Below are 103307 nucleotides of genomic sequence, written 5' to 3'. Positions count from 1 at the left end.
AGAAACTGCCTACACATCCTTATCAGGCCTTGGTTAGAGACTGCTGCAGACTTTTCTCTCTTTGCCAGTGTCACTTGCTCGTGTCGCCCCCTCCTTACTCACTCTGTGTCCAGTTTTGGTATTTAAAAAAAGTGTCATGTGATGTACTCGATCTGAACAGTTTGAAGTTTAAAAAATGTAGATAAATAAACATTTTGAAATGCTTTGTCGGTGTGAAATCGTGAACTGTAACGCTTTGAAATACAATCCACAACGTGCAGCAGAAGCAATCTGACCTTTGTGGGATTCTTGTTTATTTTAGCTTCTTCAACTGTGTCAAACACTGAAATGTTTACTTGGGAGTGGATGTATTGTGAAGCGTTGCGGTTGATGAATAAAAGCACAATGTACAGTTCACATCTGTCCCCCCAAAAAATGGAACCGACTCGCTTCAGGGGCTTCCATCACCAATCCTGTTCAGCTCTAACAATCACCCCTCTTTTGTTCACACATTCTTAAGTGCTTTTTTTCCTCTAGAGTGTGGTAGCTTTGCATCCTTAGCAACTGTCTTCAACTGAGGGCGAAAAAGAAGGCAAAAAAATGTTATCCTGTTTTTTTTTTTCTTGTCTGATAATCGGTAGAACTTTGTTCACATTTCACCAATTTATTGGATGTTTTTCTTGTCTTGATGAAAGCCAAAGTGAGTGCATCTTGATGTGATCTGTACACACACACACACACACACACACCAGTTTATCTTCTGTTGAGTCTTTATTTTGTTAATGGGTGGGATTTGAAAAAGAAGCTTAAAAAATGACATGCACAGGCTTTTCAATTTCTACAGCTGGTTGTTCATATGTATTTTGTACCAGTGAAGCTTTTATATTGGAAATTAAAGAAAAATCATCTATATTGGAAAGAAAAATTGTCTGGCCTCTCAATGTGGCCTCGCCTCGACCAGGTTTGGCCTCTTGGTGGTGTCAAGCAATTTTCTTGTTTTATTTCTGTTTCAAAAAAGATGCCTTTTTTTTTTTTTTTTTTTTTTTTTTTTTTAACATGGATCCCTGCGTCAGTTTCAGTTTTTAGGGGATTCACTAACATTGTGGTAAGTTCCATGTTAGTATTTGTGCTGTCCACATAGTTTAAGTGTCATCTGAAGTTTTGGTGTGGATAATTGTCTTAGTTGAGGAGTTAACTCTTTGTTTAGTTTGAGCCTTGCGTTTTACCTGTGTAGACGTTTCTCTTATTCCCACTAGAGGAGTGTGTAGCTGGAAAAACTCTGTTCTTTATTTTTGGTCAATGTTTGTTCATGTGTGGTGTGTTTCTTTGCCTCCGTCTCCAAATTAAATCATTACCCCTTAATATTTGACGGCGTCTTGTGTGTTGTGCTTGTCCCGTGTTGTAAAAACATTTATCTAAAAAAAAAAAAAAAAAAAAAACCCTCCAGACCCTCCCCAGTGTGTCCTGTCCTGCTGATGTTTTCTCTTTTTTTGTGCTTCTCTTTGCTCAGTGTCAAGTCTGAGTGAGTGTGAGTTGGAATGACTCAATCATCGAGCGCTCTGGTCACGTTTCACATGTATTTCAATTGGAACACATGTAAATACTAAGGAAATGGGTCTAATCGATGGGAAATTGATAACCTGCATTATTTTAAGCCTTAAATGATCATGCTTTTTAATTCACAGTTAAACCTCCATTAAAGTAAGTTTGAGGAAAACAATTGTTTTTATTCATTGGATTGATTAATTCTTAGAGTTCAAATAAAAAAAGAAAATTAGTGTGGTGAATTTGTTAAGTAGTCAAACTTAAAATGAAGACTTTCCAGAGTAGAAAAAAAATGAATTTCTGGTGCCAGAGTGAACACAGTCTCGACCCTGTTGGTGTTGTGATAGACCTGAACTTCCTCTGAACTGTCCACGGAGGACAACAGAGCTGCACCTGCATCCTACATCATGGCCGTTTCCTGCTGAGAAGTGCACGGTCCTGGACGGTCACCAAGCGTAAGTGGACCTGCAGAGCCAGTGCTGGGGACCAGAGCAATGGCTGCTGGAAGATGCAAATTCAAAGAGTGGAATCCTTTGCATACAACATGCCTAAACTCTGTAAAAGAATCATTCTAGAATTGCAGATTTAGAGTTAAACCAAATTCACTAAACTCATAAGTAACCTATTTTACAAACCAGCATCCAAGAAACGCCACTCTTTAACGTCATCATCAAAAACATTAGCTTCGGAGAATTGGAGAAAAACCCTGCATTTTTGTGGTTCAACGGGTTTGAATTGGGAAATGAGGACGGGAATCTGGAATAGATGAGGTCACCAGTGGGTCACATGTTCAATATTAAAATGACATCGATACCTGAGTCATGAATCTTCAAGAAATTATTAGATGTTTTTATTTTCTTTCTATTAGTGTTTCATTTACAAAACAAGGGATTGAACATGATACAAACATAAGGTTGTCATGATCATCAAACCTTAAGAATATTCTTAAAAACATATAGATGATAGAGAATACACAGTAGGTCGGTACAAATATGAAGTTAACTTCAGACAATATTGAAGAGAAAGGAAACAGAAAATAAATAGAAGAAGATGGGCATGACATATCACATTTCTTTGAATAATTCTTGAATTATATTCACAGTATGCACACATTTCTTGTTATCGATAACTTTTATACACGCAAGGTAATTCACAAATTCAGTTTCAACCACAGGAAAGCTGGGACGAGTTTTGGAAAATTATAACTCTATTGATATGGAATTTCCCTATTAAAATAATCAGACTAAGTGTTGTTTTTTTTCTCCTTATGATCATAATATTGTAATATATCTTTGGGTCCCAAATTAATTAGAAGATTGGATTGCAGGGTGATATAATTTTCCATTTTTTTATTTTTTTAATTGTTTCATCTTCAGCATGACAAAATACACATTTGACATCTGTGTTACTGAATCTTGATGAATATATGTTGGTGGGGCAAATGTGTAGAATTTTCTATTGAACTTTGATTTTATTCGAGATGGCAAATTTATGTGGGAGGATTAGATGTGAAAAGGCTGTGGGTTGTGTGTACACGTGATCTACAGTGTATTAAATCAGAGGTGACATATACATTTATGCAAGCACGTATCACAAATATTAACTTGCAAAAACTCGAACGAAAGCATGACGTGAACTTATCATTCTCACTATGGGTGAATATTGTCCCCTAGTGGACGCTGTAATAGTCACTTCCGAGTAGCTTCAAATTCCGTCGGTTTATTAAACGCGCTCAAAACTACATAGTACTGCCAGCAAAATGAAAGCAAAATCTGATGGTTTTAAAATGCTCCACAGTAGTACAACGCGCCAGTTCACCATTTATTTTACGTTTCTTGGGAAACACATTTGCTTTTTTAAGAATTAAAACAAGTGCAACTTCACCGTATGTCTTTTTTCCATGATGCCATGAACGCAGCGCATTCTCACCGCCTGACACTTGTTGCTCGACGTCACTGCAACTCCTTTATTGGAGTTACACTTTTAAAGTTCAATTGAGTTTCTATAATATTTAATTTACCTTTCCCTTGTTTTCATAAAAGTACACTTGATAGTTGTTATTACGCGAGATGTAGTGCTTAACCTGGCGTCGGCCAATGAGGCGCGTGTGCAGCGTCTCCTCCCACGCCGGTGTCGTCCGTCGCCAGTATGGCCGCCGTCCTGTAGCAGCTTTCACGACTTGAAGTGCAAGTTAACAATTAGAAACAATGTCGGCTCTTCTCAGTCTGCGGAGCCCGCTGAGCAGACTCCCGCTCGGGGTGACTCGGCAGGTGGTGGGCTGTTGTTATCACACAGAGAAGGGGGTTTACGGCTACCAACCCAAGCGGAGCCGCAGGCTGCTCACGTCTGAGGGCGACCGCATCTCTGCTCTCAACCAAGGTCAGTTAACTTTTGGGAATATCTCACTTCTCTGATGAAGTACAACGAAACGAGACATATAAACACCTTATACTGACGAGTGACAAGAAAAAAACATTCGCTCTGTCCGTTTCGATCGAGGCGTGTGCTTCTATTAATCTGCAGTTTTGACATCAAAACTACTCCTTCTGGTCCAGAGGATTGTTGTTCAAGTCCACCTGGCGATTTGGCCAATCGTTCTGTTCTTTTTGTGCACAGATCACACTCTTGCTCGGCTGGTGGAGGCATACAGAGCACATGGACACAAGGCTGCTAAAATTAACCCCCTACTGCCAGACAAGCCTGTTGTTGACAGCGTCCCTGAGATAAACATGCTAACAGAAACAGTAACTGGACAACTCAACACCTCAGGTGGGTGACAGACTCTGATATCCAGAAGCACCTGGAGCATGTGTTAGAATTAAATTAGAATTAAAAGACTTATTAGAATACTCTTTATGGATCATCAGAGTGTTTTGTTTGATGCTTATGTTGGTCGTAGATTATTATCCGTGTTTTGCACACAGTGCATTGAAAACCCTGTCTTCTTTACAATGGGAATCTATTAGTAATCTGACTGAAACACATTCATTCGGATGGAACTTGAGCCAAAGATTAAAAATGTGAATAAGCATGAAGTTGCTTTTGAGGTTTTCAGTTTTATTAAAAGTCAGAGTTGTCCATGACTATCGGGTTATGGCAATGAGGATTCACTTGACTAAGCCAAGGTCACAACCTTATTGTGGTTATTACCAGAAAGGCCATTGTTGTTTTTGGATAAAAAAAAAAGTGCCATGGCAGTGATGCCATGCTTTTACTCACTTTGCTGTTGCAGGATTACGACACTTTGGCAAGGCAGTGGCCTCTGTGGAGGAGGTGCAGACGTACCTGGAGCAGGCTTACTGTGGCCACCTCTCAGTGGAGATCAGCCAGCTCACGAGCCTTGAGGAGAGAGAATGGTTTGCTGACCGTTTTGAGGAGTTAAAGAAGACCAGCTTCTCTCCTGAGGAGAAGAAGAAGTTGGCGGAAATCATGTTGCAGTCTCAGGTCTGCGAGTGTTGAAATGTCGAAAAAAAATTCTCCTAGCTGGAAATGTCGCTTTACTTTTTTCTTCTTCTGCCTGAAAGGAGTTTGACCACTTCCTAGCCACCAAATTTGCCACAGTGAAGCGTTACGGCGGGGAAGGAGCTGAGAGTATGATGGGATTTTTTTTGGAACTCTTCCACCAAGCCGCCCACACTGGGGTCACTGATGTGGTCATTGGGATGCCACACAGAGGGCGCCTGAACCTCCTTACCGGCTTACTCAAGTTCCCACCTGAGGTTTGACCGCCCGTAAACACACTTTTTTTCATGCGTTATTAAGAATATAACAATGCTCTTCTGGTTTTCTAGCTCATGTTTCGGAAGATGCGTGGCCTCAGTGAGTTCCCCGAAACAACCACCTCTATAGGCGACGTTCTCTCCCACCTCACATCGTCGGTGGAGTTGGACTTTGGAGCGCAACAACCTCTTCATGTGACCCTGCTTCCTAACCCGTCTCATCTGGAGGCCATCAACCCTGTGGCTATGGGTAAAGCTCGGGCAAGGCAGCAGCTCCGAAAAGAGGGAGATTATTCATCGCAAGACACTGCTCAGCCTGGAGACCAAGTCATCTGCCTGCAGGTTTGATCTTCATCTATGTTGAGATTTAAATTTAAATTGTTTTTAAGAGTGTTTTCACACGAGAACATTCCACTTCACTCCTTGATGTGACGGACAGCTGCAATTAGTGCTTTTCTAGAATTGATATACATGGTATATCATGAATCAACCTTCACTGTTGTCTTTAATGACAATTTGTGATTTAAGTTTATGCAGCATTAAGAGCGTTGTACTTTTTAACCAAGTCTGTATGTATGCATCCATCTTTGTATTTTTTTATGAACTTATTCATGTACATGTACTTGTTCGTCTGAGTAGTTCAGATAAAACATTATATCATCTGTTGACAGAAATATTACTGCAAACATGTAGACTGATCGCGAATCTCACAGCTGCTGGAGTATAAGGTTGTTGTTTTGTCGTACATACGAGCGGTATGAAGGCTGATGTTGGTGACGCCATGATGGCTCTGTTGTATTTCTATTAAAAAGACAGTACTTAATTATAAGGAAATCCTCTGCCAAAACGGTGTGAAACTAAATCACTATTATGGTTCCACAAACATTAAAACAAATGACAGTGAGCGGCTCTTTCCACAGGTCCATGGTGATGGCTCTTTTCCGGGTCAAGGCATCGTTCCCGAAACGTTGACCCTCTCAAACCTTCCGCACTACAGAGTTGGTGGCAGCATTCACTTGATTGTCAACAACCAAGTGGGCTACACAACTCCATCAGAGAGAGGGAGATCCTCCATGTACTGCAGTGATGTCGGTCAGTGACCATCCCCGGTCTTATGGGGTATGCGTCAGATTGCATGCAGTCTAATGACAGTTCTTTGGTCGACAGGCAAGATGGTGAACTGTGCTGTTATCCATGTCAACGGGGACGATGCCGAGGATGTGATGAGAGCCACTCGTCTGGCAGTGGAGTACCAGAGACACTTCAGGAAGGACGTGATTTTGGACCTGATCTGCTACCGACAGTGGGGCCACAATGAACTGGACGAGCCTTTTTTTACTAACCCGGCCATGTACAGGATCATTCGGTCAGTTAAATATGAATCATGAGAATAATAGTGATGAATGAAGTGGTTTGACTGTAAGACAGTCTTCCTTGTGGTTAGAGTCAGAAGTGGTCAGAAGATATATGGTGTCATGTTACTTTTAATAGTAAAGACTCTCTCATCTCACAGCTCGAGAAAGAGTGTCCCTGATTCCTACTCGGACCAGCTCATCTCTGAGGGTCTGATGACAGAAGACGAGTGCCAGCAGATCAAGTCCCAACACTACACCATGCTGAATGATAAGCTTGCCAACATGACCTTGTACAGCCCACCACCCACCAACCTTCAGGGTCGTTGGGGGGACCTGGTGGAACCGCAGCCCAAAGTCACCACCTGGGACACTGGCGTTCCCATTCCACTCCTGCAGTTTGTGGGTGCCAAGTCAGTGGAAATCCCGGAGCATATCCAGGTTCACGGCCACCTCGGGAAGACTCACGTTCAGGTCTGGCTGATGTGAACTTAGTTTCTCTGTGCTTTTGGAGTCAAGTGATGCAATCTTGTCTGTTATTCATTGTGTGTGTCGCCAGGCTCGGCTGCAGAAGTTGGAAGAGGGGACCAAACTGGACTGGTCCACAGCAGAAGCGTTAGCCTTTGGCTCCCTTCTCAGCCAAGGTCAGTGTGACTGGCGGCGTGAGCGCATCAAGCATGAAGTCGCCTCTTACTCGACTGGTGTCAACAATGTTCCTCTCTTAGTTTAGTCTAATTGAACTTCATTTGATTTGTTTGGAATAGTTCTAACTTTTGGAGTGGAACTCAGGAACCCCAAGCAAAACAAGTAAAGAAATACTGCTTTTGTGTTGGTTACGTCTGTGCTCCCAAAAAATGTTTGTTTTGGGCTGTTAGCAGAAGAGCTAGTGAGGCGGTTCTGCTCACAAAGGGTTGCAAGATCTCTGTTAATGCCAGGTCCTAGTAGGACATTGACAAAAACCAAATGGAGGAAGCAATGATGGAGAGACTCATCCTCCTCACTCCTTGTTTGCAGTTAATAGAACAGCAAATAGTCCTCAATAACAGCAGCAGATTACTACCTCAGTCAGTTAGCATGTTAAACATAGCTACCTGACCTGACCACACCAACAGGTCTGACTCTTCTGCTAGTGTAATCTCTCACTCATCTTCAATAAGTCAAAGGTCATCACATAGCCCCGGACCCCCAAAAATAAAGACCTTGATATTGACTGAATTGGCGATAATAAATATGCTTCTTTTAAATCATGAGAAGTCGGTCCGTCTCTTCAAATGTCTGTCCGGAATACGCGACTTCAGTTTGAGCAACTGACTTCACTTATTTTAATATTTCCTTTGGGATTTATCCATGAAAAAAAAAGAATACCGTCACGTTTGCGTTCGCCTCCCCATGAAAAGAGATCATTTTTCTTCAGGCTCTCATTTGAGCTGTGGTGGTGTGCCACGCTAGTTTACATGTGTTGGAAACCCCGTTGCATGTGTAAAGTACCGGTAAGTGATCAAGGTCTGAACTTCATCAAGCCCTTAGATTCTCTGTTCCCATCTCATTTTTCTTCTCATCATTTTTCTGTTTCACAAATTTTGAATGTCACATGCAAGTGGCATTGCCACAGAAGAGGAACAAAGCTGCTGTTTCACTTTGAATCCGCCAATGACTATCAAAAACAAATAAATTAGACCAGACCTGGGCGAAGTGTGGCCCGGGGGCCGAATGCGGCCCTCTGACTGTATTTATGTGGCCCTCATGGAGTCAGAGTATAAAACTGACATTGTTGTTTTTTTGTTCATTATGATGCAACTGGAACATAACTTTCTCCTTTGATTATTTTTTTTGTTCTTCTTTCTGTTAGTTATTTTAGGAGTATTTGTTGTCGCTTAGAATACATTAGAATTTAAAGTAGATTTTGAAATCTATGAGACACATTGAGAATGTACACACAGAACATGATGCCATCACATGATGTTTATTTTCAGTTTTCTCTTCCCCTCCTTTCTTTGGGTTTGACGGCCCCTCTCAACCGTCTCAATGTATAACCTGGCCCCATAGGAAACTGAATTGCCCACCTCTGAATTAGACTATATATTGCTGTGATGTGTCATCCTCAACCTTATTTGTTATTGCTATATTGAAAGCAAACTTTTCTCTGTTAGGCTTCAATATTCGGATTAGCGGACAGGACGTGGGGAGAGGCACGTTCAGTCAGCGTCACGCCATGGTGGTTTGCCAAGAAACCAATGACATGTACATTCCTCTGAACCACATCAGCTCGGAACAGACAGGTCAGCTGGAGGTAAGGACCTCTCTGGCTATGAAGTCACTCTTTCCAGGTTGGCTGACTCGTTGCTTTTCATGTTTAAGGTGTGTAACAGCCCTCTGTCTGAGGAGGCAGTGCTCGGATTCGAGTACGGAATGAGCATCGCTCAGCCCAAGCTCTTGCCCATCTGGGAGGCTCAGTTTGGCGACTTCTTCAATGGTGCTCAGATTATCTTTGACACCTTCATTTCCGGAGGTAAACGCTCACGTGCATATCCTTCAGAGATTCATCAACATTTTTGAAGTAGATTAAACATATGCGTGTGTCCAGGTGAGGCCAAGTGGCTTCTGCAGTGTGGAATGGTGATCCTGCTGCCTCATGGCTACGACGGAGCCGGACCTGAACACTCGTCCTGCCGCATGGAGCGTTTCCTCCAGGTTTGTCCAACACAAAGTTGGAGTTATTGTTTAATGAGAATTGTTGTTTGTTTAATCACTGACTGCACTCTCAACATGATTGTAGTTGTGTGACAGATTTTAGAAACACAAGAGATCCGAGATTTAATCGGCTCAGTTTCTCATTTTACAACCACTCAGAAGATAACTGGTGGAGAGAGTGGGAAGACAGCACTATTTACATAGCAGTGCACTGCAAATTGTTGCCAGCTGCAAGAAAAAAGCTTCATTTGCAAAGTAACACTTAAACTGAAGAGAGGAAGAAGCAGGTTGTGCACAGTAATGAGATGGAAAACGTGGAATAACTCGGCGTGCAGCATTGAGTGGGTCAAAGACTGCTGATGAACACTTTTCTCAGACCAAGAAATTGAATGGGTTGAAAGGTTTGCTGGCATTTACTTGAATAACAGAGTGAGTCAGCAGGAAGAGTTCGGTCTGTGATTTCAGGAGAGAATAACTTTGTTTCTGCATGTGATATTTGGTCTACTCAAGAGTAGACATTTGCATAACAAATCTCTTCTTTCATATACATGTAACATCCAACTTGCAACCGGGATCGGTTCCAACCAACCGGCCAGTCAGATTGGACGCAAGTTGAATGGCATTCAAAATAGCCGACGCAAGGGTTCTAAGTACTACTGTAGTGGTAGATCGCTGTGTGAGAGTGAGATGCTGGGATACTGTGCTGCCGTAACTGTGGTATGCATTGCCAGACATTGAACAAAATTTTTTTTAAAAAGCATCTGCTCGCCGTGGTCACAAGTACGGGTGGACGTAAGTCGGATGTTACGTGTATCAGTTTTGTCAGTTTATTGAGGCTACTTTAGCTCTGCTAATGTTCTTCAATGACTGCACTCCATAACAGTAGAGAACTACTTGAAGCAGAAGTATGTATCTGCTGTCACATCTTTCATCAACTTCTCTGCCATCTGCACCAGTGTTTTTACTTTGGGAAGTGTATATAGTATTAAACAAAAATTCTGAGACTAATATTCATTAAAAGCTCCTCTGGTCCATTTAAAATCATTTATCGGGCAGGATTTGCGTTTGAGTTTGACTTTTCTGTTGTAATATGAGACATTGGACTTCATCGGTTCAGAATGTGGTAGCTGCTTAGGAGTGAACAAAACCAGATATTATCCCTCTAACAGATAACTGAACCTTCCATGTTTGCTTTGAACACCTTTCGACCTGGAGACCTCGACATCATAAGTCTTCATAACATTTTTTGTGATGGTGATCCTACGTCAATTCACTGGCATTCAAGTACACAAACAACAAGCATAGCCACAAGTGAACATCTTTAACATTTGTTCCTCAAAATAGCATCAACATGGAGGTCTTCCATGTCTGGTGTGAGTACCTTCTGCCTGTGTACTGAGTCAGTAGCAGAGCAAATACTAGTTGTAATAGGATGATCAGAGCTGAAGTGAACTGTCGTCCTGACGGTCGTGAGACAGTCGAGCCGCTCATCAGTGAACAGTCATTCACTCTGTGTCATTAAGAGTCAGGAGAGGAGGCCATGCTTCTGTGCAGGAGAGGTCATGACCTCATTAGAATCCGATCTGAACGTGCTCACTCAACATGCATGTGACAGCAGGTGCAACTCCATGTGGCTGTGTGTGGGGACTGTGCTCTTTGTCGTGGAGTGTTATAATACACTACCACTCAGAAGCGTGTCGTTGATATCCATCCAGCCACGGCTGAGTGATTTGCTTTGCCAGCCCTCTTTGGTTAATTCTCTGCAGCTGATGTCAATGATGAGACAGTAATTCACTTGTTGCTCATGTATAATCATATTAAAGGATTAAAATACAGTTGGTCCTGTTGGTGCTCTTGTGTTTACGTGTAAATAAATCCCCCAAACATGTTCACTAATCCCTGGGCTCATGCCTTTTGATAACTAGCTGCAACATGGAACCTCCTTGAACAATTTCCTGCCTACTTCATTTGGGTTTTACCTTACCGACAAGTAAAGTGTCGATAAACTGATACCTTTTAGACGTGGATTGCAACTGAAATGTGTTTTTGTACTGTTGACGTCGTCAAAGTATTACAACACACCAATCTCCAGCTTCAGGTGCAACATCCCAGTTTATGGTTGAACTAGAGGCCCAGGATTCATATTCGTGTGAGGAAAATAATAAAACTATCTGGCCTGTGTGTTGAGACACATGGCGTGCACCTGATCAGTGTTTTCACATTCAGATTCAAGGAAACGTCTTTGCTTTTTTACTGGGATATGAAAGGTCACTTGAGGTTTCCTGTATTTCAGATGTGTGACAGTAAAGAGGAGGGAGTGGACAGTGACCAGGTGAACATGGCGGTTGTCAATCCCACCACCTCGGCCCAGTACTTCCACCTGCTGAGGCGACAGATGATCCGCAACTTCCGCAAACCTCTCATCGTCGTTGGACCCAAAACTCTCCTGAGATTTTCCGTAGGCATCTTGATCATTTCTGTTCGTGATTTGTAGGCTCCTAAAATTTCCTAGAAAAAAAGAACAATCATTTTTTGCCTTGCAGGGGGCAGCGTCCAGTCTTAGCGATATGGCTCCAGGAACGTCCTTCAGACCAGTGCTGGGAGATAATTCAGTCCCTGCAGAAAGGTATGAGAGGCTCCAAACATCCGTCTGCTATAAAGCAAATCCTGTGGTCCTAAATTGTTTTAAAAGAAGGTGGTCTGGCTAGACTGTCTGGTTCTCACCATTTTCTGATTTTGCACTAAGATGAGACAATGCTGTGTTGCCTCGCAGTGTCCAGAAGGTGGTGCTGTGCTCTGGCAAACACTACTACGCCTTGCTGAAGCAGAGGGAGTCGACCCCATCAGCCCAGCAGAACGCGGCCATCATCAGGGTGGAGGAGCTGTGCCCGTTCCCACTGGAGGCTCTTCAGCAGGAGCTCAACAAGTACACAAATGCCAAAGGTCAACTGGCTTGCCTGCTCTTTCTTCTGCCCCCACACTCTTTCTACCGTGACACTGTGCAACAGAGACAGCCATTAGGTTACTCACATTACTCAAATATAAATGATCACATGATCAGCCAGATGAAGTGTGTGTTACGGAAACGGGAAAAATAATTCCTGCTTTACATTGCCGCAGCTGGTGTTTTACAGACAACCGCATAAATACAAATAAGTGAGTGGGCGTCCCTCCCACACACTTATTTGTACAGCAAGGCACTTTGCAATGCTTTACAGTCATGTCAGAGGACAATATCACCAAAATAAAGCACAATATCACCAAGTTAAACAGCACTATTGAGGTACAATTCATGTTTAAATGAGCAGCTCTCTGGAGGAAGTACAAGAGAATATACTGGACCCTTTGCTTACTACCGACAACATGTATCTGACTAGATCCAACTTTTCTTGCAGAGTTTGTGTGGAGCCAGGAGGAGCCTCAGAACATGGGCGCCTGGTCTTTCGTAGCTCCCAGGTTTGAGAAGCAGCTGGCCTGCAAGGTGAGCTCTGTTTTTAGTTGTGCGTGTCGTCAAAAGTATCATGACTCGAGTTTTAAATTTTGTGTTCCAGCTGCGGTTAGTGAGCCGACCCGCTCTGCCCGCTCCAGCAGTCGGCATCGGGACTCTTCATCAGCAGCAGCAGGAGGCCATCCTCTCTGCCACCTTCTCCTAGGAGTGACTCGAGTCACGCTACATTTTAGTGTGTGCTGACCTGCAGCTGACTCTCACAGCAGGGCCACCGAGTGGACCTTTAGACCACATTAAAATGTATCTGTCAAGGATTGATCCTTTTTATTAGATTTTAAACTCATGTTTTAGTTGTTGTGCGAAGGGAATAAGTTCAATTTAGAAGACTGCTGTCGCAGTGAAGGCACAATGGTTTCTGTTGAAAGGCACCAGCAACGTTGTAGACTGTTCTATCAGTCAACAGAAGCACTTACTGGATATGACCTTTGTAATCATTTCAGGATCATGTTCACATTTCTGACTTGACGGATGAGAAACTTGTTGCTGAAGTTGTGATGTTACCACTGAGAAATATCCATCTGTTCATAGGTGTATGTCTAGGCATTAATGTCGCAAATCTGGGAATAGTGATCGTGGGGTTAAGATTTCAACTGATGTAAATAAGTAGAACATTTAAATATTTTCAAATAAATCTATTTTCACTTTGCATTGCATCTTTGTCTCTTGCTTTTTCATTTTTCAATCTGCAACCAACACATTTCATCCCATTTGTTTTGCATTATCGTATATCCCGTAACTAACAAAAGCCTACCAGCCTTCAATCCATTGAGGTATTTGGTGTAGTTTCAAGTTTTATATCAAATAAATTGGTTGTCAATGATCCAGGAGACTATAATGGTTTACAGAGAATGTAAAAAGTGGATTCAACTATAGGCATTCTTATTATAACATGGCAGTTTTGCGAGGAGTTTAAATATCCCTCCACAACGCACAGTAACCGACTGTGTACCCTGAATTAACCAACGTGGCGGAGTGGTTTTTAAGAAAATAGATCCGGATCGGACCCTCGCTCAGGTCGGGAGACTCCACCGGGCCGGTGATTTGGTGCAATGCGAACACTTGAATGGCTGAGTCGGAGACGGGAGCGGCTTCTCCCGCTCCGCCTCCCGTCTCTATAACAACCACCACCAAGCGGAGCCCGACTTCACCTAACCGCATCACCGCCTGAAGCCGCCCGGGGAGGAGGAGGTGTTTCCCGGTCACTGAGAGCTGGACGGAGGCGAGGCTCGCGCTCCCGAGCCGCTACGTCAAACAGATTAGTGCAGGACTTGCCTCCTCCTCCTGCTGCTGCTCCTCTGGTGCCAGCATACATGGGCTGAAGACCTCCGGGTCTCCGCTGGCAGGAAGACACCAAGTGCTCGACTTTGCCTCCAAATCATCTATTTGTCGGAGACGGCGGCGGCGAGCTCGGCGAGCAGAGAAATGGCGAAAGAAAACGGCGAGTCCACGCACGGCTCTTGGAAGAAGCACGTCGATGATATCAAGACTATCTTTGACTTCAAGGAAGTCCTCGGGACGTGAGTAGAACCTCGGCAGTCTTGTTCCGACGCTCAACTTCGCGTCCACCTGTGTGAATCGGAGGCTCGTGCTCCACTGTGGGAAGACGGACAGACAGCTGTTGCATGTCCGCGCGGTGACAGACCGGCCTCGCAACTTCTGCTTCTGCTCAAATCCAACCGCCCTCAGCGTGAAAACCGCGTCATGTGACACAGTCTTGGGTTCAAACTGCTAAATCTCACCGTGTTTGCTTTGCGCAGCTTTATACCCGCGCGCGCACGTGTGTTGATTTCAAACGAGCCCGTATGATCAGACAACTCAACAGGTCTTTGCTGAATGGGAACTAATCTGCTTACATGCAGTGGCTAATGCCGGGTAATATTTCTAATAACGCACATGCCTGGCCACCTGTTTTGCTGCCTTCTAGTCGTCTCATTACACTGTAGTTAAGACAGATTTGCCTTCCAATCTCGCAAGAGCAAATATTTTGGGTTTACATCGAATAACAGCACCTTTTAGTTGATTAGGTTTTGAACTGTTACAGCACTTGTGGGTTTAGGAGCTGTGAGTCAGTTCACAGTTGGTGTGATGTGAACTCTGTTATTTTTATGTCAACCGAGATCCTCAGCCATTTTGGCTGGCTTGTCCAGTTCCCCGACCCAGTCAGCTGAGTGGTATGTATTTTTTTTTTCTCATGGTAGGCCACAATATCTTTTTAAGTACTGTGATGAATTAGTATGGGTGACCTGTTCTTTAGAGACTCCAGCTGAGTGGATACAGTGGATAAAAAATGGAAAAACAAATATGTTATGCTGCAGCTGGCAGTAGTCTGGAGAGGATTTTTTTAATGCTCAAAACCTGACCTTTGCTTCATGAGAGCCAGTGTCCCGTCAAATTTGTCAAAGGTTTTACTGCCGTTCAACTTTATTGTTGCCAGTTCTGCCTCCCATCGCTTCACTAAGGGGTCTGTTGTTGTGTCACTGTTTTGTCGACAATGATGTTCAATTGAAAACGCATATAAAAATCTGATTATTCTTCCACAATGGGGACAATGTGGTCGTTACGGCAGCATACAAAAACATTACTGGCATTAAAGGCAAACATTAGACATGTGATTGCGAACACAAAGCTGCAACGTCTCGTCGCATTCATGTCTTCTTACTCTCACAGCCACAATTCGACCCTGAAATAGAAGTGACAGAACACAGTCTGTAAGATTATGAACCCAACAAGGTTCACCCCAGTCACCATATTTTTCAGCAGTATATATATATATATATATATATATATATATATATATATATATACACACACCATTGTTCAGCCATTTTTCTTTTCATTTGCTTTATGGATCATGGGGTGAGTCAGTCCCAGCTAAATGGGATGTAAGAATGTCCCAATACCATGTCAGTACAAGCACTGACATTTGTGTAGGAGTAATAAATATATATATATATTTTTTCCAGCATTTCTTCCCTGAACAGACGTGACACCATTGCCACAGATTTTACTTTTAACATTTCAAGGGTAAACCTCCAATCCATGCACATGCTGATGTATAATATACAAGATCCTGCCATACTGGTTTACATGTACTGTGTTCCCTCATTTAACCACGGTTATGTTCCGAAACCACGCGCAATAGTTTAAAATCAGGATTACCTAGAAGGAGTAATCACTGAACTGCGTCTTGGAAGGAACGTTGTTTTTGCAATGTCCTTGTCTGTGGGCAATTGTTATGGACAATGCTGTTAGCAATAATAATTCTACTTTTACTGAACTCGTATGAAGCTGGAGACTTTATTGAATGGATTGTATGAAGCACCTTGGGTGTCGTCAACTGCTTGCCCTGGTTGTCCCCGGCCTCTCATCCCATGTAGTTGGGGTAAGACATTACAGCATGACGTGTTTCATCCCTGTGCTTGACACTTATTCTGAAGTGGCAGAAGAAAAAGACCTGCAGTTCCAATGTTCTGCCACATCTGGAGTTTTTCTGAGGAACGTGGTGTTTTCCCTTCTTTCCATTTGACCTCTTATTAGCATTAGCATGTGGTTAGCATTACTCTGTCACATCAAATATATTAATGGAAAAAAATGTCATCTTGTTTGATGATATAAAGTGAAATATGTGGGACTTCAATAATAAAACTGGTGTCTGTTGGCAGCATCAGAATCCAAGATCATTTTTAGCCTGAAATAATTTTTGTATGCCTCAAGTGGCCCTATACAAGGCAGAGATGGGGCCTCACGTTTCTGCTGCCTGAAGATTTATCCTCTGCTCGCTGAAACTTGTTTTGTTTTGTCAATGAAGGACCACTAAGTTTTCGGGAAATTCCACTGTTTATTCTGGGCCACTGGTGGTGTTGTCTTTACTGAAAGAGTAAGAAGGCTTGCTGGGCAATTGCTTCGAGAATCATAGTCAAGTCATGTTTGTTTTGGGTTTCTCAGCCGCTGTCATGTCTGGAGCTCATGATCCACAGTAGGTTAGAACCTGCAATATAACATTAATGGTTCAAAAGACCTGTGGTACTGTGTTAAAGCTGGGTATATCATGCTCTCGCTTGGTTTCTTATATGAACACCTCAACAGTAGTACGCTTAGCTTTTTGTTGTTGTTTTCACACCTCTTCAAGCTCCTGGTTTAAATGTTTTACATTAATTTGAAAGCACACTGACGACTGGTGCTGCAGTCGTCTATATATTTGTGAATTAAATTAAAACCTCAGCATCTGTATGAATATTCAATATCTTGAATTATTTTTGTTTTTGTTTTGTCTTTAGGTATTTAATGACACAAATATGTGGATAATTTAAAAAAACTGTGAATTGTAACCAGATTTGATTGCAGTATGATTCTTCAATAGGTTTTGCCCATATTGATTTCTCTGTATTGACGGAGTGGTATAATTGGTTATGTAATAACAAAGGGGTGTTGCTATGGCATCGATGGGCTGCTCTCTTGTTGTTACAGCGAACAGGCCTTTGTGCATTAGGCTTAATAAGGCCCGCCTCTTTCATGACTTTGTCCTCACTGAGGGGGATTTGACGTGTTGAGAATTGGAGGCAGACCTGCGGAGGAAGGAGGAAGGATGCTCCCCGGGGACGTAGACTTTGTTTATTTAAAAAGACTCCCTCATGTCGGCTTGACTGAATGAACCAGATACCAGTCATTCATGCACGATGACACAAGCTGCTGTAGCTTTGTTGTTGAAGAAAACACTACAGTCTTGTGTAATCTTTTCACCATTGCATTTTGTTAGACACCCGATTCGACTGCAGACTTCAGCATCAGAAAAATTCTCTCCCACATATTGATGATTCATGAAGTGTTCTCATCACGTCGTGTCGTATCGACATTCTTACTTGAAGGCACTTCTGATTTCCCCAAGGCTTTCCTTTTATTTGTGAGCAACACCAGTGAATCACCGGCGCTCACAGTCGTGTTCGGAGAAGCGCGCACATCCCTCGCCCACCACGCCGGGCGCGCACCTCAGGACAGCCACATGTTGCATATTGGACAGCGTGTCCTGACCCTGATCGACAGGAAGTCAGGTCTCCCTCCTCCTTAATCAGCACAGTAGGGTTCACAAATGGCTTTTGCAACCCTGCAGCTTTTCCTGAGGATTAATAGCTCGCGGGGAAGAGGTGTAGATTATCTCCTGCAGGTCTCTGGTTAGCTTTGCAATCCCCCTGCAACCTCCTATCACCAGCAACGTTAGTCACTACATAAGCACCGGCGGTGCACTGTGCACTGAAGACCTGCTCATTGTTCCTATAGTGTTGATGTTGTGGAGGAGGGTGCAGGAATCATTTTGGGCTGGGCGGCATGGCCTCAGAAGAAAAGCTTGGATTTTTTTCACAAAAAAAGTTTTCAAATGTTTTTCTTTCTTTTTCGTGTGATTTAAGAAAACAATGCACATGTCTGCTCCAGCACTGAGCTGATTTCCTGACTGATACTGTTGTGGGGCAAGCGATATACTCACGGAGTGCATATAACTATTATTTTCCATTGTGTATATGGGTGTGGAACCCCTCTTCCAAATTGTATTCTGTTTTCTTTTTTTTATCTTTGGGAATTCAGTTTTTTCCGTTTTGATTCCTGTTTTTAGTTCCAAGTGCCAAACACTAGGGGTGTAAGAAAATTTCAATACACACATATATCCCAATATTGTTGCGCAATATTGTATCAATATTTTTGCTGAAATGTGGCAATACTCGATTGTGTGATCTTCGCTTGATCGTCAATATTTCATACATAGATACTTGGAAATGAAATGCCAACATTTTTGTACACTGAAGTTTTTTTGTTGATCAAAGGAGTGATTCATTCCTTTGTCGGAGTGTGAAATTTCACGGAAAGTCTCACTGGACTGACATAACAATAAAACAGTTTTCATGCACATAATATTGTACTGTATTATCGGGATACATATCATATTGCACGATACCTGTCAATATGCAGCCATAGCAAATGCAGTGTTTCCCCCCCAAATGCACGTCCCTCTTCCACACAAAAGTAGTTTATCGGGTGCATACATACATATATAATAAAAACAATAACGATAATAATTATTTCATTTTCTTATGAACAAACTTGTCACGCTTGTTCGTGCGAGCCATCAACTTCGAATTAATCGATTAACTCAAAATATCACCTTGGACTACTGCAGTACAACCTGAAATTGATGAGACATTTATTAGTCTTAAAAAGTAAAAATGTCGCCTGGAGTTTTTCCTTCTTGCTTGGATAAAAAAGCTTACGGAGTGATGCCTCATATATTTAGAAGGTTCCCTGAATATGGAGCCATTTTTATGCTTAAATATTTTCAGTTTTAGAAAATGGTAGATGCGTCGAAGAGAAGCATATAAAAATATAGCTTGAAAAATGTACACATAATTGGCATGACTTGTCGACAGGCGGTTCAGAAACATGACTGATGCTAATCCTGTTTTGTTTACGAATGTATTTGTTTGTTTTATCAAAATAATTCCTATTGTGCTCCAATGTTTATAGTGGTTTGACTCAGCATTCTGTATTTTAATTTTAAATTAACAGTTATTTTAAGTTATTTATTTTCATAAATGAAATGTGTAGTTGCTAGCTTGTATGTGTTTATTGTAATGAAAAAAATGGAAGTCAAAAGATCGAAGGCATTCAAAAGTGTGCAACCATCTTCAACATCAACACTAAAACTATATTTTTCTTATTTCTAACTTTTCAACTGAAGTAGTTAATGCCCCTCAGTACTCGACATTATGGTCTTCCTTTGTGGTCTCTGTTGTGGGAAAGCACTTCCCACTTGGTCGTGTACGGGAGTGGCACCGTGGATCCCAGTTCCTGCTGTAATCTGCAACATCGAAACATCCTGACTGAGTGATGAAATTGCTCGTCTTGTCGTTTCTTATCTTAGCAGCCTTTGATTGAAACCTGTGGGCTCGCTGCGTCTCTGGCTCTCTCTCCCTTTTAAAGACGGTGCCCGTCTGGAACATTTTGCACAAACAGTTCGTTCAAACAGCTAAGACAGAAACAGCAACATCCAACAGGGTAGTTTGATGCTCATCAGTTGAACTGGCAACGCTACAAGCTTGTCAAATAAAATATTGTGGATAGAGAAGTTCAAGTCTTCAACCATAGTATATTGGATGGTTAAGAATTGTGCTATCAAGGTAATGATTTCAGATAATTCATACTTGTTTTTTGTTCATGTCCTTTTGTTCAACAGGCAGGATGTGACCTGCTCTTCAGAAGACATGCTTTGTTCCCTCTCCATGTGGTGCTACTTACTTTGTGATATATGCAAGATAACTCCTCAGCCAGACTTCTGTATTTTGTGTTGTGCTGCTTTCACTCTCATACATGCTTGGTGTTACGGGATAGAAGAGGAAGAATTCCTATTTAGGCTGCTTACATCCTTTCTATTTCTGTCCGGTCAACTGTCGTCAAGATGACTAAGTGTTCTTCTAAATAACATTTATGGATCCGAAGGCAAGTCTGGTACAAATGTGCCAAATCTGCCAAAAATGTCTCCTAATGTTAAAGGATCCTTTAAAAACGCCTGGATCCAGATGGTGATTTGGTGAATCATTTATTTATTTTAAATTATTTTGAACACAAACAAACGAAAGGCGTTCCTTGGTAAAAGTAATAAGACACACACCTCCCGATGGATTTAGTTTGATCTCCATTTGTGTTTGTTGATGAGTCACTGAAGAAACCTCAGACCATGCACCACACACTGACATGTTTATTACTTGGTGCTACATGAATATATCACCGGGAAAGGTTCTGGAACTATACCTGAAAACTTGATTTCGAATGACAGAAGAATTGGCTGTACATGCTACATTTTGTTTACTGTTTCCTAGAATGTCCAACAACGCAAAACTCCAGAGTGATGCGGTTAAGACAATAGTTCCATTGTCTTGAGAAGATAACACAAAGGGAGGTGATGGCTTGCTGGTGTGAGTTTAGGCCGCATTGAACCCGCTGACTTGTCAGACAAAGCTGTGTCAGTGATACCAAAGCAGCCCTTGCCTCCAGTGTCTTCCTGAGCTAGCTGTTGTAGGCTAATGAGATCTGTGCCACTGAAGTCCATCCTTGAGTGTGACCACTGGCCTGCAGCTAATTTCAGAGCCTTAAGCTGCTGATAGCTGTGCAAGTAAGTTAAGTAACCTGAGCAGGTGAACCTTTGCCGATCTAAGTGGGCCTGGGCTCCTGTTTGTAGATAACAGCGGGATGTCCGCTGGCCCTATTTATGTCTGTTTTAATCTCTGCGACATAGTTTATTTTTATCTGCTCCGTCCACACCTGGTTTGACATCCTAATGAGACGCGGCCATCTTACTGTTATGTATATCATGCAGATCTTTGCTTTATATTACACAGCCACTGAAACCTTTAAACATAGACTATAGTCCGTAGCTTGTGGTTTGCTAACCACACTGCAGTTGTTTTTAGTAGCACAAAAAGCACAGAGAGAGATTCTTGTCGCAGGGTGAGCACTCTTATCCGATGCTTTTTTTTCTCATTACAGCTCATCATTGTAGCATGCTTTATTTTTTTGTTCTAATCAGACAGGCTTTTTGCGTCCTGTCTGGTTGAAAAGCTGTAAATAAAGAATTGTATTTGGGATTCTGTATTTTAAGATATTTGAAAGGAACGTGGTCCAGTTTCCATAGCTCACTTACAGTGCATTGTCCTTGATAAAGAAAAAACTGATCTCTTTCAATGGTGTAGCTCAGCATTTGCAACCTTGAGATGAGGAGCTGCTTTCAGCGTTTGTCTTGAATCCTGTTCAAACAACTTCCTTCTTGTGGACGTCCTGGGATTTGAGGCCTTTTAAGCTCTGCGGGGGTGATGTCTGAACTCTTAAGGTCTTTTTTTGAAAGCTGCTGTGAATGCGTGTCAAATCATCTGGATTGAGATGCAATGTTGACAGTTTTTGAGTTTTAATATTGTTGTAAAATATTAACCTTGTGCACGAGCCCCTCAGATGTTAACATGCATTTTAATGGTCGTGTCTGAGCCAGTCCAAGGCAATGATTCTTTGGTCATTGTCTATTTCACTCTTCAAAAGGTTGGTTTTGCCTGCGGTTAGCTCCGGTTATCGTTTGTTTGTTAGCCTCTTGGTAGTGCTCGTGATTCTTGGCCATGTGTCTTGTTTTAATGCTGCGTTTGAGTCCGTGAGTGCACACGTTTTTTTGTTTGTTTTTTTTTGCTGCAGTGTCATGACAAGTAGTGTTTTTCCGGCGAAATGCCTGCTTTTGTTTCGTGATGTGACAATAAATAAATAGATAAATATAAATGATGATCGATCGGCCAGCCGATATGATCGGCTGGCCGATCGATCACCCTACACAAAAGCAAACTTCTGTGTGATAGACTGAAACAAGGGGTGTTAATTATGTTGAGTGGATTAAAGGATTGTGCTCTGAAATAAAATGTAAAATAAAAACAACTGATAAAGAATTTGGGGATCTACTGACCAACACTGCAAATACTTACAGAGATTCCAAGCATTAAATAAACTTCAAAATGTTGAATCATGTTGAGATTATTTACTGATACAAACTTTGGATCTGAAATGCCACATTGTTCAAAGAGCGGGAAACGTATAGACAAACCTTTATCAGGTTGATATCAGTGACTAGTCTGATGACGAAGTGACCATCAGAGATCATGTTGCGGATCCCTTTTTGTTTTTGTGTGTGTGGTCAGGGAACCCACATGTGCGTAATCATCCTTCATAAATGAGGCCCCAGAACTCTGTCAAGTCTTTGGAGACATCCTGAAACGTGACTCATGTACGAGTGTTGGATCCTTGAAAGCACCGCTGAATGCAGTAAAAATGGCAGCTAGGCAACTGGGCTGATAGAAGTCCTTGGTTTCTACTTCCCTTTCCCACCAACACTGTCCTCCAGTTCCATTCACAGAGGAAGGACGTGTTTTATAATGGCAACTGATGGTTGAGAATCAGATGATCTGCTGGAATGACTTTTTATCCACCTCCGTCGAGATCAGCTCATTATCCTGCGTCAACTAATAGTGGTCAGTCATAGTCAGTAGTCAGACATGCGTGTAGCGTTCCTTATTTTTATGCTTTCACACTCGTGATCATAGTCTTTGATCAACACTATTTTGAACTTGACGTAGTTCTCAAGATCGCTCTCAAGACCACATTTTCAAGGTCTTGTCACAGAATTGATTGGTCTTGTCTCAGTCTTGGCCCTGCTGGACTCTCAAATGTGCTAAATTCATGACGCTTTGTTTTGAAATACACCACCTGAATGCTACCCTCGTGCCCATGTACGGCCCTTATTTATGAGGGGGGGATGAGGGGAGGGAAAGAGAGTTCTGTCCGGATTCTCTATTGACTATTTTGTGAACAGAATAATTCTAAATTGAAAATATTTCTATAACACTTCCAGGCCCAGTTGGAAATAAACTTAGAAGGGATTTGATGTCAGTAGTCTTCTGAAGGTCACTGTCTGTGTTTGCGTCACCCTCAAGAGGGAAACTGCAACAATGTTTCTGACAATGTTTCTGATTCAAGTTCAAGTTTACCTTTTGTTTATATTTTGTTGTTAATTTATTATTATTATTATTATTATGCCACTTTAGTGTTCAGTTAAAGTATATTGTTTGGACAATTCTTGCCTTTCTCCAACAATTTTTGAGTCCCCTAATGAATTAAATAAAAATATAAAAAATTATTTTGTTTTGCTTGATTTTTTTATGGAGCTTCTTTTCTAGAATTTCAATAAAAAAATAACATTCTTCCTTTTGTTGTTTTTGTGCCTGTTACTACATTTTTGCTCCTCACGTGAAGTAGAAATACTTACCAAATTGCAAAAGGTGTGGCCAAGTGACGTTTTGTGTACGTGACTCTATGTGAAAGGTTTCTGTATTTCAAATGCCAGTCAGTTGATGTGACCAAAGGTGTCATAATAGTGAAATTATCTGATTCTCCCTCCGAAACATGGCTTCAGTTTGTGCTGGTGTAACTCAGCTCCATGTGGCGTCCAGGAAAGAAAGTGTGTTTTAATGCCACAATCCTGCAACAGTAGGTTGCACCAAGCTTGTTTTTTTTGTTTGACGCTTTGTTTCACTTCTACTTTGGCTTTAAGTTGTGCAGTGCAACAGTGAGTAGAGACAAACGTACAGTTACAACCCAGCTCACTGGCTCCTCGATAAACTGAAGACTGTTCATGCAGAAAGAAAAATGATTACATGAATGGCAAGTTAGCTAGGCACAGGTGGTGATGGTTGGACTTCAACATTAGACATTGTACAGTCGTATTTCTTTATTTACAACTACCTCCATACGAAGACTGTTGGAGCATTTTTCGGTTTTGGCTTAAAAGAGCAGAAAGGAAAAACACCACTCATTGAATATTTGTAATAATAGTGTAACTCTGTATTAACCCAGATCCACAAATGATTATCCCATGGTGTTTGTGGATTTTATAAAAGCCAATTGTACTTGACGGACTGAAAGCCTGCCGTTTACTCCAGACCCTTAATGGGCTAATTGGCACAACATGGTAAAACTGAAAAAAAAAAACATTCTGAGAAGCTCATTAAAGCCACTATAATATCAAATCATTGTTGAGATCAAACAAGCGAAAAACATTGTCATTTTTCAGATCCAATTTTGTAAAACATATTACCCTTTGGCCCTGTGGTGACCTTTCATGGTTTGTAAGTGAGACAGCTGTGGCCCTTGCGGAACGTTCATGAGGTGGTTTTGTTCACAGCTAGGGATGTAACGGTATGGAAATTTCATGTCACGGCTATTATTGTTATGTGGCGGTGTTGTTACTAAATAGATCATTTAGTATCCTGAAATAAATGTACAGCATTTACTTCAGGAAAAAACACAGTAACATGCAGGAGTATGACGTGGGTTGTGTCACTGTTGAGTGACACCGTGCTTGACAATCTCACTTAGTCATTAGTTGGTTTTAGTTGGCGTCACAAATTTTGCCGGTTACCATTGCATTACTATTCATGGGTGAAGCAAGGATGGCTCATTTGATTCACGCACACATCATGAATAATCGCCATGGTGACTGTGGTCCAGTCAAACATAAGCTGTGCTGAATGCAAAAGTCCAATTTTGTGAGCGAATTTTTGAAGACCACTTCACCTGCGATCACACACTATAGGAGGGACGCTAAAGGATTAATGCGGCGTCTGGTCAAGCCTTCTCTTCCTGTTTCAACTGTGAATATTAGACCAAAGCTGATATGAGTGTGTAATCACAAGAGTGCGTGGTTTGGGAACAGATGAGATGGTGAGTCCAGGCCACGTTGTTCATATTTATGAAGTGAATTCCACATGTACAGCTTGAGCAACGCGCCTGCTTTTTCTCCACTCTTACCTCTATGTTGGGAAAAGGGAGGGAACTATTTACTAGCCGCACCAAACAACGCCGTTGTGCGGTGTGGATACCGTCGATCAACACGGCTGATAATAATCAGGCAGCAATTTTCCTTCCTACGTTTCCTAACCGCTGCCTCTCCGCCATGAATCAGAGCTATTACTCAGCAGCAGCACCAACCAAGCATGCCTGCGAATGTCGATAAGCCTTCCTGAGTCGTGGAGACCCCCACTCTCTCGGCATCATCAGTGTCCCACTTTCTCATAAATGGCCAGCTGAGGTCACAGCCGGGGAGAATCTTGTGGGTGAATATTTCGATCATTCGAACATTTGCCTTGCATCTGCAGAAAACACACCAACTGGTTTGGCAACCTTCCCTACACACACATGCACACGCACACACTCGCACAAAGCTCTTACACACATTTCGAAGTGCTCACTAAAAGCCAACTAGTATTATTCATCCGGCTGAGTCACGGTGCAGAATAATTATTCAGAAACTGTGTCACAGACATTTGGTTCATGGATTCAGCCCTTCCCTCTGCTCATTCATTCATTTTGCTAATTAATGCCTGGACTCCAGAACTGGATTAATGTCGTCACCTGAAAACACTATTGTATAATAGCTTTGAATTGGTAATTCATTTATCAGAAGTGATGATTTGGACTGACCTTCTAAAGTGGAACGTGCACAGCTGTGGTATCAGGAATCCCTATGAAACGTTTGTCTTCTAGTCATATAAAGCTGTGAAGGGCAGAATGCAGACTGGATGGAGAAAGAGAGTCATCATTTAGGAAGGTCACCAGATTTGTGTGCACAGAGCTGAAGCTTGCATGTTGTCTATGCTTGACTTCAAATGAAATTGGCTCCTACTGGAATGTGGTGTAAAATGATCTTTGTTAGATTCATGCTTTGATAGCATTCTGTGTGACAATATTCATAAAGGTGCCTGAAGCAAGTCATGGATGTGCAGATGAGGAATGAGACTCGGTCGTGACTGGTGGCAGCGTGCACAGATCCTCATGAATAAATGGCAGCAGAAGCTGTAGCTCTGTTCTTTTTGTAAGAGTTTTCGGGGAAGTCGCAGGTTTAGACTCTGTCATGCAGTCATTCACAGGATGTGAGGCTGCAGCTGTTCCTGTGGTGAGGGGGTGGGTGGGTGGGTAATTTCAGCTGCTTTTGGTTTTGATCATTTCTCCTGCTGCAGAAACATTTTCACACTTCAGTGTTCTGATGATGAATTCTATTTCTGTTTAACTTCCTCTGATGTCCAGCTGTGGAAGCGTGTTTCCAGTGGGGATGGGTGACATGGACAAAAAAAGAAAATCCAGATAAATGTTGGAATTTCGGATAATTATCACGATAAATACATTCTATTTATAAAAACATCATTCTATTCCCACACTACACACTACAGTCTCTCTTGAAACTGTTGAAACTGATGAAACTTATGAGTGGAGTTTGTCTCCAACATCATCATTTGTTTATGTTAAAATATAATAGTTAATAACTAAGTGTAGAGATGAGGTGTCCAATGTTTCACATCCCTGGTAGAACCGGGTCATGTCTGATAGACTGCTCTGCCAGTTTTATTTAGGGGTTAAATTCAGCTGTCTGTCTGCTGGATCTCATGTCTCTTAACAGTTGCCTTTAACTATGGACCAGTCTGGACACATTTCCTAGATGTTATTGAAGAAATATTAGAAATAATGTGAATAAATTATCATTTAGTCATATTCTATTCTCGGAATCATTATACAAACTGTCAGTCCTTTATCCAGCGTGATGAAAACAATTCTCTCTCCTAAAATGGTTGTTTTTCATTGATTTCACTGATACTTTGACAGAATCCGAATTTGTTGATGGTCCCTAACTGATGGCGGGTTGTAGCATTAGCGCTGCCTATCAGAGTGTGTCTGCGATCAGTGAACCCTAATGGGGACGCAGAAGAGGACGCCGCCGCCAATACCGCAGCAGAGGTCCATCCAAAATCCAACTATTTTCACGAGGCGAGACTCCCCATGTGTTGATGTGAACCAAGGCAGAGACACGCATCAGAAAACCTACGAGGACCACTCCATCTCATAAAATAAACACAGATCCGTCGACCAACGTGACTACCAAAGGTTCCCTGTATTAAAAATACGACCCAAGTCCACCACACTCCAACACACGCCGGTGTTGGTTGTCAAACGCTGCTGAGCTGGAGAGTGCGGGGCGCCTTCACACTCTCATCATGTTCATGCATGCAGCGAGTGAGCCGCCTGAATGAATCGTGAGATGCAGAATTGTCGTGGAGATTGTTTTTGGCAGTATATTGTGTACGATAAGTTATCACCCATCCATAGTTGCCGGTGCTGAATTAAGATGATGGTCATTGTCCTCACAGTAGGGGCACGATGGGCATGTTGGGACAGTTACACCTTTCAAGGTGGTCAAGGTCCAACATCACTCAGCTGTCCAGTATTATCCTTGTCACACCTGTGGCTTTGCCAGCAGGTATTTGGCTTGCCTGCCCATGTGTACTCTTGGCAGTGATTCTTCCCTTCCCCCTCCTGCCCCAAGGCTGATGGAGTGAGGGATTACCGTGGATTTGATGGCCACTGAGGGACTTAGTGCAGGCAGCGGCAGTGAATCTGATGCCCGTTGGGAGGAACTGATTACACTTTGAGGATGTAATCGACCCTTTTCTGTTGCTATTGAGCACCGGTCAATCAGTTAAGGCGGGTTTCTCCCAGCTCCATGCGGCTTATGTCAAACTTTCACTTACTTATTTAGAGAAATGTCTCTCCTCTTCTCCAAATACAAGCTTAAGGAACGGCGCAGTCCTGATTACTTTCTGCGTATTGGCAGGAGATTAGAGAGATAATGAGAATATGTGCAACACAACTTGATTGCTCTTTTGTTCCATCAAAAAATAATCTTATGAAGTTTGAGCTCTAACAAATTGTTCTTTGGGTCAACAGAAGTGCATTATTTATTTATTTATTTTAGAGCTCATGGACTACACCTACAGTACGCCAACAATATCTGTGAATACAGCAGTATATTTCTTTTTGTCTGCTTTAAAAAAAGGACTTGTTTTAGCTTTAAAATCCGGTTCCTGCATCGCTACGATGCTGGAGTGTGCTGTGAAGAGCTGTAGCAAATGGGCTTGGTTTCCAAAAAAAGGAGTCGGCCAATTGCAGAAGTGAGAGATGGCAGAGTTGAAGATGCTGAGGTTTTCATTGCGAGTGACTAGGAAAGACAAGATTAGAAACTAGCATTTCGTAGACAATGTCTGGGTTGTCGGAAGACCGAGGAGACAAGGAGAATGTTGGATGTAGAATGTTAGAAATGGAGGTACAAGGAAAAATAAAGAGTAAAGACAAACATTCATGGATGTGAAGAGGTTTGGCGTGACTCAGGGGGATGATCAAGATGTTGATGTGGGGGAGCTGTGGTAACCCCTGATGAGAAATGGCAAAATAAGAACCGTAATGATAAAAAGGGGCTGAAATGTCTGATGGTTAGAGACAAAAAATAGTTGTCCTGGTGATATTGACCTTTATTAACATGTTGAAAATACCAACACGATAGTGATATTTTTTTAAAAACCTGCTTACAATATTTAGTGTCCTATTTTATCTCCTGACTAATAACTGGATCTGAATTGCAGCCCATCAAGAAGCTCTGTCTCAGTTGAGGTGTAAGAATAGAAAAGGTGATGTGTAAAGGAAACAACAAGTCGGGGGAAAGCCAATCCTGCTTCCTGCTCTGCAGGCTTCATTAAGGTGGACTCACTGTGGCGCCATGGCAACGGATGCAGATTACTTGAGCAAATATCCCCTTAATTCTTTATTTGTCAGTGAAGGTGCTCATGTATGGAGACAGATGGCTACACAAGACGTGTGTTTGTCTGATAGTCTTTTTTTTTTCTACTTCAGGTTTGCAAGTTGTTTGCTGTGCTTTTGGCCGCATGTGAGCTATAAGCCAACACAGACGGCTGTCAGCTTTAGTCCAAGTCCTCAGCACTTCCCCGTAAATGTTCCCAATATGTTGTTTGTGTACTCAGGCCAGTCTGTCTGTGTCCCACGTCCACTCTGCCCGGCTCTCCTGTGTCAATATTGCCTATCAAAGCATGCTGACTCGTCTCTCCACTTTTGTCTTGCAGCGGGGCATTTTCCGAGGTGGTGATGGCTCGAGAGAAGGCCTCCGGGAAGATGGTTGCTATCAAGTGCATCCCCAAAAAAGCTCTCAAGGGAAAGGAGACCAGCATTGAAAATGAAATCGCTGTGCTCAGGAAGTAGGTGCTGCATGTTTGAGGCACGTGGGATTTGGCAGAAGGAGACTTTAAATAGGGTCGCAACCTTGCATCATCCCCGTGTGTGTGTGCGCGCGCGTGTGTGTGTGCGCGCGTGTGTGTGTGTGTGTATCCTCGTTCTGTCTGCTTTCGCTTCAGTTACCTCACAGTTTTACCGTCTCTTGCGCTGCTAATTTCACTATTGGGGGGCTTCACTGTGTACATCCTCCTTGAGAATGACGGGTCTGACACCAGGTGACACTTCTGCCTCCTGTGCTGCATGATGGGTAATTCCCCTGAGAAGCTCAGTTATCAGACAGTGCTGAAGGGACTGTCGTGGGCGTAGTTGCCTGGTTACAGTCGCCGTCCTTTGACTTCTGCTTTTCTTCTTTTTGTCGCGATCCCTCCTGCTCCCAGCAACTCTCTCTGACTTTGTCAGCACGACAACTTCACTGATGTGCTAAGTACTGCAAGAAAGTTGTGAAGGTTGATTAGTCCTCAGTTGACCTTTTCTTTTTATCACACTCCCCTCCCTCTTTTTTTCCCCTTTCAACCACATGCATCCGCCAACCTTATCTGTTTGGTCTTTATTGAAACGCTGTTGGCTGGTTGCTTGGACACAAGACTCCCAGCATCTCTTTCCATCCTGTGATATTCTCTCCAGGTACCCCTGCTGATGGGGGTTGCCACTGCGTGACTCATAGCCAAACATCCTCTCATATCTAACATCGACTCCTGCACAAACACACACGCAACCACACACGCAACCACACGCTGGTAACATTCACAAGCCATTAACTGTCAAGTGTTAACACACATGTAGACGCACACATGACCAATAGACATAGCTTGTTGTCAGGGGGCTATTTCAAAAGAAAAGGAGGCTAATAGCGACTCATTAGTTGGCTGTGTTGTCATGAAAAGGCGCTGACAATGGAGCTTTGTGTTTCCTCCCCAGGATAAAGCATGAGAACATTGTGGCTCTGGAGGACATCTATGAGAGCTCCAACCACCTGTACCTCATCATGCAACTGTAAGTAGCAACCCCACCGCCTTGATGTTGTCTTCCTTCATCCACCTGCTTGATGTGACGTCCTGGAAATACCCATTAAAACGTTCCCAAGTTGGAGACGGCATGGACAGCTACAGTGATCTTTCAACATGTTAAAACAAAAGTGATCCCATTCTTTACACATCTTTTATGACCAATTTGTTGTCCTGAGAAGCTTATGTTAGTTGATTTGTGCTGTGTGTTTTATTTGTGATGATTTGTTTGTATACCTTCTTGTTTTTGCAAGTGATTTTGTTCCCACATTTGTGTGTTTTTGTTTGATTGATAATGTCATATTTGTTGATGATGTCATATTTTAATGTCTGGGTGCATGCTCTTTCTTTTTTTTAATTCACTGTCTGGCACCGCAGCACGTAGCAGCCCAGCAACGCGTACGACAGTTAGGGCAGCACGGTATCCCAGCATCTCACTCTCACACGGTGATCTACCACTACAGTACCACGCGTCTGCTATTTTGAATGGCATTTGACTTGCATCCAGTCTGACTTAGGACCGGTTGGTTGGAACCGATCCCGGTCGTAAGTCGGATGTTACTTGTATATTGGTTCTGTGATTGAACCAAAACCCTTGCAGAATACTACTTTAGATTTGACCTTCTAGAGGAGCAGTTAAAGGACGGTCCATTCTGTAGTCAAATCTCACATACTAACTAACTTGCTGTTGTACCGTCACAACACACTCCCGACTGAGAAGGTGATTTGAGGAGCCTTGTCACTGTTCATGTGTCAGTTGATCTCTTCCTACTGTCATGATTGATGATGTCATATTTGTTGATGATGTCATATTTTAATGTCTGGGTGCATGCTCTTTCACTTTCTGAAGGGTGATTGTTTGGATCACTATCAAAAATACAGATCATGTCCTAAGTTGTGCAGCTCCTAATGGATGCACACCAGAGATAATGGAGACTGTTGATAATAAACCAAGAATATAATAAAAGAATTTACAAGAAAAGTGCTACTATATGTAGCTACACAAAAAAAGGAATTCTATTTTGGTTGAAACATTTCTGGAAAAAAAACTATAAAAACACTGCAAAATCCAACAAATATTAAAAACACTGCAGCGATGAAGCTTTACATTTAAAAATATCTACTACTGTAGGCCTCAGGTACTCTGTTGGTTCCACAGAAATGGGCCGTATTCACTAGACTAAGCTTCTCCAAATGTTTTGTTCTTTGGAACAATTACGAGATGGCCCCTTGATTTCACTTGTATTTGTTGTTGTTGCTGCAACCCCTAACTGGAAATGCTGTGACAGAAGTGGTTGTATGTGTGTGGTCTTCTTTGACATACTATAATGCTCTATCCTCGACATGCTGCAGGGTCTCAGGAGGAGAACTGTTCGACCGGATTGTAGAAAAAGGTTTCTACACCGAGATGGATGCCAGTCGCCTCATTCGACAGGTGTTGGATGCAGTCAACTACCTCCACTCCATGGGCATCGTGCACAGAGACCTGAAGGTACCACAGGGAGGCTCATAGTTCTGGCCTGTAATTCTGAGTTCATTCTGCTTCTCCAAGGAGTCCAGGGGGATGTCAAGTGGAGATTTGTGCTCTGTGTTGGACAGGCAACATGAATGTTGTGTCATAATCAATAGACTGAAAATGGCTGTGAAAAGAAAAACATTAATATGAGGAAAGATGTGTAGGCTATCGATATAATATTCGTAATTCACGGACAAGACTATATTTAAGGAAAACAATAAAATCTAAACATCAGAACATTTTTCCTCTGTTTAACTGGGCAGTTATTGACTCATTTTTGCCTCTGACGTGATGTGGTTGCCTTCATCTTCATCGAGTCAGTTGGTCAGTAACATGCTGATCTGTTCCCTGCAGCCGGAGAACCTTCTCTACTTCAGTCCCCATGATGACTCCAAGATCATGATCAGTGACTTTGGGCTCTCCAAGATGGAGGGCACTGGTGACGTCATGGCGACAGCTTGCGGGACTCCAGGATACGTGGGTGAGCTCAGGGTTTAATGTGAGATCTACTGCATTAATCTGATGTGTTACTTGGCCTGGGGGACTGTCACGAAATGTAAGACAATCTCTGAAAACCAACATGAATGCAACTTTTGTGACTCTTGCAGCCCCAGAGGTGTTGGCTCAGAAACCCTACAGTAAAGCTGTGGACTGCTGGTCGATTGGGGTCATCGCTTATATTCTGTGAGTCTATATATCCATTTAAGTTTATGTTACTTGCTGTGAGTGTTGGAGGCTGGAGGCGTGTGGTTTGCTGAGGTGTTCCAAGTGCATCCCTGAGTCAAGAATAATGATCAATCCTATTACACAAGTTCACTCAAACAAGCATCACGTCAGTTTGCTAGGAAGTGATCATAATGGGAAATTGCAACGTACAAAACAAACTGATGTTTCAAGGTTTCTTTTCTGAGTTTAGTACGACTTCAGATGTCTGGTTTGATGGGCTTGGATGTGATGCTTGATACTGAGCAGTGTTGCCTGAATCAGAAACCTCAAAGGCCTGCTGAAATGATCTCTTATGAATGGCAACCTAATTCATTACAAGGACTCTTAACTGAAACTGTGATTTAAAGAAATAGTTTGAAATGTTTGCTTCATGTTCGACTCATCTGTTTGATCACCACGAGTGTGAAGACTTTATAAGATGGCAGTAGATGACTGAAGTTTAAGACGTAAACGTCAAATGTTCATTCTTGGTGTTTGTTGTCTGGGATGTTATAACACAGTGTGAGGCGCGACCAGGCCGTCACTTTTCTGTAAAGTAAAGAGATTTGCTGTGACATGTGTGAAATAGATTATGGTGCGTTCAAGTCACATTCTGGACTGTTCTTCACTTTAAGTAGTTTTCCCCTCCTATAATCCATCTTCAGGGTCTCCCGACTCCCTGCTGTATGAAAAATCCAAGTGCCAGTGAATAAGATTACGCCACGGCAAATCCTTTTATATCTGGGTTGAAGTTTGTAACATCAGCTGGTCGGTGGCATTGACACGGACTGTTGTGTAATCTGTCCTCAGGCTCTGTGGTTACCCCCCTTTCTACGACGAGAACGACTCCAAGCTGTTTGAGCAGATCCTCAAGGCCGACTACGAGTTCGACGCGCCCTATTGGGATGACATATCTGACTCTGGTGAGCCTGCGGATCAACGCAGTCAGTTATCTCTTTAGCCTGGTTACGTTTTGGACTCCAGGGAGGAGCTTGATCTATGTTCACACACCTGTAATAGGAGGAGAAATACAGTCAAACCATCCACCTGCTTTCCACTGGTGTTGGTCTGAGAAGGGTGGCCTCACATCCTGAATCCTCCAACATCTAATAAAGTTCCTTTTAAAACACTTCAGATCAATTTTGACTAGAATGTCTCCATCAAGTTAGGTGAACTTACAGTACAAGTAACATCCGACTTGCGACCTGCTCAACTTACGTCCACCCGTACTTACGACCACGGCCAGCAGATGCTGATTTTTTTTAATTCACTGTCTGGCACCGCAGCATGTAGCAGCCCAGCAACGCGTACGACAGTTAGGGCAGCACAGTATCCCAGCATCTCACTCTCACACAGTGATCTACCACTACAGTACCTATAACCCTCGCGTCTGCTATTTTGAATGGCATTTGACTTGCGTTCGGTCTGACTTAGGACCGGTTGGTCAGAACTGATCCCGGTCCTAAGTCGGATGTTACTTGTATATTGGTTCTGTGATTGAACCAAAACCCTTGCAGAATACTTCTTTAAATTTGACCTTATAGAGGAGTCGGTTCTGTAGTCAAATCTCACATACTAACTAACTTGCTGTTGTACCCTCACAACACACTCCCGACTGAGAAGGTGATTTGAGGAGCCTTGTCACTGTTCATGTGTCAGTTGTTCTCTTCCTACTGTCATTTATCAGTGAGGTTTTCTTGACTCACGTCAAAGAAGAGCGGTGGCCTGTATCTATTGTGACTGAAGAAAAAAAAATCTCTGATCATGCTCTCCCTCTGTCAACAGCCAAAGACTTCATCAGCAACCTCATGGAGAAAGACCCTGAGAAGCGCTTCACCTGTGACCAGGCTCTGGAGCACCCCTGGTAAGCAGTCAGTGCCACTCTCTGACCAGACTATCAGGGGAACCGTACATTTCCCTGGGATTAAACAGCAGTGTGAAGCAGACAGCCGTTTGTCACGAAGAGCATGTCCTCCCACTGTCATCCGTCGCCATGGCTCCCAGCTGGAGCCCCTCCACCCCCCATCCCAAAACATCAGCGTCTTTCTCAATGAGAAATCTGCTGAATAAATGGCTGCCAATTAGTGACCGGCATACTGATCCTTGAAGGACGTGGGCGCATTAATGAACAATTAGGTCGTCCGCCCATGTCTGAGCCAGAGCGGGTGACAGAGCGCCGGCCCGGCCTGACGTCTCCGGACAGCATGAATGCATCCGATGGCTGATAATGGGCCGTCTTTCTGAGCTGGGAGATACAAATCTGGGATTCTTGACACCAGCAGCAGGTGTCATAACACTGAGAAATGACTCTCGCCGGCCAGGTCCGGGAGACAGTCATGATGATAAATGTGAACGAGGGCGGAATCTGTTGCTGAGATTTCAACTCATCAATCTGAGTTTTGCAGATATGAAAATAGATGTTTGAAGTAAAGAGTGGAAACGGCTTTATTACTGCAGTGGGAGACACAAATGACGTGCAATATTGTTATTTAGTAAATCAGATTTGGCGAGTTTCACTCTGCAAAAGCTGGACTGCTAAAAGGATGTACTCATTTAAATGTATTTCAAAAGGTGCTTATTTCAGACACAGTAAGAATTTCTTATGATAATATCATGATTTGTAACACCATTAACAGGAACTGTATTGATGAAAAATGATGGAAAATATTTTTTTACTGCGGATAATCTCTCAGGAAGTAGGAACTGAAGCAGGTTTTGATTTCTGCATGGCAGAAGAAGGTGAGGTTGGAATTTTGTCTGATGGCAGTGTAGAGCTGGGTGTCGTCTGCATAGGAAGTGATGTTATGAGATGGAGCGAACGGTCGCTACCTGTAGAGGGAAGGGATTGTAATGGATTTGATTAAACCCCTCATTTCCCCTCAGTATTTATGACACTGTTGTTCTTGTGTCAATTTTGTTCCATGTTTTTTAACTGTTATTTTGAATATTATGTAAATATCCATATGACTGTAGGAAGAGTTTATTTTAGTTGAAATTAAACCTGTCAAATAAGTGTTTTGATACATTTCAACAGATTCAATGTTAATCTGATATTTCTGGTGTCAAATAAAAACATGATCAATTTTGATGATTTTTTTAAATCAGGAAGTCACATCAGGGAAATCCAACTCCAGTTTATAAATGGACTTCATTTCAGAATGTTTTCTGCCAAGTTAGAAAGTTGTACAGCAACACATCCTTAGTTTATTTCGAAACCAGCTCACCTCAGACTTCTATCACTGCGGCTGCTATGACAGTGAAATGTGTTCTTGTGTGTGACTGTTGATCACATGACATAACAGACTTAAATGTTTCAGGATTGCTGGCGACACTGCTCTCTGCAAGAACATCCACGAGTCAGTCAGCCGACAGATGCGGAAGAACTTTGCTAAAAGCAAATGGAGGGTGAGAACACACGAAACATAAAGAATAATCTATGGTGAAATAGGAATAATCTGTTTCCGCCGACAGTAGTGTGTGTGTGTGTGTGTGTGTGTGTGTGTGTGTGTGTGTGTGTGTGTGTGTGTGTGTGTGTGTGTGTGTGTGTGTGTGTGTGTGTGTGTGTGTGTGTGTGTGTGTGTGTGTGTGTGTGTGTGTGTGTGTGTGTGTGTGTGTGTGTGTGTGTGTGTGTGTGTGTGTGTGTGCGGTATTACATTTCTGCTCTCTTGCTGCAGCAAGCCTTTAATGCCACAGCTGTGATCCGTCACATGAGGCGCCTGCAGCTGGGAACCAGCTTTAACAGCAGCATCCACAGTGCCAGCGCCGACACCAACCCCGGGAGTCGAGGCCCGTCCAAGAGCCAGTCGGTGGACTGCGCCCCGCTTTCCCTGAAGGACTGTGAGTGGCACGGGAGCTGTTTCCATAACAAACATAGCATTTGTGCTCCTCTCTCAGGATCGCCGTCACTGACTCTGTGTGCTGGTCATGAAAGAGCGTTTAAGTTGGAGGACAATTGTGACTCCGCAGCTTTATCTGGAGTGTAATCCAGTGGAGTTTTTCATGCTATCGTCAATATCTAGTGATTTCTATTTCTCAGCTCTGACTTCACCCTCCCCGGCCTTTTCATAAATGCCAATAGGTTGACTGGAATCATCATCTTCCAGAGTCGGTCCTAAATCATTCTTGGAATTCCCAGCTGATTGTTGTGCAAGGTGAAAGTCAAGTAACTGCTTGCCAAGTCATCAGTAATTCTAAGCAAGGATGATGTGTAGACGTCACACAGGACCTTCGCTCACACAGAGTTAATGATGGATGTGGGCAGCATCCATTTGTTTGGACGTATAAACACTACAGATGTATAAGAGTAACCTTTCCAACCCGAAACAGTGAGGAGTTTAAATGGCCTGTGAAGTTTCGTCTCCAGTCCAATAGTGATTTTCCACCATTGCTCTGGCAATGGTTCACAGATACTGCTGTTGCGTATTGCTGTCAACTGCACACCACCTATTCTCATTAGAATTGTTGTTGTTATTCGATTGGTTCATTGGGATTTGCATTCCCCTTTCATTTCTCATTCTTATGGTGATGTGACTGGTGAGCAGATGTTAATAACCGTGGACCAACTCCTCACAACCTCACACATTACACCTAGGCAATCTGGTGCAGCTGGTCAGAGGATCAGTTTTTGGCGTGTCAGCACTGCATGAGGAGAGGGGATAAGGGCGTGGCGGGGGCTTGTGAGTGCCATGGTTCGGTGGCATTCTCTCCAGAATAAAAGCAACTTCACACTTGGGCAGAATTGAAGAGGCAAAGAGAGTAACTGTAAACAAATGTAGAAGGATGAAAAAAGGGCTCTTTCAGAAAAGGCAGCTTTTTTGTGCCTGATGATGGACTGCCGCACTGTCTGAATTGTTCCGTGCTAAAGAAACAAGGACCTTTCATTCTTGGATTCTCTTCCCTCCAGGTCCTACAATCACCCCGCTGCCGTCTGTGGTTAAACCCTACAATCAGGATGCTAAGGGCGCCCCCCCTGTACCGGAGGAAACATCTGTCCTCTCGGAGGCGCCAAGGCCGCGACCCTCCACGGTCACCGTCATCCACACTGGGACTAAATGACGCCAAGTTCCGCGGGAGGTGAGCTGGGAGACCACGGAGCTGTGAGTCGGCCTCGTGTTTTAAAGGTCATTGCCCAGTTTGCCATCCCGCACTCTCCCGCCTAGCTCTGCCAGGCTGCGGAGGAATTTGAGGAGCTCCATTTTCAGAAAGCTTCTGACTGCGTAACCCTTTCAACTGTCACTCAGATGGCGAGGTAAGGACAAGCTCTGAGAGTGGGAGCGGTGTTCAGACTGGATCTGCTGCCTGGCACAGGAACACTGTGCCACTGTGGGGGGGACTCCCACACCTGGGAAAGTGCTATTGAACGCTCTGCTGGAATGCCTTGTTAGGATGAGGTGGAGCCCATCATCTGTAGTGAATACTTGTCACATTACCTGCGCTCTCCTTCCACAGCTTTCCTGTTATGTTTCTGTGGTCTCTGCTGCAAACGGCCGCCAGGGTCGCTCCTCGCTACAGTTGGACTCTTAACGTCTATCCTTGCTTTAAAGTGTGCAGTCTTGGACTGAGCCGACCCGATAGCGTTCTCCACTGAGAGGGCAGCAGCGCTGCGCTAATGGATTGATTTATTTTCCTAAAACGTGTTTCGGCTTTTCCAGAAAGAGAGCTGCATTAGACAAGACTGAAGATAGGGTTGATCTGTTGTACCTTTGTAACCAAGTACTGTGAAGTCCCCCTTGACCACAAGAGGGCGACCATGTGTTGCTGCTTTTGTGAGAAGTTCTCAGGGATGTTCTCCAACATGACGCTGACCAAACCTCTTAACACTGCTCATCAACGTGCCATTAGTTTCCACACATGAAGGACATGAGGTGTAACATATTCACCTTAAAACCATGTTTGATTCAATGGCGCATGCAAAAATGGTTTTCAATGGAAGCTCCAGTTGCAAAATAGTCACATTTGTAGTCAATGGTTTGATAGTCTTGTGGTCTGCTTCTGCTCATGTGAAGTGGCATAGCTTCCAAAAAACATAGCTTTCACACTGTTGTGTAGAATTTTGCAGAATATTCTCAACATGTGAGCGCACACATACACGCACTGGTATGTCATTTAATTTGTTTGATAGAACGAGGGTTGAACACAAAAGACCAACTGTTGGACTTGAATCATCTTTAACTGTTGTAATAACTATTCAAATTGTCTGTTTACAGTTAACACAACTCCCAACACTTATTCTCTGGAGTATTGAGTGTTTCTTTTTGTCTTCCCTGTAATTTCCAAAAAGAAAAAAAAGTGAGATTCCTTGTGTGCATGTTCTAGATATTGTTTGGATTTAATTCATGTATTAAAAGGGAGTTGGTTTGAATGTGATTTGCTCCTTTTGGCAAAATAATGTCAATGTTTTTTTCTTTTTATATACGCACTGTAAATGTTTGTATTTTTAACAGCGATTGTAAAGACATGATCTTGTATGTTAGTGAATAAATGTAAATAACTATGGTCCAGACTGTATGTTTATTCCTCTGGAGGTTTTCTCACTGCTAATCTATTTGTTTACAGTCCTCACAGTTGCCATGTTAATTTATTACAATGAAGATTGTTTATAACATGAGTGCTAAGAAATAACATCACTAAACATCTTTTAACTAGAATAGCAACTAAGAAAGCACATTTGAGCCTTGTGTTTTTATTGTTTTTTTTTTATTGTGCTTACAAAACCATCTCTTGTTTCCCCCCCAAAGAACACTGCTCTTCCACATTAACATGTGTTACTAGCCTCAGGTCCGCTTCTTGTCTTCATTCAGCACATTCACTTTTACCTGACTTCTCCATGACTCATCCATCATTTCCACTGAGTCTCCTCTGCTGGTCCAAACCGACTCTGGTCTTGCTCCAAACTTCTGCACACCTTTCTGATCTTGTCCATCATAGATGCTCCTGTTCTACCCAGCGTTCACTCTCCTCTTCACCTCCTTCGTCCATAACTCCAGATGACGGTCATCTACCCTTATACATTATCAAATATCAGCTACTGGTTTCTGTTACGTACATACTGTTAATATCTTATATGTAGTAGAAAAACTTATAGAAAGTGTAAAGCAATATAAATCTTTCCTGCATTTTATTTTTGCTTCTGTTTTTTTAATGCCTTGTATTTTAATGTACTGGCACAAGTCAAAGAGATGAGAACCTGACATTGCTACTCTTTGTGACTTACTATTTTTTTTAACCATAATGCACTACAGGACCTTATCACTCAACAAGCCGAGGTGTTCACAATAAAAGTGTCAATCCAATGGCGCCAAAACGAACTCTGCACATCCAGGTGGAGGTTTAGATAGCGTGTCGGTTGTACTCGTGAGGAGGATACATGCCATCGTAGTGGAACTCCCTCCACTGCTCGGTGCTCTCTCTGGTCCTCTCGTTCTGTTCTGGAAGACGATTAAATAAGGTTGTAGTGCAGGCCCTGCTGGATTATTTCAACTGCTTGTACCGTCATGCTCCTCTTCAGCGTAGCTCTCGAACTCTTGACGCTTCTCCTGGTGGAACTCTCTCCTCCGTTCATCCGCCGCCAGAACCTGCCGCTGCTCAGCTGGAATGAATCATTTTGATGAATGTGGAGCGGTAATATTTTAGAATCTTGAGAAGGTCAATTTAGCCTGTCCCTCAAATGAACTTAAAATGTAAGTGATAAAATGCGTGACAATGACATCATTCATCACCTCTACATCAGTTGCAGTCTTGATGCTAAACTGTCTCAATTGGTTTCATTCCAAACAGTACTGGTTTGATGCAAACTCATGGAACTGAGTGATCACCAAGCACATCAGTTCAAATGGAAGAGGATTGCCGAGCAAAGACGGCTGAATGACAGCTGAAATTATTGTTCGCAGTGATGCTGTGACTCACTCAATCTGTGAATTAATAAACACAGCAGAACCTCGGAAGTGAAGTTTGAATGGACAATAGGTTGATATTTCCATGAGAATGGCGCAGCAGGGCTCAGCATGCAGGCGGAGACTCGCTTCTTTGTCAGTCTGCTGTTGGTACAAGTGTAAACACAACATCGCCTGATGGCATCAGGAATAAAGCAGCTTCTAAATGATGTCCACGTGTCTTTGTTGTGCATCTGTGTTGTGTAAAAAAAGCATTTTTGTGACTCCACAACCAACAGAATCATTCACTCTTGATGCAGCAAGAAACATGTCAGATCACAAATCAGCAGTATCTTTGATGTATGAAACACAGAGGCCATCATTTGCTTGCTTGGAAGAGTTGACTTTTGTTGACCTTTATTTCTGATAGATGAGTAGATGAATAATAATAGCCTGCTGTACCAATCTTTGTGTGTCATAGATACAACCTTAGCTCCTTACATTGATTACGCCCCCCTACACTGATACTACATGTCCCATAATGCACTGCATCCAGGCAAAGGCTTATATCAAAGTTGTATTCCTGGTTTAAAGTCCGTTCCAGAATACTGCAGAAGTGTTCATGTGTGACTGTTAACATCACCACACCCTACTGTCTTACATCCACCCCCCTCTAGGGGGCGAGCCTTTTGGTATGAAGGTCTGTGCGCCACCCCCCCCCCCAGAGAAGCAACCGCTTTAAGGATTGGCAAGACACTCTCTGACAGATGGTGTTGTAAGTGGGATGGGAATCTTGTATGTTGGGTTTGGATCTGCATGCAGACGCCATCTATGTGACTAAACAGTGTTGTGACAGAGCCAGAATGCAGTGATGGTGAAGTTTGGCTAGCTTGTTGAGGTAACTTATGGAGTAATAGAGATGCTGGTGCACTGATTTCAAATTCCAAGTAACAACGTTCATCCATCTGTGGATTTTATCCAGTCGCCCAAGAATAGGTGAGCATTCAGTCATTTGCTGTTCATTACGTTTATATGAATTTTCTGTCCTTATATTTCACATTTCACTTCATTTCTTCATTTGTTTTATTCTTTTGATTCTCTTCCGATGAAATATTTTAAATTTTGTCTTTTTGTTTGTTACCTCTCCAGGTTATTTTGAAAAAAACAAAAAAAAATGAAACCCAAAATGCCACCCACATTATGATTCGGTTTCACCCAACTTTATTTATTTGAATGAAAAAAAAAAATGTTTATTTTGATTCCTTGAAAGCAGTAAAAATATAATTGATGGCAATGACCTCAACTGGACAGCAGGTGGCAGTAGTGCTCCTTACTACAACTCAGAGAGCTAAGAAGAACGCGCTCCCGAATGAAAAACCTTCACTGGTACAGTACTTTTAAGGATGAGAATTGGCAACATTAATTTCGGATTATTATTTTTGTTGACAGACAGGTAAATGCTGACGATCACAGGTCACATAAAACAAATCATTTTTCCCTTATTTTGAGTGAGCGGACTGTGCCCCTTTACTGCCAAGTTTGGAATTGCTTCCATTCGGAGAGTCGGATCTGGAAAGAGTTGCAGATTCAAGTCCCCCTCAAGTTTTGCTCGAACCTGGTTCCGTCTCTCTGTCCTATGCACGGTGTTCCTCACCTCTCGCGGTACATTTTGCAACGTAGGATGAGCAACAACCTACAATGACCATGAAAGTAAAAACCATAATGAAATCTTGAACTAAATGTCAGCTGTACACGAGTTATATTACCATATTAAATACATTTAAAAATAGATAAAGATAAACCTGAGGGGGAAGAATTACCTGCTCGCTAAAGTGATGCATTTCCAGTAGCTGGCCATAATGCGCCCTCATGAGGTCAGTGCAAAAATGAAAAATAAATGTTTATATAATGTATAATTATATAATAATTCGTATAATAAATATAATACCAATATAAGTTGTTTGCTATAGAATCAAAGCAACAAATTTTGAGTTAAACTCGAGACTCTTCATCCCCTGAATTAGAATTTAATAGACAGAGAAGTAGAAAAACGCAACCTCGCATTTTACACATTTAAATGTGTCCTAAACATCAGCGAGGCCACAGGCCACAATGGGGTCATCTTTCTATGGCCTTTGTCGATGCTGAAGAATTCATCTTGTGCAGGCACGCTTGGGTGCAACAATGGCCTGGACTGGGATGGACCTTCCAAACACGCTGAACTTTGACCTCTGCCAGGATTCTTTCCTCGGGTCTGTGCGTGCAGAAGGCACTGTGGTCCACAGTAAAAAAGCATTTACGGGTACTAAAGATAAAGGCAACCCATTTTTTTGCATGATTAAGCTCTTAAAATGCGTCTAGGATGATTCAGTTAATCAGGTTGCTCTTCGTGTCATCACGCTGCAGGAGAACCACTTCAAAGTGAACAAAAATATTTGTCTAATTCCGGCTGCTGGCGTGTCGGCACATCCAGCTCCCAAACTCTCACCCACTCGCTCCTCACACTGTTTATGTAAGTTTCAATCGGAGCTGCGGTCTGTGTGTTCTCTCACCTACCTGCTGCTGGAGCCGCACATAACACAGCCGTTACATCAGCCAGAACCTCAAACAGCTTATTGTGGGAAATTTCACAGCAGAAAAAAAATGAAATTGACTGAAGAATGTCAGGCCTCCGTGTGGTCCTGTGGCTCCTGCTGCATGATCAGCCCAAAACCTTCACTCAAAATTATTATCTTGGCCTGTATGCCTTTTCATCTCTTTCTTATTTGTAAACTCGGTTTACTAAGTGGGGTGAGACATGTAATTATTATTCCTCAATGTTGCATAATGCTGCAATAAAGGTGGCCATATTGTGATAGTTTTGGATACAGTTGACCCGCTGGGTTGTATGTGAACAGATGTTGAACAACAGCATCCTTCTAAAGTCCAAAAAACATACCATTAATCTCATCTTGCGACTTGACTTCTCTCCGGCTGCGCCTTTTGAAGAAGTTTGAAGCGTCAGACTCTTTCATGAAGATCCTCCTGAGCAAACCTGCAGTGCCAGCAGGAGAGGTTTAGCATAAAGACATTTAAAAAGAAGGATGTTTGCTGGGTTTTCTTTTGAAAGATCACCGAGGCAGCTCTTCACCTTGTGGCTCCTTGTCTCTGCTGGGTACCGTCACAGAATCAACCTCCTGAGACACTGCCGGAACACAAGAGGGCTCAGTTAATGAAGAGATACTTGGCTTTCATTAAGATTCCTGGGAGTTGATTTGCTGCATATTTTCCTGCACAGGACTCACGGGAAAGTGCGAAAAGCACCATGAAGAGAGTGAGGAGGGTCCCAGAAGTCCAAGTCATCTTCAGGTCCCTGTCAGAATAGCTGAGAAATGAACCTCAGGGCGAGGTGTAGGTGCATGTGAGAGGTGGGCTGGGAGCTGCCAAGTGTCCCTCAGAGGAAGTGAAAGTTGGGGGTTGGCCCTCGCAGATGAAATGATGTCAGGTTATTAATGCAGTCTGGCTTTGTGGTGATGTATGGTCGCGCGTGTGCTGCTGTCCGGGCCAACGTCACCTCAGCAGATTTGAATAAATTGAGCCACTTGCAGAGAAGCGTGAAGAATTTTCACTCGAGTTTGCTATTTTTTGCTACTGGGGAAGTTGAGCTGGAATTTGAGGGAGATGTGTGAGCACATACCTGCTACTCTTGAAGTCATTTGAGTTTCAAGTCTGTCTGTTCAGAAGTGCGAATCCATGACATCTGCGGCTAATCTTGCAACCACCAATCGCAACTCAATTTACAGAGAGAGGGACGACATTAGGGGGAAAATCAGCATTTGTCTCTTTGTATATTATAATTTACTATTATTATAGAATGTAAAAAAAAATAAATGAATTGTCAGGGGGAAATACAATAAATGAAAAACACTATATTAAGAATAATTGATTTACAATTAAATGTAAGTCATTGGAAATGTGGGAAAACATACATAGATAAATAATACTATAAAGTTGAGTAAATACCTTAAATAAATTGAATTTAGAGAACATGAATAATAATAAAAACAAATGCTTTAGATGGTCGATGCAAAACAAAATTGCTTGTATACATGAGAATGACAATGGCTTCAAATAGTACAAATAGTAAGTACCTATAAAATTGAATTGTAGTAAAATAAATAAGCAGGTGGGCTGATTAAACCCAACAGAAGCATGAAACTTTCAGAACACAAAGCATTTCCATTGTCCATTGTAGACTCACAACCATGACCCCCTCTGATGTGGCTCCACCAAAAGTCCTAGGTGGAGCTTACAGGGTGTTTTGCTGACTCAACAAGGTTCCATCAGCGGTTTTCATCAACACATCTCTGCTGCCAGTGGCTGACTCCCTCCAGGCTCCCCGCCCTCCAATAGTGTCGTCTCCACACTACATTCTTCTGAAAGCCCTGGAGCCGTCCCCCATCATGTCATCCCACCTCTGACACTAGTTTGGTCCTCTTACTCACACACAGGACGGAAATACTGGCTCATGTCTTTGTGGGACATGAGCACAGATTATGAAATATTTTTAAAAATTAGCAACCTGTTCACTCCTTTATGCTGACAAGCATATTCAATATGTTTGAGGAACCATTGCAAAACATCTCTTCATGGCCCACTGGGAGAAGAGTTAAAACCCAGGTCCCTATTACTCTTAGATCAACGTTCACAAACACATTTTATGTCTCTTGTGGCAATTTACTCATTTCATTTACAATTGAACTATTCCTACGACGTTATGAATGAATAAACTCCATAAATAGAAGTCATCTAATGATTACATGTGACATGCAGATGGGATTATCAGCAGGGAAATGCTCATATAAACACCACAAGCAACACATCCATTTTTCTTTCTGCGTAACTGAAGCAGGCGTTACCATTTGACCGGACGAAAATAAACTAATCTCACTGTCCAAACCAACCTCAGTCCTCATCATAACTCGATGAACAAGGAGAGCTGTTCAGATGCCGTCTGTTTCATATCACCATCCAATAGGAGGCGCTGTGAGGCCACGCTGGCTCCTTTGCTGAAGGTTCCGCTACTGTCCGCAGAGTGTCGCTGTTTCCCCGCGGTGACGCTTCGCCAGCACTGGCCGTCAGGCAGCGTCAGCAGGCGGAGAGGACACTCGGATCAACCAGTAATCACCATCGGATCTCACTCTGTCATGGTCTTCGCTGGAGGAGCGAGCAACAGCGCGTCCTATTTCTTCATCGACACTGAAACTTTGAGGCTTACCATGTCTGTGGACGCTCGAGCCCCGCGGATGTAGGCGTCTTGACGCCTGGAAGTAGCCACCTCCACAGCCAAAGAGCACAAAGAAGAAGCTTCTTTTTGAACACATCGGACGTAAAGACGGCATCCGGCCTGAAGAGAAGCTCCGAGGTGGGGGACCCCGGACGGAGCAACGCTCATCGGTTCTGGTAGGTAGAACCACGGCGTTGAACGCGAAATGTCGCAGTTGTTACATGGAAATGCTTTGAAAGAAACGGGGGGAACAATGCAGCAATGTTTACTGTGACAGTGTGAATGCAGCGTTTGTTGTTCCAGCTCGACTCGTTCGCCGGCAGTGAGGTAAACAAGCTGTGTGCTAGCAACATGGCTGCTTCGAAGAACTTTAACTACAATATCATCACTGTTGTTAACGTGTATGCCCGTGTCCGTGCTCGCGCGCGCGCGTGCCGTGAGCTCCTGCTTGTATCGTCTTGCGGAGTAGCGAACACCAACTCGGTGACCCACATTTAGTAGGTGTCATCTTTGTCTGGCCCTTCATTTTCCCAAAGTACACCACACATACGCGCGCGCGCACGCCGTATTAGCCGCTCTAAGCCGCCTCAGCTGTTGTGTGTAGACAAGTCAACACAAGAACCTGGATGGTAAAACGTTCAGAGGAAGAGTTCGTCGCCGAAGAGTTGACCGCAGTGGCCAGTTCCCACCATCCAGGGAAGACTGGGCCAGAAGGGCCTCTTATTATGTCCAGCCAACCTCGTCTTATTTCCTTGGCTCTCACCTCGGGCTAAAACAAACTGTTCAGGTTCTGCAGCTATAGATGCAAAGCAAACCTTTGCACTGGATTGACTCTGGATTATTTTACTGAAAGACTATAAGCAACAGTTTAATGTCATTGGTTGGAAGTACATTCAATGAAGTACAAGTCTTTGCTGCGAGGGAAAACAGACACTATTGATAAGTCAGGGAAGGCTTTGAAAGACTTCTGAGGGTTGTTGGTCTGTCCACAAAACTGTCATTCAATTCCTGTTGCAGGTTCTTCTTTCCTCTTTCATATGCCAGTGATATGAGTTGAGTAGCAGGATTGTTCATTTTCTTGTAGAGTCTCGGGGCTTCATTGCAAAGTACCATCTCTCTTATAAATACTGCGCTTATAGAAGTCAGGTCAGTGGTTAAGTTAGCATTTAGCAATAAGCTGGTGTGTTTACAGAGCACAGATGAGGAAGAACACAACAGACAAAAGTGTGGCAGTGCTGAAAACCTAAGACTGCACAGCCCATGGATGGTTAACCAAGTTTCAAAAGTGACAGTACTTGAAATCCCAAGTATTCAAAACATCTTCAGATGAGGTGTGAAGAGGCTCATTTAGTGGGTCGACTCACAGGACTGAGGTTTCCTACTGAATCCAATAGAAAGCATTGATGTTTTCATGTGATTTGAAATTGCTGGTGTGTTTTTGGGTGTGTGTGCGCAGATGGAATGGTGACCTGGCCAGGGTGTCACAGGGAGAGCTACTACCATGTTGGAACTAGCACCCTGTATACTTCTGTTTAAAAAAATTGATATCTATATACTAATGCAGTATATCAATATTTTCTAATGCAATTTTCATCCAGTTAAACTTCCAAAATTGAATACCAAGAAAGAATTCCGTGTTAAGAATGCAAATGTATTTGCTCATCATCAGGTCAATGTGTTCTTGGGCAAGTGGGATCCACCCTGAACTGCTCACCACGTCGGCAAAAACACTCATACACTGGCATGTGAACCAGAAGTCGTGAACCACTATGCTTTAACTGAAAAACATTTGCATATTTTGATTGTAAATGACTGGGCTGGGCTCACATGACTGGCAATATTGGCAGCCGACTGTGGACAAGTATGAACTGCCTCTTTTACTCTTGGATCTGTCTCCCAATATATTTTATTGTTTATTTATGTCCCCTGATTCGCACTTCTCATATCCGGTAATTACTGTCTGAAAACAAAAAGCAGCCGCTTTTATGATTCCAGATCAATATTGGTCCAAGCTGTTCATTTTTTTGCTAAACATTTGACATTGGCAATGGTCTACAATGTAGCTGAACATATGGGGTCAAAATCTAAACCTGTGGCCCACCAAGTCATAGTTATGGTCTGCATGAGCCTTAAGTACATGCAGTTGTTCATATTAAACTTGATGACCCACAGAGAAGCTTCACAATGAATTTGGTGACCAATAATTGAATGGGGGACTGGCATCACATTCTAGTGAGACTCCAGTGCCAGTTATACACTGCCCAATAAATACTTTGTTTCAGTCAACAGTGGTCTGCAACTCGGTCTGTGTTTGACGTTTTGTCCCTGCCTGATGGCCTCTGCACCAACACTGACATGCCCAGTATGTGGGTGGTCAAGTGATGTCACGGCAGAGGTGTGAGCGAGTCATACTGTGTAAACTGTTCACCATGGGTTCTAAGACTGGTTTCCGATTGAACCAAGATTATTATTTGAAGATATTTATACTAAAATAATTTAACAATGAATTTCATAGTGAACACTTAAAGCTATGTATATGATGAGGTAATTCAAGTAAATCATGTTTATTTGGAATCTCTGGATTCAATTCTTATTTGAATATGTATAGTTCAATTTGCCTTTTATTAAGTTGTTTTCCATCTCTCACATAGTGTTGTGCTAAAATTGTAGCTCTTCAAAACGGTGGCTTTATATCCTTTTTGTGTCAGGCTGTCACCACATATGTAATTATAAGTTTATGGAACTTGTTTCTTAATCCTTAAAGCTTGTACAAATACGGAGTTTAAACAAATACAAATGCAAAGGTACAGTTCTCTTCTTAACTTGAATCTAAAACTGTCATGGCAGCACTTTTAGGAGTGAGCAAGTATCACATCAGACTGACAAGCGATGGATGTGTCTATCAGTAGCTTCAGTCCCTTCACCAGAGAGGGTGGCGGGGAGTTGGCGGGGCGCTGGTGCCCATGTATTGGGTAGACTCAGGGTCGTTCCCTTGGTGAGGGCCTTGGGGATGGTGATGGCAGGGTAACCCGACCTGCTGCGAAACAGCTGTAGCCACGCGGCGCTGATCCCCCAGAGTTCCAGAGAAGATCAAATGATGGTCTGGTATTTGCTTGGGTGTACGTGCACACTCTCCAATGCCTGCACCAGTGACCCTGTTTATAGTTTCCTGACACTTAGCAATGTCACTTTTTGTGCTGTTCAAGGTTTTTATTCAGACTTCTTATGCTAATGTGTGTGTGTGTTTTGCTTGACAGCTCATATATGTGTGTGTTGAAGTGGTCCGCCAAGACAGCTGGCTGAAGGTTAATGTGTCACCACTCCCCAGGGAGCAGCTGCTATGTCACAGGCACCACTTCGCTCTATAGATAGCCATGAATACAAACTCTTTCTCTTTTCTCTGGGGCATGAAAACAAGAACTCGGGCACTAGCAGCTCAGGTCTTGCATGCAGTTGCCCCAGTGGACAAATGTTTCGAGTTGGTCTGTGCAGTCTCGCCAAGAATTATGAGATTCTGAGGAAGCTGTTGGCTGATCTGTGTGCCATGTGTCTGCCATTTTAATAACTAAGACAGCTGAGTGCCTTGAACTGTATTTTTGCCACACTCTTCATGAGTTGGATGCATTCTTACCCTGGAATAGAGACCACAGTGAATTTCCAAAGCGAGATCTTGTGACAATGCAACATGGAAAAGTAGGTAGGATGAAAGTTGCTTCCACACAACCTTAGGTTCATCACTGAATCTGTGTTAGTTAGGACTGTCAGTCATTAATTTCATGACTGTATGTAGTCGTGATAAAATGGCAATATTTTAAAGATTTTAAGAGTCATATTATGATAGAACAACCTTCGAAAAGGTGCTCATTGTATCCCTTCCAGGGACACGCTGAAGGACTTTTCCACAGCGCTAGAGAACACCCAACACAATCTTGTAGCAGAAAAATAGTTTGGCACGGTATGCACCATGTTATCAGAACACAACATTGTTGATGGATGATAAGCTGCGTCATTGTGTCACCGAAGGCAGCACCAGACAGTGACTCACAATTTCGTGTTAGGACCGGTGAAGCGCTTGAAGATGACGCAAAATGAAAGCAAAAAAGTGATCAAAGGAGCAGCCAGAATACTGTAATAGGTCATAACATAATTGAACCCTCATCTTTTAATATGTGTTTGTGTGTAGTGCTACATGCTGATCGATCGTTGGTCAATTTGGATAAAAGCGTCTACTAAATGACAGAAGAATTAAAAGAGAAAATACGGCAAGACGGCTGTGTGTTTCCTTCAGCTACCTCAGGTGCGAGTGGGAGCCGCTTGTGTTTGTATTTTGATTTGCAAGCTGATACTGTGATAACCCCACCATCCTGCCTGCTTTCAAATACACACCTTCTGGCTCGTTCTCTTTAAAGAGTCATGAAAGGCTATCAGGCGCCGAAGGGCAGATATGGGCGTGAAGAGGGCCGCTAGTGGTCCTTCTCTTTTATGCTAATGGTGTGTTCACAAGCGACGGCCAGGTGACTCGGCTCTGCATCAATCACCGCCTGGGTGATTATCTCCCTAATGACCTGAGCAGGAGTCTGCCATAATAAAACTGCCATTTAAATAGGAATGAATCTGCCATGACTTGGATTCAGTCTGAGTTTGATAGCAATAACTCAGCTTTCAAATGCTTTTGTGAGTTTCTGTTGAACACTCAGCTGCTATAACTCACGTGCTTGATGTTGTCAACTCTTGTTGTGGGAGTTAATACGCACATCAAGATTTTTTTTAACCTTTAAAAGAATTCATTTCACCCCATACATTGACAATGGGAACAGCCACACAACATAGTTGTAAAGAGCAGCAATCCTGTCACTGTAAGTCATTAGCAGAGAAATTCACGCAACTGAGAGCCCAATTCCATTCCAAAAGTTCCATATTTGGAGCAAACTTCATTTTCAAACCAGAATGAAAAATAGCATAATAGTAACCTGCAGTGTCATGGTTAGATCCTGAAAAATGACAATTGTTATCTGCAGCAGTCAATTTATGCCAGTGTAGTTTTCTTTTCCAAAAAGGGTCTGTATAATGCAAAAGTCAATATAATCTTGACGTTTTCAAGTATTGGGTCTCTTGTCATCTTGCCATAGTTGCTTAATCTTCACTTATTATCTTCTAATGTTATCTAGTTATTGCTGGTTGTTTCGTTGTTGCAGTTCCTACTTTATTTCTTGACACACTTGGACAGACTTGTCGCTGTAGATTCTATCTTTGCAAGGTTGCACAGATTCAGTTTATGAAAGATTCATGTAACGCATGAATCAACATGGGTGTTGACTGTGTTGTTAGTTTGATGTGTTTTCATTGGTTGCTCCGCAGATTCAGGTCATTGCTGTTGTTTGTCTAAAATATGCAGTACAGTCAGACCACAACAACAGCATTCCTTGAACCTCTGTTATTTTGGAATCCTTTTTATAAAGATTTATTGATCCTGTGATCACTGGTGAGGATCATTCCAATCGCTGTTTTTTCTTAAAGTGAACCTAAAGAGCAAGTCATCGCTCACTCAGCTGTAACCATGGCACTGGCGTTCATCTGCCAGGAGAGAATGTTGAAGCTGTAGAGATGCAAGAGTGCGTCAGAGCTAGAGCCTGTCTTGCTTCAGCTGTGGGTTTTGACTGAATATTTCTCCAACACAAACACATCTCCCCCACTGACCTGTTAAAAAGCAACTTTTGACCCCGTGAATACACGTGCAAAGTGAATAATATGTCTGGTCTGGGAGCCGTTTTTGGTGTCGTATACCAGCAAACCTTGGCCAGCATGAATGTGGGGAATCTCTGCACTGGACTGCCCCTCTTTACTTTTACTACGCACAATGCAGGCATTATGTAAGGCCACCATAATAGAGCCAGGCCCTTCACTCATGTCCTCATTGTCTTGGTCAGGATGAGAAAAGGCTGCTCTTTAGAAAAGGCAACGCTGACCTCATCTTTGAATCACGCCAACCACCACACTTTTTTTGTGTTGACTGCGGGGAAAGAAGCAGGTGTTTTTAAAGGACCTCTTTTCTCTTATAACCTGTGGTTAGGATTTTTACTGAACTTTTGTGGGGGCGCATGGAAGTTGGGGTCTTTTAGTTCTTGTTCACATTGTTGGCGAAGACTCCAGTGACCCTGGAGTGATGTTTCTTGTTTGACTAGCATAAGTGGCGCGAATGGCGTTGCCTTGTCAAGCTGTGGTTTGACATGGCAGGGTTTCCTTTCAGGGTGGTGGCAACAGCCGAGCAGGAGCTCTAGTCTTAGCATTTCTGAAGGCCACAGTTCATAATCACCACAGGCCTCGGCTTCAAGAGGACAAACTCCATATGGTGCATGTACCTTTTGTCACCACTGCGGCATCAATATTGTTGTGACTCCTCCCCTTGTGAACCCCCCACCCCTCCCCGACCCAGTTCTTTATCATATCCCCACTGTACTCGCCAAGAACAACACATAAAAAATGTGATTTAGCCTGCAGCTGGAATCATGTGTCGATGTGGCAAAAGTCACTCACACTTAGTATTTAAAGCTGATAGAAGGGGGTGATGCAGATAGTTAGACGGGGGAGGGGTGGCTAGTGTTGCTATAGGATATGAAATAAAGGGAGGTGGGAAATCAGTATGCATGCGGTCTCCTGTCGTGCTCTGCATTTTCAACACGGAAAAAGCAGCAGGGTTGCCTTGGAAACAAATCCGGAATCAGTGCTGTGCACAGACCCCCTCCACCCCACTGTTTCCCCACAGTCAGTCTCTGGCCCCCTCCCAGTGGATCAGCAGCTCTGTTCAAAGACCAGCCTACTTAGGGGAGCTGGGATAAGGGTAGGAACGGGGATCACGTCCAAGACTCCAAACTCAATCCCATAGCGAGTGCCTGGGCCAGCAGACGTGTGCACAGTAGTTAACCCCCACCCCCTCCTGTGTCCCCTTCTACTGTTGCTGTGAACTTTCATGAAGTTTAAAAGGTGCAAATAAGCTTAATGGCTTACAAATTGGTCGTGTGTCAAATGTGTTTTTACAAGTTAAGACAAATAGAGCGGTGAACTTGTGGCTCAGAACACTGGCTGAGCGTCTACTCCTCGGAGGTTTGACGGTGGCTTGAATACCAAGCCACCGTTGTACCGAGTCGGGAGCTAACAGTGGCTCATATTAGCATCCCACACACCGTGTAAACAGAGGCTCAAGCTCCCTCGCTGACAGGCAGAGCCTCGCGCTACTCCGTGTAGCGGGCTCACTGTGCCTTCCGTGGTGCAGCGTTTGGGTGCATCGGGACAGAATGACAGAAGTTGGAGAGACGGGTGTCCGGCTAAATCATCGTTTCATAACGATCATCACGTTTTCATAAGGAAGACATAATCGTAATCCCGATAAAAAAATCGATTCATTGACCAGCCCTACCTCTTAGGGCAGTTTCACACTGCAGGTTCTGTCTCGGGTGGCAGGTTCTGTCTCGAGTTCGATTCGCCCCCTGCTGTGCTGCCTCGCACCTCGGCGCCTCAGACCATGTCCTTTTTTCTCCTCAGCTGCCGCAAAATAGCTGGTTTGTGATCCACGATGAAGCACCTCTCTAGGAAGTCACCATCAGCCAAGCGACAACCTATTTACCACCATCGGCTTGACCTCCTTATTTCTATGTCAATTCTTCGCACTACGAGTCATCATCACCTCTGATATTAACTGATGACGGACCTCCGCCACGGCTGTAAGAGAATGTGGCGTTTCACAGCCAAAACTAAACATGAAAGAGTCTTGTCATGTTTAATCTACAAGGAAATAGCGGAAACAAGCTGCGTAATACGGAGCGTCTTGATAGATCCACACTGCTTTCACAACACGTTGAACAGACAGAGACGATCAAGATGCAGTGAAGTGAAGTAAGAGAAGTTTCCTCCTTGCTGTCGTCATTTGTAGTATTATTCATTTAAGCACATCTATCTGTCAATGACATCAGATGTTTATCAGCCTAATAGAGGCGAAAACATGTGAGTTGTCAAACACCTGCACACGTCGCGAGTCCCAGACTGCTGCGCTCCTCCACAGCACAAGTCTCCCACAGCTCCCGGCTGCACACCTCAGTATTCAGGGAGTTTTTGAAGTTGTTTTTGAATGTTGTCTGCCCAGACAGCGAGCAGACCCTTTGCTGCCTGGTATTTATCATGGAGTCGCGCTGTACATGTAGTTTCCGGCATCTAGCACTGAGTCACCTGAGGCGAGAAGCTCACCCCCCGCAGGGAGTTTCCAGAGACAAAGTGCAGCTCTCCAGCCAGGATAAAGTCCCTGGCCAAAGCCAGACTTCCTTGTGAAAGGTCCTTAGTTATATGCTTCAGTTCTAGAACAAAGTTCCGACTCCTATACCGTCAAGAGAATGCTGTTTCTTATATGTAATTAATGCTGATTGTTTTAATGTGCAATGCTTGCCTTCCTTTCTCCAGCCTTTATAGTGGGCACAGATGTAAATCTGTCAACCATGCTGGAGAACAAGATGCTGGCCTGTCAAGTCGAATAAGGAAAAGCCTTCATTTCAGCTAGTAAGCTAGAAACGTGTTAACTTGAACATGTAGACGTGAAGTGACATTTAAGCAATGTTCTATCAGAAAGCAAACTCTCACTGCACTGGTCAGTTGTAATAGAGACAGAGCCTCTTTCAGACAGTCGTCTACAGGGCACCTCCATTGGTTAAACTGATGCCAACGAATGCAGATCATATGCCCTGAAATTAGATAAACATCTTATCATGGACTTGTCGGAAGTTGTACGGTGAATTTTTCTTAGGAATGTCACATGACAGGTTCAGTGAACTGTCACGGTGTGTCATGCAGATGGTTATGTCAACTACGACAGACATGTTTGAAATTCAACCGTTTGTCAGGTTTATCACTGGATGGTTTATTATTACCAGCAAATGTATCATAAGAGCTGTTGACAATTTCCTGAATGAAATGTGTTTGATAATATTGTTTCTTTCCTATGCCTTCAAGCCAAGAAAATGTCTTTTCCTCAGGCAGGTAAAATCGTTCCGTTCCTGGAAGTGCGGTGCTCAGTCAGTGCCTTGTTGGTTTTAGAGGAAGTGATTTAAGTAGTTGGGTCTACTTGTGGTAGCTTTTGCTGCATATGTCCATCCAGTTTAGCACTGGACAGACCCAGATCCAGGCTTTTAGATAGGATTTTGAAACAGGACGTCCAAAGCCCTGCTCCCATCCCTGCACCGCTCCTCAGAGTGGTTTGCTGCACGGCACTGGGGAGCTGGCTTTGAAAAGAAAAAAACGACGCCAAAATAGTAAAATAGTTCACTGATAAAAAAAGCTATTAGTTAGTTTTGTAAACACTTGTTTAAAGTTTGCAACTTAGCTGTGTTTCCTCCTGTCATATGTCACTGTTGCCATTAGACATCCCATCAATCACAGTGTGCTTCTATGCTGTGTATGTTGCGACTCGCAAGATGTGGATAACCGCGAGATTACGCCACTAAACAAAATGGCGGTCGCGATGGCCAAGCTGCGGAAGCAAAAGGGTCGAGAAACCAGTGTAATGACACTTCGAGTAGGGCATTATACAGGCACTAATAACTAGACTTTTAGGGCGTCTTGCTGAGAAAGACTGGGCGTCCATTTTTTCCATGTTTTGCAGTTCAGGACATCCCCAGGCCACCTTCATTTGAAGTTTGGATGCATGTGATTTGACAGTAAATCCATTTGAGTAGTATCTAGTTTGGATTATATGATATGGTCAGTGGTGTTTTCTTTGAGCAGCATATTGTTGGTAAGAAGAAAAACTAGCCTACGTGTGTCTTGCATGTGATGCTGCTGAAATGTCATAAGGCAGAACTGACTGAAGTGCAGCTGCTCTGTTGGTGCTTCCCTCACTTCCCTTCCAGGAATAAAGGTGTGGATTTCTCCCAGACTAAAATTGTACATGTGCTCAGTTTGTTTGGAGGTTTTCTCAAGTTACCTGACAGTCACTTTACGTCAATGCCTTTTTTTTTAAATAAATGACTGATTACTATTACGGTTGATTCATTTCTGTCTTCTCTATCAGACTGAATCACGGGATTCAGTCACGGCTGTAGTTTCCCAATTTGATGACTCATGCTGAATGACATGTGGCTGTTCAAGTTTAGACTTTCCTGTTTCTTTGTTTCTAATTAACGTGAAGAGCGCAGCAAGCTGCATTGAGTGGTGTTGTTGTGAAGAAAAGCTTGTTTAATATTCTACCTTCAGCTTGGCCCAGTTTGCTTCAAACTTCCCTTCTAGAACAAATGCTGCCCTTTTTGTCATTTAAAAACATGACAAGAAGTTACCAGGTCTGTGGTTTTCTCTTGTGGCCATTGAACAGCTATTTTACACTGCTTTAACAATGAAAGTCAGACTTTCAGCCTTGAATATACCAGGATACTTCCCACATAAACATGACACTTCTTTGATCGTGACATTTCTATACTTCATCATACTTTGTCTTCTCTCCACGGTTTCATTCAGCGCGATGAATGACACAAGAAGCGCTTGGTTTAGCCACCTCTGGCGCAGGGCTATTGTGCACAGTTGTTGTTATGCACTTATCCACTTCCAAATCAACATTGGTTTTCGGAACATCGCCGACAAGCGGCTATCACTGCTGTTGCTGGCTGACTATGCCTCCCAGAGTAGCTTCCCTGTGCAATTTTCCCTATACACACATCCCTCTTCAACACAAAACAATTCATCAGGCATAGGGTCAAATGCTGCAATGTTCCCTGTCTTGATAGTTATTTAAAATTTCTTAGTCAGTGTGGTAAAGTCAGAGGTTAAACATGGGGTCAACCACGTGCCAGTGCCCAGGCTCAGTTAAAACATGTAACCTAAAGGCATATCTTTGTCTCTTCCACCAAGTTCTGGACTGCGTCACTCATCCTTTTGTTTTTTTTCCCTTTCTGATTTCTCTGAACATGAATGTGAATTTATATCTTCAACAAATGCAGATGAATGAGAACTGGATTCCATTGGTGGCATCTTAAAATATCTTCAGGAACTGAAGCTGAAAACTCTCGGTTTTTGTCATTTTTTTAATAGAATGCACCAAGTCCACCGCTTCCAAGCAAGCAGTTTATTTCAAATGCTTTGGTTGTTTTTCTGTCTGCGCCTTCTGAGCTTGAAGTGGACACTGTTGCAGTGGCCTTGTCCAATCCTGCAGTTAACTTATATCAGCAACAAACCAAGAGTTTAAGACTTGTAGTTCTTTATTATATGTGAACATAGCAAACAGCTCAATGAGATCAGGGAGTTGAATACTCTAACTTCCAGAAGACCTGGGTGGAATCCCTTTGTGCCGACTGAGCTTTATACAAATATCTAAAGAACTTGAGCGTTATTTGGATTAGTTTTAGTGTGAATTTGCTTAAACTGCACTCAAAGAAATAAGCCAAAAAGTAGATTTTTTTTCTGGAGAAAGCTAAGTAATACTTTTATGAGGAAACACTTGTATTTACTCACAGTGCAGTCATTTCATAAGTAATTCTGCTTTTGCCATGCTGCCTGATTTGAGCTAGAATTGCTGCATGAGTTGATTTACATGAAGACAAATGTTTCTCAGTGAAAAATAAAAAGACTGGAGGGTTTATTTTACTACTCATGTGTTTCTACGTCAGAGTTTACTCATCACCGCCGCAGACAGACAGACACGTCCAGATCTGCATTTGTGGTGGACTCATCATTTGTGTGTGGAGTTCACCAGTGCGATGCCACTTGCTCTGTGCTGCTGCCAGAAAAATTCCCGACTGTCATCTGGCTTGATTTCAAATCGTTTCGCTCGTCTCCCAGCTCCTCACCATCTTTTTTTAATCGTGACACTCTCACACGTTTGTAGAGCGGCACTCAGTCACTCATGAAGACAGTCACTGTGGTTGGAATGTGTGTTGTGGATACAACGTGGCCCAGGCTGGTCCTGCTCTATTCACCAGCAAATCCCCTATGCTTTTAGGATTTGCTTTTTTTTTCATACCAGTTTGCCAAACTCAGCCATAAGAATCTCTCACTGGCATGTCATGTTTTCCCAAGAGCAGGAATGTCAGATAATGTGCTTGAGTCAGCCAGTCATAATTAACATTCAAGTGTCAAAGCTGTCTCTGTCATTGTTCTGGTCTTGTGTTTCATCTAATAGTTTATCCATTTCACGAAAGTCTATCAAAAAATTGATTGGCACAACCATAGTAGATCAGTTTAAAAGATGTAGCACTCATGCCAATCCTGTGGGTGGCAGTGCATCTCTCTGTATCTTCTTTAAAACAAAGAAGAAGGCACCCTGATCATTAAGGTTGTGCTCTGTAACCTGCAGACTGTGTTCTGTCAGTTTTATTTTGAAGTTTAATTGTTGGTGTGTTGCTTGAGTGAGGATCAGAGAATGTGCTCCGAGATGTTACTGTTTTGTGTCGGTGTTGTCATAATTAACTGAAAGTGATAAAAGTGTGAGCGGCTACAAGGGTGAATCAAGATGCCGTGTGATACTGGTATATACGTTTTTTTCCTTTTCTTGGATATGGTCAGCGCGGGGAGTGGTTGCCTACGCTAAAAAGAGCTTGTGCCATCCCCAAAACAATAGTGGTTTAAATAATTTTCGTAATAATGGCGGGGTTTGTGACATATTTTAAACTCCTAAAAAAAAGAAAATCCTGAAGGAAAAGTAACATTTGGCTCCATCACATAAATGTGCTAAATTCATCTTTACATAATTTTACAGAAACGTATTTAATGTGTATGTATTTTAATTTTGGATTCTTGTGATGTCTCCCTGGTTCTAACATGTTTTCCTCTGACTCTTCTCCAGGCCTCCCCTGCCCGAGAGCTCCATGGAGAAGATGAAGCGCTTCAAGCGGCGCCTCTCGCAGACGCTGCGAGGCAGCCACACCATCGACGAGTCGCTCTCTGAGCTGGCCGAGCAGATGACCATTGAGGAGAATGGCTTGAAGGACAGCGGTAAGATTGATACCCTGTTGCTCAGATTCAGTCGTGATGCTTGAAGATGTGCATGTTTGGTAACCACCGTGTTATTTCTAAATTATTATTAATGTACACATGGCCAGAACACGCCATCTTTTGCATACTTATGCAGTGCGTGGTCGCAACTGAATTTTCATATCTCATATTTCTGTTCCAGTGCTGTCTGTTTTGTCACCTGTCGGAAGATCTGTGTTTCGTAATCATTATATAATGGCACCATGAATAAGATGAGAGCGACAGCCAAGTATACAGTATTAACACAATACTATGCGGAGGAAGTAGAGCTCCTGAGGGGGTGTGGACACGTTTTGGGAAATCATTTTCTGTCGAGACTCAATTGAAGCTTTTTAGAAAACATAATTATCACCAGAAGTTCACTAAACCCGCTTTAACATACTTCTGTATTTGAGTCAGGCCCACTCCGTCTTTCAGCAGCACATTTAACTGATGCGTTTATAAAATGGGATTGAGTTGCTCAATTTTATTGGAGTGCAGTTTCATTGCATCTTCTATCCAAATCCAAGGCTTATCTTCCATTAACCCACATAACTGAACTGAAATGGTCGACGTATGCTTCATCAAATTTGTGCCATCGGGATTGTTTGTGTCCACTTTGATCAGCACAGCAAGGTTTCCAATGAGCTCTTTTGTGGAAGAACATTTTTGAGCAAATAATGATGTCATTGTTTGAGGTAAACATCACACAGCAGATACCAGGTTGTACCAACTCCAACAGGGAGGAGAGGGTGGATGAAAATGTCTTTCCTGAAAACTGCTTGTAATTACCTCTGCGAAACATGCGTCTCATGGAAGTCTGGTTCATACCTAAAGAGGGGACCGGTGTAAGCTCCCTAATAGGCTTTCAGTGCACACATGACACTCAGTCTCACACCTATGTTGTTTCACAGATGACTGTTTTGTAGGCTCTCTGCAAGTTGAAAGTTGTCTGTGCATCTAGAGTATTTTCTGACTCTGATCAGTTGGTCTAATGCACAAATACTGTGTGTATTGGTTTTGACTAAGTGTCTTCTATATTCACACTTGCGGTTCATGTGGTCATGCTCTCCAGTGGGAAGTACAGATCAGGACCAGTCCTCAGAGGCAACATACATTTCTATCGGAACAATTTTTGCAAGACAACATTTGTTCTACATGACACTTTCTCTCAGCATGGACAGCGATTCGCTCTCTAGTTACTTGCTCTTTCTTGGTTTCTCAGGAGATATTGACCTCTTGCAACACCCCATATAGAAATACATAGTCATTGAGAGGTAGGAAGTGTGCTAAATAATCTGTAATAATGTGGAAATTAGTTGGATTGTTTGTGATGAGTTTTACACTCATTCATTCCAGTGGAACATTGTTTGTTTGAACTAACCTGTGATACCCACTAGAGTGCATGTCATGCATCTTCGCATATGTGTAAGCTTGTAAATGTGATGAGTTTGTGTTGAACAAACAATTGTAATGATATTTAATATTTTAAAATAAAATGGCGCTTGGAGATTGTTTTTTTTTTTTCACTTTTAGAGTGACATTTTTTTCCCCATTCAATCAAAGTATGATCTTATTCTACTTTCCTGCTCACAACACAATAAAAGCTCTGTCAGGTGACCATGCTTAGTCATCACACATCGTCTGTGCAGATGAAAAATGTAATTACTATCTGCAGGTTTCCGTCAGCTCCATCTCGATGAAAGTGTCATTCATTCCCGCAGACATATCTGTGAAATCTTGCAGCTACATTCTCTCACATTTATATATTGAATTGCTTCGCGAATTTGTGTCGTGGGGAAGGGCAAGACCTTCAAAGCGTTTATAAAATAAAATGTGTGACAGAGCAGCATATCTGCCAGATAAAGCCAAAGAATGTGTAAGAGCGCACACTGTCACCCTGTTGCCATGGTGTACACGGCCCAGAGGAGCTCATGATTTTCCATATTTCCTGGGAGACTAGGAGGACTTGGTGAAACAAGGACCACATTTGTTCATTGCCCCAGTTTTAGCACCCTCAGCTGTTCACTCATCCAACCCTTCCAAAACAGTCCGACACGTTCTGTGTCCAAAAGAATATTTGTCCACTTTTATTCCATCAGTCAGATCATTTAAGTCCCTGCTGCCTCCATCTGTGAGCTGACTGGACTGTGCAGAGATTTTTGTGTAGTGATTAGCTTCAGGTTTGGCCCGAGTGTTCTGTTCTGGCCGAGACAGGACACAGGCTCATGTTGGTGAGTGTGTGTGAGAGAGAGAGAGAGAAAGAGAGAGGTCGGTGAGGGGGTTTTAGCAGCTGTGGTAACAGTAAATCGTGTAGAAAGGAGACAGAATGGAGTAGCCAGATGAGATGCGATCTGAACTCTGTGATTGGGGAAAGCGTTGTGCTCCTGATCTTATTATGTAACGCTCATAACCGAGGCCAGTGGCAGCAGTCACTGCGGAGATAAGAGAGGGGATGCATCACTTCACAGATATTGCATATTGTGTGTGGGCGTATTTATGTTTCATCTCCAATCCAGGAAGTGCATCCATTCATTCGAGAACAGAAGTTGACACCAGCAACTTCTGATTGAAGACCCGAAAAGCAACTTGAAGGCTTCGAAATGTGGACATCTGTTGGCCAACTTATGTAATAGAATTTTTTCGCCACTAAATACTGAACACTTTTCTCCGAACCGGCAATGAAAAGGCGACTGCGGTCTTGTGAGATTATTCAAGTCCGACTTACAAGAGGCACGGAGAAATGTAATGACCCTGGAAATTGGAAGTCGTTCAAATACCAAAAGCTGTTGTGGGTGTTTTTTTTTATTTATTTTTAGATTGTGACATAACATGGAGTGGCCGCAGTTGTCATGTTTGTGTAATTAAGAGATGATGAAGTTGCTGTCACCATGGTGTTCATCTCCAAAGTTGTTTTAGCTCCACCAGCATTTATGACTTGAATTTTATTTTAGGATTTCTCTTTTTCTCGTGCTCATTTTAATAATTGAACTTGTTAAAGATGTATCTTCAGTATTGTCATATTCCTTTATGCAGCATAACATATTCCTTATTTTACTTTTGTGTCATAAATAATCTCTTGCTACTTTCCTATTAAAATGTGTTTGTGATTCAAGCAGGAGAGCTGTAAAATTTGCAGATTGGAAATTGTATATTGTTTGTCTATGTCCCTGAAACAAAAGTATGTTTGCAAATTCAATTTAAGCCGAGCTGTGAATTGTGCTTATTTCTATGATTTTACAGTGAGGTTTGCACAGGTGAGAGATGACATTTTGACAGTGGTGGGTGGAGCATGAACGCTAGATATATCGAGATAAATGCGAAAGTGAGTTTGTGCCATTTATTTTGAGTACTTGTATCAGCACTAGCATCTTCACACCTCTTTGCTTCTTCTTTTGGCTTTTTGCATAAGTTTGCAACAACAAGATGGTGTCCCCCGCTTGAACCAGTCTTGCGTTCGCCTTAGTCCTCACTATCATCTTGATGTGTACACATCCCAGAATCTCATTGATTCTTTCTGTTCTTTTCCGTGATATCTCCGCTGGCAACAATATCACCGTTTTAAAAGTTGTCAAGTTGTTAATGTATCTTAATTATTTAACAGGTCCATGCTGAATAAAACAAATACCCCAGTGTTTGAGCAGCATAGAGGCATTTTCCCCGCTATGTCTCTGAGGAGAACACTGATATTTACCGTATGTGCAGTAAAGCAAACTGGTAAAAAGGCTGGTAAATGCATCTGCACATGGGCAAATATCTGCTACATAGGGTCGCAGAATCATAATTTTTGGTAGCAAATGAAATGTGTTTTTTTTTCAGTTTAGTCAAAACTACCTTAACTGAAGTAAAAAGAAAACAATTAGCAAGTAGTCTCAATGCTTCATTGAAACCTTTACTGATGTCTTTAGAGTTCCATTATTTCAAACTTAGAAGTAACAAATGGACGTGGTCTATTTTAAAGCAGTTCCACTTTATTATGCAATTACTGTCTGAGATAAACTGCACTGAAGATCAAAGGCACTCAGGCGAAAGTGAGAGGCCCTGATTTGTGGCTACATTCTCTTTATGACTCCAGACCTGTTTATAGTGTTGTTTTGTGGATCATTTAGTGAAAGAATAAATGCGACTGTGCAACTCTTGCATAAAGCTTTAAAAAAAGAGAGTTATCAGAGATTAGCGTTTGTGGTGCCCCATTATCTGTCGCAGCTGTTAATGTATATATGTCTCTGTAAAAATGAAATCCGGTTACATAACCAAACATGATTAATCTGTGTAGTCTGTGCATTCTGCTGATGTGTAGATGCTGGATGACGATGACTCCAGCGTGTACTTTATATTCTCATGGTAAATGTCGTCAATCATTTGTCAGATTTTGTACATAGGGTTTAATCTGGATATCATAAGCATCGTCTTTTTACTTAGGCAAAGTTGAATCGTCTCATTTTATTCGTCAAAATAAGTTTGTGTTTTTTGTTTCTTCAGAGCCTATCGTGAGGAATGGACGTCCACCGTCAGCTCACAGCGTCCACTCATTCCTCCACCAGTACACGGGTTCCTTCAAAAAGCCTCCTCTGCGACGACCACAGAGCGTTATTGGTGGAGGATTGGGATCATTGATGGTCATGCCTCGCAATGGCAGCCGCCTCGGTAAGATACACACGTAACATTTAAATGATACGATCCATTGTTCTCTTCCCAGATTACTGCAACTGACATTACTTAAACAGATATTTTGTGCTGTCACTTATTGCTTGCCCTTACCACAACTACACTGAATATATGTGAGACGTGGAGTGTGCACAGAAGTATACCAAATCCTCCCTAAGTGAGCGTATGATCATTGTTTTAATACTTGAAATTTCATAGCCATCTTGGTGAAATATCGGCAGGGTCACTAGTAGAATGACTCATAACAAAATTTGGGTTTTATACCTTTTTGAGTCATTCTGCTGCTCAAACATTTTGAGGATTTTACTACCAAAGATGAGTTCAAATATTTGGGGTCAGTCATCCAGAGTAATAGACAAATATTGAGAAAGATGAAGAATCGAATGCAGGCAGGGTGGAGAAAACTGTCAGTGGTGATCTCTCACACTTGCAGCGAGTGAGAAGATGATGCGCAGTGAAACCTGTCATGATGTATGGTTTATAGCAGGTGTTCTTATCCATTTTGATCTCAGGACCCATCCTTTACTCAACAGAGGCCAGGGGCCCATTTGAATATTACTAGTGAGTGGGTAATGTCACTCCAGATATGATTTGTATTATGTGACTTTATCTACGTACCGTTTTACACTCCTAAACCTTGTCAAATGACATGAAACCGTCATTAAGATATTCATCATTTGAACTTAACACGGCAGCAGGACAAGAAATAAAGTCGTGTTTATCAAATTTGCTGAAGGGAAAAAAGAGATGTCTACTGATGAGGAAAAACTGGACATGTGATGAATAAAATTATGGGGTTAAAATTAATTTAAAACAGACGCAAATGTTCTTGACTAGCTCTGTAAGCTATGTGAGTAAACCAAGTGGAAATATCAGATGGCAGAAAACACAACAAGCAACATAGTTTGGTTTTGTGTGTTTGTTTTTTTTTTTATGGAAGAATCAGGAAACTAACACCATAACTAAACAGGAACACTTCCTGTGGGACTATAGTTTGCACATGGAGCTCGGATGTTATGTATTTTGCATTTATATGAATGATTCCTTTTTGTATATGCGTGTTTTTTTTTTTTTGTCAAGCTTCATAAAGACCTTCCAAGTGCAGGTGCGCATTATTCTAATGTGACTTATATTTTGATGCCATTCCAACACAAGTTTTACCTCGTCTCTGCAACGGTTAAAAGGATGCAAATTAAATCAAACTGTACTGGAAAAAGGGCGCCTCACAACAAGACAAGCCTCCATTTGCCATACACCATAGTCAGGACTGTATTCATTGTGCTTTGCAGACGTCATGTGCGGCTGATGCATTTCCTTTGATAAATTATTGATAAGTCAATATAAGTCTGTCATGTTTTCTCATACTGCCTTCTTTCGCTGCCACTTATTTTTGTTTCTTCGGATCTAGACATTGTCCACGAGAACATGAAGATGGGGTCAGATGGTGAGAGTGACCAGGCTTCTGGAACGTCGTCAGATGAGGTGCAGTCGCCCACAGGAGTCTGTCTGAGGAACCGAGGGAACAGACGCATCTCTGCAGAGGTGAGCCGCCTCCAGCATTCTGCCGATGTTCTCTCCTCTATTTATGTTTCAACTGAATTACTTAGTGACCGCTTCTAAGAGTGTTTTATGGTTCAAACTAATGTTCGTTATTACACATAAACTGAAGCTGCTCATTCTTTTGCTGTTAGGATACTCTGATTAAATGAGCTCGCTGGCTGTGGAATTTCTCAGGTAGCTTTGTTTGCTGTTCAGTTAGGTGCAGCAGCTCGGTGTAGGTGTGTTGATGAAGTGTGTCCTGAACACAGGCACACACGCTCTTGCGAGTCCTCAACTGCCCACACAATATCAACAGGACAAACACATATACACGCTGCGATGTCCTTCAGAACACACTTTAAAAGCTGTTTTGAGAAAGGTTCCATGCTGTCATCCTCCCACTTATCACCCTTTTTCAGTTGTGGGATGCAGTTATGTAATGCACTGTAAATACAATATGGTGAAAAGATGGTAAAATATTCAATACCAACATCCGAACTGGTGGAAAATGTTGTCTTCTATTTGAAGTGTTGCTGTTTTCCTAATAAAATAGCATGGCAGAATGGGGGCTTCACCATGGTGAGTGTCAATGTGATGCTTACATAATGCCATAAAGGCAAAGCAGAGGTTGGAGATGATTATTTTGAGATGGTAGAAGCTCTGCCTCTCCTCTCAAAGCAGAAGGTAAAAATGCAACCACATACTAGAGAATTCCTATATTCCTCACCTTTTTGTGGCAGTGGTCTGACATTGGTGACATCATACTCTTTTCACTATGATTAATTGTTGCAAGGAAATGAAGTGTTCTTAACAGATGTCTCACTGTTCGATGTGAGGAAGCTGCTCCGGTAGCTACTTGCAGCTTGGGAGTTTGTTGGTAGCTAGAAGAGGTTGCTGGTGATTGTGTGCGGGTCACTGAACACTGCACATTAAATCATGAGCCAAACATTTGAAAATAAAATGAGATAAAACATGTTACTTTGCAAAATCTATGACAATATCAGCCACCAAGACCTTTCATTCTGTGTTTCCTTAGGCTAGGTCACACAGTTATCAGTTGAGCATAGTGAGTGTCATCGCAAAATAAAGCACTATGTGTCTCTTAATTATTTATTTTCTTTGTTTATTAATTTTTATTTCAAATTAAAGTAACTCTGTACTTTGCCTTCCTTGACAACAAATCCACGTCAGTCCATCTTAATGGCTGCTAATGGGATTTAAGGATGTTCACTAAGTCCAGCTAACTACCTAGTTTCAGGCCCAGGGGGAGAGTGAAAGTGACTTTGTTTCCTGCTTGCAGGAATCATTTTCTTCAGATTGTGTTGGCTTTGTCATGTGTTTACGATGATCACGGCTGTTGTAAAAAAAATCCTTAAATTCAATGGTTTTTACTTAGTGAGTTATACTCTCCTTTGAGCAATTTAAATTTTTACTCTATAAAATTGTTGAGTTCATGATAATAGGGATCGACCATATAAGGTCGTCGTGTCTGCTGATAGTGAGTCAAGCCCTTTGACATTAAATTGCCCGTGTGTGAACTTGCCTCTGCGTGTTCCCAACACATTGTTGAGCACACCAGGGGAAAATTCTCAACATGAAGCTAAGCTGCTTACTCCACTTGGGGCTTCAGACATGACACATCACCTCTTGCTGAGTATCAGTGGTGTGGAAGTGCCACTCATCCGTCTCCTTCCTTACACTAGTTAGAGCGGGGACGACAACGGATTTATTGTTTGTGTCCACTCGGCAAAGGCTCCTCTGTTGATGAAGTCAGATTTTGAAGATCCTTCTGTCACCTTTGAATGCCAGTCACGCTGAAAGGAGCGACAAGAATGAGTGAGGAAATCCCTCTTTTGGTGGTCAGGTACCGGATTGTCTTTCTCTGACTGCAGTGGAAGCCACTGCTGTTTTGGAATTACATCACATGGATTAGTGTAATACGCTCCAGATGGGCTTCTGTTCTAACAGATCAGGACATGTTGATTGGACAACAGTAGGGGGAGGGGCTCAAAGGTCAAAGGATTGATGGCATCACTTTCTGCAGGGAGAAAAAAAAAATCATCTATCTGGAATCTCCAAACAATAACAATGGGATGTTTGCCAAAACAGATTAAGTCTAAACAGCCAGATGCACTTTATGAGGCTGTAATTGAGCTAAAGCTTGACCTACCATTACATTGTTTAAAAAAATACTTTAAACTTGACTCAAAGGCCTTTAAACAAGTCTGAATTAGCTAGATTTGTTATTTAATTTCTCCGCCATTATGTTTTAGACGGCATTCAGAAGAACTTGAGAAGCTGTTGACGGATTTGGATGAAACCTGTGAACAAGGAACGAATGATTATGTTTTGGGAGTGAGCCAGATCACCGTCTGGATCCTGGAATTAAAAAAATAAAAAGATTCTTCAACATTGGGTAATAAGACCATTTTCGGATTCAAATGTTTACATCAGTGATCATATGACACATTGCGATATATTGCAATACTGTTTCAAAATTATATTATATCGTAATTTGATCCATCATTTTTAGGTGGAAAATCAGACAATGCAATGCAATATCAAATACATGAAAACTAGTTTATTGTCATGACATTATGAGTTAAATTTCGCACTCCAACAATGAATCTCTCCCTTGATTGACAGTATAACTCCAGCGTACAACAAGAAAATGTTAGTAGTTTACATGTCACAAAGCAACATATCTAAGTATCTGTGTATTAAATTATATATGGCCAACTTAAAAACATTTAGACAATATCACAGAATCAATTATTGTGTTGTCAAGTTTCACAATATTTGCGTGGATCAATATTTTCTATCACCCCTACTTAATTAATCACTTAGTTTTACACTTTCAAGTTCCCAAAAGGAAGCTAGATGAACGCATCGGTGGTGACTTACAGATCAAAAACTGGTTACTGGTAACATTTTCTTTCTGTTGAGATTTCACAATTCAAGAACACTATTGTGTTCAGCTGCAGGATGAAGAAAGCAGCCGTGTATTGTCTTGCTGTGCAGTTACTCGCCGGATCACTTTTACAAAGTCGAGTGCGAAAGCTGAGCAGCTCACTCTTTCGTCTAGTCAATTGTTGAGTGGTGTTTATTGTGATCATGAAAGCTACCCTGCCTTCTAAAAATACTCGCAAAAGGATCTAAAGCTTCTATTTTTGCCACATACTGTCATTTCCAACTGATCGGTCCTCTTGATGTTGAGCGGTAGCTTCACTGAATGTGCTCATATAAAGCTGTGTATTGAATTTAAAATCCCCATTAAACCTGCCTCGAACAGTAAGACAAGTTCTTTTTATGATTCTTTTGCTTGTTTTGCTCTGAAGTTTGCTTGAGAATGGTACCACAGCGCTGAAGGGGAGTGGGCCACCTGAAACACCAGTCAGGCACAGTGCTTCATAATTTCCTCTTTCCCAAGTTCACTTTGACAATATCTTTCATTCCTCTGGTGAAGTGTTCTGTGAAAGCTTCACCTGAAGTAATAATAACTTCCTCCCAGACTGAAATGAAGTAGTGGAGTACATCCTGTTACAGCAGCTGTATTTGTCGTTCCAGTGACACTTTTGAAACTTAGTTTATTGAACAGCAAAATAGCAAAAATAATTTAAAAACAAGTTAACACTGTCACTTAATGTGTTATTTGTTTCATCGTTTATAAATAAAAAACAAATATCAAATTAAACAACAAGCGTGTTTCTCTTTGAAATCTTTTGAGGATACAATTTGTGATGACAAAAATTGAAATTTAAAGTATTGGTCAGGATTCATGCTAAGACGACAAGGATTGTTGTTTTTATTTCCTGTTCCTGATTGAATGGGGTCATCGTTTAAATTCACCTTCTTAAGTAAATTGTTATGGAACAGAAATTGCACTTCACTTTTGGATTTAAGTTCGATCCTTCGATGCCTCCACTATTACGTATAGAGAAAGTTGATTTGCTCAGATGAAGAAAACAAGAAGTTCCTTTGTGTGGTAAGTTTCACATGATGACTAACTTCCTGTTTGGTGAAGTGCACACTTTTCTGAATATCGTTCTGGCCTTCCATAACTGAATCAGTGTTGTGTGTGAGTGAGCGAGAGCCCGAAGGGTTAACTGACGTGTCCACCAGCAACTGGACCTGGTCACACATTCATCGCCGATCTTCATGTCTATGACCGCTGGAGGTTCAAAGTTTCCTTTCGTGCTCGTGCACCAGGAGGAGGGGGCAAAGGGGATGTGGGGTCATCCTGTGCTCCTGTAGAAGGGTCGGAAGCAGATTGAAATGGGCCGAGAGGATTAACAATAATCTAACAAATAGAGGAAATGAGTGATGCGAAGAATCCCGACATTGTTTGTGGAGTGGTTGTAATTTTTATGTAACAAGTTATTAGGATCATGCTTATGTACTTTGTTGCTGGGCGAAGCACTGTACAGCCAAGTCCTTAAAGAGCCTCCTTTGTTAGATGCAGTCCTGCCGCTGTGCATGCACTAATAAACACTAGCTCCTCTGTTGACCCGCGGGGCCCAAGGCAGCCCTCCTAGTGTTGGCTTTTTCTGCTTCCTGCATATTTATTCACATTTCCTGCCATTGCATTGTCAATCTGTGGTATTTAGTTTAACCTACTTAGCGCACTGATGGGTTACGCCTGGTTTTCCTGGTTAACACCATTAAATCTTCTGTCCTGCTTCTGTCTTTTGCTGTGCATTTTCCAGGACCTGAACAAGCGGCTCTCCCTGCCCGCTGACATCCGGATACCAGACGGTTACCTGGAGAAGTTGCAGCTGAGCAGCCCGCCCTTCGACCAGCCGCTGAGCCGACGCTCCCGCAGAGCATCCCTGGTGAGCCGGGGTGTGGATTAGAGTACATGGAGTTCACTGGCACTCACGATGAAGTCTTGATGTCACTCCTTTTACAAACACCTTCTCAATTGGCGCTTGAAGTGTCTCATTAAATGACCAAACATATGACTTATGTTGTGTGACTATATAAAAATGTTAATGTGCTTTGGAGATAATATATGTAACACTTAGCTGGTGTTAGTAAACCAAAAAAATCAGCATTGCTGAAATTCGCTATAACTGTTGATGTTGTTCGATTTAATGACTTTACTTAGTGTTAAATTTTGCAAGTGTAGATGGAATCCTTAAATTATTTACATGATTTATCATTATTTATTATCTTCAACTCTTTGATCTTTGAATGGGGCCTTTCAAATGAAACAACTTTAACTTGTGAACCTGTTAGATAAAAAGTCAGTTGTTGCTATATTAAACATGCATGCAATTGTGAAGGCATATATTACAGTGACATGTAAGTGGAGGTGGAATGTGAACCTTGATATTCTCCACCTGTGGGCGGTTAACCGACTACACATTCAGGTTGGCACAAACAACAGCCATATAATTTAGATTATGACCGGAAACATGGCCAGTGTGATGGATGAATGAATGAATCTTTATTTCAAGCTCCTCTTTTCGGTTGACATGAAACACAATTTCCATTTATGTTACTTACATGCCATTGTTTAATACATTGCCTATGTTACATTGCATGTACTATATAGAAGTGTGAAAAAAAATATCAATGCTGTGCTGTGATACAGCCGATATAATATAGATATGGTATCGCTTTATATCTTTCTCTTTTAAATAGAAATTTCTCAGTTGGAAGTAAAGTACGACCAGCGCACCTCCACTACTATCTATATGCCACTCATGAGCTACTCCACTATATGTCACAGTGGCAGTCAGGGTACACAGGTGAAGAGAGGGAAGATTTATTTGTTTTCTTAACTGTGTAGACTATCACAGTATAGTGCTGTATCATGCTATTATTGCATTAGTACCCATGTATTGTACTGAGGTTCCTCGCATTACCCTCTTCCAATTCACATAGGATGTTCTTTCTAACATTTTAGCCATAATGCAGAGCTGATAAGCTCCTGAATCGTAAGCATTTGTGTTTCAGTTGTATGTGAAAGCAAAAGTGAGAGAACACTGTCTCATGCTTCCTTCATATGGCATGTGTTCACGTCGCACCTCTGCCGTCCTTCAGCAGCCGGCTCTCTAATTACATGATGCATGTTCAAGTGTGTCCTTCAGAGTTCGCACTGTGAAAGACTGCACAGCTCCTCTGCAGAGAGCGCTGCGACTGGCCATTGTCTCGCAGGCTCCAGATGTTGGATGTTGCACTATTCTGCTGTCTGCTCAGGATTAGCTTAATAAATATGCACCTTGCCCTCAGAGGTCGACATACGTACATCTTGTTTGTGTTCATGTCTTCCTGATATACTTCTTTTGTTATGGGACCCCTCTCAGCATTCACATCTGCAAAATACTAATACTACTTGGTTATTACAAAATAGTGCAATCCAATTGGAGTTGTAACGTCGATCGTCTCTCAATGGCCTCATACTTTCCACAGTAATTCTTCCACGGCACTATGAAAAATGCTGACGGCGCTGGCTGAATGTGGGAATGTTGCCAAAGTTAAAAAGCTCTGAGCAGAAGTTGATGCCAGAGGGTTATTACTTGACAGTCAAACAAGTTTTTTAAACATTGTGCAGGTGCCGAGGAGTTCAAATTCCTTAAGACCGCTCTTTGAAATGTCGATTGGTACTTACAGGGATCTCAGGCTTCTCGAGCACGTCTCATATAGCATTAGATGCAAACCAGAAAACGATGATCTGACGGATGACAAGCTTATAACAGTGAGCATATATCTGCGGAGAATCTTCCCTCCTTCGCCCATGAACAAACACAAGAGCCAGAAGCTGATCGTCACTTGTCAAAAGACATTATATGTAATAGTTGCTGGGGTTATTTGCCGCTCCCCCTCTTGCTTTCATCCTGTCATAAGGATTTGCCATGGTGGGCGTTTGCCTGTCATTGCCAGTAACAACATAGCTTTCATTAATGCCCCCTTCTTTTTCTGTTTCTCCTGTAGTCTGAGATTGGATTTGGAAAGCTGGAGACCTACATCAAACTGGATAAACTGGGGGAGGTATGTGTGTCACGACCTTGAGTGTGTCTCAGGTGCTGCTGTTCCCAGAGCGAAAAACAGCAGACCGCAGCAGCAGATGCACCTCTGATACCTGTTCTCCCTGCTATCCAGGGCACGTATGCAACAGTTTTCAAGGGGAGGAGTAAGCTGACGGACAACCTTGTGGCGCTAAAGGAGATCCGATTGGAGCACGAGGAGGGGGCACCATGCACGGCAATTCGAGAAGGTACATGGCACCCACATACACGGGGGGTCTTTAGTAAACTTTGAGCTAGCTGTCCAGCAGAGGGCCGCATTATATTCTGGGGCTGTTGTGAGGGCCCGTCAAACCACAAGACAGAAGAAAGAATATGGGAGATATTGGGGAAAATGTGAATAACATAAAATATGGAGAAAAAACAGACTACAAATACAGCTTTCAAAGCGTTTGATCACATGTTGAGGTATATGAGTATATCCATAATTTCTAAACATTTTTCAGGATGCTCATTGTAAATCAATAAATATCTGAAGATTATTTGGGACAGTAGCACCCATGAAAATAACATTGTAAGGTACATTCTTACAAAGTAATTACATTTTTCCCATTTGTTTTGAGGAAGTCTTGACTTCTCAAAAATATACAATCAGGAGGTAGAGAAAACAAAGTAAAAAGAGACCAAAAATATCATCCTGAAACCTTCACTAGTTATATTTAGAATTGACTTAGGAATGACTGGTATGAAATGGCAATTCTTGTTAGGAACATTTCAAGATGATGACTTTCATAGTTTCACTCTGACTGCATGAGGGCTGCATGATTGCAGGCAACGGTCAGCGTGTGGCCCGCGGCCCTTGGTTAGGATTGTGCATTTCTGATCCAACAAATGAGATGTCTGTGATTTCAATAAGAAGTTCATGTCTGGCCTCAGGCTCATAGAGGCAACCACTTCGGCAACAACGCTGTCTAAGTCATGTTAAATGCCCATGGTTCATGTCTTGAAGGGACACTTGGACATATATATTTCCTTGTGTATGAAACTTGGGAGGCAGAAACTGATCTTCTCTGTTCCTTGTTTCTCTGTGATCATCTGGTCGGTGACTGGAGACACAAATATTATTGGTTTCAAAGGAGCCAGGCAGACTTCAGTGATGAAAGCTTTCTGGCAGCATGTACTATGTGCTAATGTACTAATGCATGTACTAATTTCATGTCAAGAATCCTTGCCAGCTCAGTGCCATTTGTAGTTCTGGTATTCCCCAGGAAGCCCATGCAGTGTGTAAGGGATGAGCCGTTACCTCTCCGTCACCCTGTCTGTCCACAAGTCTAGTCCTCTCATGTCTATGAGCTCCGGCGTTTTCAACAATTATTCATTTTCATCTCCCCTCAACAGTCTCGTTACTGAAGGACCTGAAGCATGCCAACATCGTGACGCTCCACGACATCGTCCACACCGAGAAGTCGCTCACACTGGTCTTCGAATATCTGGTGAGGACAGACGCAAACATTTACTCGACCGCTCGCACAAGTCGCCAGCGAGTCGGCGAGATGAACACCTGTGGTTGACAGAGTCCCGCCATAGATACCACTAACTCACGTGATCCGTCTCTGCTCCAGGACAAAGATCTAAAGCAGTACATGGACGACTGTGGAAACATCCTGAGCATGCAGAATGTCAAGGTGAGTTTGGGAAGCGACTGTCACCCTCTGCTACTGCGACCCCTGGTGGTGGAGTACAGGCATTGTCTAGTCTCCTTGCTCAGCTGGCTGGGATTGATTTCTGCTCATGATATGATTCATTGAACTCACCAGCGTCCCATTTCCCTCCTCAGATCTTTCTGTTCCAAATCCTGCGAGGTTTAGCCTACTGTCACAGACGGAAAGTTCTCCACCGAGACTTGAAGCCACAGAATCTGCTCATCAACGAAAGAGGGGAGCTCAAGTTGGCCGACTTTGGTAAAGATTTTTTTTTTAACTCATGATTAGGATCCTCAAATGCACATGCTGTTCAAGGTCGTGGCAGTTGCCACCTGCAGTGTGATCCAGAGAACTTCAGAAACGGCCGATGGAGTGAGACGTGCACAGAAATCTGCACAGAAGTCTGAAGTTGAGTCCTACGAGCAAGAAAAGTCTGTGAGCTGCAGTTCTCTGGTTCATGCAGGTTCACTGAAGCTCTTCCAGTGGGATAGTGGCGCTTGCGCCGTTGTGGTTTAGGAGATTTAAATATCCGAGTCCAACCCATCCAGACCGCAGTGGACCATCTTCTAATGGCAGTTCCCACCATGAGAAAACTACTTTCTGAAGCGTGACCGCTGGGCTCTATAAGCTTTACAGTTACTGGAGCTCAGTCCAACAGAATCTTTTGGATGTGGTTGGACAGGCAGATGTTCAGCCAACAACCCAGCAGCAACTGTCTGAGGAAAGTTCTGTGTGCGCCGATGAGTTCTGGAACTCACAACTGAGTGCTAGTAGAGAGAACCTAGCATTTTGTTTCATGAAACTGTTGTTCTATGGTGTTTTTTTCATCTAATGTTCCGTCTACCTCCTCTGTAGGTCTGGCAAGAGCCAAGTCTGTGCCCACTAAAACATACTCCAACGAGGTTGTGACGCTCTGGTACCGGCCGCCAGACGTGCTGCTGGGCTCCTCAGAGTACTCCACGCAGATAGACATGTGGTGAGTGAGCACCTGTGCTGGTTCATCTCAATACCTCCACATGCTGCGTATCGTACTGGTGTTTGGATTCTGTCAGTGTTTTAGCTTCATCATGTCAACACTTCGAATTTAAATGTACATTTTTTAAAGGTTTCTGACTAGAGACAAAGTTGGGAGGACGGCCATGTTAGGTTAACATGGATGAGACTGACCTGCTGTGGCAACAGCTGATAGTAAATGCCAAAAGACAAAAAATAAATAGCCAACATATGAAGTTTTTATTCATAATACACCTGTGGATTTTGCTGCAGGAAGGGTTTTATTGAGATAAAACATGTAGCCTTTTAATATTTAATTCATTTCTTAACACATGCTATATAAACAGCCTGGAATGTTGGTATGAGTCGCCCTCCATGACAGTTCTTTGGGTTCTGGGTCTTCAGAGTTTTTTCTCAGCTGCTTGATGTGTCACAAATAAGTTAAAACAGCAGGGTTTGCTTTGCCTCTCGGCTGCTTCAGTTTCCACGGCGGCTCGTCGTGTCTCATCGATTTGAGCCTCGTCCACTGAGCGTGTCACATGACGCGAGCAGACAGGTGTTGTAATCTGCACCGCAGAGGCCGAGATTTAGGGCACGTCTGCTGATGATCAAGCTGTTGATGAATTCCACCGCGGAGCCGTCCTCTTCAGCCGATTGAACTGGGACGCCCCCCGCTGCTATTTTAAAAATTGATTTCCACGCAAGCCTTGGGTTTTTCTTGTCGCGCTGCCGCTGTGGATCCATCTGAAATCTTTATCCCAGATGATGTCATCTATAGACCGGCCCAAAATAATATCCCCAAATACCAATAGTCAGCGGCAGTTTTTCCAAACGCTATTTCAACTGCCAATCATTCCTTCTTTTTCTAAACTCCGCCCACTTTTCAAATCGAGCTGGACTACATAAAACAACAGCCTCCTCGTGCAGTTACACAGTGTGTGTTTGTTGACAGTAGGTGTTGGCAGAGGAGCGGTTGGAAGATGAGCAAAGATCAGTGGAAGTAAAACTAGCTTTTCCATTATTATGTAAAATACACAAACACATTCATACGCAGGACTCATCAGAGAGAGACTTCAAAGACAGGAAGACAGATTTCCTTTAGAACTGGTCTGACAAGGTGGTGGATTAGCAAGTCAGCCGCAAGCCTGTTATGAAGCAATGGGTTTGGAGAAACAAGTGAAGTACCTCTTACAGATGGGTGAGCAGCTCAGACACTGTGTGGGACTGGGGGACTTGGCACATGCTGGAGAAACGTTCCTCAGACATGTTAGAGCAGAAGATATATTCTATTCCTTTATTAGAGAAAGGTTGCATTGAGCAACAGGAGAGAATTGTTTGTGAAAGAATGTCTGACGATTGAGGCCCAGCAGAACACGGGTGACCCAAAGAGACACGATCCCTCCCTCTTGTGTCCCCCACAGGGGAGTGGGCTGCATCTTCTACGAGATGTCGGCTGGCAGGCCCCTGTTTCCGGGCTCAACGGTGGAGGACGAGCTGCACCTCATCTTCAGGCTGCTGGGTGAGTGCTGCCCCCTGCTGACGGGATCTTTCAACATGATCCTTTAATCGCATTAATCCCAGCATGCGGCTGCTATGGCAGCAGGCACAACATTCCCAGCTGCCTGGGCTGACGCAGAGCTCTAACCGGGTCGACTCCTGTGCCCTCCGCAGGCACGCCCACAGAAGACAGCTGGCCCGGGATCTCCTCCATAGACGAGTTCAAGTCCTACAAGTTCCCCAAGTACAAGACGCAGCCTCTGATCAACCACGCGCCCAGGTACTCGGCCACGGCCTCGCTGTCGCCTCGCTGCTTCCTGATGTTGACACGTGACTGTCCCGCCTCTTTTGTTAGCCCACTCATCATTGGAGATGGGACTGAGCAAATGTATCTCAGCCGACTCAGGTACACCCGAGTCCCACATTCGGGGCTTGTTTAGCTAGGAGTCGTGTTCTCTCTGTCACTTCCTGTTAGGAAATCCTGTGGAATAGTTGACTCCGCTTCCTTCCTCACGCTCGCCGGCATCTGTGCCCCCCGCCACCTTCACTGACCTCCCCCTCATCTCCTCCTCAACCCCCTCCCTCTTCTCTTCCTTCTCAGGTTGGACACGGATGGCATCGACCTGCTGATGTCATTCCTCAGAGTGAGTGTCCATATCAAAGTCCAGCGTGGTGTGTGGCGGCTTGAGCTCGGACCACCTGACCTCCTGTTTCTGACTTCCAGTACGAATCCAAAAAGAGGATCTCAGCGGACGAGGCCATGAGGCAGCCATACTTCAGGAGTCTGGGGCCCCGGGTGCACACGCTGCCAGAGAGTGAGTACTGCTGAGTCGGCACGCTTGGCCGCTCACAAGTGAAAAGATCAATCGCTACTTGGTGGAGGTTCAAATCCCACATTCTCCTGGCAATGAGTGGATTCCGCTGCCGTCACTGAGTCTGCTCTGTGTCGTTGGCAGACATATCCATATTCACACTGAAGGAGGTCCAACTTCAGAGAGACCCTGGTTACCGGAATTCATCGTATCCGGAGTCGGGTAAGGAAACAGAACCCACCAGCGCTGAGGTGCAGGAGCTCTTGTGGGGACCAGCAGGACACCTTCAGGAGGCAGAAATACACATGCAATGTATACGGAAGGAAATATGAAGTGTATATACATGCATCATCACAGTGAGCTTATGTTCAGCCAGATCCCCCTCCCTTTGCTCACGACTCACACCAAGTGCAGCTAACACCTCATGAGAGCTGGAGGGAAAGGGGAACTATGAAAAGGTGGTCGTATTCTTTTGCCAGTGGCTACAGAAATCCCCTATATTTTTATGGGCACTGCATCATTATTGTGAGGCGGGGTGTTGGCGCCACCTGCTGGTGAGCATGTGAAGCGGCACAGTCCTGCTGAGTTTTCCAGACAGAGTAGCAATGGCGCCCTGACAGGGCAGCAAGATGACCTCCCAGAAGACAGGGGGCGCTGTCAGAAACGCAGCACGTTGCGGCTGCAGCCCCTCCACAGTCCTCCTGAACGTGTGTTTCCTCCGCAGGCACCGGCAAGAGCAGACGACAGAGCATGCTGTTTTAGAGTTTCTGGACTGTAGTTGTTTTTTTGTTTTTTACTCGGGGACGAACCTCATGCTGTGGGGGCAGTGACCTCAGATGGATGTTGGCGTGAAGCATCTTCATCATCACCACCTTCATCTTCCCGCCTGGGTGCTTGTCCACGGTGAGACCCCGCCCCCCTGCAGGTTTGGCCGGAACTGGGCCCTGGAATAGACGTTTATATACTGTACATCTATATTTATTAAGAAGAGAATTTGCTGCTACACCTGACTACTGTCTAGAATCTAACTGGCTCAGTCACTTTAATGAGTTCATGCAATGTGTATAGACTTTTTTTTTCTTTTGAAGTGGTGATATTTTTAGTGTTTGTTTTTGTCATCGTCTCCATTTCACACATGAATCCGAGCTGGGACACGCGCGCGCGCGTGCGGACGCCTTTGTAACTGAAACGGAGGCTGCGGAAACATGAGCTCACTCGCCAGGGTTTATCATTCCATAATGAGTCAAGAAGAAGAGCAGCACCGGCAGCGGAGGAGTGGAACCGGTCTGTGAGTCACTGGCCTGGTTGTGAAAGAAAAACACCTGACTCAGTCCAAGATTATTTTATTAGCCTGCCTTTTTTTTTATAGAACAATAGTCTTCAAAGTTCAGGTCATGGGGTTGTCATGTCACTTTTTTTTCCACCAATGAGATTCATCACCAGTGGTGCGTTCACTGACCAAGAGATTTATAAACCTTAGAGCGATCACAGTTCCGTTTTAACAAACCCAGAGAAGGATTTTCTGAATGGTGTCACCGAGTTTTTGGGACTTTGACGCTGCAGTTTTCACAAAGGAAGAAGTCACAAAGCTAATCTTCCTTTCTTATTTTACCGTGATGAAGGACACACAGACCATCGGATTCTGATCATCATTTGTTTTCACCACTTCCTGTCTGTTACGAAGAAAGAGCTGCCCCAGTCTGGATCCTCGTCTCCGTCCACTGTACAAACTGACCCCTTACTTTAGGACCGCCTGCGTCGTGTTGCATGGCCGCCATGTTGTGCGAGGAAACCGCCGCCGCCGCCGCCCGTCTCCTGCGCCAGGGCGCTCTCGTCCCGCCCTTCGTGAAACTGAGTCTAACAGTGTTACTTTTGTATCATATTCTTTAACTTCATTTGTGGATAATTGTTATCGTTGTGGGACTTGAGTGCAGAGATCCTCCCAAACCGTTTCTTTTTCCAGAGTAAAAGAAAAGTTGAACCACACCAGCTCTCGACTCTTCTGTTGAGCATTCAATGCTTTTATTGAAAATGACATTCACAATACAAAAGATACAGAATACAAACTGTAGACCGCGTCCAGTATAAAAAAAGAGAACATTACACATGTTTAAGTTTTTTCATCAATCTGAAATCTTGTCTTCATTAAAAATATTTTTGAGAAACAGAACAGAACAACAAGGCACAGCCGGTACTATCAGAGAAGCATAGTGCATAGAAGTATATGCAGAGGCGGCGTTCACATGGACAGGGGGCCGTCACGATCGCAGCAGTGAGAGGCCTGTCATGTCGGTTTAACCTCCTGCAGCTCCCTGTGGTGCTGCGGCGGGTGGGACAGGTCGGAGAAGTTCATGTCCAGTACAAGTGAAGACTAAAGCGCAATGCAATATTTTTCTACATTAAATACGCATTTTGCAGCCACCTTTACATTTCTTTAAGGTTCTTGGTTCATAACCTGTTTCTTTCACAAGATCAATTTCAATTTCCTTTATCACATTAGCCATAACATTACGACCACCAGCAGCAGACGTAAATAAACAAGGGATCATAATGTAATGGTCCATCCAGAAAATGGATCAAATATTTAAACATGACGAAGGCTACTATAACTTTAATCTCTTCTACTCATGACGCCACTACAGCAACACTACTGGGACACAGATATTTCTAGTTATTGTTACTGATGCAGAAGGAAAGGCAGGGTTCAGAAACCCTTCCACCACTTGTATTTCCTTATTTCACTGCCATCAAGTTGGCGAAATGAAGGTACAGCAAGGCAGTTGTGGAATTTCAATATGGTGTTGCCATGGTGATGTCCTCAGTGCAACGATGGGATTCTTTTGAGGCAATTTTTTATCCTCCCGCTCAGCGAACGCCACATGAGTGTGACGGTTTTCCCGTCTTTGCTAACCACAAGTGATGAGTTTGACCCAAGTCAACGAAAAAGCTGTGAAGCCGCCATACTCCTGTGGTGATGGCGCACCTGTCCAGGTGAATGTAGCTGCTAACACGGTAGAAAAGAGAGATTACAACAACAACAACAAAGCTCAGATGTGCGGCCGGCAGGAATAAGAGGCCGGCCACAGGTCGCCGCTGCCCATCCTGGACAGACGGAGTAGAAATGTGCTGTAAGTTTGTCACAAAAAGACCACGTCGTCTCAGAGACGGCGTAGCGTCATGGCTTCATCTTCTTTTTTTTTTTTTTTTTTTTAATTTCTCTTCCACCAAGTGCTTTCAACCAGCGGAACGCGCAGCAACTCAAGTGCAAAACAAGTGAGGTCACATACTGTTGCTGAGGACGCCGCTGATGAAACATGTCAACATGAGATGCATGGAGACGGTCCACAGACCAGGATCAGGATTTGTGGCTGGTGGGGGACAGGAGCAGGGAGGAGGGGCTTCCTTCCAGGTTTGGCAGGGGGACAGGCATGTGTCCGTTGATAATGCTGGGGAACTGCAGAGGAAGAGAAAGGAGCAGAGAGTTAGTCGGCGCGGCTTTTCCGCTGAGGAACCGTGGCTTTGTCACCGCTCGGGTTTCCGGGCTCATTGTGCCTCTTCCTTCTGGTCTCTGTCTCCCTGCGCCTCCGGAGGCAGCCGTCAGTGTTGTTTGTGCGCAGAGAATCCGGTACCATGTGTGTGCGCGTGTGTGTGTGAGAGCTGCTTTCAAACCGGTCCGCCCAGTTCAGACCGGCTCCCCAGGGCTCAAACAGGAAGTGTTCACAGGATTTCCTCTCCAGCGCTGAAACCGGACACCTCAGCTGGACCTGCTGACTGACCGACACCGGCCACTCGAAACCTCACCAGTCTCACCACTCGACTAACTACAACTCGTAGCAGGTCATCCTCAAACTTGAGTCGGACTGACTGGTGGGTGACAGGTGAGGAGGCTCCGCCACTGTCAGAAATGCTCCTGCACCTTGGAGTTAGTCGGCCTCAACAGAAAAAGAAGCGAGTCATCATGATTGTCACCGCATCCCTGTATGAGCTTCAGTTTGAAAACTCAAAACCAAATTCTTTGACATGACACCATCTCCACAGAGCTTCGTGACCAACGCCTGACCTCAGGAGTAGAGATCAACGCCGTCAGACTAGAGAACTACCCAGTCAGAAGATCTATCCTTCTGAAAAAGAGCTCTTAGATGCTGTTGGGCCCAGTCACTAGCCAGTCTCTCTCAGAAGGTACATTCCCATCAGCCTTGAGAAGCCCAGTCTTGTTTCAGATCAGGAAACAGCAGGGAGAGCGCGCTTCCAGAGGCCTCCTCATAGATGCAGCCAAAGGTGAAAGCTCCACTTTAAATCCAATCTGGACCTCCTTCGCTCCTGGGTGTGAGTCAAAGACACTGCTCATATCTCTCTGCGACATCCTCAGTCACCAGAGGGAACTTCTCTTCACCCCCAGCCAGACTGACCACTGGTGAGTTGCAAGGATCCGTTTTAGGTCATATTCTATTTCCAGTCCATAAGCCACCTCACGGGCAAATCCTCCAGCTGCACCACGCAGCCGTCCACTGCTATGTGGGAGACACACGGTCCGTTGTCCAAAAACAGAAGTCACAGCTGAAATCTTGTCGTCATATTTCATGTGCATGTATATATATATATAAGTATATATAAGTATATTAGTTTTTTGTAATTAATAACACAATTTTTCATCAGTTTTTCCCTTGAAAAGGAATAGCAGAGTAAATAAAAAGGTGGAGGACCAGCACCTGAACAGGAGCCAGTTTCAGAGCAGGGGCCAGGTACTTGGAGACTGTAATGGCTCCCTCTGTGAGGCACCACTTCCTGTTTCCAGGGCTATGAGTGAGGTGCAGCTCATAAATGAGACAATGACACAAGGCGCCTGTGGGTGTCAGTAGAGCGCATGTATCTATAGAGATTGGATTTTCACGCTTCCTGACTTCAGTGCTGTTTGCAGGAGCTGAGAGGAAAAAGTCACATAAAGATTACAAACTCTAAAGTGACATTGCAAATGAGGTAAAGGCAGAGCTCGTGGTTCATCTGCTCACTCTCACCACCCACCATCCCACGTTTTGGGAATTACATGACCTTGAGCTGACCCCTGTATCTAGAACCTCGTCTTGTCTGAGCTCCAAGTCTCTTGACACTGGTTTGAATCCCAAGGAGACTCCTGTGTCTTCAGGGCAAGACATCAATCCAGGCACATCTGTCCGGCCAGGTCATGCTGCGTGGCCTGTGTCCACATGTGGAAGGCTCAACTAAAGACAGAACGGATTAAAAGTGTATAAAAATGTTGAGCCTCCATGATGACGGTGTTCAAGGTTCAACCTTGTTCAGATCCTGACTTCCTGCTCTAGCAGTGTCACTTCCAGACTGCTCCTGAGACCGTGGCCCGACTGTTTAACACTTCATGAAGATGAAAGTGAGACTGGCATGTCAACAGGATGGAAGCAGACGAGCAGGTAGAAAGTGAACGTGAGGATGGCATCATCAGCACAAGATCACGGCACGAGAAGTTTGAACAAGGGGAGGAGAACGCGCCGCCGGAGAAGGAGGAGGAGGGCGAGAAGTGAGACGGACTGAATCACTCCTGTTTGATGTTCCAGCGACATTTACACAAGAGCGTGCTTTTTATTTGCCTCTGTCTCCGACCTTTCATGACCTCTGGAACGCTCCTGTGTTTTGGCTCCGAATACAGGCAACTGATTTGCAGATTAGAATAAGAGTTCACTTCCTGGAGTCACGTGCCGAGTGATGCAGTCGTCGACTGCAGGACAGAAGTGTGTTGAAAATGTGCCTGCGAGCTGATGTGTGAAAATAATGTTGGATTCGTGTGGTTCGTATTCCGCCCAACAGCACACCATCACGAGGATGACGTCGCCGCTCGGGAATTTGTGAGCTCAAAGACGCAGTGGCAGAACCGTCGGCTCTGAGGCTTGAGCGAGTCTCACCTGGAAGAGGGAGCTGTGGCCCTGCAGCCGGGCCGGGCTGAGCGGGGCCACGGGGCTGAGGCTGCTCCAGAAGTGGATTCCTGACAGGAGCGGACTGTGGGCCAGCAGCAGACCGGAGGGCGTCTGTGAGGGAGAGGAGGAGAAAGAGAGAGAGAGGAGAGTGAGGGCACCACGCAGCTAATAAAAACCATGCAGTGAAAGCTAAACGGACGGTTTTTGGCGTTTGGAAAAACAAACTGAAGGAGCAGGAAGGAAGTCTGTGGTTTCTCCCCTGGAATAGCGGGGTGACGTCGGGAGAGGAGCGGGGACGGTGGGGGATGTTGTTGATTGGAACGCCAGCTCCAGAGCAAACATATGAAATCAATTTCTCCTGCTCTCCCCTGGTCGCCACCCCTCCCCTTCCCCCGCCTTTCCTCTGTGTCACCTCAGAGAAGTGAGCCAGTGTTGTGGAGCCACCCGACTGGTTATTAATGGAATTATTGGAGCATATGGCACCACTTAGGGCCCCTTCCGCCACTCGCAGGTCCGACCGGCCCAGTCGGCCCTTCATCTCCTGGGTCTTTTTTTTTTTTGCGCTCATCCGACGTTTTATAAGACGACGACAAGCAGAGAGGGGAAGACTCGCGACACCGCACCCAGCTCAGATGCCGACTTCAGACATCACTCGTCCAACATCAGACCAAGACTCCTGAACATCAACCATGACCGCACGCACTAAACAGCCTCACTAAATATTTGGTTTAAGTTTGCCATCTTTCACAGCAGGAGTGAGGAAGAACTGTGACAAGTCGTCCCCACCGTTTGAACAGTCACACTCCAACGCAAAACTGACATTCTGCTTCTTATTTCTATGTAGACCGTTCCTTTGTTCATGACTCGATCGTGAAAAAAAAAAAGGAACTGAACTCGGCTGTGTCCAAGACAACCACCACATCACGCTATAGACCACCAGGTGATGACATCACTGTAGAAGCCAGTTGTGTACCTCGCTTATTGCCTGTTTAATAATGTACAAAACGCTGAATAAAACTAGATCAACATCCTGGACGTGTTCAAAGGATTCAAACTCGCACAATAACACAACAAATTAAGCAAACATCAAAAAGTAAAATGATGTCTCAGAGAAAACTACAATTTTAAGAGCAAATTTTTGGTATGGTCAACTGCAGATATAATATATAATAATATAATATAATAAAACAGACAGAGAGACAGAGAAACAGATAGACAGACAGAGAAACGGACAGAGAAACAGATAGACAGACAGAGAAACAGATAGACAGACAGAAACAGACAAACAGACAGACAAACAGAGCGACACAAATGTGCAACTACTGCGCAACACTTGACATGAATTATTGCTAAACAAAAACATGATACAACAGCAGCTCTGAAAGTAACTCAACAGTCCTGACGCTAACAAGGAGAAGTCTTGAGTCGCCCTAGCAACACGCGCATTGTGATGAAACGGTCAAAACAGTGAGGGAGAAACCGGACGGATGACAAGTCGTTTAATCATCTTACTAAGTGAAAAAGTGCATGCAGAAGGGGTTTCCAAACAGTGTCTCCTGCTGACGTCTGAGTCAGACTGGAGCAGCGGTGACATCACCCAGCACTGGACCGACGGAAGTTGATATCAGCAATCTGTTTCCCAGGAACTGGCTCTGATATTAGTGGCATGAGTGGTGAGCAAATATGGAGCAAAGTGGATCTGAACATGATTTGAAGTCTTCATTCACCTACACGCCGGCCTGTCACACCCTAGAGAAGAGCTGAAGCATGCTAACACTAAGCTAAAATGAAAGATGGTTTCATTTTAATATATAATATTGGGTCCGAAGACTTTCCTGTCATGTCTTGAAGGGGTGGAGTGTGAAGCTCACCTGTGCAGTGAAGAACGCTGGAGTGAGCGAGCCAGACGGCAGTGCGGGGCTGTTGAGGGCGATGGAGCCGATGTCACTTCCTGCCAGCAGCAGGGACGGCGCTGAGATCTCCAGCCCTTTAGGCTTTTTGCTTTTAGGTGGGAGTCCATCTCCGTGGTTACTACTAGTGGAGCTGCTGCGCCCACTGCTGCTGCTGCTCCTCTTCTCAGGGGGGTGCAGGGCTCGCTCCCGGTGTCCGGAGGAAAGGTTGAGGGGCTGGGCGCTCTGGTCAGAGTCCTCCTCCTGCTCCTGCTCCTCTTTGACTGCAGGACTCCAGCTCTGGCTGGGCTGGGACTGAGGGGGCGTCGGGGAGTGAGGTGGGAGGTTGGCCGGCCTGGCGTATGACTCCAGAGCGGCGGGCGATGCACTCCTCTCGTTGGCGCCGAAGCGGATGACGGAGCGCGATTCCTCCTGCCGCTCCCTGAGAGCCCGCAGCAGCTTGGACTGAGTGTGCAGGGAGCTGATGCTGAAGGAGGAGTAGAGGCCGGAGCGCAGGTAGTCATTCCGACACTGCTGAGCCTCCAGAGCAGCCAGCGACCTCCTCTGCGCCTCCTCCTCCTCCTCTGTCTCCTCCTCCTCTTCCTCCTCCTCCACCTCCAGCTCGGGGGCCTCCTCCTCCGGCGGGGGAAACCTGCCCGAGGCCAGAGCCATCTCCACGGTCTGGGGGTCCATCTTCAGGATCTCAGGGAAGGACACAAACTTGTAGACAAACTTCTGTCCAATCACCTTCTTGATGATGTTCTGCAGAAACACACACACACAAGGACGTTTTAACACCCTACTTTTGTTTCCACGACAGGTCACCTTAACCATCCCTCGTCTAAAAGCTGAACAATGTTACCAGTTTTATCAAAGGTGGACGTCAAGGACACCTGCTGAGGAGCATCTGAGCATGTTAGAGACGAATGAGACGCCACAGGTGGCTGCCTACTCTGACCTCACTCGCTCTATATTTCACAGTATTTCTGGCTCCGTTATCTTCCCGTGACTTTAATTCATTGATAACCTGAAGCCACATGACATCAGTTTAAACCACTGACTCGACCAGTCTTTAAACGTTTCTCCACAGCCGGAGGAAAACACTTCACAAAGCATGTCAACATTCGAAGACTGTCATTCAAATGTCTGTTGATTTTTCCAGAGGTCACAACACTGATCGGTTCAAATCGGAGGAGCTCCGCTTTCCTCCCACATGGGGGGAACACTTTTGGTCGACGGTTCTGACGGCAGCTTGGAAGCCAATGCCTCGTGAGTCAGGTCACCCCGTAAAGCATGATAGATAGAGAAACTAGACATATTCTCTCTCTCTAACATGTTCAGAGGGGAAGGAATTGTGTGCTTGCTAGTTTAGCTTAGTCAATAGCAGTGACTCAACATCTGGGTCACAGTAAGAGAGACTGTGCAGGGAAGCACTGAAGCACCAAAACAGATACAGAGTCTGTGGAGTGTGAGCGTGGCGCGCCAGCCGTGAGTGTTTACCTTGTCGTAGTAGTAGCGCAGCGCTCGGCTCAGCTTGTCGTAGTTCATGTTGGTCTTGTTCTTGCGCAGCCCCCACAGCTTTGCCACTTCCTCCGACTTCAGGAGCTTGAACTCGCCGTCCGTGGACGTCCAGCAGATCAGGTGTTTGTGACTCTGGTCCAGCAGCAGCTGCAGCAGAAACTGCCACAGGGTGATGGCGCTGTCCATACCTCCAGAGGAGAACAAGGGTTAGACCCTCTTTCACCCACTGTCCCTCTCACACTTCAGTCCCTCAAAGTGGATTGTGTTTGGTGTTCGAGGCTCATTTCCAGGTCTGTTGACTCTGGCTCTGACAACATGCAGGAGCCTACCACGGCCTGCTCCCCGCCAGACTGTGATGTCAGAGTGGCCGCCACCTTCCTCACATCTGGAGCCACATCTCTTCCCGTCTTGTGCGAGGAAGAGCTGATGAATAGAGGTGTGTGTGTCTTCCAGTGCGTAGCGTAATGTTGCAGCCGCAGAGGAAAAAAAAACAAGGAGGAACAACAGCTCAAGCCAGAAGTATGCTGCGGTTCAACCTGGCCCTCTCTCCACAGGAAGTGAGACGGCCCGGGGTGGGTTATTCCTCTAATAGAGGAATGTGCTGCCTGGCAGCTCCAGTCTGTCTGCTCGCAGAGGCACCCGCAGGACAGACGGGTAACACCACCGTGCTGGAACAATTAAATACAATTGAATTGGCAAATATTTGATAAGTGAGTCATCGGACTTTCATCGGGGGGAAAAAAAGTCTTGTTTACTGTCTTGGTTGTAAAAAGCTCGGCCGCTGCTGAGGCTTTGAGACAGAGATCGACAAGTTAATACCTAACAGCTAAAATCTTCACGGTTGGCTCCATTAATGTCTTGTTTAAGTAGCAACACACCTCAAAAACCATACTCTTTCATATAATCCAAAAACTTATAAAACAGTGTTAAGAGTTTTTAGGACACTATTGATGGTACAGATTACTGCAGATTTAGACAAGTACTGGAGAGAAAAGTCAGGCAGACTAGTGCGTATACTAGTCCTCACCAAGAGGAAATGATATCTCCAGCTCTTGTTCACTAGTGAGGGGATAACAGGCACAAGACTGTTCTTCAGAATTAAAGCAGTGAAAGTGGTGATGGAGGAGGGAGGAGAGGAGGGCAGACTGAGATTAGACATCTGAGAATTCAGCTTTCCTAAAATGACAACGTTCCAGGCAAGAAGCACAAACACACTGACCCTTTAACTCCATCCTGCCCCGGTACCGAGCAGGAGGAGAGAGAGAGAGATAGAGAAGACCGGACTCATTTCCGACACACACTCTCCCCCGAGTTTTCTATCTGTCATGTGAAACCACAAACCTGTCAGAGTCAGGACTTCCTTCTATTCTACTTCCAAGGACAAATGGAGAGTCCAGAGGAGATCCCACAGCAGGGGGACGTTTCCACCAGTTCACCACACTTCCCACCACGGCGGGTCGGGTCAAAAGATCACCACACTGTCCACCCAACACTCTTCAGATGGACTTTCGACTGAGCACCATTACAGCACGTCAACAGTCACACACCCAAACTGTGCAAACGTGAGCTACACAGTGTCAATAGAGTTTGATTTGAATGCTTGTTTGTGCTTTCTGATGAGATCAGGAAGTCGATTTTGTATCACCCTTATCTATGGACTGGAGGTCGAGCTGCCAAAGAACACGTCACTTTATACAGATTTGTAAGCAGTTCATTTAAAAGAACAAATATTTCAAAATATAGAGCAGAATTTTGAAGTCAGGATTATTTTCATTGAAAATTTAAAGATGCAACTTCTAAGTGTTCAAATGAGGGGAGTTTTGAAAGACAAATAAAAGTGTTCAATTCAGTAACATTTATTATAGAACTGAATTTGTCTTACAATTTCAATAATGCTTAACAGAGATTTGTCCCAAAGATTATGTTGAAAGAAAAAAAGAAGAAAAGAAAAATATGATCTTGAGAATTGAAAAACACTAAAAGTCAGATATGCAAATGTTAATTAACATTACAGTGTATCATCAAGGTCAAGACAAAAAACAGCATCAAATGCTGATGAAAAAGACACAAAAATTGTAATATTAAAATAATAATTCAAAATGTACAGCATCAATTCTAGAGTGAAGTATTGCTACAGCTGTTAAAAATGTAATTCTACTTGTTTATTGATGCATAATATTTCAAACTTTGGTTTTGAATGCTCAAAAAAAGTCACCTTGACACCATAACCAAGCCATGAGCCAAGAGATGTGAAATCCCAATAGGACCTAATGACAATTCCTGAGGGACACCAAAGGTCAAGCTATGGAGATGTCAACAATGGCGGTGTGTTTTATAAAGAATTTGATCAGTGAGGCAGAAGGTGGAGAGCAGAACTAGCCACATCTGCACCAACACAAAGGAACCAAGTGATGTGACCGACTGTCACCTTTGGCAAACAGGATGTAGAAACCTCAGCAGATACTCCAACAGTCCGGGTGACGAGCGCGCGGCCGCGGCGGACATGGCACTCGCCTTTCTAGGAATATCACAGGGACATTGTGGTGGTTTCGGTTCGGGATGCTCAGCACAAAGACGCGCAGTGTGTTGGCTGAACGGAAACTCCTAATGAGATTAGATGCTGTGTGTGTGTGTGTGTGTGTGTGCAGACATTACTTAGCCATGACTAAAGCAGCTCTCTCTTCCTGCTGGCTGGAAAACGCAACAGCGGCCCGAAACAAAAGCATCTGCAAACATCTAGAAGCCCCTTCTGCTAAACTTCGAGCCGCTACCATCCACGCACTCGCGTTCAGCACCGGAAGCGAGGAGCCTTCGCACTTTTTAACTCGGTGTCAACACCAGCCCAGACACGGGCGGGCGAAACACGGCGAACACAAACTCACCGCGCGGCTCCACGTCGAACGAAGTTAGTGTGTTGGTGGTTTTTACCTGCGACGTTGTTCTCTCTGCGTGGAAGTTCTACGGTTCTGCCGGACCGTGTTTTTCCATGCTTGCTGTGGCTCGACACGACTGAGCTGGACTGAAATCGGATCCTGGACTTTTTCTCTTTCTGAGCAGGAAGTTGGAGCAGCAGACACAGAGCCGGCTCACTTCCTCTCCCCGACCATTCCCCAGGCGCTCTGCCGTCTGTGTAAACACACACACTGCTGCTGCTGCTGCTCCCTCCTCTGCTCTGCTGCCCGCTGACGGCCGGTACCAGAAACTCCCACCGTCCGTGAAGTGACATCACTAGTCCACGGTCAGAGCGTTGAGTTCAGGTGCCTCGTTGCCTGAAGTGTTGCAACAACAAACCTCTTCTCTATGTGTGTAAAAAAAGTGAAGACAAGAAAAACATATTGATAGATAAATAGATAAGACTTTGGAGTCACTCAGTATTCGAGCTTCATAATCAAAACGAGTTGACAACGACAAAAACAAGCAAGATAGTTGCAAACGTGAGACTATTTCGTTGGAAATAATGTTAAAAGAAAATACATGTTTTATTTATTTAGTGTAACGAATTGGACTGGGTAATTACAATAAATTGAAAATAAAACAAGTTTTTAATGGCATGTCTATAGTAACACTGATGCTATTAATATGAGAACAAAAAGAAAAAAACACAACAATAACAAGAATAAGACACATGGGAAGCAAAGGTGCTCTTCAAGCACAGTAGCATAATATGGGGCGCAGAATGTAAAGTTTTTTTTTTCGGCAGAAATCTTTGGCAATATTTTCACAGATTTAGCAAATATTTGTTACATTTCAGACATTACACTTTAATGTTACATTCCATTGTTTCATCTCTGTAAGTGTTAAAAGTTAATGCTAAATCTAAATATTAAATCTAAATCTAAGGATAAATCTAGAATCCTGCCCTTCTCATGGAACACTGATTGAATCTCTGTATGATTTGTGTTTTGTTTATTTCAGTGATTCAGTGTAACCTAGATGCCTTATGTCCTTAAATTGACTTTTGAAGGCCTTCAGTTCACCTTCTATACATGAAAGATGCATGAATCAAACTTCACCCGGCAAAAACACGTAGGTTAAAACTTTGTTGCTAGTAACAATAGTTAACAAAATGTAAGACAAAAACATTACTCTCTCACATTTCACGCAGATAAACGTCAAACTTCACACACGCAGTTCACTAAATAGGTAATATAAAATAATATGGGTCAAGAAATAAAGTGTCGAAGGTCTAACAATACTATTAAACCATGAAATGAATCAATTGTTAATGTCCGCACAGATGAGGGTCAAGCTGCACATGGAATTATGGCGCACAGCGCCTCCCACGGCTATGAACTGCTACTGTCGCACTTTCTCTTGTCAGCGTCTACCGTGAACGGCCACTAGAGGACGCTGTCGGATTTAAAAGGGTGTTCATTCAACACTGAATTAATTAATGAATACAATTGAAAGTGCGCGTATCTAAACTGGCAAAAAAATCTTACAAGTTGTCCCTAAAATAAATGACGCCATTTCATTTTGTCTAGATGTTTAAAACTGAATTAAACTGAAAAAGCACCCCACAAGTTTGATCTGAAGTTTCTTCTGCAAAACAGTGACTTTACATAGAGTCGCACAGATGCAAGCCTCCAAATGCTTCATTATGACACAGTGTTTGCCATATGACACAAGCCAAAGTTCAAGGAAACATGACTGACCTCGTGGTTATAAAAACAACGGCAGCAAAAATACATTTCTGTTTGACCAGCTAGATTTTTTAAATTTTATATCCTGTATTACACCCATGACTCTACTGTCTATGTTTTGGCATTGCAAATAACATGGATTCCTATACGAAGCAACTTTAAATGACACATTGTAGTCATTCAAACTATGCTTCTAAATTTCGCTCTCTTTGTCATTTATTCTTCCTTCATCATTTTATATTCCCCTTTTCTCTTTTTATTTTCCTGTAGCTTTGTCCATATAGAATGAAACTTACATTCAGTTTTCTCCTTCACAGGCTTCAGATTGCACGATATTCTGCTCTCCTGAGTTTAACGGACTTGGGATATGAGTTACATGACAACCAAACTAAGAGCTCATTGGAGACAGAGGTGGACTGAGGGTTTACTGATGGTTCCTAAATGCATGAGTGTTGGACTCAAATCGGAGTCATGGTAATATGTTTTGACTTCACTCTGTTCCGTTACCAGTTTGCCACCTACAAAAATTGAGCCTCAAAGTAATGTCGCTGCTCTGGATGTGTATGGGAGAATGTTGTAGAAGACAACACAAGAGAGACAACATTAAAATTCATGTCACGTTAGAGTAAAATGTGAGAGAATGTTGCGTGTGTGGGATCCATTGACAGTCTCACGTGTCTGGGGATACGGAACCGAAGGCGCGGAGTGACGTCATATTCAAAATGCTATTGTCAAGACAACACCAAACGTGGACATTACTTCAGAACAAGCAAAAAGCGTCTTAGGTTTTACAAACATTGATCAAGATTATTCGCGTTAAGGATTTTGGTCAGCAGTTTATACTGCAACATCCGCTCTAAGGGTCATCAGTCCCGGGGGCGTGGCCCAGGTCTCGCCGCCTGATTGGCTGATAAAGTTTGGGCTCTCCATAATGGTGCGTCGGTGATGCGGCTCCGCGGTCACTGCTCCGGAGTCCGTTTGACGTGCGATGCCTCGATTCACGGTCCACATTCGAGATGAGTGGCTGGCTGTGCCCTGCCGGGACACCAGCAACACCATCCGCTGGCTCGGACAGGAGGCGCTCAAACGATATATGAAGAACAAACCGGACAACGGAGGGATCGTGGACGTGAAGGATACGCGGTTTTTGGTGCGCAGGTGTCAGGGGTTGGGCTTGCTGGACACAGACGACACCATCGACGATGTCCTGGAGGATAATGACTTCGTCGAGCTCGGTAGGTTCTGCTCAGAGGAGACAGCTGTCTTTTCCCTGATGTTTTTGGTCAAAAATGAATTGCACTTGTGAATTGTTAAGTGACTATCTGCTGTGTTTCCCGCAGCTATTGAAGGAGACACCATGTCTCCTGACTTTATTCCCTGCCAACCCGGAGTCTCTCACCTGTATCTTTCATGTGCTTGGTGCTCAGTGCTGGCTAACATTAATACACTGATGAGAATTAAAGTTTCCTCAACTGAATCATTTAACACAGAACAGCAGCTTACAGGGAGCCTGGAGAAGTAAGTTCCTTTTTGCTTATTGAAAATTGACATTCAAACAAGTTAAGACACTGACGATGTGAATTACCACTTAATAATTTATTTATAATGGCTAATCCTAACTCTTCCTTTGTTGATGTTAGCAAGGAACAATAGTGTGCTCAACTGTTCTTATTATCAGTGCCATAACATTTTCAGTTCATTGCTTTGGATGGCAACAGCCTGACGTCGACAGATCTGGTCAACTTGGGCAGAGGACTCTACAAGATAAAGGTGTGTGTTCCGGTCACCATTCTTTGGTAATCTGTAAACACCACTGCCTTTTTTTGGGTATTGATTCCAGCTAACGGCAGAGGCAGAGATGAAGGTTGTGCAATCCCGAGAGCTTCTGGACACCATCGTGAAAGAAAACAAAGGTCTGTTAAATCCGAATTTCATCCACCGTTACCAACCCGTGTTACAATCCCTGTCTTTCTGTCCTTCCAGTTGTTTACGGTATCACAACAGGTTTTGGCAAATTTGCACGAACCGTCATTCCAGTCAGCAAACTCAAGTAAATTCTTCTCAGTTTTGATACAGTATTTTTTCAAATGATTTATGCTGCTGAATGCGTGTTCTTAGGGAGCTGCAGGAGAACCTGGTGCGGTCGCACTCTGCAGGTAACAGACATTTCTACTCTTGGTGTAGTCCCTGCTTGGTTTTAATGACGCCTTTTGTGTTTAGGTGTGGGCAACCCGCTGAGTCCAGAGAGAACCCGAATGCTCCTCGCTCTAAGGATCAACGTTCTTGCTAAAGGTCACAGTGGAATTTCTCTGGAGACGCTTTTAGCCATGATCCAGGCCTTTAATGGTACAGTAGTCTCAGCACTGGCTCAGCCAATCACCCTTCCTAAACTGTGAATACGCCACAGCTTCCTGTCTCTCCTTCGTGCCTGAGAAGGGGACGGTGGGTGCAAGCGGGGATCTGGCGCCTCTGTCTCACCTCGCACTGGGCTTGATGGGAGAGGGCAAAATGTGGTCGCCCAAGAGCGGGTGGGCCGACGCCAAATACGTAAGGAACTGCTTGTAAAACGAAAGGGACTCGTGTGTTTCATGGATGTCGCAATGACATGGAAACATGTTTACCTTCGACGACCCTTGACCTCTTGGCATGTTTTTCCTCTTCATCCATGGCTAGGTCTTGGAGGCCCACGGGCTGAAGCCAATAACACTGAGGCCCAAAGAGGTAACGTTTGGTGCTTTGGCATATTTGATCAGACAGAACCAGCTTTTTGACCCTGCAAGTTCAAAGAGAATCTATTACATCATCAGATAAAAAACCACACCACACATGAAACACTGCAGTAGTTATCAACTCACTTATCAACGGCTGGCCTCTCACTGTGACCTGTCTCAATGGATGACCCTCCCGCAGGGTCTAGCACTGATCAATGGGACCCAGATGATCACATCACTGGGGGCGGAGGCCGTAGAGCGTGCACAGGCCATTGCCCGACAAGCGGACATCATAGCGGCTCTCACGCTGGAGGTGCTGAAGGGAACCACCAAGGCCTTTGATAGCGGTGAGCAGCGAAGACGTTGAATCAACTGACTCAAGTTTGTGTTTGATCGTCACTTCCCTTCTTTCTGGCGCAGATATCCATACACTGCGTCCACATCCAGGACAGGTTGAAGTGGCCCAACGCTTCCGCTCGCTCCTAGACTCCGACCATCATCCATCCCAGATTGCAGGTTCGCAGGGAGCCGCCTGATTTTAAATGATCAGAAATTATAGTAGGTTCATGGAAATGTAACTGTGTTAGGTGAGGAGTCTCGGATCTGATACTTCCACCATCCAAAATTGTGCTGACTAGTTTTAGAGCATCTCACTGAATCACACATTGAAGGAACTTTTAGATCAGATTGCTGCCTTTACTCTTCCCACTCTTTACAATTGAACCTGAAATCAGAGGTTACAGTATGTAACTAGAGTACAATTATATGAGTTTAAAATAGATACATATTCAATTAATTCAATTTCTATTTTGCAAATAAGTATTTGATCCGTGACTCTGAGATGCATGACAGGTGCCACTCAAAATCTGAAACGAGAGAAGAAATACAGTAGATGCACAGTTTGGTCTTTAATAGAACGGCAATATCTATAATATTCAATACTGCTATCCACTATACTTGGCAGAAAACCGTGAAGAGTCTGGATCAGTCAAAATGTGAGTCCGAAGGGAGCAACAAGACTTGGGTGGCAGGTCCTGTGTGTTGGTGTTCTTGCATTCCAATTGCAAAGTGTTTATTATTAGCAACCTATGTTCATATGTTCATGTGGCAAATTGGTTTGTTGGTTTTCATATAGTTAGCAATAAGTAAAGTTAGAGTCTAGATATAATGTCTCAGATATAATGACTAAGCGACAAAAAAAACATCCAATTTGGCAGAGGAAAGTCCTGTGCTCATTTGAAATGCTGGCAAACTTCAGTCCACTTCTTAGTTCTCAGTTTGGTTGTCATAACACATAACATAACTCATAACAAGAAATGTGTCTTGTGTCTTCCAGAGAGCCATCGCTTCTGTGACCGAGTCCAGGATGCCTACACCATGCGCTGCTGTCCTCAGGTGACCCATCAGGAAGCCTCATGATCCACATCACAACCATTATTTGTCACACTTCAAAAAAAACCTGATAACCTCATTGATAACCTTCTCATTTCCTTCAATGTAGGTGCATGGCATCGCCAACGACACAATCCGATTTGTCCAAAACATCATCAACACTGAAATAAATAGCGCCACTGATAACCCCGTATCCTTAACTACCTAAGTAGTAGATGTATGTTATGTCAGCGTTACAGTGTTGTAACAGGGTTGAAATTTCAGTGGTAAAATTCCCTTAACAGCCTGATAAAGATGGTGTTTGCAGAAAGAGGTGAGACTATATCTGGTGGTAATTTTCATGGCGAGTACCCTGCAAAGGTGAGTAGGTCACTCAGATGCGTACAGTAGGTGATTCCATTTGTAACTGCCTTTTTTCTGAATTGCTAGGCCCTAGATTTTTTGGCCATTGCTGTTCATGAACTGGCCTCCATCAGTGAGCGGAGGATCGAGCGGTTGTGCAATCCGTCTCTGAGTGAGCTGCCAGCTTTCCTGGTCAATGAAGGAGGGCTGAACTCCGGTTTCATGATCGCTCACTGCACCGCAGCTGCACTAGGTTGGTCTCCACCAAACACAGCCTCCTTTGCTGTTTGATCTCACATGTGTTTCTTGTGTGTAGTTTCAGAAAACAAAGTTTTGTGTCACCCGTCTTCTGTCGACTCCTTGTCTACGAGTGCTGCTACCGAGGATCACGTGTCGATGGGTGGCTGGGCAGCCAGAAAGGCTCTCAGAGTGGTGGAACATGTAGAGCAAGGTATGCTGAACTCATTATCGTGAAAGTGATATGATATTGTTAATCGCATCATTTTCTTTATTCCCCCCGGTTCACCTGGGTTTTTATTGTGAATGCCCCTGGTTAGAGTGGAGCAGAGGATTGTGGCCAAACGGTGGGACGCAGAAACATGAAAATCACCAGTTTTGTAGCCACACTTGTCCTCTCTCGTAAAATGTGCTCAGAATTACTGTAGCACTTTCCGAATCTGTGTGAGAGTCGCGGAAGCGCGACAAGCGCAGATCTGCCCTCCATTGAAACTGCATTGAGGAGGAGAGGCTGCTGCGTGAAAATCGCAGCAAAGTTACTCGTTTTTAACTCCCCATCCTGGCAAAACACTAGACTGTAGACACATGAAAATCAGGTCAGTTAGAGACCAAGGCCTCAGGATACTCACAGTGTGCTCGGTTTTTCGCTATCTGCTACAGTTTCGGAGATGCAACCGTTTGTTCAGGGAGTAGTTCACTCGCTCGGAAGCACAATGAGTCAGCAGTTCTTACTTTTCGTACTTTTGGTCTCTGTCCGTTCAGCTTAGTCCAGCACTTTTACTGCTTGGATGTTGAGTAAATCCTTGTTGACTACACAGTATAGACCACTTTCAAACCATGCATTGAGTGATGTCATCAACAACATTTTGTGATATAAATGTTTCATGTGTAAAAATTATTTAAGTATCACTTAAAAAAATAAACTGAAGTGAAACTTTGATGTGTAACGTCTGAAAATTGAGAACAAAGTAGGGATGACCTTTTGCACTTTGCTAGTCAGAATCATCCCATCACGTTTTTCTCTGCCACATTGTACTGATTTAAATAAGTCCAATTGAACTGAATGCATTGTTGCTGCTGCTGTAAATGATCTGATGTTGCACGGCTGTGTGCTGACTCATTCAGAGGTTCTATTTAATATCAGAAGTCTGGTTCAACATTTAAAGCAACTCCTTCAATGTTAATTGACCTGGTTTCGGTACTGTGGATGGTCAACAAACAGGGGAGGAGGGCGTCACTTGGCAGGTCAATGTGCATCTTAGGAGCCTGACATCCTGATTCATTTTGACTACAAACAAGGACAGAATCTTAGTTTCACCACCATGTGTGTTTCAGGGCCTAGCCAGAAACAAAAGATGATCCCTGGTCCTGAGGTTTGCCTCTCATATAGTGTACTTGTTTCAGAAATGAGGACAAGGACACTTGCTTTATCAGAGCTGCTGGGTTGTTGAGAGGAACAAACTGGGCCCAGAAAGAAAAAAAAGATTACGGGTACAAATACCCAAAATGACTTCCCTTGGTATCTGAATTCATGACATGGTACTGAGTCTTGCTGGAGCGTACTGTACTCCAGCCAAGGAATGTCCTGCGATGGTAACGCTGGCTAAGAAGGAGCCTACATTTCTTATTTCCCTTTGCACAGTTCTAGCTATCGAGCTGTTGGCAGCCTGTCAGGGTATCGAGTTCCTCCGTCCCCTTCGTACCACCACTCCATTAGAGAGGGTCTATGACCTGGTGCGCAGTGTGGTCAAGTAAGTCAAACACACACACTGTCAAGGTCCAATGAAGTGATGAGTAGAGAGGTTAATAATTATCTACTCTCGACTGCTGTCCCTGTTGGAAACAGACCCTGGATCAAAGACAGATTCATGTCTCCCGATATCGAGGCAGTGCATCGTCTCATCCTGGACCAAAAGGTAAGTAGAGGAACCCTAATATTGTCAGTATCATGTGTTCAACATGACTTCTACGTTTCAACACAGGTGTGGAATGTTGCCCAGCCATACATTGACAAGTATCAGTCAGAGTACATCCCTGAATCCAGGCCCATCTCTCCAACTGCCTTCTCTCTGGACCCACCGGCATCTCCAAGAAAACGCATTCGTCACGAGTGACTAGAGGATGGATGCACGTGAACATGTTTGCTCTTGAAGCAGTAGCCTTGTTTCCAGGCTCCTGGTACTTTATAACTCTGTGTGTGAGCAAGCACAGCTTGTTAGAATCTTAAAGCCAGCTCAATTGACAGCGGATTTCTATAACGTGGTTGTAATTCTGGAGATCACATGGATCATGTGTGTTGTATTTTATTCTGTTTTGTTCTAGACATTAGTGCAATTGAACAATGTGTTTATCAACACGTAAATGAATCATTTAGTTTCTACTGCCTTTTGACTACCTCATTTATTGTTCCTTTTTAGCAAGAAGGCCAAAGCAAAAATAGTGACTGATCAAATATAGAATTCTGAAACGTAAACAAAAACCTTAGAAAACAATAAAACATTTGAAAGTACTTCTTCACTCCTCTGATTCATGAGCCCAGTTGGATCTGAATGAGAATGTGCGCTTCATGTCACAAGTTAATTGTTAACTCTACTGAGAAAGATGCTACGCCCACACGTCTGGACCACTACACATGCAATCCATAATGTGATCACTTATTCTGGATAGTAGCATTGTTAAGTCGGCTATTTGTTTCGTGAATATTGAATTTAACTCATTGGTTAGTCGTGTAACCCCCTGGGCACCACAGGCAAAAAAACAAAAGAAAAAAAAACCACACACACACTATAATAATAAGAGTGCTGTCAGTACAATATAATACGTTTTAATCGCACTACAGACTGTTCTGAAGTTCCTGATCCGCATACGACGGGAGGTAAAAAGGGTCATTCAAAGCACACATGCAGAGAAGCAGGTGGCCGTACAAACACATGCGTGTTCATGACATGCCAAAAGTATTACTGGCAGGTCGAATAAATAACACACACAACAACATCATTTGGATGGCAATAGTTGACTGACATCAGTCCTTCTTCCCTTGTGGTTCTGAGGTTGATATCGCTGGTCAAAAAAAATCACAATTACAAAGGACTACACACTGAATGTGTACTCATGACAATGAGTCTTCAAAGAGAGTTCAGAACTTCCTGCTTTCATTTGACCTGGGTCTCAGTTTCGTGACAGGGAACTTAAACAGTGCACCTGGTGCAGGAAAGAAGAAATGAATGAATTTGCTGCTTATGTCTGCAGGAATACTAACAAGCTTAAATGCTAACTTCAATTAATCACATCAACTTTGTGTCCAAAGTAACATTTCGGCCAACAGAATACGTGAAGAAATCCCCACAGTCAACGTCTGACATAAGTCTTTATTATTCAGCCAACTGGAGAGAATATCAACATCTATGCAGGAATAGCCTCTAACAACTTTCCCTCTTATTAACTTGACATTGGGACAAAACTGTCCATTTGGAGGGACGAACACGTGAAAACTTTACTTTATTCATCATCATCGCGGAGCGCCAGGGTCTTGCCGGTTCTGTGGGCCCCTTTCAGTTGGAGGCCCTCGGTAGTTGCCCACCTTGCTCACCGCGTTGCAAAACCATCGTCTACATTTCCAGAAAAAAAAAAGTTCCTTCGAGCCGGATTTGAACCAGCGACCTAAGGATTTCCGCATTGAACCACTACAGTCCTCCGCTCTACCAACTGAGCTATCGAAGGCACAAGCGCGCTACCGGAAATATCGGTTATGAAGGATACACATCGTATATATGCGATACCGTTTACAGGTCAACTCTCGTGCACAGAAACACACCGTGTCATACAACCGCACCCTAACTACGCCCATTCCCCAAATTACAGCTATTGACGTAAGTGCAACGTGAGCTAGTTAGCTAGCAAAATAAGCTAACAAAAAAGAAGCTAACTCACCAACTGCGGGTTGAATGCCAAGTTGTTTTGGTTTCCAGCACAAAAATAACGCATAACTTGGCGAGTTACTAGTGATGGATTTCACAGTAACACTGTACAAAAGTTTGTTTGCTGTTGGCGAACTGTACAAAGATACGATGAAATAATTTCAAATCATATGGCGCTTCTCCCATCGAAGTAACTATCCGAAGTATTTGCATAGTTACTTCGATACGGTATGGTATGATTTACATACCTCATATGTTGTATCATTCATACACTGTCAGTCTGTATTTATATATCTGTCCATACCCTGGAAACAGTGAAATGTATTTGTCGCCTTGTAATTTCCGCCACAGGAAATGCCACGGAACTAAAATCTGACCAGGAAGTAGAGTCGATAAACGTTTGAGCTCATTCGTTTGCAGACAAATTTTAGTGTCATTTGAAACGTGAACATTTTTGTTTGATTCCAATTTTTACCGCTAGATGGTGTTTGAACCTCACGTTTAAAAACACCGCATTTGCATTGCAAACATTGTTTTTTAAAATAGTTTAAAATTATGAGCAGTGACAAACGTAATTTATGTTGGTTGACGTGTGAAATTTATGCAAATCAAGGTTAGTTCAAATGTAAAAGGAAGACTAAACAAAACCGGAATGAAATGAGGCGTTCAGGTCTGGATTGACCGCAGCCTCCTGCCAGAGGGAAGAGGGACAAACAGTCCATGTCCAGGGTGAGAAGGGTCGGCTCTGATCCGACCTGCACATCTCTGGGTCCTAGAGGCATACAGGTCCTGAAGAGGTGGCAGGTTGCAACTGATCACCTTCTCAGCAGAAGGTACGATGCGCTGCAGTCTGCTCTTGTCCCTGGGGGTGGCGCTGTTGTACCAGACAGTGATGGAGGAGGTAGGGAACTTCCACAAAAAGAACATTCTCTGCTGGGCCTTCCTGATGAGGGACCTGATGGTTGGCTCCCATTTGAGGTCGTCTGTGATGGTGGTTCCTAGGAAGCAGAAGGAATAGGAACCAGCCAACATGAGAGGGGACAGAGAAACTGTGACTCTCCTGAAGTCCATGATCATCTCTACTGTCTTCTGGGCGTTGAGCTCCAGGTTGTTGTGGCTGCACCAGGACACCAGCCGCTACACCTCCCTCCTGTAAGACCACTCATCTCCATCTGAGATGAGCCCGATGATGGTGGTGTCACCTGCAAACTTGATCAGCTTCACCGACCGGTGGCTGGAGGTGCAGCAGTTAGTGTACAGGGAGAAGAGTCGACAAACAGGATCCTGTCATAGGTTCGTGTGGAGACCAGATGCTCCAGAATGAAATGAAGGGCCTGGTTCACTGCATCATCCACAGATCTGTTGGCTCTGCAGGTAAACTGCAATGAGTCCAGGTGAGAAGCAGTGATAGATTTCAGGTGAGAGAGAACCAGGTGCTCAAAGGACTTCATGACCACAGACGTCAGTGCCACCGGTCTGTAGTCATTCAGTCCTGTGATCCTGGCCTTCTTGAGAACAGGGATGATAGTGGAGGACTTAAAGCAGGCAGGAACATGACAGGACACCAAGGAAGCATTGAAAATGTCTGTGAACACTGGAGCCTGTTGTTCCATTTTGTGTCTATTTCTTTTTAAGCTCAAACATGTACCTATATCCTGTGTGACATATACATAATTTACAGCCTGTTATACAGTAATTCACTGACATTCGTCCAGATTTTGCTCCAGTTTTAAAGTTATTAATGCTATTGTCTTGCCATCATCACTGGCTTCAGGGACACATTTTACTCTCCCTGAACTGGAACCTCAATAAATTATCCTTGAATCCAAAAGCTGATGGTTTTACTGAACAGTGATTTCCTCTCCATCCACTGTGACGGTCCTCACTAGAGGCTCAACCAGCCAAGTACAAATTTGTCAAGGTTTTTGTGTGCATGTAGTACGGCCACATATGCTGCTTTGAAGACGTGAAGTTTGACGCCATTATCTATGATCGATCGGACCAGCCAAGTCATTCTTGGTGATGTCATCATCCGTGGTCGGCTTGAGCTGCATACTTAAACTGGCAACCTGGAGATAAGCACTTGTATTTTTACGTAGACCAGAAGCGGGGTCAACAATTAATAATGCTTTTTGAGAATATTCTTGTTTATCTTTTTTTCCAACCGTCCTCAAAATGAATGTTTCAAGAGCTCTGTCAGTTTAATATATGACTGAAACTCTTTCAAAGCGTTGTGATTGAGAGCTTGCACACATTCTTGTTACTCTAGCGAAACAGAACTCCGTTTCTTTCTCTTAATGCCAACCTGTCCAACAATACCTACTTAACTTCCCTCACATCTCCCCATTAAGTCCTCTCAAGTTCAAGTTTGAACATTTTTTTGAAAAAACATTCCTGCGTTAAATCACACTAACAAACACCTTTTGCACCCAAATATTGTCTTCAGTTGAAATGAGGCTGAAATTATTGAGTGATGTATTCTCTGGGATGTTTTTCTGAGCGTTGGGAGGCGTCACACGAGGTGCTGCCTTTCTTTCAACAGTGACTAGACCTCTTTAAAGTGGCCGTGGTAGTGATTCACTGCTTGTCATTAGGGGCTCATTTGAGGTGTACACCTACTGCTGTGGACATATCTGCACAGGTCAGAGTTAGCTGCACATTTCACTGCCGTGATAATTCACAATTCTCCTCACTAGAATACCTGCTTGTGGAAGCACAATTACACGCGACAAGCAAATATTGAGTCAAAGATTGAAGAAACATTGCAATGATTGTTTCACCTCAGTCAGTTTTTTAGGTTTGTGGGCAGCTCACGCGTCAAGCTGCCAGCTACACTGCAGTAAATAACAGAGGCGCGAGGAGAGAGATGCATGTCTCCAGCTGAAAACAGCCACTACTTTGAATTAGTTTCTGCTATAGATGACAGTATTTACGCCTGCAGGGTCCACCAACGTGGAGAAATCACCAAGAGAGCAAGAGAAGAATAAAGTAGCCTCGTAAAAGTGTCTAAAGTGCGGACTCAAAAAACTATGAACCAGTTTTTAAAAATTCTCTTGATGGGTCAAGTTAAACGATACTTATAATAGATTTTTAGACTTTTATAGATTATTTTTTCTTTGGTGCAGGAAGAAACGGTACTGATGTGACATACTGATGTTGCACTTTCTCTTGAAAGTTAGAAATAAAATGATCCTCCGTCACAACGGGGCGTAGAGGTGAGTAACAGCAGTCACTTAAGTGCAACTACTGCCTTGTAGTAAAAAAAAAAAAAAGCAAAAAAGTAAAATAATAATAAAAATAATGGGCCATTCCCTACATTTTATTATATAAATTACAATATAACACTTTGTTTTGTTTTTCATGCATGTCGCTTTTTGTGTGTGGTTTTTGCTCCAGTGGGTTAGAGTGTGTAAAAGCAAAACATTGACTGTACATTCATATGGCTGGGATTGTGCTAAAAAAATGACCCCAACCCCGAAACGCTGGACCCCCAAGAACTCCAACCTCAAAATTGACATTAAAGATATTAGGCAATGAGAGATGTAGTCAGCTGCCAAATGTAACTTGACAAGTAACTTGGGATCTTACTTAGTTACTTTTAAATTCAAGTAACTATGATACTTTTTGTATAAAGTGTGGTAATCAGTAGTCGGATGACCTTTTCAAAGTAACTGTGGCAACACTGGTTAACAAGGGCTGAGCTGTTTCATGAG

At 43.5% G+C, this 103307-nt stretch overlaps 6 protein-coding genes and 1 non-coding gene across 10 annotated transcripts; 4 read left to right on the top strand and 3 right to left on the bottom strand.

Annotated features, from left to right (window-relative positions):
• The first annotated feature begins 3564 nt into the window (after window positions 1–3564).
• dhtkd1 (dehydrogenase E1 and transketolase domain containing 1) lies at window positions 3565–13434 on the top strand. The gene is made up of 17 exons (XM_053885350.1): window positions 3565–3903; window positions 4141–4293; window positions 4757–4968; window positions 5049–5243; window positions 5316–5585; window positions 6164–6335; window positions 6411–6609; window positions 6757–7069; window positions 7155–7239; window positions 8746–8885; window positions 8954–9104; window positions 9180–9286; window positions 11580–11744; window positions 11830–11912; window positions 12060–12229; window positions 12682–12767; window positions 12838–13434. The coding sequence occupies exons 1-17, from the start codon at window positions 3732–3734 to the stop codon at window positions 12937–12939; spliced, it is 2775 nt and encodes a 924-aa protein (XP_053741325.1). The 5' UTR covers window positions 3565–3731; the 3' UTR covers window positions 12940–13434.
• A 415-nt stretch (window positions 13435–13849) lies between these two features.
• camk1db (calcium/calmodulin-dependent protein kinase 1Db) lies at window positions 13850–39892 on the top strand. Its single transcript, XM_053885540.1, has 11 exons — window positions 13850–14311; window positions 29327–29458; window positions 30414–30488; window positions 31853–31991; window positions 32370–32496; window positions 32624–32699; window positions 33531–33643; window positions 34506–34584; window positions 36038–36125; window positions 36395–36557; window positions 37624–39892. The coding sequence occupies exons 1-11, from the start codon at window positions 14217–14219 to the stop codon at window positions 37773–37775; spliced, it is 1239 nt and encodes a 412-aa protein (XP_053741515.1). The 5' UTR covers window positions 13850–14216; the 3' UTR covers window positions 37776–39892.
• On the bottom strand, window positions 39463–44328 carry ucmab (upper zone of growth plate and cartilage matrix associated b). Of its 2 annotated transcripts, XM_053885542.1 has the most exons (6): window positions 44268–44328; window positions 43876–43943; window positions 43722–43775; window positions 43530–43625; window positions 40210–40308; window positions 39463–40147 (listed from the first exon to the last, which is right to left on the bottom strand). In XM_053885542.1, the coding sequence occupies exons 2-6, from the start codon at window positions 43931–43933 to the stop codon at window positions 40050–40052; spliced, it is 405 nt and encodes a 134-aa protein (XP_053741517.1). In that variant the 5' UTR covers window positions 43934–43943; window positions 44268–44328; the 3' UTR covers window positions 39463–40049. The 2 variants fall into 2 exon arrangements, with proteins under 2 accessions (XP_053741517.1, XP_053741516.1); XM_053885541.1 differs by lacking the exon at window positions 44268–44328 and having other exon boundaries at window positions 43876–44189.
• A 1274-nt stretch (window positions 44329–45602) lies between these two features.
• On the top strand, window positions 45603–79291 carry LOC128770423 (cyclin-dependent kinase 17-like). Of its 2 annotated transcripts, XM_053884852.1 has the most exons (18): window positions 45603–46033; window positions 58669–58817; window positions 63318–63482; window positions 64912–65045; window positions 69749–69874; window positions 71982–72038; window positions 72150–72264; window positions 73412–73506; window positions 73636–73698; window positions 73851–73974; window positions 74572–74692; window positions 76131–76228; window positions 76381–76486; window positions 76562–76612; window positions 76808–76850; window positions 76931–77021; window positions 77163–77240; window positions 77743–79291. In XM_053884852.1, the coding sequence occupies exons 2-18, from the start codon at window positions 58691–58693 to the stop codon at window positions 77778–77780; spliced, it is 1632 nt and encodes a 543-aa protein (XP_053740827.1). In that variant the 5' UTR covers window positions 45603–46033; window positions 58669–58690; the 3' UTR covers window positions 77781–79291. The 2 variants fall into 2 exon arrangements, with proteins under 2 accessions (XP_053740827.1, XP_053740828.1); XM_053884853.1 differs by lacking the exon at window positions 76562–76612 and having other exon boundaries at window positions 45608–46033; window positions 77743–79287.
• Window positions 78505–89573, bottom strand: LOC128770425 (ETS domain-containing protein Elk-3-like). The gene is made up of 5 exons (XM_053884854.1): window positions 89281–89573; window positions 86332–86540; window positions 84814–85593; window positions 82931–83053; window positions 78505–80472 (listed from the first exon to the last, which is right to left on the bottom strand). The coding sequence occupies exons 2-5, from the start codon at window positions 86536–86538 to the stop codon at window positions 80374–80376; spliced, it is 1209 nt and encodes a 402-aa protein (XP_053740829.1). The 5' UTR covers window positions 86539–86540; window positions 89281–89573; the 3' UTR covers window positions 78505–80373.
• Window positions 89574–91937: 2364 nt separating this feature from the next.
• On the top strand, window positions 91938–98193 carry hal (histidine ammonia-lyase). 2 transcript variants are annotated; one of them, XM_053885519.1, is made up of 20 exons: window positions 91938–92230; window positions 92336–92396; window positions 92486–92513; window positions 92691–92765; window positions 92836–92908; window positions 92979–93045; window positions 93114–93151; window positions 93216–93341; window positions 93403–93542; window positions 93669–93716; window positions 93906–94053; window positions 94127–94222; window positions 95043–95101; window positions 95208–95288; window positions 95393–95458; window positions 95528–95693; window positions 95757–95891; window positions 97320–97428; window positions 97524–97593; window positions 97660–98193. In XM_053885519.1, the coding sequence occupies exons 1-20, from the start codon at window positions 91984–91986 to the stop codon at window positions 97789–97791; spliced, it is 1965 nt and encodes a 654-aa protein (XP_053741494.1). In that variant the 5' UTR covers window positions 91938–91983; the 3' UTR covers window positions 97792–98193. The 2 variants fall into 2 exon arrangements, with proteins under 2 accessions (XP_053741494.1, XP_053741495.1); XM_053885520.1 differs by lacking the exon at window positions 91938–92230 and having other exon boundaries at window positions 92364–92396; window positions 92674–92765.
• Window positions 98194–99309: 1116 nt separating this feature from the next.
• Window positions 99310–99397, bottom strand: trnay-gua (transfer RNA tyrosine (anticodon GUA)). The gene is given in 2 exon segments: window positions 99310–99345; window positions 99361–99397. It is a non-coding gene; the product is annotated as a tRNA-Tyr (tRNA).
• Window positions 99398–103307: the final 3910 nt, after the last annotated feature.

Source organism: Synchiropus splendidus, chromosome 14 (genome assembly GCF_027744825.2).
Source record: "Synchiropus splendidus isolate RoL2022-P1 chromosome 14, RoL_Sspl_1.0, whole genome shotgun sequence".
NCBI lineage: Eukaryota > Metazoa > Chordata > Actinopteri > Syngnathiformes > Callionymidae > Synchiropus > Synchiropus splendidus.
Note: the sequence above shows the minus strand (reverse complement) of the source record. Positions and strands in the feature narration are given on the sequence as shown.

Excerpts from the sequence above, each read along its gene's own strand:
- dhtkd1 (XM_053885350.1), top strand. The coding sequence starts at position 3,732 with ATGTCGGCTCTTCTCAGTCTGCGGAGCCCGCTGAGCAGACTCCCGCTC. Across the intron at positions 3,904-4,140 it reads CATCTCTGCTCTCAACCAAG|ATCACACTCTTGCTCGGCTG; the intron begins GTCAGTTAACTT and ends TTTTGTGCACAG. Across the intron at positions 9,105-9,179 it reads TGACACCTTCATTTCCGGAG|GTGAGGCCAAGTGGCTTCTG; the intron begins GTAAACGCTCAC and ends GCGTGTGTCCAG.
- camk1db (XM_053885540.1), top strand. The coding sequence starts at position 14,217 with ATGGCGAAAGAAAACGGCGAGTCCACGCACGGCTCTTGGAAGAAGCAC. Across the intron at positions 32,700-33,530 it reads GGGGTCATCGCTTATATTCT|GCTCTGTGGTTACCCCCCTT; the intron begins GTGAGTCTATAT and ends ATCTGTCCTCAG. Across the intron at positions 33,644-34,505 it reads GGATGACATATCTGACTCTG|CCAAAGACTTCATCAGCAAC; the intron begins GTGAGCCTGCGG and ends CTCTGTCAACAG.
- ucmab (XM_053885542.1), bottom strand. The coding sequence starts at position 43,933 with ATGACTTGGACTTCTGGGACCCTCCTCACTCTCTTCATGGTGCTTTTC. Across the intron at positions 43,776-43,875 it reads GGTGCTTTTCGCACTTTCCC|TGTCTCAGGAGGTTGATTCT; the intron begins GTGAGTCCTGTG and ends GTGTTCCGGCAG. Across the intron at positions 40,309-43,529 it reads GTCGCAAGATGAGATTAATG|CTGAGCAGCGGCAGGTTCTG; the intron begins GTATGTTTTTTG and ends GATTCATTCCAG.
- LOC128770423 (XM_053884852.1), top strand. The coding sequence starts at position 58,691 with ATGGAGAAGATGAAGCGCTTCAAGCGGCGCCTCTCGCAGACGCTGCGA. Across the intron at positions 73,507-73,635 it reads CACTGGTCTTCGAATATCTG|GACAAAGATCTAAAGCAGTA; the intron begins GTGAGGACAGAC and ends TCTCTGCTCCAG. Across the intron at positions 76,487-76,561 it reads CTGATCAACCACGCGCCCAG|CCCACTCATCATTGGAGATG; the intron begins GTACTCGGCCAC and ends CTCTTTTGTTAG.
- LOC128770425 (XM_053884854.1), bottom strand. The coding sequence starts at position 86,538 with ATGGACAGCGCCATCACCCTGTGGCAGTTTCTGCTGCAGCTGCTGCTG. Across the intron at positions 85,594-86,331 it reads TGCGCTACTACTACGACAAG|AACATCATCAAGAAGGTGAT; the intron begins GTAAACACTCAC and ends GTGTTTCTGCAG. Across the intron at positions 83,054-84,813 it reads CAGCGTTCTTCACTGCACAG|ACGCCCTCCGGTCTGCTGCT; the intron begins GTGAGCTTCACA and ends TCTCCCTCACAG.
- hal (XM_053885519.1), top strand. The coding sequence starts at position 91,984 with ATGCCTCGATTCACGGTCCACATTCGAGATGAGTGGCTGGCTGTGCCC. Across the intron at positions 93,543-93,668 it reads GGTGGGCCGACGCCAAATAC|GTCTTGGAGGCCCACGGGCT; the intron begins GTAAGGAACTGC and ends ATCCATGGCTAG. Across the intron at positions 97,429-97,523 it reads CTGGTGCGCAGTGTGGTCAA|ACCCTGGATCAAAGACAGAT; the intron begins GTAAGTCAAACA and ends TGTTGGAAACAG.